This window comes from Prunus avium, chromosome 3 (assembly GCF_965620075.1).
Source record: "Prunus avium chromosome 3, drPruAviu1.hap1.1, whole genome shotgun sequence".
NCBI lineage: Eukaryota > Viridiplantae > Streptophyta > Magnoliopsida > Rosales > Rosaceae > Prunus > Prunus avium.
This window is the reverse complement of record NC_142286.1, coordinates 9901999-10024726: the sequence shown is the minus strand read 5'-3', so window position 1 is coordinate 10024726 and position 122728 is coordinate 9901999. Positions and strand designations below refer to the sequence as shown.

The following is a 122728-nucleotide window of genomic DNA, read 5'->3' as shown; positions in this document are numbered from 1 at the left end:
TACAACTGAGCGAACTGGACGAGCTTCGCAATGATGCTTATGAGAACGCAAAAATTTACAAGGAAAAAACAAAGGCGTTTCATGATAGGCATATCATTAGGAAGTCGTTTGAAATAGGGCAAAGAGTATTACTCTTTACCTCTAAGTTCAAGCTTTTTCTAGGTAAGCTTCGATCCCGTTGGACGGGCCCGTATATTATTACTAATGTCTACCCTTATGGTGCAGTTGATATCCGACATATTAGCACGGGAAATGAATCGAAGGTTAATGGGCATAGGTTGAAAGTCTACCACGAAAATGTTTTGCATCAAGAAGATGAAGTGCTCCACTTCATTGATGTACCATCTATGGTGCAAAACTGAGTTGGGAAGGTAAGTCCCAAATTAATTTTATTTATAAAAATAAAAAAATAAAAAATAAAAAATAAAAAAAAACCAGAAAACGACCGGTCGCTTTGCACTTGCGACCGGTCGTGAGTCGCGCAAAATAAAAATTTCAATCTGTATAAAAACGACCGGTCGCTTTTGCCTTGCGACCGGTCGCTCTTCACGTATTTCAGTTGTTTTGAATCTGTTCCCCCCCCCCCTTCGACTTCTCTCTTCTCCCTCCCTCTAAATCCCTCACATCCCACCCTAATCCTAACCCAAATCACACTTTTCTCATTTTTTTTTCGAGTAGAATCCGTTTTTGGCATCTATTCCTTGAAATTTCAAGTGTTTTCATCAATTTTGGAGGATTTTCAGTTAGGGTTACTGTTCACCCAAGGTAAATTTCGAAATTTTCTTTGTTGTTTTCTCTTTGATTTTCCTACTCTAATTGCTTTTCTTATTGTTTCTAACTTGTTTTTCTTTGTTTTTGTTTTTGGTTGTGACTTTTGGTTGTGTTGGTATGATGTTGCTCAATTGGGTATGTTTTCTCACTCTCAATCTCTCAATTTTGATCATTGTTGTTAATATTGGTGTTTGTGGTTGAATGTTGGGAATTGTGGTTTACATTTTGGAATTTTGGCATAATTGTGCACTGTGATTAATTTTTGGCATTGTGGTATATTGCATGTTTGGGAATTGTGGCATGAATTTTGTTGTTGTCTTGCGTTGTGCATATTGGTTCATTTCCTTAGATGTCTAGAGCTAGAAAAGGTACCCGAGGAGGTGCATCTTCTTCCGGAAGTGCACCTCAACCGGAAGAGGCAATGCTCACTGCCACTGTGGTTACTGAGCGTAACCTAGATCTTAGTCCCTCCATCCAAACCGCTGGACTTATTCAAGTCCGGCACCTTCTTAGGGACCGAAACCTCTTACCTTTAGCTCGTCTCTATAAAAAATACAACGAATCAATTGTACGAGAGTTTTATGCTGCTTTCCCTAGGAGGAACTTTAGAGATAATGAAGAGGTGCCCCTTACGGTTCGGGGCAAAAATTTTGAACTATCCACCTCCATTATCTCTGACGTTCTTCCCTTGCCTGAGGGGGATACTGAGGAGTGGACCCAATATGTACATAGAGATTTTGATATGCAAAGCGCAGCTGAAAGACTTTTTTATGCTGACCCTGCTGCCTTTGCATCTCAAACCAAAAAGAATGTCCTCATTCAGGGTAAGTTGACACCCTACTTTGCCATCCTGTGGAGCTTTGTGCGCCACAACATCTACCCATCCGGCCAACGGTCGGAAATTCCCATAGTAGGGGTCAAGATCCTGAAAGTTTTGCATGAGGGAACTTTTTCCCTACCTATTGATGACATTATTTTTGAACGCTTAAGGGCTTGTGCACGTAAGAAACACATCATATATTATCCTTGCCTTGTTAGCATGTTATGTGAACGCTCAGGGGTTAGGGCTCGCCCTAATGATATATTTGTTGAGCCCATGGGTCCCATTTCGGACACTTCTGTGTCCAAGAGCATTTCTCAGAGGCGCCATGCACCTGCACCTGCACCTGCTCCGGTGCCACCCCATATGCCACCACCACCGCCATTCCCACCTGCTCCCAGTATCGACACTTCTGCTTGGGACCCCAGTCATCAAGCCATCTGGGACATGCAAATGATGCAATACCAGCAGATGCAGCTCCAGATTCAGCAGATGCAGAATATGAGCACTTCCATTGACGTCATTTGGACGCACCTCCAGATGCCAGGTCATCCCGGGACCTCTGCACATGTTGATGGTGATGATGTTGATGGTGATGATGTTGATGGTGATGATGATGATGAGACTGATGATGATCAGTAGTACTTTGAGCTTTGTACCCTTTTGAACTTTTAATTTATTTTGTTTTTGGGTTATATTTTGAGACGGGTATTAGTTTGTTTGTTTCAACTTTTACTGTTAGTTCAACTTTTATTTGTTTACTATTTCTTTTTATTTTGTGATTATCCATCCCAATTTTTCTATATGGCATTGTTTAGTATTAATTCTCCATCATTTATAAACATTGTTTCATATAAGTTTGGGAAGTAGGTTGCTTTATGATTATGCACTCAGAATTTTGGCTCAAATGCTTATTTCATTCCAAAACATGTGATTCTACACACAAACTTAAAATTAAAAAAAAATTAAAAAAATTTAAAAAAAAAAAAAAACAATAAATTTCTGAATCACTTGTTTCTTTTGCATTTTGAGCTAGCTGAGGCTTCTGCTAATTGCCTCTGTCTGTTCTTACTTGTAGAATCTGCAGCAGCTCTACATGATCTTCGTTCCTTTTCTGCAGCATCTCTACATGCTGGTTGGCGCTGTAGAGCCGCTTCTGCAGGTCCGCCACCAGAGCTTTCAGGGCCGCCACCTCCTCACTCAGTGCCCCGCACTCTCGTGTTCTCGCCAGTAGGCGCATGCCCAAATTTGTGGCCGAGACCGCGTTGAGCACGGTTAGATTGTGGGACTCGTCCACTGCCATCTGGTCAGACCTCTGCGCCACATGCAGGTGATCTGCAACTGTCAGTCTGCTGACAGTCATGCCATCCGGCATTACTGCCCTTCGCGGCACCACCTCAGAGAAGTTTGAGGCCGAGCCATGGTGGTATGAGGAGTTTGGGAAGATAGGGGTTGGAGGAGCCCTTATCTGGGAATTTGGTGGTGCTAGTGACAGCTCAAGGTTGAGATCATCAAGGTGAGTGCATGAGGATGCCATTGTTTTGTTTTTGGATGTTTTTGATGGTTTTCCTTGAGTTTGCAGAAAGAAATGCAGGGTACTCTTCCGCTTGCAGAGGCATGGTTTAAATAGACGTCTGCTGATGAGAGATTTGTGGTCCAGCTGTTTGCCATTTTCTCTCGATACCTACGCTTCACGAGGATTTTGCGGTCGCATGCATTTAGAAGGGAGCATTTCTACTTTCACTTTAATTTTCTTTTTACCTCCGTGTTTTCTGGTGTTTTACGTTTTTTTTTTTTTTTTGTTTTTTGTTTTGTGCTTTGTGTTTTGTTTTGTTTTATTTTAATTTTGGGAAGTGTGTTTTCCCTTTCGGCTGTCGTCTTTGTTTTGTTTGGGAAGTGTGCTTCTTTTTCTTTTGCAACTTCATTTCTTTTATTTCTGAAAAAAAAAAAAAAAAAAAAAACATTTACACGGAAAGGGCAACACAAACAGGCACACCAAGAATACACTAGAATCACTTTTTCACAGTGCTTGGTGTCTCGGCCATTGGACCTTTGAGTTTAGCCCTATGACTATCCTCTTCCGGGGCTTCACGCACAGCCTCTTGGGGCTCATCACTCGAGCTCCCAAAGATCGCACTCTTAGCTTGAGCATACCTACTTTCGCGATCTGTTTTCTTGCGTTTACCCGGTTGGTCCAGGTCCTCCAGCTGCTTTCTCATGTCATGGGCGTAAACACTTACCATCTTTGAGAGATTTTGGTTCTCTTCCCGCAACGCCTCTAGCTGGTGTCGATTCACCTCCACTATCCTTGCCCTTTCCCTTTTTAAACTTTTAATAATACTCTGGCACTTTTCCACCATACTTCGCTCCGCCGCCAACTGACCTCTTAGCACCTCCACCTCATGGGACTTCGCAATTAGGCGATGACCCACACTTGCGACTGTTGCCGAGCTTTGCACGCTTAGTGCCAGAGCATCGCTCACGACCCGGTTGTCATCCCTTGATCCCAGCACCCGTATATCCTTGGGAGTTACTAGATTTCTAGCAACTCCAAGGGCAACATCGTTGTCCAGCAGTATCGAGTCATTCACTGTCACGTGCCCCCGTGCAGAGGCAAAGTAGGGCATCCACACTGGTGCCACTGCTTGGCCCCGAGTCTGAGTCGGTGGAGCTAGGTTGAGATCCAGCGAGAATGGGTAGGAAGAAGCCATTTGAACTTTCTTTTCTTTTGTTCTTTCTTTTCTCTGTTGTGTGTTTCTGCGTTTGTGTGTTTTTCCCCAACTCTTTCTCTTCTTCTTTTATAGAGTTAGTTTCTACGTAACCCTAGACACGGCGCTTCTGCGTTTTGCGCTGCCCTTACGGCCTATCCCCTTAGGTCACCTCACCTGGTCCCCAACCCCTTAATTACAGTTCCGCCTTTCAGCACTTTTGAGAAACGAAAGTCGTCACACCTTCCTATGAAGCCAATAATTCTTGCTTGGGACCGAGAGAGAGACCGCTGCTGGTCGACACGTCTCTCACTTTGTATCCCGTGATTCACAGGTGCCGAGACTTCAGGGCCCACTTTTTTCTATTTTACTGAGTCCTCGCTCTTTGTGCTTCTGACTTGGTTTCTCTGTTTTATTTACTTTCTTCGCTTTTGGGCTTTCGTTTGGTTTGGGCTTTCATTTTGGTTTGTGCGTTTCTTTGGGTTGGATTTCTGCGTGCGTAGGACTGTTGTTAGGGCTTACTGTTTTATTTGTTTCTGTTTGGTTTCGTTTTTGTTTTTGTTTTTGCAACCGTGTTGTAGTTGTTTTTCGTGTTTGTTCTTGTATTTACTTGCTTTATTCCCTTTAATTCTTGTTATAACGTTGTTGATGCCTGAATTCTTTAACATTGAGGACAATGTTTGTTTCTAAGTTTGGGAAGGGATAGCAAGTCTTTTTCGTTTCACTTAAATTCTTACTTTCTTTTATTTTGTTTTCTTTTCTGTTTTGAGTCTTTTTTGTTCTTAAGTCACTTTCCAGACATATATGATGAGATTGTGATGAATGTTTAAATGACTTGATTGAAAATGCTTTTTAAAAAATAATAATAATAATAATTTGTTATTCACTAAATGACATCGTTCTAGCATGATATGTTTGAAACCCTCTACGCACTTGCCATTTGTTTCATAATTCTCTAGTTGAGGGACTTGCATGATCCAAAGAATTGTATCAAGCATGAATTAGACTTGTATAACCATATAATGTGAGCTTTGAGCCTTGTGCTTCAATTCATGAGTGTTATACACATATTCTTACTTTTCTTGTCATCTGAGTTGTTGTTTGATCTCATTATTCATTGATTTGGTTGAGCACTTAAAAGTCACTCATTCTTGTGCAATTTGATTACATGACATTTGAGAAATGATATTAAGGCCCTCTTTGGACCGTTTGTGCCTTTCAAGCAAACCCTATGCATGCTTAAGCATGATTTTCCATTGTTAACCACCTTGAGCCTATATGTATGCCTTTTCTTTCAAGTAACCAATTATTACTTCTAGCCTTAGCCTGAAAAACAAGAATTTACCTTTCTAAGGAACTCGTGAGCTTTAATTTAGATGTGTTTTTCATGGTAAGTTTGGGAAGTTTGTTATTACATTTCGAAAAAAAAAAAGAAAAAAGAAAAGAAAAAAAGAGATTACTTCACTAAAAGGGTGAAAGAAAAGAGAAAAGTCGTGGTTAAGTGGCAATGGTTTCAAATTCAATTCCATGTTTCTTGGTTGTTCAAATGGAAGGAAGGAGTGTGAATCGTAATTAGTGGAGGTATAAGGCTTTGTGGTCTATTTGATCACCAAAAAAAAAAAAAGAGTGAAAATCTCAAGCGTGATGTTTCAAAGTCTTTTAGTCAACGATTATATGCTCTTACATTGTGAGTTCCTTGGACTTTGTTGTATCCATATCCTTCATTTCTTACTCACCTAGCACCCTTAGCCCCATTACAACCTATAATAAAGACCTAAATTGATCCTAAATGTCATGTGTTTGAATTGCACACTTTCTTCTTCTTTTAAGTGTTTAGCATCCTTCTTGAGATCATATTCATGCATGTTTTTCATCTTGCTAATTGTGAGTTAAGTCCCTTATGGTTTAACTCTATTCTCATATTTATTATTGAGTGATGCATTGTAACCCTCTTCCGAGTGATTCATTTGTGAGAGGACAACTTTGGTGAGATTTGAAGTTACATTTGTGCTTGGTATGATTTTTGAAGTTGTGTGAAAACTGAAATTGGAGAATGAGTTTCATTTGGCCATCACACTACTACACTTGAGCATGTTGTGTTCTGAACTTTGCCGCCTTGTGACTAATGTCTAAACTGAGTTTTTCTTGTGAAAACTTTTGAGTCGTTTGCATGAGTCGCTCTCTCTTTGGAAAGTGTTCGGAAAGTTTGTTTCGAGTCTTGTTTTAGTTTCTGTTTTGCTCGAGGACTAGCAAAAGATAAGTTTGGGAAGTTTGTTCGGTTCATTTTTACACATGATTTTTCATGTTATTCACCCACTATTTTGAGTTAGTTCTTGACATTTTATAGCTTTTTACTTCCTTTTTGTGTTTTCTTAGATTTTACCTTGGTTAGAATGAAAATGAGCTAAAAGTGCATTATTGGTTATAAATTCTGATTTTGTTCATTTTCGTAGGTCAACTTCTTGGCCTGGGATCAACATGCTCTGGTGCTCGGATGAGGTCATGATCTTCTGAGACTTGTTCCAATGGATGTTAACTACAACATATCCAAATTTGAGCTCCATTGGACAAGTATTGCCTATCCAACCAATCCAGCATGTTACCACAGCTCTGAAATCCGAATTTGGCCAGCTTTTACCTCCTTTGTGTTATCTTGATTTTCTTGTTACCATAACTCTTGGTAACAAGAAGTTACCTTAGCTTTGAGATATTTTCTGAAGCAATTGGCATCTTATTGAGGACAAAGCTTCATCATGGCAAGGGGACAATGGGCTAAGGCTTTATCAAAGGTGGTAGTTTAATATTAAAAGGCAAAAGCTGGAAAGGAGGAGAGAGGGAAGCAAAAGGAATTGCAATCTGAAGTTGGGGAGCCTTTTGAACGTGGGAAAGGAAGTCATTCAAGAGATTACACAGAGGAGAGCAGATTTTGGAGAGTTTGGAGCTTGGAGAAAGCCAAGGTGCAGCCAAGCTAAGTGGAGAAGAAAGCTTCCACCATTGATGACCTTGAAGCTTTCATCATCTTCTCAAAATCTGTAAACTCTTTCTAATTTTATTTTGAGCTTGTATTTGGAATAAGTATGAGCAACTAAACTCCATAGCTAGGGCTTAGGTTGAAGCCCTAAACATGATTACCTTATTGTTTTGATGCTTGAGTGTATGAATTTCTAGATATTGTTGATGAATTCCAATTCACCAAATTAATCTATCCTTGATGTATGTTCTTCTTTGATTGATCACCTTTGAAAGCATGCTTCTTGAGATTGTTGGGATTATGTGTATCTTCATGTTATCCTAAGCAATAAATGGATGAAGTAAGAATCATCCATGTGAATTGGTTTCTTGAATACCTAATGTAAACACCATGCTATTAGGGTTCTTGTGATGTTCATATTCTCTTTGAACTTAATGGGTTTTTCTTGTAATTGAATCAAAGTACTAAGCACACCTAGATTCGATTATAGGGAAGGCACAAGTATTGTAGCACTCGTACTGCACTTTACGTACATTAGAGAGAATCAATGCGTCTTGAGCCACTCGTACTGGTCTTGATTGCGAACATCTTCAACAACACGTTTAGAGTTCATCACTTGAGTATCCATGAACATTGGTAGAATTGTTTAGGGTGGATTCCGAAACCCTAGTGTTTGTTACATCTTGATTCCACTCTTTGATATTTCATCTCTGCCTTTCTTATTCAATTTTAAAGTCCATTTACTTTCATGCAATAGAAATAGGTCACTTCAAACAAATCAAAAATCCCCCCCCCCCAAATGTGTGTGTGAGTTGCGTGTTTGACACGTTATGTGTCTTTGTTACTGAATTTTATTTCTTTCTGTAATTGTTTTGGACTTTTGGTCCGCGTTGTGTTCTTGTATTTTCTGTGCTGAATCCAACCGTATAAAGAACGTGAATTTTGGACAAACGGTTGGAAAGTTATAGGCAAAACACTGGACAGAGGTCGAAACTGAAAAGCAGAGAATTTCGACTCTGTGCAAAACGACCGGTCGCTTTCACCTAACGACCGGTCGCTTTCACCTAACGACCGGTCGCTCATCACGTCCAAATTTGAGTTTCGACTCTGCCAAAAACGACCGGTCGTCACTGTTCATTTTTCACTGTTCACGATTCTATTCACAGCACTGTTCACAGGTGATAAATAGGTGATAAAATGGTGATAGAAAATGCTGTTTGTGTTTTTCTTTAGTTTTCTTTTGTTGTTTCATTTCTTTTACATTTCTTTACTTATTTTTAGTTTCCATTTTGCATTTGTGCATTTGTGGTGTGTCAATTAAGTGTTCTTTACGTACTCAAACTAGAACTTATAGGAAACCGACAAGTTCTTCGTGGGATCGACCCCGTATTTACATAATCTATACTTCGTTAGATTCGTGCACTTGCGGGTATTTTTAATTGGTTGTTTGCACATTAATTTGTGTCCTCTTAGGAATGCAACAGCAACCCTTTAATCAATCAAATGGATGGCAATCCATGTGGGGTGGCAACCCTTGAATCAAATTTCTTGGATGCAAATCCATGGGTGAGTAACCCCAAAACCATTTGGATGCAAATCCATGGGTGAGCAACCCAAAAAATCATTGGATATAAAATCCATTATTGGGTGAGAAACCCTGAAATTTATTTGGATGAGAAATCCTTATGGGCGAGAAACCCCAAAATTGTATTTGGATAATAAATCCATTTCGGAAGGAAAACCATAAACTCTATGGAGGATCAATCCATTTTGGAGTCGAACCCATCACCAACAACAGTCAATTGATGATATTCTTGCTGCTAGCAAATAAGAAGGGATCACACTTTCTTTTCTTGGGCAGGGAAAGTATCAGCCAAAGAGAAGAAAAAGATGTAACAAAAAAAAAAGAGGATGGAGGTCTTAGCCAAAAAAAAAGGGCCATGTTGCTCTGTCAAGACCAATGTCTTAAAAATCGAAATTATCGCCGAAATATTGGCGATAATTTCGTTTTTTTCAGGTGGCGATCAACTGGGAACAAACCAAACTGTTTTCGTCAGAATGTCAATAGTATCGCCGAGATTATCGCCGAAATATCGAGCTCGATATTATCAAGCACCTTCAACACAAAAAACGCTGTAATATCTCGATATTATCGAGAATATCGATAATATCGAGATTCTCGCGATATGTTGACAAAAAAACTTGAAAAATGCTGAAAATTATGTTGTTGCGCTGCGCAAGATTCGAACCTTGCCTCTATGATCTCGCGATATGTTGATGGATCTTGAAGGCCTTGTGAGACTGGGAGTGATTAGATTGGGGGCATGGTTGGAAAATCTGAAGCAAGTTGCTGTTGCTGTTGGCTCTGTTTTGAAAGCTCTGCAAAATTTGAGCTCAAGAAGAAAACAGAGAGAAGAGAATGATGAGAGTGTCGGCACAAAGAAGAGAGGCAAGAAGAAAAAAAAAAGAAAAAAAGAGAGGTAAAGGAAAGATGGGAGTGGCGGCTGAGTTAAGAAAGTAGGGTTAGGTTTTGCTTTTGGGGTTCTTTAACCCCCTTCTCTCATAAAAAAAAGAAAAAGAAAGTAGGGTTATTATTATTAATTGGATTTGGGTTATTAATTAGGTTATTTGGCATTTGGGCTGCTCGCATATTAAGCCTTTTGTTTTTCTGTTTTTGTTAGAAATGTTATATAAATAGTAGTTTATGATTTTTTTTATGTAACTTTTATTTATTAAATCTTATTTCATCTTTAAAAAAAAATTATGAACATTTTAAAGGAAATAGTAGTATAGTAGATAAAAGAATCTTGAGAATAAAATAAAATGTGTCCAGTCACAATTGATATGTAGTTTATAATCACAAATAACCATTCCTTTTGTTGTGAATTTCTTTTGTTTGGGGCCTAGATGTGGGGTGTACAGAAACAAATCACCATTCCTTTTGTTGTGAATTTCTTTTGATTATGGTGTGTTTAATCTTTTTTCATTAATTACTATATATTTTCTACACTCATAGTGTTTGCCCGCTCGCTATATAATCAACTTAAATCAGTTAAATCTATCATGTAATGCATTTCCTTCCAATTTTTTTATGATAAACTAATAGATAATTGCCTAAATAAACATCCTACAAAGTTTCAATAAAAATTTCCAAGTTTTTCTTACAATTTCCGTGGTTTTTATTCAATTTTTATCGATATCGATAATATCCCGATATTTCCATCGAAATTTCCGTGTTTTTGGCCTACCGATATTTCCGATACAACCGATATTTAAGACCTTGGTCAAGACAAATAATAACAAGATGAGCAAAGGAGCTATGTTAAGGCTCTTGTCTGAATACACTACACCCAAATTGTTAAGGTCGGATTGTCTGGAAGATTCTCTTCTCTCCATGAAACTCAACTCGTGTTGCACATAAGGAAAGGAAAAAAGAAATGGCAACAGGACACTTTATAAAAAATAAAAAAAAATAAATAAAAAGGGGTGAGGTTATGTTGTTGTGTCAAAACAAGAAAAAAAAAAGGTGTAGTGGGGCCATATCGCATGGTCCTTTTGTTTGATCTTTCTCAATTCTCTCTGAAGCCAAGAAAATGAGGAAATAACAGGATGAGCCCACTATTGTATCGTCTCTCTCGACTTGCTTAGTCTTTCAAAGTTGTTGTTCAATTCTATTTAAAGGGGCAAACAGATATCAGTTCAGCTTCAATTGGCATGTGGGTCTCAAAGTCTCTCTAATGTGGACTCCTTGCTCATGATCCAACTGATGAAAAATGTCAAGGCCCATAAACAAATTATTGGTTATCAAAAATTGCCCGTTAATTCCCAAAAGCCCAAAGTATTTAATGAGTGATCAAATAAACACTCATTAAATCTACGGAGCCCTAAATTGCCTATTATATGGTTAATTGATCAATTTTAAAAATCCTCAAAGCCATATTTGGGTCCAAATGCAAATGTCAATTGTAGAAAATTTTGCTCATTATTTTTCTTGGACATTGACAATAAGAAAAATGGTATAAAACCATCCAAATTCTCAATGAGATTAAATTCAAATTTCTCAAACACAAATTCTCAATTAGTGGGCCAACACTTACCCATTAATTTCCAACTTTTCCCATGGGTCATCTACCCATGCAAATTTCAATGAGATTAAATTCAAATCTCTCAAACACAAATTCTCAATTAGTGGGCCACACTTACCCATTAATTTCCAACTTTTTCCATGGGTCATCTACCCATGCAAATTTCAATGAGATTAAATTCAAATATCTCAAACACAAATTCTCAATTAGTAGGCCACACTTACCTATTAATTTCCAATTTTTCTCATAGGTCATTTACCTATGAAAATCTTAAAATCTCAAAATTGTCTTAAAGACACAAATTCTAAATTAGTGGGCCACACTTATCCATTAATTTCCAAATTTTCTCATGGGTCATTTACATATGAAAATCTTAAAATTTCCAAATTGTCTCAAAGACACAAATTCTACATTAGTGGGCCACACTTACCCATTAATTTCTAAATTTGGAACTACGTCGGTTTGATCCCATCAAGGGTATGTAGGTAGTCTAGCATCCCACTAGACTCAACCGCAACCAAATTTGAATCCTTGGTTTATTCTAACCAAATTCGTCAGAACACTTTTCCAAGTGCAAATGTCAATTTTAGAAAATTAATGGGTTAATCGAAATTTCTCATTATTTTTCTTGGAGACAATAGGAAAAATGGTACAAAACCATCCAACTTTTCCCATGGGTCATCTGCCCGTGCAAATTTCAATGAGCTTAAATTCAAATCTCTCAAACACAAATTCTCAATTAGTGGGCCACGCTTACCCGTTAATTTCCAATTTTTCCCATAGGTCATCTACCTATGAAAATTTCAACATCTCCAAATTGTCTCGAAGACACAAATTCTTAATTAGTGGGCCACATTTATCCATTAGTTTCCAAATCGATTCTCCGAACTACGTTGGTTTGATCCCTTTGAAAGGGTACGTAGGCAATTTAGAGACTCAATCTAGATGTAACCGCCCAAATCTTAAATCCAAATAGAATCCATGGTTTATTCTTAACCAAATTTGCCCAAACACAATTCCATATTTGAATTCCTAGTTTATTCAGCTAAATTCACTCAAACACTCCTCAAAACAATTCAAATCAAATTTTCCTTGCAATGAGTCATGTATTCATTGCAATTCCTTGAACTACGAGTGGTTTGATTCCCGCAAGGGATACGTAGGCACCCTGGGGTTCGACTTAAGGGCAGTCGCAAAACCAAACACACACGTTTTGTTTCTTTATGATGGAATCAAAGGGTGTTTCCTTGAAGTAAGGGATTGTAATTAAGAGACACTGCGTCTCAAATGGGTCGAACCTAAAATAATAAAACCCCATTATTTAATTAGTGGTAGTGAAATTATGTTGGGAGGTTCACATTTTTCTTCATCAATCTGTAACATGCACAATACCTACAAAACGCTCAATTACATGACATTTATCCACATAACATAGCACAATGGTCATTTGCTCCTTTGAAGACATGTCACATGATTCATCAACAAGAATGGCAAATAATGAATCACCAATATCCCTGATGATTGCATTGATAATTTCAGTTGAAATAGCACTTGAAATGTCCTTTTGGATATCAGGTGATGTCAACTTCATATTTTCAAGAGCATTTTTAGCGTGACAGCTTTTATATCATCATCGAAACGATATAGCCATTGTAAAAATACAAGAAAACTCCCTTGATTGGTTGAATTTTTAGATTCATCATGCCCATGAAATGGAAGCCCTTGTTTTAAAGTATCCTACTAACACCAACTGATGCACCAAAACGAGTTCAATAATCAATTCGATTTTGGTTTGAGTGTTTTGAGAGAATTGTTTCAATAAGCTACTTTTGGTTTAATAAGACCTCACAACTTCGCCAAGCTTTATTATGGGCACTATTCGGTTCTCCAACATGAATTTGTAGTCTATCTTTTTTCTTCCAATTTGAAAATCCAACACCAACAAAAGATTCACCATCAGATTGCTCTCCAATATCAGGTTTAAAGAGATAACAACATAGACAAAAGGCAGCATCTTTTTCTATGTCATACTCTAACCAAGTAGGAAACTCACTAAACTAAGCAGGATTAAATCGTCTTTGTTTTGCTCCAAAATTTTTGTAAGGAAAATTATGCCCTCGAGGTTGACAAGGACCTTTTTGGAGACAGGCTCTTCGAACATGGTCTCGAACATTTGGATGGTAACTCAATATTTGATTATGTAATCCTGGATCAGCTGACAGATTTTCCAAGTTAACTTTTGTAGTTCGGTTTAAACTACTTTCGTTTTTCTTTTGACTCTTTGCAGGTGATGACTCCACTAACTCAGACTTTGGTTTTCTTTTGAGAAATCTTTCCATAGCAGAAACACATATATGGACTAAATTTAAATTGAAACAATTATGAACATCTTCTCAAACTTATAAACCAAAACAAATTGAGCATTCAATTCAAAGCAATATATTAATCAAACTAATAGAGAATCATGTATATAGAAATTTATAAAATAAAATTAAAAATTCATCAACACAAGTTCACAATTGCATTAAAGGGATAAAAAATTACATACTACACAAGAAAAATTACAAGGGATAGACAAGTACATACTTGGAGTTGAATATCGATTTACCAAATATCTCCAAAATCTTTTTTTCCCTTTGGTAATCTACACATAAATTGAAAGACCCATTAAAATCAATAGAAATAAAAAACTTGATAATATAATTAGAATTTGAGAAGAAAAAAAACTCACAAGCAACTGGCTGGTCTGGTCTGGTCATGTTTCTGACCCAAGAAAAGAGAAAAGGGCTCAAATTTATTGATTTATACAAGAAGGCAATATATCATTCTAATAATAATTCTAATCATTTTGGGAATGGGTAGAGTATGATTGTAGGAAATTTGGCTGGTCAGTAAGGCCCACGTGGTAATTTACGTTTGGCTGAATACTACTTTTAGTCCATATATGTCCTATCACTGTGCTAAGACCCATTCATTAGGCCACGTCCTGTCCTTTGGTAATATAGTTTTGGCAATTGAGTTGCATAATAGTATTTTATTTTTTTATAATAAAATTTTAGTGAGGGCCGGTGACAGCACTGGTCCCCATGTACCTCCGCCTCTAAACATTATCCTACCCTCCACCCCCTGTCTCTTCACACCCACCCGCCCTTCTCTCCCTCTTTCTCCTTGCACCCAGAGGCGGACCTACAGAGGCGCAAGGAGGTGCAATTGCTCCTCCCCTTGCCGGAAGTCCTGTGAAGAGGCTGGATTATGCACCTCTGCTGGTCCCAAGGTTCTGCATCTGAGGTGTGTTGCAAGGGGTTTCAAAACGAGGAAGATGACTTGGGTTTTCTGGTTTTCAATTTGTTGCAGCACAAACGACGTCGTCTTTGTTATCCTCCAGCTCAAAAGGCATTTAATGAAACGGGGAGTATTGATTGATGCAATTCTGACTTTCAGCAAATTACCACTTTAACCATCTTATTATCTTCCAGCTCAAAAAAACCTTTTAATTATCCCATAATCAATTAACCATGTGAGAATATTAGGATTCCCTTCCATCTAGAAAACCCACAACCCAAAATTACTTCCCATCTCGAAGATTTCTTCAGTGCAAATTTAAGTGCTGATGGGTTAGTCTTGAAGATATATTTTATGAGGTAATATTTCTTGTGGCTTTTACAAGTTATTATTTCTCACTTTTATTTCTCATTATTATTTCTCACTTTTATATTTTAGGATTCCTTTTTCTGCTTAGATGAATAAGTATGTAAATTTAATTACATTACACAATTGATGTCTCAAAAATCATACTCCTCACTGTTTAAAATTTTGGCTAGTATTTGACTAAATGTCTCAAAGAGGTTTCCATGTTTTTTTTGAACTATTATTTTTTTCATCAATTATGAATGACATTAGTATTGTTTAAATTATAAGGATATTTAGTTTTTTTTTAGTTTTATTTTATTTTATAGCTTTTAGCTTTTAAGAATTGCACCTCCACTGAAACATTCCTAGGTCCGCCACTGCTTGCCCCCTCTCTCATCTACACTACAACCACGAACCCCACCTGATGCAGGAGCATATGGGTGGATCAAGATAGATATTTACCATTTAATTAGTTATTTCATGATATATTGGTATTTTCTTATTTAGGTAGTTTTAGGATAACTTTTATTATTTAGGTGTGATTTTATAATTAATTAGTTTACTTTTGGACCAAGTAGCCTTGGTGCCCAAGTCTTGTAAAGCCTATAAATAAGGCTAATGTAATAGTTGTAGGGGAGTTTATGTTGATGATTAATGAAATAGTTTATTTGTGGCATGGATTTGCTACGGTATATGTGAGTTTGCACTAGCCCTAGATTTCGGTGCTCGTGTGTGTGGTTGGTGACCTATGTCCGGACTCCGATCCCCATCAATTGGTATCAGAGCTACGGCTCAAGATCTGCTTTCTCGGGGAGGTTTTTGGATGGAGGGTCGTGTTGACAATTACAACGACATGGAGGAAATTAGGAGGATGCTACGGCAACTTACGGAACGCATTGCTCGCATCGAAGCTCGAACCCAAATAGGTAAGAGTTCTGACGGGGAGGGATGCGTGAACCCTTATCTGAACCGAGTAGCTCGCATCGATACTCTAAGCCGTGGGAGTCTCGACGGGGAGTACGAGGGAGATAGCCCTTTTCATTGTTGCGCTCCGCTGTGTGAGTCAAGTGAAGAGGGGCACGATTATTCTCATTGTGTCTTTGAATGTATAAATGGATTTGTTAATTTTGGTGCATCTTGTTATTCATCAAAGTTATTAAATTTGGATTTACCTCCAATATTTGATCCTTGCAACTGTGGAACTTGCAATGAAAATTGTTTGGGCGTTCAAAGCAATTTTGATACGCAATTTATTGATCCGAACAATGAAGAGATGAGAATTGAGAAAACTCTTGAAGATATTATTGATTTTATGAGCATTAATATTTTCACTTGGAAGGTTGCCAAAAATTTGGTTGATTTTGTCAATCGATTGAAGATTCTAGAGAGAAACATTTGCATTCCTAGAAGGAGTAAGAAGAAGCTGAGAATAACGAAATATTCCAAATATCTTTTTATTTGGAAAGGAAGGTTTCAATTGGATGCTAAAAGATCCAGAATTAATATGAAGCAATTGAAGATTCTATTCGGATTTTCCTCAATCAAAGGCTTGAATTCGAGGACGAATTCTTTCCAACCAGGGAAGTCTGATGCAGGAGCATATGGGTGGATCAAGATAGATATTTACCATTTAATTAGTTATTTCATGATATATTGGTATTTTCTTATTTAGGTAGTTTTAGGATAACTTTTATTATTTAGGTGTGATTTTATAATTAATTAGTTTACTTTTGGACCAAGTAGCCTTGGTGCCCAAGTCTTGTAAAGCCTATAAATAAGGCTAATGTAATAGTTGTAGGGGAGTTTATGTTGATGATTAATGAAATAGTTTATTTGTGGCATGGATTTGCTACGGTATATGTGAGTTTGCACTAGCCCTAGATTTCGGTGCTCGTGTGTGTGGTTGGTGACCTATGTCCGGACTCCGATCCCCATCAATTCCTTTGTCTTCTCCACCACCCGCCCATTTTCCTTCTCTCTCCCTCTTTCTATGTCTTCCCTTCTCTCTCTCTCTCTCTCTCTTCAACAACCATCAATCCCAACTCACCCCGCGTAAAGTCCCATTCTTTTCGAAACTAAACCTTCCCATACCTTGAAGACTATAATTCATATTTTTCTGAAACTAATTGGAAATTTGACAAAACCCCTTCTCTTTGAATATGAATCCTAGTAATTGAATCGTTAATTGTTTGTTGGGGTTAGAACTTGGAATTTTGAATATACTAGGATTTTGTCATAATGGAGGGTGGAGGGTGGAGGGTGGAGGGTGGAGGGCTTTCGAATATATCGCATGTGCGTCTGTTTGGACAAACAATTCATTTTAGAAAAGATGGTTGTCAAAAAAGATATATGAAAGTCCCTGAAGTGGCATGAGTACTCCCAAAGCAATGAAATGCTATAAATAATGCATGCACATGCACATGCACATGAGAATTGTAGGATCTTGAATTGATGATAATCAATGATAATTTTGGTTTTATCCTAGTTACTAAAATCATTAAGTGCTTGATGAAAAGTATGACACCATATTTCATGAATTTTGACAAGTTACGTGATTAGGCAAATGGAAAGAGCGAATTCTAATTAACATTATAAGAAGCAAGAGATATTGAACTATAGCTTTACACCAAATTGTAAACTTGAATGTTATGAATTAGTGTTTATAATTAAGTGACATAAAATCACTAATATGGAGTAAGGGTTTTCGGTAGAGATATGATTATGGTATCCCATCATGCAGCCATATTCATATGAGATATAATTATTCTTTTGATGTGCAATTCATAGCATGTATGTTCAATTTATATTAATCAAGACTGCATGCTATAAGGAAATCCTTCAATAAGCTTATGAAATATCTTAAGTATATCGCCTAAATCGATTTCTTAAACAATATAAAGTGCCATGAAATCCTTAATCAAGGATTAAAATTAAGGGCGTGTAGCTCAAGTTATGCACTCAATATTATTATCTATATATATAAAGCAAAAGGCAGAGAATGGTGAAACATTCAAAATACCAGAAAATGCCCTTGGTTAATGCAAACATTAAGAATTGAATTATTAATTAAATGAGGATACTATGGTAAATTCCCACTTTTTCATATTTAAAAAATTTAAAATTAAAAGAAAAATCAGATAATAGATCCTCTTTTTATGGAACACAACTACCCATTATCTTTTTTAATTCTAAAATATATATATATATATTTTTAAAAAGCCTCTTGCAGGCGCGAAACCGCATGCGGAGAGGCTAGTGATTACAAATGGATATAATTTGGTACAAATTGCCTTAATAACTACTTTGAATTCAAAAATATGATGTTATTGCAACATACTAAACTATTAAAAAAGTTAAAGACTTATGAAAAGTTCAATTATTTGAGAAATAAAAATATTACCTGGCCAACAAATCGAGTATTTTGCCTACGTGATTCTTATCCACCACAATGATATGTTTACTAATATGAAATGAGAGTTACTTTTTTATCCACCACAATGACATGTTTACTAATATGAAATGAGAGTTACTTTTTATTCAAGGTCATTCCAGTGTTTTATTAACACTTTGGGAATCATATTAAGCATGGTACATGCATAAAAAAAACAATCACACCTCATTTTTCAGGAGTTGAACTCTATAATTTGGGCAATATTGCGATTGCTGGTAATCATGGGCCATTAGTACCCAAATTTTATACCAAAAGTATCCTCATACTTTTATGATAACCCCAAAATAACTTACCAAATTAAACCAACAATGCTTAGAATAATATTATTTATATTATAAGTAAATAGTTAGAATTATGTGAAAGTAATTTTTTTATTATATATGCTGTATCATATATAGTATTGAAGAGAGGAATATATCAATTGAATATTTTTTTTTTACTAATAAGTTGTGCACTTTAAGTGATTTTATGGAGAAGCGGATGTGAGGTACTTCTTTCAAAAAGGAATTCTGACCTATTTAGAATCACTCCCAAACGAGCCCATTTATCACATAAAATTACTTAGAGCATCTCCAACAACCTCTTCAACAACTTTGGAATTCTAAAATAGGTGAGTTACATAATAAAAACTCTCTCCAACAGCCTCTTTAACCTCAGTTATCAAAGCTGCAATCTCTTTCTCTCTCTTCAGGACTAGTAAATTGACTTTGGCTCTTCAAATATTTAATTTTACTTTGGAAAAACAAAATTTACCTTGAAAATGTTTTAAAAAAATGCATTTTTTTCTTTTCATATAATAAATACACATACATTTTTCATATGTTTTCATTATTTTCCATGATATTGCATTAATTGAATTGAAGATTCTGTTGGAGCAAAAATTATTCAAGTAGCAAATAAGGCTTTTCAAATTACCACGTAAGTCGACAAACTTTAATTTGAAGAATTTTATTTGCTACTACTGTTGGAGATGCTCTTAGAATTAAGGTGATCATTACAAAGAAGTACCTTCTCGTCATAACGAGCTCTTATATTCACTTCGATTCCAAGCTACAAAAAACCACATGCACAATTTCCATTTAAGTCACGTGCGCCACTCGTGCAGTCCACTATTTATTACCAAGGAAATGAAAGACTGATATAGTGCCTACTCGTTCCCTGCACTCGGTTCCCTTCTCGTTGAGGCTTCGGCCTTTTGCTTTTCTAGGGTTTTTTTTCTCTCTCTCTCGCCAATCCAGACGCTGTCGTTTCTGGACTTTCCAATTCGCCGAGATGAAGCTCACTGTAAAGACCCTCAAAGGCAGCCATTTCGAAATTAGGGTTCAGCCCACTGACACCGTGAGCATCTTTCTTCATCTCCTTTTTATTTTATTTGAATTTTGAATGTTTTTTGCTCTTGTTCAGTCTGTATAGCTAGGCAGAAAACAAGGAAATAAAAAACATAATGAAAATTCAGATTTTTGAAACTTTTTCTTTCGTTTCTGGGCACCACAAGAATTGAAATGTCATTAATTTTGCTTAAATATATCTATATTTTATTTTATTTTATTTATATGCACATTTACTTACATATTGCATGAACATAATTGCATAAAAGAATAACTTTAATACAAAGTGGTTGTTGTATAGAAGTTTGATGTAATTAGCTGCATTGAAATTTAATATATTTATAATGTACATTTATTACTTTGAATATAAGGTTATGGCTGTGAAGAAGAACATTGAAGATGTACAAGGAAAAGATAATTATCCATGTGGGCAGCAGTTATTGATTCACAATGGAAAGGTCTTGAAAGATGAAACTACATTGGCTGACAACAAGGTCACAGAAGATGGTTTTCTTGTTGTCATGCTTAGCAAGGTATTTTTCTCTTAAATCCAAGGGCAATGTGCTAATTATATTCAAAGTTGCTCTTACTCAAATATGGCTGCCACTATTTATTTATTGATTTTTTAATCAATTATATGATTTCCGTACTTCACTTTTGGATACTTTGCTCTTGGTTCTAAGATTAGTAAAGAAGTTTCTTACTATGTGCTGTTTGGCAATTTTTGGTACTAGAAATCAGTAATAATAGAGATATTGCTAGTTTGGACATATGTGTTTTATCTCATCATGATTGGTCTTACTTTCAATCTGATGAAACATATAAAAACAGTAGGTAATGGTAATGCAAAACTTTTCTGCCAAAAACGTGTATACTATAAGTTAGGCCATGACTTTTGTACAGTATTATTGGCTTCTGTACATTAATAGTTATCCACTACCTATATGGGAGTAATGGTTAAACATTCGTATGGAAGGGGATAATTAATAAATGCGGCAAGATACACATGCTTCCACACCTCTATTTTGGGAAGAGGACAAGTTTCATTAGTTTTTATAGTTTATGATTTAATCAAATCAGATATTAGTCTAACAATGCTGAGGATTTGAGCCTAATAATTTTGGCTTTGGAAGTAATATGTTGGCATTTCGAGTAATATGTCAAGGTAATTGTCATTATATGGAGTGCAAGAGTCTACAACTTTAAGAATTAATGGAGCTTCCGTGAATGCGTGGCTAACAAAGAATTTATTTGGTGTTTGTTCTAAAGTGAGGTACATAAATGAAACCAATTTTAGAAGGTAAGGCCCTATTTTTTACTCAATAAAATGTGATATAATCTACAAAAATACAAAAAAAGTTAACACTCATCTGATTGATATTAGAAGGATAAGTCTGTGTGTATGTGTGAGCATGAGAGGGAGAGAGAGAGGCTAGAGAGAGAAAAAGCAGAAAAAACAAAAAAAAAACTACAATTCAGTAACGATGAGAGAATCCTTTAAAACTGAATCAGATTTTATGCTAGTAATATTACTAAAAGGGAAATAGAGATTGAATTAGGGGATAATTAATAAAATATTGGATGGGAAACATATGAATGAAATATGTAAGTTACTCGTATAATAATACGTGAAAAATATGTAAGTTCTAATTTAGTATTTTTTTATAATAATACGTGAAAAATACATGTATAATATGCAAGTTGTACCTATATTATTGAAACATATGTGATAATACATGTATTAAATGTGAAAATACATATGCATGTGTATATTACCGTATATTACCCATATAATACATTTGTTTTTTGAGAAACATGTCTTCTATAATTAGGAAGTGTTCTGGAGATGGAAGTACTTTAAAAAATACATATGTGCATAATGTGCATATTATATGCAAATTTACTAACTATGATTAACAGTTCTAGGTTGTGTATACAGTTTATCGTCTTTTAGAAACTTGGGATATATTAATTGTTTCTGCTGTTATGCTGGGAAAAAAAAAAACACTCTTATTTCTAATGAAGCAAGAATGCCTATTTTCTGATGGTATACTAATATTCTTATTGTGATACTATATATTAGCTGTGTTCCTGATTAAGTTGTTTTGAATCACTATATATTGTTTAGTTGACATGCAATCAGATTTTCATTTGTTCTTTTATTCGTTGGCTTGCACAAATGATATTTTGTAAAGATATATCATCTAAGAAATGTAATATCCATTCTGGAGCATGAATTATTTTGTAAAGACATACCATCTAAAGACATATGTCTGTTCAATGGTATATGTTCTCATCTCCTTGTACTTTGCTAATTGATTTGGGTAGTTCTGGAAGTTTAATTTGCTAATGGTATATGTTCAATGATACATGTTTGCTTTACCACAAGTTATCTGTATTCTAAAGTTTAACCAAGATTGGCAGACGACTTTAGAAACTTGTTTTATTGTCTGCTTTGTCTGCAATCTGCATAAGCCCTTGTCCCTACCATTTTTGTCTCATTTTCTTTCTGCCAATTTTCAGAGTAAAACTTCAGGCTTAGCAGGGGCTTCATCCGCTCAGGTATTATTATCAATCGTTCTTATTGTTTTCTGGGCGGTTTTTTTCCTGGTTGTATTTTAATGTTTAAGCTAATTCTTGTATCTCTGTGTTGCAGCCTACTTCCACAAATCCTCCTGCAACTCCACCAACCACAAATTCTACAACCAGACCTGAAGCTCCTGCACAACCACCGTGAGTTTACATGACAAGGAGCCTTTTGAACTTGTGTTTAGATTAAATTAGTTCTCTTTAACAAACCTTTACTTTTTGTGCTGCCGCAGACCCGTACAGAGTACCATATCTGCTTCCGACACTGCAAAGTATGATTCTTTATCCTGATATTATATTTAACAATCTATGGCAAGGGCTGAAGATACTTGTACAACGGTTAAGAGTTGAATTACCTTAGGTTGTTGCATTAAGTTGCAGTTGTTACCGCGGAATCAAGTACAGTGATTGAAATGAATTTTACTAAGCATCTTTTGAAGGCTGGAATCCTCTGTTCGAGTTGAAGGCTAATTTTTTTGACACTTTCACGTGGATGACTAGAGTTCTTTTCCTTTTCCCTCTCATGGCCTTCATTGTTTCTTTATGATTTTAGCCTTGTATACTTCTTGTATACCTGGTTTGTGCCCACTGGCTCCTTTTAATTAAGTTAATTTATTTATCAAACAGAAAGCATGCACAATCACTGTGTTATAAAATTAATTTTGAAGATTGCAGTTTGCAATGGTGGTCTGTAATCAGATATTAAGGTTGAAATTGGATGCTAACTGTCAATGCAAAGTTTTCCAAAACCATCTTGGTACATGTGACTTGAGCCTTGAAGTCAAGCTCCTGAACTTAGTTAAGTTTATTGACCAGGTTGTTTGTTAACTTTTAACTTGCTTAAACAAATTCTATATATACAATCAGATAATTATTAATTAATGTAGATGTAGCTAGGATGGGCTGCTCAATGTGAATATCCAGTGATGTAGTGAATGTATTATCCATGTTGGCATGCTATTGGTTTAGTTTAGGCATATTTATAATATATTCTTGTGTGGTATGAATTTGAATTTTTTTAGGGTAATCCGGAGACTGTTCTTATAGTCCTCATTTTAATTTGTTTTCTTTAATGTATTTTAAAAGAACAGTGTTTATTTAAAATTAAAAAAAAAAAAAACAATGTTGGGTTCCCCTTGCATTGTTTATTGCTTCCATTGGCATAGACCATGATGATTTAAGTCCTGTTTCAACTGCAGTGTGCATACTGATACCTATGGTCAAGCTGCTTCAACTTTACTTGCTGGTACTAATCTTGAGCAGACTATTCAACAAATAATGGATATGGGCGGTGGAAACTGGGACAGAGAAACAGTTACACGTGCACTTCGAGCGGCATATAACAATCCAGAGAGAGCAGTTGACTACTTGTACTCTGTATGTCTAGATTTCTTAAACTTGTTGCTGTTATATTGATCTTTATTTAGCCGCTGACATAGTGTTCTTCAGAGTATTCCAGAAACAGCAGAAGTTGCAGTGCCGGTAGGACATTTCCCGGCAAGCCAGGCAACTGAAACAGGGGCAGCCAATGCTGCACCTGTCTCTGGAGCACCTAACTCTGCTCCTTTGAATATGTTTCCTCAGGTAAAATGTAGGATTGTTGGATATGTTTCCTTTACATTTACTTAGCTGTGTATCTAAGCTGGAGTCCTCCAGGAAACACTCTCTGGTGCTGGTGCTGGTGCACCTGGATCCCTCGCCTTCCTCAGGAATAATCGCCAGGTAAGCTTCCTGTTATAATATTTCCAACTAAGATGTATATTCTGTATATTGGATTCTATAAATCAGCAAATCAACTCAATTGAACTTGTTGACGTTTTTATAATATTGGTATTGGAAACAGGGTAGATGGCGCATGTGTTGAGTGGAGATAGTATACGAGTTTATAATACATTTTTATCATATCACTTATTTTTACATTTTTATTTCATTCTTGTATTTTCTGGGAAGAAATAATGTTGTAGAAGCAACCAAAAGAAGATATCATTCTCTTTGTAGCAAGCCACGTTTGGCTAAATTATGTCATATAGTAGTACAAAAGCTCTATTACATGCTTCTAATGAAATACTAAATGTTGGAGATCATGTTTGATTCAGTTTGCATGTTTTATTCACTTGTTGACTATGTAAGGTTTGCTCTACTTAATGTCTGTTTTCGTTATAGTTCCAAGCGTTGCGCTCAATGGTGCAAGCAAATCCACAAATTTTACAGGTTTGCATTTGCTTTATGTCTTAGATTAAAAATTGTGATGTTTTCTTTTAAATGTCTCACAGTTGCTTTGTGCTGCTTTTGTTACAGCCCATGCTGCAGGAGCTTGGAAAGCAAAATCCCCATCTTTTAAGATTAATTCAGGAACACCACACTGAGTTCCTTCAGTTAATAAATGAACCTCTTGAGGGTTCTGAAGGGTGAGTATCATAAAAAAGACCCAATTAATTCATACGTAGAAATTGTCTAAATCATGACTTGCCTTTCTTATAAAAGTACTCCATCTTCCAGTGACATATTTGATCAGCCTGATGGCCCTGACCAAGATATGCCTCATGCCATCAACGTAACCCCGGCTGAGCAGGAGGCCATTGAACGAGTATGTATTTTTTTTATTATCAAGATTGAACGAGTATGTATTCTTTCTGTTCCTGAGAACTGTTGCATGTAATCTTTTTACACACACTGATTAGTTTGGTATTTTCTATAGCTCGAAGCAATGGGATTTGATAGGGCCTTGGTCATCGAGGCATTTTTAGCATGCGATCGCAATGAAGAATTGGCAGCAAACTACTTATTGGAGAATGCTGGAGATTTTGAGGATTGAATGATTGTCCTAGACACCCAGTTATGCTTACCCCATTGGATTCATAGTTTTATTCTTTTGAATCCGCATCCTTGACACTTGCAGCATCTTTACTCAGGTAGTGCGTGTAGTGTTTGGAGCAACTTATGTCCCCAGATAATGAATTTAATTAATAGTAATTGTTTTTGCCAGATTGAATTTTTAAATAGAACATCTTTTGCTGAGGTTTATTTCTTGTGAGAACAGTATGTTGACAAAGGAAAGGTTGAGTTTCTTTTTCCTTCGAAAAAATATCTTTCGTCTGCATCTCAAGAACAATAGGGGTTCAATAAACACAGAATTTATTTAACTTATTTTTCTTTTAATATTATAGTTCTCTATTTTAACTTGTGTTTTTTAAATGTTACATCTTGTCATCTTTATTTATTTATTATTATCAGAGAATTAGCATCCTTATTCTGTCATCGATTTTTGGTATTGTTCCTATACTGTATGAAATTTATTTCAATTTAAGTATACTTTAGGGACGTAAATTTTTTTAATTATTTCACTAAGGGTTTGTTTGATAACCACTTCGGTGAAAACTATAAACATGTTATATAACAGTTTTCATTTTTTATTTTCAAAAAAAAGTTAATTTTCAAAATCATTCTTATTTTTTTAAAATAATAAACGGCCTTCAGTATTTTTTAACCCTCCTTTCTCACTGCCCAATTTTACATTATCGCACATACATTTCAATCTGGTCTTAAAATTCGGTATTTGGGACCTCTTGACTTGGAACCGATAGTCTGACTCTTGTTTTCACCTGCATGCCCAATCTGAGCCTTGGGACTTCCATAACCAGAATTCATCGTAACTCTGAAAAATGTTACAACATGCACTTTCATTCTATGACCTCAAATTTAGAATTTGACCCGATAAAAATTTAATTTCCAAGTTTCGGGTAAGATTGAAAATTGTTACCAAATAACTTTTAAACAACTTTTAAATTTTCTTTTATTTGAAAAGTGAAAAAGAGTTACTAAACAAGTTTATTATTTTCAAGGTCCCAAGGCTCGGTTTCCCCTCTTCCCCAAATTGGCCTTTATAAAAATAAAATAAAAACTTTCCTGTTTTCAGTTTTATACAAATCAAAACTAAGTTTTATACAAATCAAAACTAAAAACCAAAAAAATGAAAACTAAAATGGTTTTCAAACAGGTCCAAAATTAAACATTATATCAATTTAACCTCCATGAATCAACCAAATCGGTAACGCCAAATCTAAATGACGGTTGCGACATTTTGAATTGCTTGATCCTTTTTAAGGAAAAAGAATTAGAAACCTGTCTAAAATGGTGTTGGTCACTCTTCACCAAAGATAAATATGTTCTAATTCCCTAGGAATTGCAAACGTAGAAACCATGAGAATTGGAGTGGAGAAATCCTTTTATTTGCATCGAAATCTCCAAGGCTTTGCTTGTTTTCACAATCTTCAAATCATATAGTTAGAATTGCTGATGAGAGAGAACAAGGCCGCGTAAAAAGAAATGGAACAGAGGCTAGAACCAAAACCAGGCTTGACATTTCCTTATCCATACCTAGATGGTGCATGTAAGAATCTCAAGGGCTAGCTCAAGTGGTAAGCCAAGTATTGAAAACAGATCAAATCTAATAAAGAAACTTTTGGGGATATCACTGATAATACTGTTTTGCTCATTAACATGTAGTTTACCAAGCACAATTGGTTATTCCAAAAGTCAACACATACCATTCTATTTACAAAGCGGATAGTATTTTAAGTACAATAGAAGATGCATACACACAATAAATATACTTGAGACACTGATGAGCAAACCCTTTATCTCTATTTTGGTGGTGGCAGGGTTCAGAATTCCCTTTCGGGGAACAGAATAGGAGCCAAAAGAGACCAGATGAACAGACCTGCAGTTGCCCAACTAGTCACAATCCTCACCCACACAGATGGCCACCCAACGTCAACCAACTTCCCGCTCTCCCCAACTGAGGTTGTCCACCCTGTCAGAAGCATTGCCGAGTACATACTAGCAAGAGAGAAGATGATGTGGAAAAACGAATATGAATATGATACTGGCTTTGCCTTCTCTTTTTCTTCATGTTCGTCTGCCTTGTCCAATGGAAGCAGAGGCTTTCCAGCACCTTCACCAGGCAATAAATTTACAGAAAAAGGAATATTAGTAGTATAGCAAAACTAGATAGCCTATCAATGTTAATATTTTTGCCTTCAAAATTTTCTCATGTAACCAAACATCAAATACAATTGTTCAAGAAACAAAAACAAAATAATTGTAAGACAGTTCTAAGCACAATTTTCTCGGTTAGTATAGACAAATTGCATATCTTGAAACAAGAGTTTTAAAGGTTCTGCCAAGAATTACCTGCACGAGGAGAACTTGGTGGGGAGAGGAGAGTCGTAGAAGATCCAGCACGAACAGCAGAATAAACCACAGAAAGAACAGTGGTTAGCAAACCAAGGGTAAGGGTCCCAGTGGAAACAGCTTTGGAATGTTTGTGAAGACCATTGCACTCATATTCCCTTGGTTCACTGGCAAGTGCACTGTAGCAAAGGTATGTGCAATACATAGATATAACTGACGCTGGCAAAATGCTGCCATTTACCTGTATAACATAAAAATGATAACTAAGAAATGATAATACTGAATTATTACGAATGAACCTGCATACATCAACATACCATGGCTACACATGTAAAACATCAGAGTATAAGTGTAATAAGAACTATACCAATACAAAATATGTGCAACCAAGAAGCTAAGCAACATATACTCTTTTAAGCTAAGTGGAAGTACGGTTCTAGAATCTAGATTTATGGTGTGTTTACTAATTGGAATTCTCATCAGGAATTGAATTCCCCCTATGAAGATTCCTGCATTTACTTCACATCAAGGAATTGAAAATAGGTGGGGCCCAAACAAAATTAGGAATTGAATTCCTGATTTTGGAGGAATTCAATTCTTGGGTGGGAAGTGGTATTCTAATTCCTGGAGAACTAAACTATTAGGAATTCATCTTTTTTACCCATTATATACTCACACAATTTTAAATTTTTAAAATTTGTCATCTACTTTAACCTAACAACGAGTACATTTTAGTAATTAGTACCACTCCTACCCCAATTCCAATGATTTAGTAAACAACTTCAACTCCTCAATTAAATTCTCCTCAATCCAACTCCTCCTCAATTAAATTCATCCTCAATTAAATTCCTCCTAATCTAATTACGGATTAGTAAACATGCCATTAGTATTGAATACATATGCTGCTCTCAACAGAATAAAGAGATAAATAGTAAACTGAACCAAGTTTATGAAAACCTCACTCATCACCTGCATTGCCTTATAACAGATGACCATAATCTGGAGAGCGATATACTTCTGGGTTAGCCCAAGAAGATAGTTAACTCATCTATACAAAGCATGAATCGATGTAATCCCAATTTAATATATCATTTTCAGTTTTAACTAGTCAGACTTTGCAATGTCCCATGGAAATAGAACATGGTTTCCTCCTGATTCCTCCCTCTCTTCCTTGTTTGCCTCTTTCTTTGTCGTTGCCCAAAAAGAAAAGAAATAAAACAAGGGCTATATTTTTTTCCTCTGTGTGTTCTGCAACACAGGTCTATCACTGAATCTATAGCTAGTCTCTCTGCCCTCATAGAAGCAGTAAAAGATAAGCCAACAATCTCTTGGATTATAATCACCAATATCAGCCTTATACAACTTGTATTATCCCTCTTCATTTTTTATTTCTTCTCGTTGTATCTTTGCAAACATGAGATACAATTATGGTGTTATTGTTTTCTTTTCCTTTTTTGGTAACTGATTATAATTGCTATAAAGAAAGAAACATGAAATTTACAAACTTACAGCAGGATGCAGAGCGACTATGAGAAAAAGGAACACACAGATCAGAGTCATGACAATAAAGAAGGTGTTGAGCCCACAGTCATGTCCAGATGGTGTAAACCAATGGAAAAGAAGTCCAGAGAAGACAAATGTTGCCAGATAACAAACAAGAGAAACAACAAAAAGAGCAATGTACCTATATAAACGATGAAGATTCAAGTTAAAATCAATATAAGAATGTAGAAATGTGAAAATAAATAGTAGATACTTGAGGAAATAATAAACTAACCAGAACTGCTCATCATATCCAACCCATTTGTCATTCCACCCATGAACAAAATCCAACAAAAGTACAACTTGTACAAGGAGAAAAAATCCTGAGCCAAACTTTGAAATTGTCTCTGCAAACACGATATTTAACTGTCAAATTTAGTCACACAAATGAAAAGAGTTTCCAAAAATGTAATTAACAGATGAAACTAAATTCAGAAATTAACATAAGAGACTTAAATAGTAATCCAAACTTCTCAGTTTCCTTGCATGACAAATCATGGCCACAAACCTTTTATAGCATCAGGATACTCTAATATAGCCCAGACACTGATGCCTTAGCTGCTTGACTATGCTCAAACCTAGGTACATTTTAATTCACTAAAAAAAAATTAAGAGCTATATATATATATATACCCAAAAATGAATCATAATTCACAGATGGATGTAGAACAATGTTGGAGTGCTAACCTAGCTACTATTCTCTAGGTTCAACATATGCAAGCCCATAAGTAAGTTCTCCAATTTGTAAAGCCTATTTTGATTTAGCAATAGAAAATTTTTCAGGAGTCCAAAAATAGTATAGAAAACATAAAAAGATGAGTGAATAATCTAAGATTACACTAAAACAGAAAATCACCACTATTATCATTCCGCTGAAGTACACGAAGCGATCACAGAAAGAAATAGAAATAAGCAGATGACAAGGACATACTAGTTGTCACAGACAAGGTATTCTATTATGATAACTAAATAAACTGAACTCACAACAGTATGATATACTGTTTTGATTGCAATAAGAATTTTCAAATGCAATAAGTGCTAAATCATTAAGAGTTTATCATTGATGTAAAGAAAAAATCATGTTGCATGTATGCAATACTGTTCAGATGTGACAACATGAGATATACTAAATATATTTACTTTGAAAAGAAAGCGCAATCATGACATTTCTTGTCTGTTCAAAATTTAAGAAATAATAAGATGATTGGTCTCTGCGGGCAGAGATTAGCAGTAACTAGGTCAAGAAAGGTCAACAAATGTACTGAAGTTTAGCATCTGATTTTTTTCTTAAACATAGTGCTTACCATAGAAGCTAACAATCTCATTTGGTATGAAAAACATGAAGATCACTAGAAGGCACCAGGATATAATTTTCATCATCCATCCACCATGGTGCAAACTATCACGGGGATCCTTCTGGCTTTTCACGCCAACCATCATAACAGCTAAAGTGGTGAAGAAGAGAAAATTTCCCAAACTAACACGAAGCACTGCATCTGTTTCAAACCACTCCCTGTTATGTGTCTGATTAAACTGAGTAATCCCTGCATCAATAACCAATCTGAGATCAGTGTCATATGCAAGACCACATACCACTAAACCCAAGAACCAAACAATCCTCTAGTTGTAGTCAAACTTCCATGGGAAATCAAAAAAATTTCATCCATTTAAAGACATAATGTTATTATGAGTTTCTTATAAAGCATTACCAAACATTCAAAACATCTGTACAGAGTACAGCAAGTATATCATAACACCACAGCCTAATATTTGGAATGATGGAAGAGGTGGCTTACAAGGAATCTTTTCCAAGAGGGGAGCTGCGACCTCACGGAGAATCCATGAGACGATCAGAGAAAGCGCAAAGAGCCCACAGTATGCAATCCTTGCAGACCGGCGGCTGATACTCGACACCACCGTCCGGCACGCATCGCATGCGCAAGCAGCGCAGCACGACGCCAGGCACGAAGCTGCCCACATCTTCTTCTTTCACGCCTCACCCACCGATCACTCTTTAATAAGCAAATTAATCCTAAAAAATAAAAAAATCAAGACTTTATCATATGAAATACAAAACCTTGATGGAATTTTCAACTAAATACGAAAATTTTATGTAAGTTCCAGGCCTTGAGCTTTATTCAAAGCCCTATTTGAGATTGCAGCTCAATTCAATAATTCAACAAAGAAATTATAAACCTGTATTGCAAAAAAACTAGAACCCTAGAAACAACATAAACAAAATGAGAAATTCGATCAGATTGAAAGAAACTTATACAAAACCCATGATGTAATTGATGAAATACATATTAATTGTTCCTGAAATTTGATCATACAATTCTAATAGTAAAGAATTAAGATCGACTACCTTCTGGAAATTGGAGAGCAACGAGCAAGAGAGCGAAGATTGATTAATGAAAGCTACAAAGACTTTTGCTTTTAGGTTCGGATTCGAATTTTCCACTGTTTTATTTGACCTTGTCTCAAGTCCAACTGAGTCGCCACGTTGGTCGGGTCGGGTTTTATTCTTAGATATTTCCACAAAAGGGAAATTTGCGGCTTTACCCTGGCTCACCTAATTTATTCACTAAAAGCTCGTTTGGTACGGTGGATTAGCATGGACTGGACTAAATCCTGGGACTGTCTAGTATTGGCTCGGATTGGCCTAAGCTGGATTAAGTCCTGACCTACGTTTGGTGCTGCGTCAGACTAAAAAGTTGGATTGTAAAAATAGTGAAGACCTATGTTTGGTGATGTGTTGAACTAAAAAATAATTATTGTAATAATTAGATTTAAAACAATAATAAAAAGAAAACATCTAAAATTCTGATATTTTTTTAAAGGCTAAAATTATGTTAAATAAAAAAATCATCAGATTCAGACCCAACCCAACCTCCTCATTCTTTTTATCTTTTTTTTTTCTCTTTATTTTCTTTTTCTTTAATCAGAAACCCAACCTCCCCATTCTTTTTATCTTTTTTTTTCTTTAACAAGAAACCTCCCTCATTCTCTCTCTCTCTCTCTCCCCCATCGCAACCCAACCTCCCCATTCTTTTTTTCTTTTCTTTTTTCTCTCTATTTGTTATCTTTATTCAAAAACCTCCCTCATTCTCTCTCTCCCATCGCAACTCACTTCCACAACCCTTTTTTCTCTCTATTTTTTTTTTTCCTTTAATCATAAACCTCCCTGATTCTCTCTCTCATTCCCATCGGAACCCACCTCCACATCCCCTTTTTCCCCAATTCTTCTTCTCCCCCCTTGACTCCTTTTTATTCAATTGAGAAAGCCCTAGGCAAAGGCTTCAGCAAATGCGTTTTCCACACATGTCCTCTTCGATCTTGTCCAGTCGGTGATTTGGGTTTGTTTAGTTGCAGAAATTAGGTAAACTCATGGTGGTGGTCTGAAGGGTTGATTGGAGCGGGGGGGGGGGGGGGGGGGGGGGGTGGGGGTGGTTGATTCAGGCCAAGGATCTGACTTCAATGAATATGGTTTACTAAAAACACAAATAAAGAAAATTCAATTTCAGGTTAAGAAGAAGAAGAATTAGTTCGGACTCGTGTGTTCAATCTAGCGAGGGCACTATATTGCGAACCACTTTTCAACCTCTCTAAATTAGCGGAGCGAGTGAGGGGTTTTGTTTACTGTTGGACTATATAATCTCATTTAAGTTAGTCCCTTACCCTACCAAACATGGGTTTCAAGTACTATTTAAGCTAGTCCAGTACAGCAAGGCCTGCCAAACACAGCCTAATATCCTTATTTTGAAACCCAATTACAAATGCTCCTTATAAAAATTCCATATTGATAGCCTATTGCTCATCTTTCACTTTTGTTTAGTCGTTCTAAGCTCTCTCAAATCCTCTTTCACAATTTCTCTATCTCACTCACTCAGCCCTCCTCTCCTCTCTTCTCTCTCTCTCTCGCTCGCACCCACTTCGGCGATGGTCACTGTCACCTCCTCAGAAACCCTAACCCACATCAGCGATGACGACCTCACCCTTTCCACCTCCATTCTCATTCTTTGTCACCTCTTTCGACCTCCATGCTTAGAGATGGCGTCTCAGGTAGCCAGCTCAGCTTTTCTCCTACATATATGGGTTTTCTTCTCCTTCTTTCAATTTCATATATGGGTTTAGATTTTTGGTGCTTGATGTGAGTTCAAGTCCCTGCAAGTCAAATTTGGGTGAGATTGTATAGAAATTTGTTGAAACATAATTGTGGGTTTAATTTAAAATTTTACTCTATGTTTACAATTAATATTTTCAGCTTGTGTAGAGAATGTTATTTCAGTGGGATTATACAATAACTTTTTGAACCAAAATTTTGGGATTGTGCAACAAATATTTCTCAATTTGTCTTAAGGAATATTATGCTTGAAGCTTGTCCAGTCTACAATGATTTTGAAGATTTTCTTTTGCTTATTGAATTTGATTACTGAGTTAGGTTTTTATTATGACAAAAACAATTGAAGAAGCACAGTTATTTGGTTCAATGATCTGAATTTTTTTTGTTCTATTCTGGGATGTGATTTTTGAATGAACTACATAAATGGATTATGTCTTGAGGTGGAGGATATCTCTAAAAGTGATTGTGGAGTTTGTAAATTTTCTACAGTCCTCAAGGTTGGTATATGCCAAGGTTGTGTTGGTGTCGTGAAAAGAGTTCTTGGAAAACTTGAAGGTTTGTTGACACCTCTTGCATTTATCCAGTTCCATTGTCTTGCTCTTCTTCTTCTCTGAGACTGTGCTTCTTTAACTGTTTGAACAATGCCAAATGCACTATTGATGATATCCTTATTTGTATTTTTATTTGCCTACCAAGACACACATTCACTTCATCCATGTTTATAATAACTTTTATATTGCAATTGAGTAGTACGAAATTGTGTGCATGAAAGTGAACTTTAATTTTGCAATGGTACTATCTTGTGAAAGTTTGCTATATGAAGAATTGGGTCATTTAGAAAAGCCAACAATCTGTATGAAGATAGGATTCTTGAAGGTAGTCCTTCACTGGAGAAACCACAGATAGATTTCTTAGAGGTATATATAACTCAGCAAACTTCAAGCTCATCTCTTAAATGATGTATATCATAATTTTTTTTTTCTTCTATTAAAAAATGTATATCATACTGCAGTTTTACATTTATGCACTCTATTTGTTGTAGTGCCTATAAATGTATGTGTATGATACTTGTAGTGCCTGTAAATATGTCTGAACTTGTTTTGGTATTGGTTTCTGAAACTATTTTGGTATTGATTTTTGTTATGAATTTTGGAATTGATTTATGTTTTGAAATTGGTTTCAGTTGTGATTGAATGTTATGTTTTTGTTTCCATTGTGATTGAATGATTTGCTTTTAATATGCATTTTTGATCCATTTTATACAGATGGAAGATTGTCTTGTTTCAAGTGGCAGCGTTCTCTTGGGGAGGAAATTGCTAACTTTTACCTTAAATTCAGTTTTAAGAGGAGATGTCATCGAATTTTGCTAATGTGTTAAAATTCCCGGCCAAGAGGAGATGTAAATTTTTTATTTTTTGCCACTTTCTTATTCATATCTTATGAAAGTCTTCAACTTGTGTAGCATCTGTACATCCTTTATGTGTAGCATCTGTATCAACCAGTCAAGAAAGTTTTCAACTTGTAGGTGGCCATTAAAGTATGGGATATCAGCCTTAATCTGAAAATCGTCCATGTATTGGTTACGATTATTCTGATTAGGTGCGATCGGGGGCTATTCCTGTAGTTCTTCTTAAGACTCGTTGTCACTCCCAACAATAGGACGTTGTACGTGGGCACCTCCATTAGGTCGCAGTGGAGGGTTTTGGTTGGTCTCAAACTCAGCACGAGTAACAACTTCCCCTGTGCCACGTGTCCTATCACCTCCATCCTGGTTGTTCACCGGGCCGGTCATACTTATTCTGATGCGAACTGATGTAGCATGACAATTGCTTGGCTAAAACCTTAGTTTAAAACATATAACTCTGGAATCCACCAGGAAATATGAGAGAACCTTAGGTTTATTTGATAAATCGGAATAACAAAACATAACTCTAACCACAGGTAAGGTATGTTTAAATACACCTAGAAACCCTAGGAATAACAAAGGAATTAAAATAGGAAAATAACAAAGTTTCCAAAAACTGTAAAAACTTTAAAACTAAATTTCGTGCTAGTAAATGATCTCGGATGCCCAAAAAGCCCATATGTCATAGTGAAGAGATGAGTTTTACTCATAACGCCATTCTCTTTGAATTGACATGTCATGGGCCAGATTATGAGCTCAGAGCCCAAATTTGCAGCTTACTCGATTTGCCTTTGCTCGCATTGCTGCAACTCCTCTTCAATTGCTTCCGCCATCTGTTCTACATAAATAAGTCCACTATGGCGTTTTGAATAAAAAGATAAAAAGTCCATTGTGATGATTTCTTTTGAGCCATGTTTAGATTGAAGTTCCCCATCACCCGTTTTAGTCTATATTCTCAATCAAATCTTTTTCCCAAAACCTGCTCTCTAATACCGCTCATGTTCTCTAAATTTAATTATACGTTATTTTTTACGGAGGTTGCTGCAAATAACCAAATTGTTCTTTGGTAGGGTTGTTGTTTTCGTTTATTTGTTCACTCTTATGTGCAAATAGATCGTTGAAAATCATATTTTCTCAATATCTGTTATGGATGCAGTGGTGGGTGTGGCCGCGACAGCTCTTCTTCAAGTAGCGGTGGTAAGGTTTGTTTAGGATTTCGATTATGTTGAATTTATGAGCTTTTCTTTGATTGTACCGTTGAAGTTTATCTAATAAAATTTCTCAATGATGAAAAAACAAAACGTACCTCTAACTCAAATTGTATGTATATTCATGCGATTTCAATTTTAAAATTTTGCCAATTTTATTGGACTACACCTCATAGGTAACAAACCAAAACGCACCGTTTAAGGTACTGACTAACGCCTAACGCCCTCTATGATAATTAACGGCCCTTGAGCGCGTAGAAAAGACACAAAACGAGTGACACCTGCGCACGCAATCAGCAAATTTATTCTATTTGTGGTCAAAACACCGTGGACCGGACGGCCACTTCCTCCTCATCTCTTCTCCAAACTTCAAACCGAAACATCATATAAAGAAGGAGAAGAAGAAGGAGACACAGACCCCAAAAGAAACGAGAAGAAACGAAAAGAAAAGAAAAAAAAAAAAAAGAAGACCAAACGTAGAATACCCATCAAGCTCCTTTTGATCCAATCGAATTTTGCCTCATCTGTAAGTTTCCCACATCTTTTCCTTTTTCATTTCCCTTCAGATCTGAGCTACTGCTTTTATATGGGTTGTGTTTTGTTTTTCAATTTTTTTCCTTCTTGTTTCTTTGTATTTGTTGTTTTATGGATATGGGTTTTACGAGAATGACATGATTTGGATTGTTTTGGGTTATAAATGTGAAATGGGGTTTTTCATGTGAGATATTAGAATTGTATCATCAGGAAACGTGAAAGGGAAAGGAGATCTGGATTAGGTTCTATGAGAAAAGCTTAGGTAGAAGGTCAACTCTTGATTTGGATTGAACCCATTTGAGAAGGATAGCTGAATTATTGATAATCTACTGAAAAACTGAAAAAAGAAAAAGAAATGATAAATGCCCCCATGATTATAGCTTTTAAATTCTTTTTCTAACGCCTTCAGAGCACTGATAATGCTGTACCTTCTATATTTTGCGGTACGATCTGCTGGGATCTCACAGAACACAGTAAATTGGCTAATTTTTTCTGAATTGATGTCAAGAAATGTGTGATGTGTGTAGTTTGATGGCAACAATGAGCTTTAGTGCATGGTGCTGCTATGAATATATTTTGTTTATTTTTAACTTTTTGTCTAGGCACAGTATATTTTTCACGGATTTGAGTTCTAATTTTATAATGGGATGAATTTTCCTTTTTTCATGATATTGTTTTCCTTATAATGTATATTATTGATATAGTTATAATGTTAATCATGATGGAACTAAAAACTAGTAAATTAAGAATGATAAGCAGGTTGTGTAGTGATGAAGGGCTGGTGATTTGTGGATTTGATTTCGTCTGAAATCCTTCAAAATATATACACATATATATAATTTTTTTTTTAAATGGCCTTTAAAATATATATGATTGACAACTTTTTTCTTGTGTCATATACATCATCAGTGGTTGATACCTTCCTGGTCCTGTTTGAGTTGACAGTGCATGTTCATTTGTGTGTAGTAATTATTGTTTATCAGATATATTCTTACTGGGTATACTTGGGGATTTGAAGTGGGGTTACTGGGCTTTTTTATTGAGTTTAACTTATCAACATTGGATTGGTATTATAATAATAATATTTATTTTCTGATTTGAAACATAAGTTCTTTAATTAAAAAAAGAAAAAGAAAAACTACAGTACAGCCAGCCACTGTGCAACAAAGAGACGTTAGCTTATCTTGTTTACTCAATAAGCTAAACAGTAGGTAATCATTTTTAAAGTCTTGCTTGAAAGCAGGCTTACTTGGTAGTTGGGTTAGCATTCACTTAGAAGGAGACAAATAGGCTTGATTTTGTGGTAACTAAATAGACTAAGGAGCTGCTTTGACAATTATAATGAATTGAACTCAGTTTTATGTTGCAAACAAACCTTAAGAAATTTCAACTATACTTGGAGAAAATTTCAAAAGAGTATTTGATTCTCATGGTAAGACTACATATGCTTTTAAAAATCGCTTCAATTTTGGTTATGCAATGGGGCAGACAATTTTTTTTTTTGCTTCTTCCTGCAATTCCATCTGATTTTACTGCACACAGTGTTGCATCTTCATTTTTCAGAAGTTTATTATAGTTAAGGTGCCTTTGAAAAGTAGAATCTCATACTCATGTAACTAGCCATTATTTCAAGTTAATATTCTTTCCAGAACTTGGTTCTTATTTTTGGTAGGGTTTGGTTTGGGTTTTAGTTCTAATTCTATTTTCATGCTGAGCCAAACGTTTTGCTCTTGCAAATATTAAGATGCCAAGCTTCCATCCATCCGTAAAGTTTTGAACTTTTATGGACATGTTAGGAGAGTAGTCATTCTTGTGCATGGGTGCTTTTATCTTCTTGCATTGGACCTTGTCAGGTCTTAATTTCTTATTTTGGTAGATGTATGTGTGCTGTATTGTTCACATTTCTGGTGTACATAATCAAATTGGCATTGCCCTTCCTGATCTCTTGCATTATTCTTAGTCAAGAAGAACATATTAAAAGCTATTATGAATGTATTCCGTGGGTTCTTGGAGGATTTCAGTAAAGTTGGAGAAAAGCAAGTTTCATTGTAAAATTGATGTCATTTGCTACTTGTAATTTTCCTTGAAAGTTCGCCTTTAGTGCATGTGCTAGTCAGTATGCTTTTGCAAAAATTTTGTTGCTTTACACATTGCAAGATGTTGTGCATGAGAACTGTAGCTTGCTTTCTAGTACATTTTCCAGAAGTATGGTTCTCATTTTGCAGTTGCTGTTTTCAAGGAGAACCACTTTTTGTCAAGGCATAAAATCATCATTTTGTTGAGCCAATACGATCTTTCATTGTGTTTCAGTTCGCTACTAGCCAATAGGCTATTTTATGGAAAATTTGGACTAATTCGAGGGAAAATTTCCAAGAACAAACTCACACAAATTCTATTGGAAAGTATTTGTTAATGCTACAGGTCCTTCATTATATTATTGTCTTCAGAAAAATGTATCGCATTATAAACTTGCTTCAAGGCAGAATTATTTATATTTCAGTTTTTAAATTGAGGTCAGATGTTCTTCATGATGTATATCTGGGGACTTAAAGCATTCTTTGTATTGTAAGTCTTTTTCAATGCTTTCTGGCAGGTGCTTCTCCAGAAAGCACTACAAAGTGCTATGAGAACCCAGAAGCACTTTTCAAGAGTGTTTTAGCCCTCCCATAAGCATTTCCAATCAGTACGTATTGCTTGTTATTTTTGTTTATACTCTTTTTATAGAATTTATGTTCATATATATATATATATATATATATATATATATATATATATATATATTATATTACCATTCTAACTAAGATTTGGCTTTGGATGATGGTTGAACTTTTTTATCTTGTGCTAGAGGTTGTGAATTCAAGCTACATGATGTGCAATTTTTTTAAAATTCATACTTCTCGACCTTTCAAACCTGAATAGTGCTTGAACTCAGCCTGAAGCCTGATGGGCTGAGTTCGAACCCTTTGGGCTAGGCTCATTTTTGCTGGGCTGAGCCTCAGCTAGTCCACCCAATTGACATCCTTGATTGTACATAAATAATGTTGGTCTGTCAATGGTACTATACCTTTTGATTTATGATTTAGTAGGTTAATCCCTTTGTTTAGTTGGTCTTCGTGGCATAAAATTCAGTAATTTGTTTTCAGCATTTGTTAAAACTTGTTTCTTGTTGGCGTTTCTCTCATCCAAAGAATGGTTTGATAATTTCACTTTATTGACTTTTTTTGCTACATCCTTCTTCAAGTATGAATGTGACTGTTGATTATAACTGAAGATAGTCGTGCTAGTATGGTCATGTTTTCCTTAACTGTACCCCCTTTATCTCTGCGTTTAACTGTGTCCTCAATCTGTGTAACCTTGCTTGTAATATCAATGAATCTGTGAACACTTTCTCCTAATGATGAAAATTTGGCTTTCTTACCTGTCATCATGACCACAAGTTTGTGCAAACTTCAGGTAGTCTGAGCAAGGCCAGTACATATTATACCATGGTTCTTGACAGCATTTTGTCTTCTCCTGTTCGGAAGTCAGCCTCATTCAGAAAGCAGTTCTCACAAAATGAGTTGGGTAGCTGGTCGACTCTATTTCAGCGGCACCGCTTCCTCTTAACGGCCCTAGCACTCCTGACTTTCCTCTGCACTGTTTATCTTTACTTCGCTGTCACTTTAGGAGCCAGTCCAACATGTTCTGGGTTGAGTGGAACTCAAAAAGCGTTGTGTCGTTTGGAGCATGCAAAGACTTCAGTGGCCCATGGAAAATTGAAAATTCTTTAGCATGTAGATGATAATGATTTCCCTAAGTTTCTTTTTTCTTGGGTTCCTTTGATTAGAGTCGATTGCCAATTTAAATCATACTACTAAATTGTAGTGGGTTTTATATTTGTTCGTGAACTGATTGATTGGGTCATATATGCATAATATTTGTAGTATGGAAACACTGGTTTTACCATAATGATTATTTTTATTCAAAGAAACTAAAGCATGGTGTTATCAGATTATCTGCTTCGCTTGAAAGTCTATTTCTGTAAAGGAATGTGAGCTGGACTGGAACCATGTTTTTGCATAGGAGCTGAGTGCGGCTAGCAGAGATAAGAGTAAGAGGCTTGTAAGTACAGCTATTTTAGGTTTAGCTATTTTAATATTATTATATATAGTAAGGGGCTTGTAACTCGAGTCGTTTTTAGTTTTAGTTTTCATTATATTACACATGTATGTTGAATTATGTATACATTTCTATCTTTGATATCAAAATTTTATTTACATTAGTTGTGATGTGTTCCAACTCTAGTTCAAAATTGTACAAAGAATGTCAAGTTTCTTGCCCTTTTTAACCTCTTATATATTTGAAGAGACTTGTCAATTGACAACAAGAAAGTACTAATAATATTACAGTTAACATTATAATTAGCGACCATAACATTGTAGCAACTCTCTGTGCCTTCCGTATTTTTATTGAGTAAAGCTAACAAGATTTGTATTAGATCCTCGATTCTTCAACTGTTGGTGATATTGGAATTCTTTCTATGATTATAACCAATTTGTCATACATTTTATGGTACGAAATAAATATAGAGAGGCGCTTTATGCATATCAAGTACTAGAAAAACAATCACTTGATGTATATTAAAGTACTGATGGAGTTTCATAATTGTCCTAGAGTTGTGAATGACTTAAAATGTAGGGACCAAATTGATAAATCTAAATCTCATGAACCAATTATATGTTTCATGTTAAAACATAAGGTAACGGAACGGGTCTAACCCAGTGGAAAAGAGTCTTGACTTGCAAACAAGAGGTCTCAGGTTCGAACCCCCATGACACCTTAGCTGTGTGTGTAAGAGAAATCCCCCTCCCCTTTAGTTTAAACTATACCTTGTACTAAAAAAAAGGTTAAAACATGAAGACCAAAATTGTAGTTCAATCATTCTAGAACCAAAATAATTGCTTCCTTACTATTTATTTTTCATATGTTTGTTGCTATCTTGCCATTATTGATTCCCTTAAATTTACAAATTTCACATCGTTTGATGACTAGTATCGATCTTCACCGTCACTTTTATACACATACGAGACTGTTTTACATGGTTTTAGTGTTGTTCTATCACTAGAAGAACTAGATACTATAAAGAAGTACCAAGGATTTGTATCAGCAGATTGTGGTCAAATTACAACATCGTTAAGCACCTATACACCTGAATTTCTCTCCTTAAGTTCACCTACCGGGCTATGGAACATCTCTCATTACAAATATGAGTAAATAGAAGGGTTCATGTGAGGAAGGGGAAGAATTTAAGTCCTCAATGTGTAACTTAAAGCTTATAGGAGCCAGGTACTAAACCACAATACCAGCTTTGAAATAAAAATGAATTCTTCTAGAGACACAAAGGGCCATGGGACATTTGTTTCCACCATTGTTGCGGGGAAATTTGTAGATGGGAGTGTCGTATTTTGGTTATGCTAAAGGAACAACGAAAGGTGTTGCACCACATGCAAAGATTGCTATTTACAAGGTAATTTGGGTTGACACCATTACTAATATAGATTTAATGGCTGCAATGGAACAAGCCATAATAGATGGTGTTGATGTGATTTGCCTCTCTGTTGTTGACTTTCAGAAACCGATGTATTCTTATGCTGTTGCAAGATCATCATTTTCTGCTATGGAAAAAGACATAGTTGTTGTATGTGCAGCAGGAAATAATTGGATTTCCGTGGGTTATAACTGTTGGTGATCGTTGGTTTTACTCTAGGAAATGGTTTCAGAATCATTGGATGGTCTACATTTTCAAGATCCGTTCGGATAAAAAACTTACTTCTAATATATGAAGAAACCCTATCAGCATGTAATTCGTCTCAATTATTATATGGAAAATCTAATTGAATCATCTTAAGTGAATTAGGATAAACTCATGATCAAATATCTACTATCACCTCTTCAACAATTAAAGGAGCTATACTTGTTGCAGACAAATTTAATTTAACAGACACTCCATGTTCTTGTATTATCATCAAAGCAAAAGAGTCATTAAAGGTGCTAAATTATATGAAATCAACCAATGAACCTTTGGCGACAATGGAGTTCCAGCAGACAATTATGAATATAGATCATGCACCTAGTATGTATGAATTTTCTTCAAGAGGTTCTTCAAAAATCTATTCAGGCATTTTGAAGCTGGATATAATCCCACCAAGGCTACTAATTGTAGGTGGTTGGAGTCCTGATAATCGAAGAGATCATTGCAGAAATTTTAATCTGCAGACGAAACACTACAATTTGTCATTTGGAACATCTATAGCTTGCCATCTGATCAGTGCATAATTGTGTATCATTTCGTACCCTTCTAGCTTATGATTTGGTTATGTTTTTGAGTTGAACTTATGTTTTTAATTTCTTTTGTATTCGTCATTCAGTTAATTTAGCTTTAGGTAGTATTGGTGGCTTTGGATAGAAAAAGATGTAAAATAGTGCAAAAACTTGCAAAACTGGAGACTGAGTTAGCAACTTGTTTTGGACCTAACATCTTCATCTGACCTTGGATTGGCCCAAATGATATGTGGTTGGAAAGATGACATTCTGAACTTCAAGTTGGAGGGCTCAAAGTCATCATTTGTTCAAGGGAAACCCAAGTTATGAGCCCACAAAATTGTTGGTCATTCTGACCTAAGCATGAGCTAATTGTTGCTTGGTCATGCTAAGCTATGCACGAGCTATTGTTTTTGCTAGTGGGATTTGTTGGTGAGCAGAGAAGATGAAGTGTAACATCCAAATAAGAAAAGAAACTGATTTTCAATAACATTGGTGTGTTAGGTAAAGTTGGTGAAATTGATTTTGTTGGTAGAGGCAATATCCAATTTAGATTTCCCATTTCCTTCTCCCTATAAATACCACTTCCATTCCACACCAAAATGAAAAATCACATCCAGGGATTCACACTCCCATCATTCATTAACTACATCTAGGGATTTACACTCCCACAATTCATCCATCCTTCACACTCCTATCATTCATCAAATACATTCAGAAATCACCCTCAAACACTCCCACAACCCCAAACACTCTAGGAATCAACCCAAAACTCTAAACAACCCCAACTCACCAAAATTGTCCTAGCAATCCTCTGTGTCATTTCCCCACGAATTTCTTTTCTCAGCCATCACCACTCACCCAAACTCATCCCAAATCACCTCATTAACCTTCATACATCCTTCTAGACATGGAGAAGCTCTTGGAGAAGCATTGGACACCATAAGAACTTCATAAAAATGATTTTTTTACTCTTATTGTATTCATTATGTTTTGTCAATTCTGCTTATGTTATTTTGGCATTATGAGTAGCTACATTCGAATTCATATCTAGGGTTTCGATGTAACCTAACATGAATATTCTGGGTTTATAAGTTTCAAGTTTTAAGTTTGATTCAAGATTATTCTGGTTCTTATTCATTATGCTTATAAGTTAATATGCTTGTTTGAATGATTAATCACCATTAAAACTTGTATGTTAGCTATCTTGGTTGGAATTAAGAGTAGACACCATATATCTTAATTCGAATTGAACTATGAATAGGAAGAGTATGTATGGACATTCGTCAACAAGGATTAGATACATGCTTGGTTGTTTAAAACCAAGGACATTCTTCTATGCTTAATGGATTTATAATGCTTGATTTAGGTTTGACAACAAGGACTTAATTAGGGAATTAGGAATACAAGGTTAGGACGAAACACCATGGCTTAATCATACTTTAGCTAGAATCAATCTTTGAATATGAATTCGACTTGTCACTTGAATCCTTATAACCTAGAATTTGATTGTTATTGTGAATCAAATACCCTAGTCTCCAAATCTGTTTTCCAACCCTTAAGACTATTTTTTGTTACACTTGTTTACTTCGCTTTTGTTTGCATTTTCGTTTCGCTTAATTTGTTTTCATAATCACAATCACTCTCACATTAAATTATGTTTTAGATTCAACTTCCTGTTTTTCTTGAATTGGGTAATCTAAGTACGTAACTAAGTTTAACTTCTTAGTCCTAGTGGGTACGACCTTGTACTTGTCTTGTGATACTACTAATTGGCAAGTACAATTGTGAGTTAACACCCTTATGTTGCAGGGGTGGTTGCACTTATGCTAAGAGCACACCCAAAATGGAGTCATGCTGCTATAGGCTAGCCATTATAACCACTGCAAATTATTTAGATAATAATTTTAGCCTGATTTTAGATAGTGATCTTCAACTTGCTTCACCTCTAGCAATGGAAAGAGGTCATATTGATCCAAACCGAGCAATTGACCCTGGTTTGATTTATTATGCCACACAATAAGATTATATCAATCTACTCATTACATTATAACAAGGGCTACATGAAAAAGATTATTAAATCTAAATATCAATGCCTAAAGGTCATCTTCTGATTTGAACTACCCATCCTTTATTGTTTTATATAAGGATTATAAAACAATAAATATAAAAATATTTGAAAGGGTTGTAACTTGTAACAAATGTAGGAAATGGCAATACAACTTATAAGGTTATTGTGACAGAACCAAACAATTCTAAAGTTATAGTGTCCCAAAATACGCTAGAGTTCATTAGAAAATGGGACGTTGCCAATAAAGAAGAGGAGTCTGCAACACTATAGAGGGAATTGTATAGACAAAGGCACTTGGAAGATAATAAACAAATGTATGGCCATCTGATTGTGGGCTGGCAGCAAGTGGTGAGAATTTGTTTATTCATAGCAAAATACAATTGATGCAACAAAGAGCAGCTCCCATTCCTATAAATTGAGCGTTGCTGCAGATGGAAAATCATACCAAGCTCCACAACTTCTTGAGCTTTCTCTCCTTCCTCCATCTTTGTAGTTCTAAATTTCTGTTTTAGTTTTATTTTATGGGGAACTAACTCCCTAGTTAAGGCTAGGGAGAAAGCTTTTAATAAGAGTGTGTAATTTTTATTAGTTTGATCCAAACTTAAGTTTTAATGTGAATTTGTAGTTTTCTTTTTAATTAATTGATGAATGTTTGATAATCTATTTCATGGGTTCAATCATGTTTTTACCATTGTGTAGTAAAAACTTTCATGCTTTTAAAAGAGGAGAGAATTACTAAGATTAATAGAATTTGGATGAAGATTATTTTTTGATAGCTTGTTGCCAATGGTACAAGTTATGCTTAGAATACTTCTAAAGGAAATTAAAAAGAGCTTTAATTATTTTGAATAATTACAATGAAAAATATTTTGTAGATCAAATTAATAAGAGTTGCATGCTTATGTTAAAAATGGAACCCCAATGCCTTAGTGTTTTAATCAGTTAAATTTTCTTTAAACCAAATATTGCTTAAATCTACTTCTCTATCTTAATTGTTCTGTTTCAGATCTGTTTAAGCTTCTGAGCTATACTGCTATACGATACCTTCCCTTGGGTTTTGCAAACGAACATAAAAGAAATGAGAAATGTGAAGTTTCATTTGGTTCACTTGTTTGGTTCGGGAAAAATAGAGTGCACACTGTGAGAAATCCTATAGTTGTTTCACATTATTTGAACAAAACCTTTGAATGCCAAATTTGAAGGACCAACACAGTTGAATGTTGAATTGAAGGACCAACACTTGATCTTTGATATAAGGAGATCTAGTCGGGATAAGTTGTATCGTACTTTACTGTAATTTTTAGAAAGATTATTAATATAAAAGGAAAATTACACACTACTACAAAAATTGAAATAGACAACGGGAAAACACCGTCGTCTTTTTCTTTTTCAAACCGTCGTTAAATCGACCGTCATCTTTTTGAATGTCAAACTACGACGGTAATTAACCGTCGTCTTTACATGTAATAGACTCTGGTTTTTAAAATAACCGTCGTCTATTACATATAATAGACGACTGTTTTCTGAAAGAACCGTCGTCTATTATATATAATAGACGACGGTTCTGTTAAAAATTGTCGTCTATTACATGTAATAGATTACGGTTCTTTCAGAAAATCGTCGTCTATTATATGTAAAGACGTCGTTTATTATATCCAAAACGTCGGGTTTGTTTTAAAAACCGTCATCTATTAAATGTAAAGACGACGGTTTCTTGAAATATTGTCGTTTATTAACTCTAAGACGACGGTTATTAACTATAAAACTGACGTAATTTTATATTTTAGTCTTTTTTTTCTTGTTTCAAATGGTATCAGAAATATATACTCAAATATGCTATTACCCACACCATACATATATATACTCAAAAATTGTTTCTTTCATAAACAGAATATCAAGAGTACAATAGAACAAAATAAAATCTAAAAAATGAAAGTACTCCAAGACTGCTAGCTGCAAGCTGCAAGCCTAATTACAATAATACACCAAAATTCCTATACCTAATTATCCTTCAAGTCAAGTTCTCCATATGTATATAGAGCTATACATTCATCATTACCAATTTTCCTCTGCATTTCTTCAACTTTTACCACTAGGAGTAGCTTCTTTAGAACCACTTCCATGGCCTAGGAAACTGCTTAACAAGCCAAAATAATGAAATAGTGAGATATACAATTCAGATAACATTACCAATAATGAAAGGATTATTAATATAGGGCTACATAATATAATTACTTAACTTGAAACAATGAGAATCATAGATCAATAGAATAATGCCAACCTGGAGTAAGAGTGCTATATTCTCTAACTCCAAAAGTTGAGATATAAGTATACAGATTTGGAATATTTCAAGTATCTCGTGACAGAAACAGGAGTTGATTTAACAAATGCAGCAAGTATGTAGTTATATCATCGCCTAATTACTTCACAGACGGCGATTTTAACAAATTTGCAGATGCCAAATTAACAAATTAGACAGTCAGAATGAGAGCCAAATGGTAAGTCAAATGTAAAACCTGAGAGTTCTTGGAATGAGTAGAGGAGTGATCACTCAAGCTTGGGTGGACTTCATTGACTGATTTAGAGTAATCAATTGACATTACAACTGAGAGTTCATGGATAGTGTTGACATGAGCGTCGACTTTCTGCAAATGTAAAACCTGCACAAGGCACATCCATAAATAAAAACAAGAAATTCAATTGCAAACGCAAGAGAAATTCAAAACCCAAGTTAAATTTAAGATTATCTGTGAGTTCTAAACAGAGCCCCATTTAGTACCAATTATTTTACACAAATGGATAGTCTTATCATAATCTCGTTTTTTTTTCTTCACATGTTTATCCTCCCAAAATCATGGTTAGGATTTCAAGCCAAACAAGAAACTCATCTAATTACATAATCTTAAAACCAGGGCCACTTTCCAGGCCTTGCAACTCAACAACAAAACACTAAAAGGTACAAAAAAACATATGAACTAGAATTTCTGAACAAAATAAAAGCAAAAAGGTTAAAAAATGCAACCATTGAACTATATACAACTTAAATCAAGTCATATCCAACCACAAAAAATACATCAATACGCACTGAAATTAAATAACAAACAAATCATAGCCCTATATCTCAGACAAACAACCATCATAAACAAGGAAAAATAAAAATTGAAATCAAATAAAAGGAATCCTAAGCTAACCCTAGAAAAGTAGCTTCGTACCTTTCTGGTCAACGAGGAAGAAAATCTAATCCAAAGCTCGTAAAATGGAAGATGGGAATCCATTTGGGGGCGAGCTCGATGGACTGAATGGTGCGATGGAGATGGCGATCTTGGCGAACTTGGTGTCCTAAACATCGTGACGGAGATGGCGATCTCGGCTAGTTCGGTGGACAGCGAGAGGGAGATGTGCTTCATCGATGTGTGAGAGAGGGTTTTCTGAAAGGTTCATGAGAGAATTTGAGATAATACAGTGTTTGAGCGAGCGAGGGTGTTTTAGAGAGCTCGGGAGGGTTTCAAGGAGGAAGAGATAAGGTTTTCAGAGACGGGGGAAAATTTGAAAATTTGTCAAGCACGAATTCACTTAAGCAGTCTTTTTTTAGCGTGTTTTAAAAGGCGACCCTTTTTTAAAAAAAAACTGTCATCTTTACTTCACAATAGACGACCCTTTTTAAAAAAAACCGACATCTTTACTTATAATAGACGACCCTTTTTTAAAAAAAAACCGTCATCTTTACATATAATAGACGACCATTTTTTTAAAAAAATCGTCATCTTTACTTCATAATAAACGACCCTTTTTTTTAAAAAAACCGTCATCTATTACATATAATAGACGACCCTTTTTTTTAAAAAACCGTCATCTTTACTTCACAATAGACGACCCTTTAAAAAAAAAAAACCTTCATCTTTACATATAATAGACGACCCTTTTTAAAAAAAAATCGTCATCTTTACTTCACAATAGACGACCCTTTTTTTAAAACAACCGTCATCTTTACATATAATAGACGACCCTTTTTTAAAAAAAAAAACCGTCATCTTTACTTCACAATAGACGACCCTTTTTTTTAAAAAACCGTCATCTTTACATATAATAGACGACCTTTTTTTTAAAACAACCGTCATCTTTACATATAATAGACGACCCTTTTTTTAAAAAAACCGTCATCTTTACTTCACAATAGACGACCCTTTTTTTTAAAACAACCGTCATCTTTACATATAATAGACGACCCTTTTTAAAAAAAAACCGTCATCTTTACTTCATAATAGACGACCCTTTTTATAAAAAAAAACCGTCATCTTTACTTCACAATAGACGACCCTTTTTTTTTAAAAAACCGTCATCTTTACTTCACAATAGACGACCATTTTTTTTTAAAAAACCGTCATCTTTACATATAATAGACGACCTTTTTTAAAAAAAACCGTCATCTTTACATATAATAGACGACCCTTTTTAAAAAAAAACCGTCATCTTTACTTCATAATAGACGACCATTTTAAAAAAAAAAACCGTCATCTTTACTTCACAATAGACGACCCTTTTAAAAAAAAAAAACAGTCATCTTTACATATAATAGACGACCTTTTTTTAAAAAAACCGTCATCTTTACTTCACAATAGACGACCCTTTTTTTAAACAACCGTCATCTTTACATATAATAGACGACCCTTTTTTTAAAAAAAAACGTCATCTTTACTTCATAATAGACGATCCTTTTAAAAAAAAAAACCGTCATCTTTACTTCACAATAGACGACCCTTTTTTTTAAAAAAACCGTCATCTTTACATATAATAGACGACCTTTTTTTTAAAAACAACCGTCATCTTTACTTCACAATAGACGACCCTTTTTTTAAAACAACCGTCATCTTTACTTCACAATAGACGACCCTTTTTTTTTAAAAAACCGTCATCTTTACATATAATAGACGACCTTTTTTAAAAAAAAACCGTCATCTTTACTTCACAATAGACGACCCTTTTTTTAAAACAACCGTCATCTTTATATATAATAGACGACCCTTTTAAAAAAAAAAACTGTAATCTTTACTTATAATAGACGACAGTTCTTTAAAAAAAATCGTCATCTTTACATATAATAGACGACAGTTCCTTCAAAACAACCATGTCTTTACCAAAAAAAGGACACTTGATTTTTAAAAGACGACGCTTGTCATACCTGCTGTCGTTGTTTTTTGGTCAGATTTTAACTATGAAGAAAACCTTTTTAATAAGACGACGCTTTTTTATTTGTGTGCGTCATTATAAAAAAATATTCAACAGTACCTCCGTTTTTTAGTTGTTTAAGTCACTTATCCACGACAGTTTTTTGTTACCGTCGTCTTTTTAAATACAACGATGGTTTTTTCTTCTACCATCGTCTTTTTCTGGTCGTCTTTTCCACTTTTTGTAGTAGTGACAATAGAGTAAGTTATACACAAAAGCACCCTCAAATTTTGCATGTGTCTTTTCTCCATAAACTTTTACTTAAGCATATAATCAACCATAATTATTTGATAAAAAAAAAAAACAATAAATATGAAGTAGTTTCAAATAGAACTTATGGTTTTTATAATTAAAAAAAATTAAACAAGGAAACTTTAGTTATTGAAATGCTGGCATGGCTCAATTTGATCTTAGTTCGTAGGCATTGAACTTGACTAATTGGGTGGGTTCTTTCGAAAATTCTAAGGTGGACCTAGTGCATGTATGCGCCCAATATTATGGACCATTGGATGAGCATTTGGAGGATGTGGGGTAATCCAAATTGTAACACCTCGTCCCAAAATCACTATTTATTTATTTATTTTTGGTGAAAATTACATTTTTGTCATTAAGGGTGGGGGTATTTTGGTCATTTTTTTGGGGGGAATGTTTTTGGGAATGAAGTCACACCATTGCGTAGAGCTCGTCGATACGAGTTCGTAGAAATGTAGAGAGTTCAAATCCAACTTAAAATGAGAGAGAGAGAGAGAGAGAGAGAGAGAGAGAGAGAGAGAGAGAGAGAGAGAGAGAGAGAGAGAGAGAGAAGGTCTAAAAATGGAAAAGACATAAGAGTAATTTTCCACAAAAATTTAAAACACTTACAGGTCTCTCTCTCTCTATCTCTTCCTCCTCAGTTCTCTCTCTCCCAAGCCTCTCTTCATTCTCGTTAGCGATTCGTCGCCATCTGGGCATGACGACAAGCGCCACCACATTCGAAATCTCCCTCTCTCATCCCTCAAACCCCAACCCTATCGACGACAAAACCCCCAAGATCGGCTTGATTTTCGATTGAAAATCAAGCCCAAAAATAGCTCTTTGGCGCCGTACTTTTAGGCTCTCAATCCGGCCACCATCAGCTATTACCGGCAACGACTTCACTCCCAAAACATTCCCCACCCTCTCCTCTACCTATCCCACCAAAGACCTTATGCACCCACTCATGGGAGACATCGACGTGAGCCATAAGCCTTGTGAGTAGAAGATGTTGAAAAACTTGTGAATGACTGACTCCGAGATCTCAAGGTTGGAAGAGACTTAGAGGATGCCATGTGCAAGGAGGTAACCCAAGTAAACTCTTCTCCATTCACCAATGAGATCGAGTAGGCGGCATTGCCAAGACGATTCACAATGCCATCTTTCACATCATTCAAAAGGTATTTTGATCCCGAGAGCCATCTGAAGCATTTTAGAAGTGTCATGATTCTCTACAAGTCTAAAGATGCGCTGATGTGTAAGGTGTTTGCAATGACCTTGCGGGAGCAGCTCAAGATTGGTTCCATACCCTACTGTCTGGGTCGATCAGCAGCTTCAAGGAGCTAGCCCTTGTTTTCACTAAGGAGTATACCTCCTATCGGATGGTCAAAAATCAAGCTGACCGCCTGTTCAATCTGCGCAAGAAGCCCGATGAGTCCCTCCGAGCACCGAATCATGCCCTCAACTTTCAAAAAAGGTTTGCCAACCGAGCATGACCTATACCTTGAGCTGACTATCGCTTTCAGCCAAACACTAGCATAGGTCTTCGAGATCGCGGAACGTTATGTGCTTTAGGATGACTATCGAATTGTCGCGAAAAAGGCTGCCAAGCGAGTCAATCAACCTCCAAGCAGGCAGGTCAGAGAAGTGACAAGTTCAACAACAAGAACAATAACAAGTGCAAAGCGAAACCACAAGGAGGCACTCCGACAGATGAGAGCTACACAAAGTTCACCATCCCGATACATCAAATCCTAGCCTAAGTGAAAGACAAACCTTGGCTGAGGAGGCCTTTGCCTTTGAAAGGAACCTGACAAGAGGAATACCAACAAATACTGTGCTTTTCATGGAATACATGGACATGAAACGGTCAATTGTTGAGCTTCGAAAATGCACCTCAAAGAGTTGGTAAGTGCTTTACGGATCTAGAGCTCGACTTACCCAACTAGTAAGAAATTCAAACAAACAACAAGGCACGACAACTTGTGGTAAGGTTGGGGGTGGTCCGCCAAATCTGGTGAGGTTTTGCTTTGATGTATTGGTTGGTGAGGATGCTTTGGGTTTGATGGACAAGGCGATGGGGAGTATGAGCAGGTGGTGTGTAGTGGGATATATATATATATATATATATTTTCAATTTAAAGATTTTATTTGTCTTAATATTTATTTTTAAAATGAATGGAATTTTAATAATTTATTGACTGAATTGCCCCTCCACAACTAAGAGAAGTTAAAAAAAAGAGACAAAAATTAAGGATTGTACTTGAATTAACTACATGACCAAAAGTAACTTTTTGCCAAAACGACAAAACAAAACTCACTCAACTTGCTGGGTTTTTTTGCAGTGTCAGGGGTTGAGAAGCACCCCTCTTTCTTCCGTTCCCGCTCTCATTCCAGCTTCGAGGATGCAGAAGAAAGCTTCAAGGCGGCGAAGCACTACTTGTCGTCCTAATAAACGCAAGCTCTTACACCTGCCACGTAATCATTGTCTTTTCTGTTTGGTGTCCCAGAAAATTTCACTCGAGAAAATTAAATAAATTAAATTATAATCCTTTTGGTGTTTTGCGTTATATGAATTAATCATTTGGGGTTCGAAACTTCCAGCTACTTGAAACTACAATACTAAAAGATTTTATAAGCAAATTCCTTTTTTCTAAAGCAAACTTTGAACTCTTTCGTTGGACAATTTTCTTCCACAATATAAATTAATTTTCTTTTTTAATTTTTTCTTTACTTCATTTAATTTTCTTGACAACCAAAAGCAGCTAAATTTGCAATTTCTTTATCTTGTTTCTCATCTGAATCTGAAGTTCATATAAAACGGAAATTTGTAGGTTCCCTTTTCTTTTACTCTCTTACTAAAAGTTTCTTGGCACCCAAACACAGCTGAAATAATCCCTTTTATGGTTCTTTGTTTTCTCAGGTCAAATTCAGAAGAGAAGGAAATTTCTTGAAGAAGGGTTGACTCCCCTTGTTGAGAAGTATTGGTTTCAGAGATATGATCTGTTTTCGAGATACGATGAGGGGATCAAAATGGATGAACAGGGGTGGTACTCTGTGACACCTGAAAAGATTGCAATCACCCACGCCAAGAGGTGTGAAAATGCAACCGTCATCGATTGCTTTGCAGGCGTTGGCGGCAATGCCATTCAGTTTGCTTCAATGTAAGCTCCCCAAGTTTGGTTGTTGATTTTGATGCAATAACTTTGTGTATTCTTGATGTTTTGTTCTTCCAATTAGGAGCTTTTTGGATGTTTACTGCCAAAGTCCCAAAACTTTCTTCTGAAAAGCTCTTGTTTATGGAATTGTTGAAATGAGGTGCTGATCCATGCAAATTATTAGTTACTTGGCAACCAATTTTAACAAGTCTTAGCTTTATGGCTTGGCTTGGATATTCAAGGTGGACATATGTGTTAGTAAAACTTCTACCTAATTGCACCTCTGGTTGAATGGAATCTAATAAAATATGCATTTAAGCTGCGAGCCATTTGATGTTTGGTGTCTTATATGGACACCTGAGGGAGAAGTTTACTTCTAGACCAGTTAAATAGTAGTAAATTGCTATGGTTATATTGAAAAATACAGCAGGGTACTAGTATATCGGAGGTGGTGATGGGAGACCTAATGTCCTATTCCTTATCATATTGTATGCTATTTGCATCAGTTCATAGGAAACTTTTATAGTTGACCAATTATAAATTTATCTCTGGTTTTGAGTCTTGAACTCTCTTGGATGGACTTTTATGGTCACGTGGAGGTGGACCTTTGGTATATCCAAGGGCCTTTTTTTATGCATGTTGGAGAGGCTTTTGAAGTGTACAAGCTTAATAAATTTTTATCTTTGGTCTCTTAGGTGTTGTCATGTTGTTGCTATTGAAATTGATCCCCTTAAAGTTGATATGGCCATTAACAATGCTAAAATATATGGAGTGGAAGATTACATTGATTTCATTGTTGGAGACTTTTTTCAACTTGCACCATCATTGAAGGTACTGCTTTCCTATCTGTACTAATTGCTGAGAACCTTTCAGATAGTTCTTCATTTGAGAATGTAACTCCCTGATGTGCAAGTATGGAGATTCATTTCAAGGAAATTCCATGTTGATTAGTTTGTCAGTTTGAGTTTGCAAGTTCAGTCTTTCAGATAACCTTTTTTCTCATTTTCAGTGTTTCAATATATGCTGAGGACTTTTATCGATGGTTTTTCGCATGTGTTGATGGTTTTAGGTGAACTGATTGACTTCTGTGTTCAATTGTTATCATATAAATAATCAGGAAGAAAGGTTCTTAGTTTGTTGATTTATCTGTTGTTACTACTTTCAATAAAAAGTGAAGTTAAACAAACTGAGTTAATGTTGTCAGAATATGTGCAAGCTTTCAGATTTTGTGTTTATGAGTATATGACAATATAAGAAGAGTTTTAATGTAGGAATACTCTTAAATATGTTTTAGTGTATTTAAACCTTTTTTCTTTATGGTAAGTAGAAAGGCTTTGTCTGGTTCCATGAGTTTGTTAACTGTACTTTGCGATGAACTTTCTTAGATTTTGTTGGGATCTTTTTATAATGTGACCTGATGTGGTATGATATTTGATAAATTTCATTAGTATCTGGAGCTAACAAATGAATGAATACGTAAATATGTGCAAAATTTGGGCACTTTTGTTTTAAAATGAAAAACTTTTGAATTAATTCTTCTGTCATAGCTTGAGATGGAATTAATGATGTACATTTTGCATCTTAATTTTGTTAGGGGGACGTAGTGTTTCTTTCACCACCTTGGGGAGGCCCATCATACAAATGGGTGAAGAAATTTACACTTGACTTACTCAAGCCAAAAGATGGGTATGTAACTATGCCTTCATTTTATGTTGTGTGATTAGAGTTAACGGTCACTGCTTTAGTTTACTGAAAAAATGAACTATGATAGTGATGATAAATTTTAACATATCGTGGAGCTTACATTAAAGATGTGAGGCAGGCAACCGAACTTAAAATTAAAATTATAGTCATAGCTGGAATATTTAAGCTCTAACATACCATGGAGCTTACTTCACAGAAGCTTCTACCCAAAAAAAAACTGTCAAAATAGTCAAAATTCAACTAGGACCTGATTGAAATCCTCCCTAAGAAATTTCAATTATATAAGTACCTTTTTTTTTTTAATGATCACGTTTTTAAAATGATAGTCATATATTATTCGAATTCCTAGATTTGCTGGATATGGCTGTAGTTCTCACCTAGTGTCTTACAATTATTCCTTTGATGTCAGGGGCTTACTGTGTTTAATTTTTGGTCGTTTACTTTCTGAGTTGAGGCCCATGTCCTTGTAGGATTGAGTGTGGTGGAAGCCTTTGTGTTATTGTTGCTCTTTTAGTCTAAATAAAATAAAATCTTTAGTGATACTTGCGGATGATGCTGCTCTATCAAATTTGTGATATAACTCTTGTAACAACCATGATGAGTGTACATTCTACCTTTTCATCCCCAACTTGTTCCTGGCCATCAATCCCTAACCTCTTACACCGTTAAGTCCTTAGTTTTGTTGCTGCAGAAATTCCTGAACCCTGAAGTGAAATTTCTTAGTGTCCTGCAACCTCACCCGCAAATTGGTTCTTTTCTGTGCCTGGTTTCAATTGTAATGCCTGATTTGTTTCCCCCTCATCCCTTAATACTCAAATCCGTACTCTTGTGCTGGATTGTAATTTGTACCCACCACACAAACTGCTAGGTAGCATTATATATATCAATTTTGAGTCATCTGTGGGACAGTGTGAACTACCATAAATTTAATAGCAGTCACTATGACGACCTCTAGTCCAAATTGCATTTCTACAAGTATCTCTTTAGTTCAGAAATATAAGTTGTGACATCATGAAGACAGTGCACATCTAACAGTCTATCAAACAAAAAAGTTAAAAGTTATGAGTATAGATATATTCCTCGCATTCTTCAGACATTGAGCTTAGTCTCCAACTCCAATCAATTGGGCCTGAATTTTTGCGTAAACGCTAATAGTAATCCAACTGTCTTTGGTGTCATGTGATAACTATTTAACTCTCATTACCAATGTTACAAACTGAGTTCTGCTAAGTTCATATGTATGAACTCAAATCCTAACTTCAACCAGGCATTATGGTTGTGTCAGGCTTGGTTATTGAATTAAAACCAGAATTTCTTTCTGATACTAAACAAGCACTTTCAACCAGAAATAGATTAGGCTTTTGGGAGCTTTTTGATCTATTTTGTGGTTAATTTTCCCTCTATTTTATACATTGAGTGGTAATTTTGTCCCTGGGGACTTCTCCAACAAAACTAAATGAAGTAATTATTTTGTAGCCTGACTATCTACTTTTAATTATGTTTTCTACATTATCTATTTTGTTTTCAATATAATTATTCAACTCTTAATGCGCAGGTATGCAATATTTCAAGCTGCTCAAGCGATAACGCCCAACATCATTATGTTCTTACCTCGGAATGTAGACTTGCTCCAAGTGGAAGAACTCTGTTGGTTGTCTTCTCCTCCTCTACAAGTTGAGGTATGGTCCTGCCCATACAATTTTTTTTTTTGTTATGCATGGAAACTGTCTATAGTATCGTGTTTTTTTTTTCTTTCTTGTGTGTGTATTTTGAAATTTGCAGTTTGAACACCTTGTTTAGATCTCTTGTCTAATTTTAGTGTCGACCTTGAACAATATGCGATGGATATTAATTTTGCAGATTGAAGAAAATTATGTGAGGAGCAATTTAAAGGGTGTAACTGTCTACTTTGGTGGCACTGCAGCATCAAGTCAATATGGGTCATCATAATCTTTCTAAGCTATGAGTTGACCTAAGTGTAGTGTATATCAAGGACGTTAATCACTTGCTGAATTATTTGTAGCATAATTTTAAATGTCAAGGAAAAGCTTTGAGGGTTGTTTGGTTGAATACGGCCAACATATGGAGAAGGTTCAGTTGTTGGCAATCATACTTCTTGAAGATGCTTAGTTGCGTGTGTGTGTGTGTGTGTGGCTGGCTACATTAGAGGGGATCAAATCTTTGACCGATCCTAATCCTAACTCATTTTCTCGCCCTCCAATACTGCTTTGGTTAAACCTAGGGCTTGTGTGGTTGTTATTTTCTTGAAAAAATGACATGCTCATTTGATGATAGCCAAATTAATAAGAAACGTTTCCAAAAATAAATTCTCTCTTTAGAACCAAAAATTGAACATATCTCAATGTTGGAAGAGGGCCAAGTTCGAGTTCTTCCTTTATTAAGAAAAAAAAAATCAAACATATGAGCACGAAATCTGCACTCTACATTCGGCTCTAATCAAATAAATTGGCTTTTCTCAGCCTTCTCCATTTTTTAGGGGGGTGATATTCTAAACCTGGAGTTTGAACTCAAGTGCAAGATAGCAGACACATTGTCTTGACCAACCAGCCTACACTGCATTTGCTTGCTCGGCCTTGGTTATCATTAACTGAAATATATATAAATAAAAAAAGAAACTCATTTACACATGCCCCAGAGATTGAATTTAGCATTTCTCGTGCCAAAACAATAAGTCCAAATGTAAATAATAATAAAAAACACTCAGAATCTAAATCAAGACGAGTGTAATTGTTGTACTTTAAGCTGGAATTAATAATGTTTTTCATAATACATTTTGTTAAGGAAAACATCATTTGCTTTATTACTTTGCTGAATAAATGAACTAATGACATTGCTAGTGATGATGATGAATTGTTAACATACCATGGAGCTTGCATTACAAATCATAGCTGCAACTTGCAAGGCAAGTTATCAGAAGCTTCTATGACAAAAAAGAGAGAACTTGCACAAGTATGATATACTCTTATAAAGCCTACGTTTTCATCCCCATTCCCCAAGCATGATGATTTAATTCTTGGAACAACCTGTTTCATCCCTAACCTGCCAAAGATAGTGTAATTGAGAGAGTTGAGAATGTATAATAAGAAGAACAAGATAGGTTTTGCAGAGAATTCAAATCTGCCAATTGAGTTTCTTACTTAGTGAAGGGTTAGATATACAAGTATACAAGGTGATTATTAGTTACAAACAATGCACAAGACATGGAGGGAAACATGGAGAGTTTCCATCCCTAAAACAAGGAATATGAAAACAAGGAAAAGTAACAAGGTGGTAGACAAGCCATTTAGGGATGTCTATGTTTTGTCTTTGACTTTACTAACACTCCCCCTCAAGTTGGTGCAAAGATATCACGCATGCCCAACTTGTCCAGTGAGTCATGGAAAACTTTACTTGATACGGCCTTCGTCAAGATGTCAGCAAGTTGGTTTTCCGAGTTTACAAATGGAAACTTGATTATACCCCTTTCTAGTTTCTCTTTGATGAAGTGTCGGTCGACTTCCACATGTTTGGTACGGTCGTGTTGTACTGGGTTATGTGCTATCTCGATAGCTGATTTATTGTCGCAGTACAAGTTTGTAGCTTTCAATGGTTTAATTCCCAGATCCTTCAGTAATTTCCGTAACCAGAGCAATTCACAAACTCCTTGAGCCATTCCCCTAAATTCTGCTTCAGCACTTGATCTAGCCACAACTTTTTGCTTCTTACTTCTCCAAGTGACTAAGTTGCCCCCCACAAATGTAAAGTATCCAGAAGTAGAACGTCTATCTGTGATGGATCCTGCCCAATCCGCATCTGTGTATCCTTCTGGGTTCATATGTGTATGTTTGGAGAATATCAACCCTTTGGCAGGGGCAGCCTTCAAGTACCTCATGATCCGAGTTACTGCATTCATGTGTGCCTCACTTGGTTGATGCATAAACTGACTCACCATACTCACAGCATAAGCTATGTCGGGGCGTGTGTGTGATAGATAAATCAGTCGCCCAACCAATCTTTGATACCTTTCTTTGTCAGTGGGTGCTTGGTCTGGATACATCCCTAACTTGTGGTTCTGCTCAATAGGTGTGTCAGCTGGCTTACAATCAAGCATTCCAGTTTCTGTTAACAAGTCTAACACATATTTTCGTTGGGATAGAAATATGCCATGTGTTGATCTAGCAACTTCTATGCCAAGAAAATATTGTAACTCACCTAATTCCTTCATCTCAAATTTACTAGCAAGGAGCTTCTGCAGATTCTTCATTTCTTCATTGTCATTACCGGTAACCACCATATCATCAACATAGATGATAAGGGCCGTAAGTTTGTCACCACGACGCTTTAAGAATAAAGTGTGATCCGAGTGGCTCTGAGTGTACCCAAAGCGCTTCATAGAATCTGTGAATTTTCCAAACCAGGCTCGTGGTGACTGCTTTAGCCCGTATAATGATTTTCTCAGCTTGCACACGGTGTTGGGACCAAGTGCCATGGAGATCCCTGGTGGTGGTTCCATATACACTTCTTCTTGCAATTCCCCGTGAAGAAATGCATTCTTTACATCATACTGCAAAAGTGGCCAATCAAGGTTTGCAGCCAATGACATGAGAACACGTACGGTATTGATCTTGGCAACAGGTGCAAATGTCTCTTGGTAGTCAATTCCATATGTTTGTGTATACCCTTTGGCCACTAATCGAGCTTTGTATCGATCTATGGATCCATCAGCTTTGTATTTAATGGTGTATATCCACCGACATCCAACTGGTTTCTTCCCTTGTGGCAACTGGACCATTTCCCATGTAGAATTCTTTTCCAGAGCTTCCATTTCAATCGCCATTGCTTCAGCCCATCTGGAATCTGTTATAGCATCCTGCCACTTATTTGGAACACATACAGTAGATAATTGATTGACAAATGATGCATATGACTTTGACAATCTATGAGTTGAAACATGGTTATTAATGGGATATTTAGATTTGGCAGTAAGGTCAGGACAATATTGAGGCTTGGGTTTTCCTCTAGTGGTCCTAGGTGGGAGAGTGTATGGTATAGCATTAGGTGCTTCGGGAATTACCTCAAGTGTTTCCTCATCACGAGACGACTGGTCCGATGGTTGAGAAGAAGGGGTTGTATTTTGTTGTTGATCGCAGCAACCATTTGAATTGTCTCCTCCGGGATCTTCACCAAATAAGAACGACAATTTTCCAATACCTTCATCGCTGTCCAAATTTTGAAGTTCACTGGTGCTTGGCGACCGGTCGCTGGATTCTGTGCGACCGGTCGTTTTGTCACGACGACCGGTCGCTTCTGGATTACGACCGGTCGTTTTGTCACAGAGTCGATCTTCATCATCGCTGGAGCAAGGCGACCGGTCGTGGTCAGTGCGACCGGTCGTTTCAGGAAAGCGACCGGTCGCTTCTGGGTTGCGACCGGTCGTTTTGTCACAGAGTCGATCTTCATCATTGCTGGAGCAATGCGACCGGTCGCTGTGGTCAGTGCGACCGGTCGTTTCAGGAAAGCGACCGGTCGCTTCTGGGTTGCGACCGGTCGTTTTGTCACAGAGTTGGATATTTTCTTCCTTTTCTTCCTTCTCTTCATTCCTTCTCTCCCCCTGAAGAGAAGGGGGCATAGCAGCTTTAAAGTAGGATAAATCTTCATGAAATGTGGCATCCATAGTGACAAAGAGCTTACGAGTAGGAGGATGGTAACACTTGTATCCCTTTTGAGTTGATCCATACCCAACGAACACACATCGAATGGCACAAGGGTCCAGCTTACTTCTTTGATGAGATGGAACATGAGCATATACAACACAACCAAATATGCGAGGAGGCAGCTTGAGGACTGTAGGAAGAGAGACATGACGAGCCAAGGTGTTCAGTGGAGTTTCAAACTTCAAAACACTACTCGGCACTCGATTAATTACATATACTGCAGAAAGAAGGGCATGTCCCCATAAGTAGTGAGGGACCGATTTATCCAGCATGTAAGCACGAGTAACCTCAAGTAATTGTCGATTCTTTCGCTCTGCGACACCATTTTGTTGCGGAGTGAAAGATGTGGAGGTTTGATGAATGATGCCTTGGTCTCGAAAGAAATGTGCCAAGACATTGTTCACATATTCCCCACCATTATCAGACCGGAATACTTTGATGGAAGCTTGGAACTGTGTGGTAATCATAGCATGAAATTCACGGATTGCAGCGGAAACGTCACTTTTATGAGCTAGTAAATATACCCAAGTCATGCGAGTACAATCATCAATAAATGTAATAAACCATCTTTTGCCATTGGAAGAAACTTTAGCAGGACCCCAAACATCAGAGTGAACCAAATCAAAAGGGAATTCCGTTTTATTATCACTTAAGGGAAAAACAGTTCGATGGCTTTTGGCCAATACACAGGTTTCACACTGAAACTGAGAATGATCTAGGCCACGAAACAAAGACGGAAACAAACGTTGAAGATAGCCAAAGGATGGATGTCCTAGACGACGATGCCAAAGCCAAATCTGATGTTGATTGCGAGCTTGTGAGCTGGAACCTTGAGTATGAGCTGCCCTTGGTGGTGAAGAGACCGTCAAGGAATACAACCCCCCTCTTCGTTTACCATGCCCAATCGTCGCGTGAGTCGTGAGGTCCTGAAAAAGACAATGGGAAGGATAGAATGTGGCATAACAGTTATGTGAGTCAAGTAATTTTCCAACAGACAGCAAATTGCAATTGATGGAGGGAACAAGTAGTGTATGAGATAAAGATAAGGAAGGGGAAAGTGATATAGTTCCTTCACCAGCAACATTAGAGGGGACTCCATTGGCACTAGTGATGTAAGGATGACGAGACTTAGAAGATATTGTGGAAAACATAGTAGAGTCAAAAGTCATATGATCAGTGGCACCTGTGTCAATTATCCATGTAGTGGGTTGTGTACCTGATTCGGAGTCGGAGAGTAGGGTGGAAGATGGAGAGGCATCGGTAGTTATAACACATGCTGCCTTGGGTGTTTTGTTGCGGGATTTGAAAGCATCCCACCACTCAGGATAACCATGAAGCTTGAAGCACTTCTCAACAAGATGATCACCACCACAATGAGTGCACTTCTCAGTTCCCTTTGCATTGTCAGTTTTGGGACCCCGGGGGGGAAGTCCGGAGGACGTACGGTGTGGTGGCCGATATGGCTTGACCGCCATTGCACTCCCACCGCCAAGCATGGAAGATTGGCGATTATCTTCTTCTACCACTAGTGCATAAGCTTCAATGACTGCTGGAAGCGGATTCATGGCAAGAATCCGACTACGAACGGAATCAAAGTTGGGATCGAGTCCTCCCAAAAAATCGTACACACGTTCCACCTCAAGTGCTTGTTGGTGAAGAGCCACATCATCGGGATTGGTATGTTTGCAGGGACGGAGGCTGTCAATTTCCTGCCATATTATGTGTAATTTTTCGTAGAATACATTCACAGGTTCACCACTTTGAGAGGTGGTGACTGACTGACGACGGAGTTGGTACAACTTGGAGCTATTCTGTGTGACAGTATATGTCTTCCGAGCTGCGTCCCACACCGCATAAGCCGTTGAGCAGTGATCAAATAAGGCACGTACATTTTTGGTCATGGAGTTGAGGAGCCATGACTGCACCAAACAGTTGTCTTCATCCCAAGCTTCATAGCTAGGATCATCAATGGCAGGGGCAATCTTTTTACCATTAATGAAACCAGCCATACGACGAGCAGTGATGGCCAAGCGAACACTACGAGACCATGCAGGATAGTTGGACCCATCCAACTTATCAGGAGTAATTGGAGAGTAGTCATGAGAGGACCGGGGTGGTGGTGGTGTTGTGGAGTCGATCTTGGTGGAGTCGATTTTAGAGGAGTCGTCCGTGGAGTCGTTGATGGAGTCGTTGGTGTCACCCATGAGGTAAGTATATAAAAGGATGTAGAGGAAGAAATAGCTTAAAACTTCAGCAAACAAGAGCACAAAAAAGGGCTTGTGATCAAGACCAATTTTGAGGCAAGGCAAAGTATGAGGTAGGAATAATATAACAGCAAATTATGGGCAAGGATAGGTAGAGATTTAGGCAAGAACAAGGTTATGCAGAGGCAACCAAAATCGATTGCTCTGATACCATGCCAAAGATAGTGTAATTGAGAGAGTTGAGAATGTATAATAAGAAGAACAAGATAGGTTTTGCAGAGAATTCAAATCTGCCAATTGAGTTTCTTACTTAGTGAAGGGTTAGATATACAAGTATACAAGGTGATTATTAGTTACAAACAATGCACAAGACATGGAGGGAAACATGGAGAGTTTCCATCCCTAAAACAAGGAATATGAAAACAAGGAAAAGTAACAAGGTGGTAGACAAGCCATTTAGGGATGTCTATGTTTTGTCTTTGACTTTACTAACACTTCCACACCTTCAACTAGTTGCGGCCGGACACTCCTGAAACCTAAATGCACATCGACCAAGAAACTTTTAGGTGTAACCGGTTGTATGCAACCAATGAAACGGCAGATTTTCTGGTTCTTCTCAGAGCCTGACTTCAACATTAATGCCTGAAATACCTTTTTCCAATCTAAACACACCCAATGCAGACTTCCAATCATTCTTAAACCGATGGAACAATTGACCAACAAGGTTATCTGTGAGCCGAATGCTATTGCATGCTTGATCATGTGCAAGAAGAGACTGTAGAATCTCATCATCACTGCTACCAACAGATACTTTAGCAATGATAATGTCAAGGTCCGATAGTCTTGTTGGGTCTTCAAACCATCCTCGAAACGTTTGGTTTCATCGGTCCCATTGCCTACGTCTCAACTGGCCGAGGGGAGATTGATGGCAGAGTCCAACGAAGGCAATCGGACCGACGAAACCAAACTTTTTGAGGAGGTCAGCTTCCGTGACATTCAACTCTTGGTCCCATGGTAACCAAAACGACATTCAAAACCCCACTCTCTTATAGTAGCGCTGCTTCTTCTGTAGATTTCTCTGTTTATCTTGTATGTGTCTATTTCTCTATCTTGATTGCATTGGCCTTTTTTGGCTTATGGATGGAGTGGGTCGATTGTAGAAATGGATTCTCCTGCCGGCGAGAAAGGAAAAATGGGCAAAAAAAGGTTTTCGATTCTGTGAAATGGGTTTTCTCTGTTTGGTTCTGCTGGCTTTGTTTCCTTTTTAGGATTTTCTTGACTAATGACCGACCAAATTTCAAGTTTCTTAAATGGGTTTTCGGTGGTTTCTTTCTTGGCTTAATGTCTTTTTGTAATGGCAACCTTGGTTACTCAATTTCTCTGTTTGGGGTTTCTTTTGGTTTGTTTATTTATTTTATACATTTTCTTGCTTAATGGCGAACCAACTTTCATTTTTCTGAAATGGGTTCTTGGTGGTTTTGTTTCTTGTCCTCAATTTCTATGTTTTTATTCTCTAGTTAGATCTCCTCTTGTGTTTCATATTTGCATGTATGATTTTTTGTTTCTTGATCAGAATTCTTGCTTGCTCTGTGAGCTTATGATGTCAGTTTTGTTGTTTGAACAGTTCAAATGGAAAATTGTTAGCTTTAAGTCCTCTGTCTCCTTCTCTTTAAATGCTTTCATGCTTCATTTCTGCACAACCTTCATTGACATGTTATATTTGATCTTCGATGCGTCTGTTTACTTGGGGTTATCTGTTTTGATCAGCATTGGAGGCTACGGCTTGGCTAAATCACACTGAACTGGAGGGGAAAACCATGAGAATAATGCAGCACAGATGACATGAACGTCAGAAATACTGTTGGAGATGAACAACTGTGTCAAAGAAGCTCAAGTTTCGAAGGTGGCAAATTATAGTAGGATCAGTGTAGTAGATCATTGCACTGTTTTCACTAAGTGTGGCTCCAACTTAACCTGAACACTGGTGGCATTTTACGTTTGCTAAATGGCTTGTTACTAGTTCAGTTTCTATCAAAGCATTTCGTTCCTTCTTGCTTGTAATTTGCAAAAGATGTTGTACATTTGATTGGCTCTGTAAATCTCTTTAGTAAGGTGAGACCAGGATTAAGAATTTTTTTTGGTAAATACCACGAGGTGTCCCTACACCTGAAGGATGAGATTAATCGTCGTTCGGGGTTCGGCTTGCCCCTGACCACAAAGTGCTTCCAACGGGTTTCAAACTCCTGTCATTGAGGCAACAGGTAGCTTGCCAATTGAAGGTGGCAGTTTGCCAACCGCACCACAACTTGTGGTTCCAGGATTAAGAATTTTCAATACTAATCAATTTGACTATTTTCACAGTATGTGAAATTCGCTAAAATAGCATTTTTCGCAACTTTTATTCTAAAATAGCCCCATTTGTATTAAAAAAAGTACTGTATGAGACAGGGGCTATTATAGAATAAAAGTTGTCAGAAAGGGTTATTTTAGCACAAACCCCTTTCTGTAATGTTAGCTGTTGTGGGGATATGATTAGATCTCTCTCTCTCTCTCTCTCTCTCTCTCAACTTATTAAGCTTTTGCATCACTATCTTTGTAAACATAGTAACCTAAAAATTTGAGATGAAATATTTGGCTATTGAGCACATTAGGGAGCCATTTGTTACACAGGCTTGGCTTGCCCTGGCTTGGACTAAATTTAGTACCATATTTGTTTCATCTAATCCTAATCTTAGATGGGATTACTAATACCGGGCCCACCAAAAATACCTCCTTAGGAAAGGACTACTAAACTCATGTGAAAATAAAGGATTAACTAGTTCCATGCTCACCAATGTATAAGATGCATATGTTATATTGTAATAATAATAGCATATATTATTATTATTATATTCCCATATTTATATATTATATTATATTATATTATACTTACATACATATATACATATATAAAGATACTTTTGAAAAAATAAAAAAATCTAGTCCTAGTCCAAGCATACACCAAATGCAGACCGACAGTCCAAGCCAAGACAATTCCTAAGCATAGTCCATGCAAAGACAATCCTGTGTAACAAACGAGCCCTAGAAGAATAAAAGAAACTGTTTGGACCAGATTGTATTTATAATCCTGTAAAAAGTAAAAAGTACAATATGGGGCTACAGAATCCCATTACCTATTTATCTATCAAAGGAATTAAAAGAATCATGAAAAGAAAAAGGTTCAATGATGGTCAATGGGCCTCAAGTTCTAAACTATGCAAAACCCCTCGAAACTGATTTAAACTTAGGCTACGATGGTCTTTATTGTTTAAAAAACTTCCGAAATGCACATCCTTGAGCCTCATAAACGTCTGCAAAGTCAACAGACTATCAGAACCAGCATGGTGACTCTTCCCAGCCACACGACCAACCTGAAGCAATTGAGCCACGTTCTCTAAACCTCCATAAAGCCCTGGACAAGGCTTGATCAAGTGCTTGATGTCGTAAACTCTTTCCCCAAACTTTTTCTCCACCTCCCCCATGAAACCACCAATGTCCATCGGCAAGTCCTTCCGAGTTAGAATCTTCATCAAGTACCCGAAATCGTACGAACCATGGAAAGTCACCCATGTTAAACGGGACCTATTGTGGAGCACCATCCTTTCCATCAGCCAACCGAAGTCGGAAGAGTAAATACCATTTTCCTTGTTCTGCAAGAAATCGATTCCTTGCTGTTTAAGAAACTCAATTGCGTTTGTGCTGTGATGGTCACCACGCTCAATGTCGAAGTCCCTGAAGTTGAATTCCCATATGTAGCAGCAATTTGTGCCCAAATCGGGCAAGTTCCCGTAGCGGTCTGAGAGTGTTAGGCCCAGCTGGATGATGTTCATGGCGTCCACATTGCCCTTCATGATTTGGTATTGGTGTGCAGGGGGATCCCTAGCGTTGCATTCATGAATGGTGCCTGGGAATTCAGTGTCGAAGGAGACAAAAGGGTAGCGAGCAATTGTGGCCTCAACGAGAGCAAACTCGTATTCTAAATTTTGTTGCCATACGCTTCGAATCTCCACTCTTTTATTCATCTTTAATTCTGAGTTTGGCTTCTTGAATTTTGCTCTCTTGTGCTCCGCGTTGTTCTTGAATTTGTTTTGAATGTTATCTTCGACCAAAGTCATCCATTATATAGATAGTGCTACTTTTCCAAGTGCAAGTAGGAAACCCAAGCCCATAAGCAAAATAAAAGAAACGAAATAGGAAATGTTTCTGTTTTTCTTCTCCCTTGATTCCGAGTGTTCTGAGGAAACCAAATCCCAAATGAAAAGTGATAAAAACTAAAAACACATGCCGCCACTATTTCCCTTTTTCTTTTTTTCCCTTTTATAAAAGTCATTATTGTTTATAAGTAAAAAATAACGAAATAGGGGAAAGGTAATTTGTTTTTTGGGAAATGAAAGTTGGAGAAGCAACTAAATCCAGCCTTATTATTCTTTTTTCTATTATTCCTTTAGTAAATTATGTATTTAGTTTATTCTCTTTTCTTTAAATTTTATTTGATGTAGACAATATTCAGTCATGGTGCAATGATTAAAAGTTTTAGTCGGAAGTTGGAAAGATAGAATGGTTAAAGTTTTGGTTGGCACCACGATGCAGTGATGAGGAATGGGGATCATCATAATCTTTCTAAGCTATGAGTTGACTAGTGTAGTGTATATCAACAACGTTTATCACTAGCTGAATTATTTGTAGCATAATTTTAAATGTCAAAGAAACAAAACGAGCTTTGAGGGTTGTTTAGTTGATTATAAAGCCTAAGTTTTCATCCCCAACCTGTTCCTTGCCATCAACCCAAACCTTCCACACCTTAAACTAGTTGCTGCCAGACACTCCCGAAACCTAAATGTGCATCCACCAAGAAACTTTTAAGTGTAACCCATTGTACGCAACCAATGAAACGGGAGATTTTCTCCTTGCATCCTCCCCCATAAATGGTTCTTTTCAGAGCCTGAATTCAACATTAATGCCTGAAATACCTTTTTCTCATGCCTTGATACTCAAAGCCATACTTTCTCTCTCTCTTGGCAAAGGACCCACTAGTGTAGTAATTTTGAACAATTGATCCTCCCAAGAAAGGTCCTGGATTCAATCTTAGCATCCGTGTAGTGTGTGTAAGTTTAGCATACTATCGCTCCTCTCAATAAAAAAGGTCCTCAAAAGCCATACTCATGTATTGGATCGTACCAACCACACAAGGACTTCTAGGTAGTAATATACAATCTGTCAGTCAATGGTCTCCAGCACGAAGTTTGTTCCATCTGTTGGACATTTGGAGCTAGCAATGGTCCAAGATGCATTTCTTCAAGTGTCACCTCAAATTACCTTAACTACACTGCCATTGTTCTTCTCACGAAATTATAGTTTCTTCATGAAGTCTTCAATGGTATCAGCAGGGCCAAACATATTCTTCAGTTTGACTTCGTCCCAAAGTAAACGGCATGTTTTATACCTAGGCTTTATCTCTTGACCAATCATCTCCTCAAAGAGAAGATACGCCCACTCGCACTTATTTGATCTGCACAGTCCATGAATTAGAATCGTATAGGTTGAGAGATCGAGACTGAGATGATGTCTATTAACCATGTCATCTAATAGCTTGCTCAAAAAATTGTCTGTTTTGCCAGTTTTAAAGCACATTTTAAGCAATGGATAGTATGTCTGAACATCCGGCTTACATAACCTTGCATTTTCCATCTGCAAGAGGACATCTAAGGCCTTTTGCTCTTCAGCATGATGGCAAAACATGGCAATCATTGTATTGTAAGTTGATGTATTAGGAGGGACCCCCTTCTTAGGCATTTCAACCTCGAATACATGAATAGCGTCTCGTACCCGCCCAGCTCTTCCTAGTGTGTGGATCAGTGAGTTGTAAAATAGTGTATCCGGATCACATCCAGCAGATTTCATTCTCTCATATAATTGCAACGCTTCCTCAAACTCCTCAGACTTAGCTAGATAACACATGACAGAGGTGAAGGTGATAACATTTGGCGGGCACCCCTGAGCTTCCATTTCATCAAACAATTCATAGACCTTAACAAAGTTGTATTGGTGGCAATAAAATAGGATGATGGTTGAGTAACTGATGACACAAGGTCGACAGCCATGTCCCTTCATTTCTTGGATTGTCCAGTGTGCCTCTTCAACTCGTTTGATCTTGCACCAACCATGAATGAAAATGTTAAATGTATGAGCATTTGGCGAGATGTGTGATTTTAGCTCTAAAAAGATTTCACGAGCCTGCTCAACTTTGTTCTCTTTGCAAAGTGTGTCAAGCAACAAGTTCATGGATTCCGTGTTCTTCTCCAATCCAAAACTTCCTAACTCATCAAACATCCTCACAGCATCTTCCCATTTCCCTGCACCAGCAAACCTTCTCATAACCTTACCAACAGTGTTAAGAGTGACCAGATGATCCTGACGCATCTTTTCTAACAAACCCATAATCTTATCCATTTGCCTCATTTTACCCAAAATGTCAACTATCATATCATATGCATCTGGGGTGAGTTTATAGTCAGAGCGTGACTCTGCCCATCTAAACACACCCAATGCAGACTTCCAATCATTCTTAAACCGATGGAACAATTGACCAACAAGTTTATCTGTGAGCTGTATGCTATTGTGTGCTGGATCATGTGATAGAGACTGTAGAATCTCATCGTCAGTGCTACCAACAGATACTTTAGCAATGATAATGTCAAGGTCCGATAGTCTTGTTGGGTCTTCAAATTGTGATGACCCCTGCTGAGAAGACAAAATTGAAGAAAGAGCAGGTGAGCAATTTTCAGAAGACGTATGGAAAAAGGAGCAAGAGTTTGAAGTATTGCTTCGGAAGCGGACACTTTTAAAGCATTTCTGAACATGGAAGATCATGAAGATGTCCCCAGGAAATTCAAAGATTATGTCTTTTAGCTCCTGCACACCAAAAAATAAAATAAAAATGAAGCTTTAGATTGTATATAATCCAATAGAATATCGAGGGAGAAAAAGAAATATAAGGTAGCATTTTATACAGAAATGACAACCTCAGAAACTAAATTAGTATATAAACCTCCCCCTCCCCTAAAGAGCGAAGGACCACAACAACCCTAAACCCATGCATTTCCACCTAAACGCTAAACCCATCAAGAGGTAGACCCAAATAACACAAGGGTGCACTCCCCTGGCCGCAACAGCCCATCATCAGCCTTGATGATACCCACACTAAGAGACTGTCATATTTAAGCATCAACAATACCATGTAAACTAAAACATGAACCTCCAACAGTTAACACATGATCTTACACTGCCCAAAGGCAATGCAGAAAAGGACTTGCAATACAAAGAATGCTTTAAGTCCCCAGATATACATCATGAAAAACAAAATCTGACTTCAATTTAAAAACTGAAATATAAATTATTCAACCTTGAATCAAGTTTATAATACTCTACAATTTTTTGAAGAGAATTATATAATGAAAGACCTGTAGCATTAACAAATACTTTCCAATAAAATTTGTGTGAGTTAGTTCTTGGAAAATTTTCCCTAAAATTAGTCCAGATTTTCCATAAAAGAGCGTATTGGCTAGTAGCAAATTGAAACACAATCAGTGATCCTATTGGCTCAACAAAATAGGGATTTTATACCATAACAAAAAAAGATTTTCCTTGAAAAACTTCAACTGCAATATCAGAACCATACTTGTGGAAAATGTACCAGAAAGCAAGCTATACTTCTCATGATAGTCAACATCTTGCAATGCGTAAGGCAACAAAATAATTGCAAAAGCATGCTGACTGGCACGCGCATTAAAGGGGTACATTCAAAACATATTGTAACTAGCAAAGGACATATATTGTACAATGAAACTTGCTTTTTCGAACTTTACTGAAATCCTCCAAGAAACACATGGAATACATTCATAATAGCTTCTAATATGTTCTTCTTGACTAAGAATAATGCAAGAGCACTGTCATCAAAGAATAATGCAAGAGATCAGGAAGTATAAATTATGTACACCTGAAACGTGAAAAATACAGCATACATACATCTACCAAATGAAGAAATTAAGACCTCACAAGCAAGAAGATAACAACACTGATTTAGCGGCACAATAAAATTATTATTTTAATACCAAGAAATCCACCAATCCGCAAAGTGGACACAGCTTTAAAACTGGGGCCCCCCAACAAACCCTACAAACTTTGGGAGGCGGGAAACACTTGCAAATAGCCAGGTAGGTACCTTTGGGGTTTTCCAACCCCAGACCAGATAGGAGCTCAATACAAAAGGAGGAATAAAATCTAGAACCTTACGAATGGATTGGAAGCTTGGCATCTTAATATTTCCAAGGGCAGAAATAAGAACTAAAACCCAAACTAAATCCTACCAAAAAAGAAGAACCAAGTTCTGTAATCACAATTTCCGGATTGGAAGAATATGAAATTGAAATAATGGTAGTTACATGAGAACAAGATTATACTGTTCAAAGGCACCTTAATTGTAATAAACCAGTGTTTTTAAAGGCATGCCTTCGCGCGCGTCGGAGCGAGGCTGCAGGAAATCGCCCGAGGCGGTCAGCTGTTTCGCGAGTTGCACGTTTAGCGCAGGGAAGGCGTAAGGAGCGTTGCAAGGCGTGGCCAGGCGAGCCAGATCTGGACACTTCTGAACCGGAAGAAATTTTGCGAGTCTGCAAAGTGGCTGCGATTCTGCAGAGGCGCGTTTGTTTTTTAGGTTTATTTTTATGAAACGACGTCGTTTCGATTGCAGTGTTTTAACTTTAAATAGAACGACGTCGTTTCGATTGCGTTTTAAAAAAATCCTAACTGAAACGACGTCGTTTCACTTGGAGTGTTTTGAAGACAAAAAGGGATGTTTCTGTTTTTTTTTTCTTACCTTAATTGTAATAAGGCAAGAAGAGTTAATATCTTTCTTGCCTTTTCTAAGTCCAGCCGGCTGTAGCTTTATTCTACTTACCTATTTTTTATTTTCTAAATTAATATATTAACACATGGACTTATATTATATATATATCTATATATATAAAGCAAAAGGCAGAGAATGGTGAAACATTCAAAATACCAAAAAATGCCATTGGTTAATACAAACATTAAGAATTGAAATTATTAATTAAGTGAGGATAATATGGTAAATTTACACTTTTTCATATTTAAAAATTTTAAAATTAAAAGAAAAATTAGATAATGGATCCTCTTTTTATGGAACACAACTACCCATTATCTTTTTTAATTCTAAAATAAATTTAATTTTTTCTTTTAAAAAGCCTCTTGCAGGCGCGTAAGCGCATGCAAAGAGGCTAGTATACATAAAGCAAAAGGCAGAGAATGGTGAAACATTCAAAATACCAGAAAATGTCCTTAGTTAATTCAAAAATTAAGAATTAAAATTATTAATTCAATGAGGATAATATGGTAAATTCACATTTTTTATATTAAAAAAATTAAAATTAAAAGTTAAATCAAATAATAATTACCCATGTTATCTTTTCTTAATACTAAAAATAATAATAAAAAAAAAAACCAATTGGCAAGGAGCTAGTATGTATATATATTGTATAGTACAACCCTAATTTCTACCCTTACCAGATAATCTCCATCAATTTCAAGAATTCTCTTCATCTTTCGACTGCAAGTAAGCCATGTTATTTTTCTCTCTAATTCTTCGCAACTATAATTTGAAGTTCCATATAATTTTTTTTCAATTTTTTTTCTTCAATATATTAGTTATCTTATTCGTTTATGTGATATAGTATAAATTTGATGTACATGCATCATACTTGTATCTTAGAAATATTAACGGTGTTGTTTTATAGCTATAAATCGAAAAGATCATGTGTGGAAGTATGCAAAAGAAATATATGGGGAAAAATACTTGAGATGCACATTTTGTAATCAAAGATGCAATGGAGAAATTTCTAGACTTAAGCATCATTTGGGTCAAACTCATCATAGTATGCAATCATGTAAGAAAGTTCATGAGCATGTGAAAAAAGAGTATGCCGCAACTTTGAAAAATTTTCAGCTTGAAAAAAGAAAGAAAAATGAAATGCTTAGAGAGATTATGGATGGTTTGTTGCATTCCTAAGAGGACACAAATTAATGTGCAAACAACCAATTAAAAATACCCGCAAGTGCACGAATCTATCGAAGTATAGATTATGTAAGTACGGGGTCGATCCCACGAAGAACTTGTCGGCTTCCTATAAGTTCTAATTTGAGTACATAAAGAACACTTATTTAACACACCACAAATGCACAAATGAAAGAGGGAAACTAGAAATGAGTAAAGAAGTGTAAAAGAAATGGAACAACACAAGAAAACTAGAGAAAAACACAAACAGCACTTTCTATCGCCATTTTATCACCTGTGAACAGTGCCGTGAACAGTGAACAGTGACATGAACAGTACCGTGAACAGTGACGACCGGTCTCGTGAACAGTGACGACCGGTCGTTTTTCGGCAGAGTCGAAATTTCAATAAACGTGTGATGAGCGACCGGTCGTGAACAGTAACGACCGGTCGTTTTTGGGCAGATTCGTTTCTCTGTTTTTCAGTTTCGACCTCTGTCCAGTGTTTTGCCTATAACTTTCCAACCGTACGTCGAAAATTCACGTTCTTTATACGGTTGGATTCAGAACAGAAAATGCAAGAACACAACGCGGACCAAAAGTCCAAAACAATTACGGAAACAAATAAAATTCAGTATCAAAGACACACCACGTATCAAACACACAACTCACACACACATTGGGGGGGGGGTTTTGATTTGTTTCAAGTGACCTATTTCTATTGCATGAAAGTAAATGGACTTTGAATTTAAATGAGAAAGGCAGAGATGAAATATCAAAGAGTGGAATTAAAAAGTAACAAACACTAGGGTTTCGGAATCCACCCTAAACAATTCTACCCAAGTTCATGAATACTCAAGTGATGAACTCTAAACGTGTTGATGAAAATGTTCGCAATCAAGGCCATGGGTCGTGGCTCAAGACGCATTGATTCTCTCTAATATACGTAAAGTGCATGGTTCGTGCTACAATACTTGTGCCCTCCCCATAATCGAACCTAGGTATGGTTCGTACTTTGATTCAATTACAAGGAGAACCCATTAAGTTCAAAGAGAATATGAACATCACAAGAATCCTAATAGCATGGTGTTTACATTAGGTATTCAAGAAACCAATTCACATGGATGATTCTTACTTCATCCATTTATTGCTTAGGATAACATGAAGATACACATAATCCCAACAATCTCAAGAAGCATGCTTTCAAAGATGGCCAACCAAGGAAAAACACACATCAAGGATAGATTAATTTGGTGAATTGGAATTCATCAACAATATCTAGAAATTCATACACTCAAGTATCAAAACAATAAGGTAATCATGTTTAGGGCTTCAACCTAAGCCCTAGCTATAGAGTTTAGTTGCTCATACTTATTTCAAATACAAACTCAAAATGAAATTAGAAAGAGTTTACAGATTTTCAGAAAATGATGAAAGCTTCAAGATCATCAATGGTGGAAGTCTTCTTCTCCACTTTTCTTGGCTGCACCTTGGCTTTCTCCAAGCTCCAAACTCTCCAAAATCTGCTCTCCATCTGTAGAATTCAGAATTGAATTGCTTTCCACGTTCAAAGGCTCCCTCCATCTCTGATTGCCAATTGCTTTTGCTCCTTTTCCCATCTTTTCCTACTCACACTTTTAATATAAAACTCATTCTTTCTCTAAAGCTTTTGCCCATTGTCCCCTTGCCATTATGAAGCATTGACTCACAAAGATGCCAAATACTTCAGAAAATATCTCTTTTACAAAGGTAATTCCTTGTTACCAAGAGTTATGGTAACAAGAAATTAAGATGACACAAAGGAGGTAAAAGCTGGCCAAATCCGGATTTCCAGAGCTGTGGTAACATGCTGGATTGGTTGGATAGGCAATACTTGTCCAATGGAGCTCAAATTTGGATATGTTGTAGTTAACATCCATTGGAACAAATCTCATGAAGATCATGACCTCATCCGAGCACCAGAGCATGTTGATCCCAGGCCAAGAAGTTCACCTACGAAAATGAACAAAAACAGAATTTATAACTAATAATGCACTTTTAGCTCATTTTCATTCCAACCAAGGTAAAATCTAAGAAAACACAAAAAGGAAGTAAAAAGCTATAAAATGTCAAGAACTAACTCAAAATAGTGGGTGAATAACATGAAAAATTATGTATAAAAATGAACCGAACAAACTTCCCAAACTTATCTTTTGTTAGTCCTCGAGCAAAACAGAAACTAAAACAAGACTCGAAACAAACTTTCCGAACACTTTCCAAAGAGAGAGCGACTCATGCAAACGACTCAAAAGTTTTCACAAGAAAAACTCAGTTTAGACATTATTCACAAGGCGGCAAAGTTCAAAACACAACATGCTTAAGTGTAGTAGTGTGATGGCCAAATGGAACTCATTCTCCAATTTCAGTTTTCAGACAACTTCAAAAATCATACCCAGCACAAATGTAACTTCAAATCTCACCTAAGTTGTCCTCTCACAAATGAATCACTCGGAAGAGGGTTACAATGCATCACTCAATAATAGACATGAGAATAGAGTTAAACCATAAGGGACTTAACTCAAAATTAGCAAGCTGAAAAACATGCATGAATATGATCTCAAGAAGGATGCTAAACACTTAAAAGAAGAATGTGTGCAATTCAACCACATGACATCTAGGATCAATTTAGGTCTTTATTATAGGTTGTAATGGGGCTAAGGGTGTAAGGTGAGTAAGAAATGAAGGATAAGGATACAACAAAGTCCAAGGAACTCACAATGTAAGAGCATATAATCGTTGACTAAAAGACTTTGAAACATCACGCTTGAAATTTTCATTCTTTTATTTTATTTTTTTTTGGGTGATCAAATAGACCACAAAGCCTTATACCTCCACTAATTATGATTCACACTCCTTCCTTCCATTTGAACAACCAAGAAACATGGAATTGAATTTGAAACCATCGCCACTTAACCACGACTTTTCTCTTTTCTTTCACCCTTTTTTTTTTTTTTTTGAAAGTAATAACCCTTCCCAAACTTAGCATGAAAAACACATCTAAATTAAAGCTCACGAGTTCCTTAGAAAGGTAAATTCTTGTTTTTCAGGCTAAGGCTAGAAGTAATAACTGGTTACTTGAAAGAAAAGGCATACATATAGGCTCAAGGTGGTTAACAATGGAAAATCATGCTTAAGCATGCATAGGGTTAGCTTGAAAGGCACAAACGGTCCAAAGAGGGCCTTAATATCATTTCTCAAATGTCATGTAATCAAATTGCACAAGAATGAGTAACTTTTAAGTGCTCAACCAAATCAATGAATAATGAGATCAAACAACAACTCAGATGACAAGAAAAGTGGAATATGTGTATAACACTCATGAATTGAAGCACAAGGCTCAAAGCTCACATTATATGGTTATACAAGTCTAATTCATGCTTGATACAATTCTTTGGATCATGCAAGTCCCTCAACTGGAGAATTATGAAACAAATGGCAAGTGCGTAGAGGGTTTCAAACATATCATGCTAGAACGATGCCATTTAGTGAATAACAAATTTTTTAATTTTTTTTTTAATTTATTTTTTTTAGAGCATTTTCAATCAAGTCATTTAAACATTCATCACAATCTCATCATATATGTCCGGAAAGTGACTTGAAAACACAAAGACTCAAAACTGAAAAGAAAACAGAACAAATTAAAGCAAGAATTAAAGCGAAACGAAAAAGACTTGCTATCCCTTCCCAAACTTAGAAATAAACATTGTCCTCAATGTTAAAGAATTCAGGCATCAACAACGTTATAACAAGAATTAAAGGGAATAAAGCAGTTAAATACAAGAACAAACACGAAAAAACAACTACAACATGGTTGCAAAAACAAAAACAAAAACGAAACCAAACAGAAACAAATAAAACAGTAAGCCCTAACAACAGTCTTACACATGCAGAAATCCAACCCAATGAAACGCAAAAACCAAATGAAGGCCCAACCCAAACGAAAGCCCAAAAGCGAAGAAAGTAAATAAAACAAAGAAACCAAGTCAGAAGCACAAAGAGCGAGGACTCAGTAAAATAGAAAAAGTGGGCCCTGAAGTCTCGACACCTGTGAGTCACGGGAAACAAAGGGAGAGACGTGTCGACAAGCAGAGGTCTCTCTCACGGTCCCAAGCCAGAATTATTGGCTTCATAGGAAGGCGTGACGACTTTCGTTTCTCAAAAACGCTGAAAGGCGGAACTGTAATTAAAGGGGTTGGGGACCAGGTGAAAACGCAGAAGCGCAGTGGCTAGGGTTATGTAAAAACTAACTATATAAAAGAAGAGGAGAAAGAGTTGGGGAAAAACACACAAACGTAGAAACACACAACAGAGGAAAGAAAGAACAAAAGAAAAGAAAGTTCAAATGGCTTCTTCCTACCCATTCTCGCTGGATCTCAACCTAGCTCCACCGACTCAGACTCGGGGCCAAGCAGTGGCACCAGTGTGGATGCCCTACTTTGCCTCTGCACGGGGGCACGTGACAGTGAATGACTCGATACTGCTGGACAACGATGTTGCCCTTGGAGTTGCTAGAAATCTAGTAACTCCCAAGGATATACGGGTGCTGGGATCAAGGGATGACAACCGGGTCGTGAGCGATGCTCTGGCACTAAGCGTGCAAAGCACCGCAACAGTCGCAAGTGTGGGTCATCGCCTACTTGCGAAGTCCCATGAGGTGGAGGTGCTGAGAGGTCAGTTGGCGGCGGAGCGAAGTATGGTGGAAGAATGCCAGAGTATTATTAAAAGCTTAAAAAGGGAAAGGGCAAGGATAGTGGAGGTGAATCGACACCAGCTGGAGGCGTTGCGGGAAGAGAACAAAAATCTCTCAAAGATGGTAAGTGTTTACGCCCATGACATGAGAAAGCAGCTGGAGGACCTGGACCAACCGGGTAAACGCAAGAAAACAGATCGCGAGAGTAGGTATGCTCAAGCTAAGAGTGCGATCTTTGGGAGCTCGAGTGATGAGCCCCAAGAGGCTGTGCGTGAAGCCCCGGAAGAGGATAGCCATAGGGCTAAGCTCAAAGGTCCAATGGCCGAGACACCGAGCACTGTGAAAGAATAATTTCTAATGTATTAGTGGTGTGCCTGGTTGTCTTTGCCCTTTCCGTGTATTTTATTTTATTTTATTTTATTTTAAATTTTAAATTTCTCGTTTCCGGAAATAAAAAGAAAAGAAAGTTGCAAAAGACAAAGAAGAAAAACAAAACGCACTTCCCCAAACCGGAATAAAAGGAATGCGACAAACGAAAAAGACACAAATCACATTTCCCCAACTGAAATAAAACAAAAACGACAAACTGAAAAGAAATCAAAACATAATGCACCAGAAAACAGGGAGGAAAAGAAAGCAAAGCGAAAGTAGAAATGCTTCCCCTTTTAACCGGACGCAACCGCAAATTGCGCAGGAAATGCAAAGTGGTGTCGGCTCCCTTATGAGCATATGGCTATTTAAACCACTTCTCGGTTGAAAGAAGGAGCATCCTGGATTTCAACCTGCAAACTCAAGAAAAACCATCAAAAAGCCCAGACAGAAAAATCAATGGCATCCCCAGATATGCTTGTTGATGACCTTAACCTTGAGTTGTCCCTTGCACCACCAAATGCCCAGACACGGGCTCCTCCAAACCTTATCTTCCCAAACTGACACGGGCTCCTCCAAACCTTATCTTCCCAAACTCCTCATACCATCATGGTTCGGCCTCGAACTTCTCTGAGGTGGTGCCGCGTAGGGCAGTAATGCCGGAGGGCATGACTGTCAGCAGACTGACAGTTGCAGATCATCTGCATGTGGCGCAGAGGTCTGACCAGATGGCAGTGGACGAGTCCCACAATCTAACCGTGCTCAACGCGGTCTCGGCCACAAATTTGGGCATGCGCCTACTGGCAAGAACACGAGAGTGCGGGGCACTGAGTGAGGAGGTGGCGGCCCTGAAAGCTCTGGTGGCGGACCTGCAGAAGCGGCTCTACAGTGCCAACCAGCATGTAGAGATGCTGCAAAAAAGGAATGATGATCATGTAGAGCTGCTGCAGATTCTACAAGCAAGAACAGAAAGAGGCAATTAGTAGAAGCCTCAGGTGGCGCAGAATGCAACAATGAACGTGTGATTAGGAATTTTATGTATGCATTTTCAAGTTTATAAATGTAATCACATGTTATGAAATGGAATAAGCATTTGAGCCAAAGTTCAGAGTGTGCAATCATGAAGCAATCTACTTCCCAAACTTACTAACAAAATAGAAACACAAACAAATAAAAGAAAGAAAGAGTAAGAAAAACAAAGAGAAACAACAAGAAATTCGAAATTACCTTGGTTGGAAAATTGTAACCCTAACACAAAAATTAAATAAATAAAATTAAATAAAAGAAAGTTTGAGTCTAGAGAAACTCCACTTTGAAGCGATTAGGACGACAACAAACTTCTTCTATTCACCTTGGGTTGCCTCCCAAGAAGCGCTAAGTTTAAAGTCTTTTGCCGGACTTCCAACATACCATGGTCACTTAGGGGGTTTTGGCTCAATCGCCTCCTTGTGCCGAACATGAAGTTTCTTCAAATCTCTTTGCCATCTAATCAACCCATTTCGTATTCTTTTCTTTTTATGCACATGAGTAGATTTCAAAAGCAATTTTAAGCGCTTTTCAATACGTGGATTAGATGGAGGAGGCACATATTTAGGATCGGGTGGCCTTCTCATTTGAGTAGAAGGAATGACATTGAACATATGATTGGTACTTGGAACATGGATGCTCAGCTTGTCTTCCTCTAGTACTTCAAAAATAGAATAAGACATTAGATTAATTGAAGCACCTAAATCAATTAAAGGTTTCTCAAACAATTTATCATCAATTATACAAGGAATTGTGAAACTTCCTGGATCTTGTAAATTGGGAGGAAGCTTCCTTTGCAAAACAGCAGAAACCTCTTCCGTTAATGCAACAGTTTCGTATTCCTTGAGCTTGTTTGCATCCAAGAGAGGAATGTTGATTTGCACCTGCTTGAAAGTTTCCAATATGTCCTTGGCATGTTGATTTTTCCTAGAACTCATCAACCTGTGAGGAAAAGGAGCATGTAAGATATCTTCATCAGTAGGTTCATGACATACCTTCTCCTTTCTTGCCCTTCTTGCAATTTCATGCTTTGGGATCCACTCAGGTGAAGATGCTGCTTGTTTATTTTCCTCTATGTTGATTTCATCCTTTTCCTTAAGCTCAGTCACTTGTTCAACCTGCATTTCATCAACATTGTGAATCAAATTTTTAGAACCATCAATTTCACCAATTACCTTACCAGTTCTCAAGGTAACTGCTTGAACATGCTCACGCCCATTTGGTATCACTGTTTGCCTAGGCATCATCCTAGCTTCCCTTTGACTCAAAGCTGTGACAATTTGCCCCACTTGATTTTCTAGATTGGCAATGGCCTTATCCATTTTCTGCATGTGAGTATCATTCCTCTGCATGTGAGTGTCATTCCTCTGCATGATGAAACTCTCTGTGTTTCTAACCATTGAAGCAACAATTTCTTCCAAAGTTGGTCCTTGAGGTGGTTGGTGAGATTGACTAAGTGGTGGTGGATTATAATATTGGGGTTGACCATAAGGTGGACAAGTATTATGTTGGCCTTGATATGGTTGATATGACACTTGTTGAAAATTTGGATTGTCGGTCCACCAGAAGTTTGAATGATTTCTCCACTCCGGATTGTATGTTTGTCGAAAATATTCATTCATAGGCAACTCATTATGAAATGAGCCAAAAACATTTGCTTCCTCCATCACAAATTTATTGGAGTATTCTTACATAGTAAGTTCCACAATTTCAGTTGCGGCTGCCATTGGAGATGGTGGAGATGACTCCTCGGATGTTCCTGTAAGAAAAAGAAACAAAAACAAATCAAGATAAAATGAAACAACAATCAATAAACAAAAATAAAACTAAGTACTCTAAACATACTCAAACAAAACAGATAAGCAACCGTGCCAGTTCCTCGGCAACGGCGCCAAAAATTGTTGCATTCCTAAGAGGACACAAATTAATGTGCAAACAACCAATTAAAAATACCCGCAAGTGCACGAATCTATCGAAGTATAGATTATGTAAGTACGGGGTCGATCCCACGAAGAACTTGTCGGCTTCCTATAAGTTCTAATTTGAGTACATAAAGAACACTTATTTAACACACCACAAATGCACAAATGAAAGAGGGAAACTAGAAATGAGTAAAGAAGTGTAAAAGAAATGGAACAACACAAGAAAACTAGAGAAAAACACAAACAGCACTTTCTATCGCCATTTTATCACCTGTTTATCACCTGTGAACAGTGCCGTGAACAGTGAACAGTGACATGAACAGTGACATGAACAGTACTGTGAACAGTGAACAGTGACGACCGGTCTCGTGAACAGTGACGACCGGTCGTTTTTCGGCAGAGTCGAAATTTCAATAAACGTGTGATGAGCGACCGGTCGTGAACAGTAACGACCGGTCGTTTTTGGGCAGATTCGTTTCTCTGTTTTTCAGTTTCGACCTCTGTCCAGTGTTTTGCCTATAACTTTCCAACCGTACGTCGAAAATTCACGTTCTTTATACGGTTGGATTCAGAACAGAAAATGCAAGAACACAACGCGGACCAAAAGTCCAAAACAATTACGGAAACAAATAAAATTCAGTATCAAAGACACACCACGTATCAAACACACAACTCACACACACATTGGGGGGGGGGTTTTGATTTGTTTCAAGTGACCTATTTCTATTGCATGAAAGTAAATGGACTTTGAATTTAAATGAGAAAGGCAGAGATGAAATATCAAAGAGTGGAATTAAAAAGTAACAAACACTAGGGTTTCGGAATCCACCCTAAACAATTCTACCCAAGTTCATGAATACTCAAGTGATGAACTCTAAACGTGTTGATGAAAATGTTCGCAATCAAGGCCATGGGTCGTGGCTCAAGACGCATTGATTCTCTCTAATATACGTAAAGTGCATGGTTCGTGCTACAATACTTGTGCCCTCCCCATAATCGAACCTAGGTATGGTTCGTACTTTGATTCAATTACAAGGAGAACCCATTAAGTTCAAAGAGAATATGAACATCACAAGAATCCTAATAGCATGGTGTTTACATTAGGTATTCAAGAAACCAATTCACATGGATGATTCTTACTTCATCCATTTATTGCTTAGGATAACATGAAGATACACATAATCCCAACAATCTCAAGAAGCATGCTTTCAAAGATGGCCAACCAAGGAAAAACACACATCAAGGATAGATTAATTTGGTGAATTGGAATTCATCAACAATATCTAGAAATTCATACACTCAAGTATCAAAACAATAAGGTAATCATGTTTAGGGCTTCAACCTAAGCCCTAGCTATAGAGTTTAGTTGCTCATACTTATTTCAAATACAAACTCAAAATGAAATTAGAAAGAGTTTACAGATTTTCAGAAAATGATGAAAGCTTCAAGATCATCAATGGTGGAAGTCTTCTTCTCCACTTTTCTTGGCTGCACCTTGGCTTTCTCCAAGCTCCAAACTCTCCAAAATCTGCTCTCCATCTGTAGAATTCAGAATTGAATTGCTTTCCACGTTCAAAGGCTCCCTCCATCTCTGATTGCCAATTGCTTTTGCTCCTTTTCCCATCTTTTCCTACTCACACTTTTAATATAAAACTCATTCTTTCTCTAAAGCTTTTGCCCATTGTCCCCTTGCCATTATGAAGCATTGACTCACAAAGATGCCAAATACTTCAGAAAATATCTCTTTTACAAAGGTAATTCCTTGTTACCAAGAGTTATGGTAACAAGAAATTAAGATGACACAAAGGAGGTAAAAGCTGGCCAAATCCGGATTTCCAGAGCTGTGGTAACATGCTGGATTGGTTGGATAGGCAATACTTGTCCAATGGAGCTCAAATTTGGATATGTTGTAGTTAACATCCATTGGAACAAATCTCATGAAGATCATGACCTCATCCGAGCACCAGAGCATGTTGATCCCAGGCCAAGAAGTTCACCTACGAAAATGAACAAAAACAGAATTTATAACTAATAATGCACTTTTAGCTCATTTTCATTCCAACCAAGGTAAAATCTAAGAAAACACAAAAAGGAAGTAAAAAGCTATAAAATGTCAAGAACTAACTCAAAATAGTGGGTGAATAACATGAAAAATTATGTATAAAAATGAACCGAACATGGTTCACGAGGAGGGGCTCAGAGTATGGAAACTTCATTGGATAAAGAATATGGAATCCTCGGTACTAAGAGTGTTGCAGTTGATGAGGCTCTTAGAGCACAACCTAAATCAAAAGGACCAATGGATAGATTTATCACTTTAGAAGCTCGGCAAAGTACATTAAATTCAGCATACAAATAAAAAAAAAGAAAGGAAGTTTGTCGAAAAAATGGTCGTTTTTTCTTCTCTAGAGCACTCCCATTTAATATTGTAAATGATCCAAATTGGCTACTTATGGTGGAAGGGATTGCCGCATATTGTAAATTAGTTTCATATAATCGAAGCTTCAGGTTCGAACATTTGGATTCAATAATGAAGTAATACTTGTGCTTTGAACTCTATATTTACATTTACATAAATGTAAATATGTGTAATCTCTATTATTGATCTAGCTCGTTTCTTTGGCCAAAGATTTTTGAGTCGCATATTCTAAGCATTCTCCTTCTTTACTGAAGGTAGAAATCCCTTGTAATACACTCACATGTCTCCATGAATTGATCATGAACCCTAGTCATATTTTTGGGTTATGCCCAGAGGAACACAATGCTTCAACATGGCTAAGGGCCCACGATACTTCCATGAGACAACTCGTGGTGCCTCAGGTCAATGACTAATTTGCACTATTCCAACTTGAGAGATCATGATTGACATGTAAGTAGAACTTCCATTCAAGTTCTCTCTGTTGATCATGTTTAGTGAATTCATTCACTATTGAACACCCATACACTTATCTTAGTGTCTCCATACGAACAACTCGAGACCGGTTATCCTCCTGATTGAGCAGATACATCGCATGATAGCCCTTGTGGATTATCAATGCCCAGTTGATTATCTTATGACCACAAACCATTTAGGATATGGATATGGTACAGAAAGGTTTCCTGAACTTAACTTCTTTAAGTCACTTTCTATGTCTCACGATCCACGGCCTTGTTGGTTAAGTAAATTACTAAGATTATTACTCAAAACAACATAATGCCCTTAATTAATTAGGTGAAATATCATTAGAGTTTACATTTCATGATTGGCTCTATGGCGTACTTCTAACAGACCCAAACTTCCTTCCATCCACCCTTCTCTATTCGAGTCCTTATACCACACCTGCAACGTCGACGATTGCTTCCATCGCACTCCAAATTTGAAACCCATCCTCCCTTCCCCATCCCCTTTCTCTCTCACACATATATTAGAGATGGGAAACCTCAAAAGCTAGTACAGAGAATTCTCCTTAGCAGCTTCAAGACAATTAAGCCAACCTGATCCAAATATGACCCATACCCAACAAAACAACCCTAGATTCAGTTATGGGTTGTGCATATAAAGACGAGAAGAGAGAGAGAGGAAGAAACGGGGAGAGAGGGTTCGCAGAGGGGGGGCTGGGGGACTGATTTGGTTCTGGGTTCACCCCCGGGGGAGAGGGGGGGAGGGATGTTCGAACTTTCATGACTCTTGTAAAAAATGCTCTCATAGTATGTTAGGCAACCACCGGCTTCAAAAGCTTAAACTGTTCTGGCATACATCAATATGCATAACATCCAAAGTGAATTTAAGGGATTATGGCGTTAAAGATTAAAATAAAATAAAATTAGAGAGTGAGAGAGAACAATTTGTACTATGAAACCATAGATATTGACATGACTTTGTCGATATCTATGGTTTTATTAGGGTAACCCTGAACTTTCAAAAGTTCAATCCCCTTTATTAGGGTAACCCCAAAGCACGCATATGTAGTAACATGATTTTTATTAGGGTAACCCCAAAGCACTGTCATGACATCCTGCTTAAGTTCGAAGTATATAGTTTTGTCCCTTTGGAGGCAAAGTTTGAGAGCATTGTTCTAAAAAAATTTGGGTGCTTTCCTTCTCAGCATGCTTTTTGAAGAAGTTAGAAAGCTAAAACATCCGGGGTGAGGCAATTAACACATTAATTTGAGTGGAGAATAAAACCTGGCTGCATTTCTCAACACTGACTTTACCAATAAGTAACTTGTATTTTTTCGTGTTGGCATGACCTCTTTCGTAGGTTTACAAATCATATTGAACAAACAAGGAAAAAAAAAAAAGAAACTACATCCATGCGTCAACAAGAAACTCATAGAATACATTACTTCTGACAAAGAGAGCACAACTATGAAAACAGATTATGCCTTTGCTTTTCCAGCCTGGAGAGATTGAGCCCTCTGTTGTAATTTTAACATCTGCAAGACAACATATCCAATGGAAGCAATTAATATTGAAATATATGTCTACATTGGTTAAGAATGGTGTTAACTTGTAGTTATGACCCTTTGCAGAGTACAACCTAGTCAACTTCAAAACGAGGAGGTGAAAGGAGAGGCACAAAACCAATGCAACAATTTAATTGTACACTTTCTGAAATTAATTCTTCTAATACCATAGATATATTACCACAACCCAATCAAAGTCAAAAGTTCGTACGAATGGCTATGGCATTATACGAGAGCATTTAAGATACACAGAAACAAGGAAGAATACAAACCATTTCTTTCTTGCTATTTTGCTTCTCTTCCAAATCTTGAAGAGTAGCATCAAGCCGCTTCCTATTGCACAGAATGAATACCAGTTTCAGTGTCTAACATATGCCAGACAAGTTTCGTATGAATATGATTATGATGATCAAGAAAAAGATAGGAAAAAAAATTGAGAAATTTATGGTCTACAAAAGCATATAACTGGTATGAGATCCATCTAGCAATTCCCGCGAAAAAGGTTTCTCAAGATAAGCTTATGCACAGAATACACAGCTTCAGAGAAAGACACCAAAACCTGGTTATAATTGAACTCAATACCCAATTTATTCATCCCTCTCCACTTTTTTGGAATTTAACCAAACAGTCCCATTTCTTTAGATATTTATTTCTTAGGCCCACAATCACATATATGAAGGTAATAGGCATATGAATACATTGAACATCCTCTTATGAAATAATGGACATCCTTCACTGCAAATGTGAACATAACTCATTCCAGTGAACAGAGACCCCTACACATCATTTTGTGAAAACTCAGTACTAGTACGTCTTGCTTTATAATAAGCAATTCAACATCCATAAAATTGATAGCTATCAGCTACAATTACAAAAACTTTGTTCTAAAGATTTGGTTCTTGAGAAGGCAGAGCTGCATTTTGCTTTATGCTATTGCACTCTTGGTCCTTCCCCATTCGGTGGGGAGAAATTTACCCTCAAAGAAGCTCGTTGATGGTTTGGCCCTTATACAACATATCATAAATCGTATATATTTGATATGGAAACTGTGTACCATATGCAGTTTCAGAAAAGAAAAGGCTTTAGTTAGATTCGTTACGTTCCATTTAAAAATTTCACTTTCCAGCATTAAGATCAATGATCAAGGGCTATCATTTAACATAGATTAGTTATAACTTTAAATTTACCAAAAATTTATTAAATTGGTTTGACCAAACCAATTTCAACACTCGATCTAAACTCTCACTTTTCTCACAAAATTCTGAAATTGTTCACACGAAAAAATACAAGAGTTACTTATTGATAAAGTCAGTGTTGAGAAATGCAGCCGGGTTTATTCTCCATTCGGGTCGTTTTCATCAAATAGATGCTAAACTAACAACAATAATCCATAAAGTTAAAATTTGAAATGATAAACTAAACTAGTGCAAATATTGCAAGTGCAGAGTACAAACCATAATATTATGTATATACATATATAATAAACAAATGAAACAGAAACATACAGTTCAGCAGAGATGTATTCGATTCTCTTGCGCACATTGGCCCTAGCCTCTGCTAAATCCTGCTTCACAAGAACCGGACCGATCAATTTGAAAACATTGGCGTCTTCGCTCAGGAGATCCAATTCCTACAAACAGAAGCAATCATATTAGTATTCAATCCAATAGTAAATCACTAACCAATAACCATGAGATTATAAACACTACAACAAAGCCCACTAGCTTCCAACTAAATGAAAATTTTGCAAATACATCAGATATCAGGTAATCACTTTAGCAGAAAATCACTTCAAGTATTCTGAAAAAAGAAAAAGCTATTTAAATGAAATTTAGCGTCTCAGCTTATGTAAAAATCATAACAAGAGCTGACTTCGTTTTCCCGGTAACCAAACAGAAAATAGAGAAAGCACAATCAAGACAGAAGGTGACCTTGAGAACGAGCTCGTTCTCGCCCAGCTGAATAGTGAACTTCTTTCTCACTTGGTGATTCTTCGAAATATCTGAAAGAGCGAATGCCATGTTAGGGTTTTACATATTAAGTATAAGTGTGAATGCATACAGCTACGACTTGCCTTTCTGGATTTTGCTGAGATCGTTAGCTTTGGCCTCCAATTCGCGCTGAAGCTCTCGAAGACCTGACGACGACGCCATTGTTTTTGCTGCTGTTGTTACATATATTCCTTTGTCTTCTGATCAGTAGCAGCTTAGGTCTTTCTCTCTCCCTTTTCTTCGGTTTCTTTGTTGCAGATCCAATTCAGTATGCTTTTGGGTGTGGAGTTCTGTTGGGCCTTCATTCAATCCTGTAAGATTTAGGTCCAGATCTTGGGCTTGCGTTCTTTAAAATTCTCTCTGACCCATGTAGCCGTGAAAGCAATCAGAACCCTTTTCTTATCTTATATTTAGGGTGGTGTTAAACGAACATTTTTAGATTCGTTTAACAGCACCCTATATTTAAGATCTAAAAACAACATATAATAGGTTGTGTTGGCTAAATCATCTAGCCAAAAAATGCAAACAAAGATTGAAAGTTGCAGAGAATAAATCGTTCAATAAAAATAAATGAAAATGAAAACACAGATAGGAAGTAACACTTTTGAAGATTTGGGCTCATTTGGGACTGTTTCTCTAGGAAGTACTTCTTCTCATAAGCGCTTCTAACAAAAGCGCTTTTATTATAAAAATATTGAATTTTCATACAAAATTAAAATGCTTCGTGGAAAAGCACGTGGGAGTGCTTCCTGAAGAAGCACATAACATGTGCTTCTCCAGGAAGCGCTTCTATGACCCAGAAGTATTTCTAAACTTTTCTGTCAAATGCTGTCAGAATCGCTTTTAATTATCAGAAATCGCTTTTGATTCTTCCAGAAGCACTCTCAAACATGCCATAAGAAAAGAGTAAGCATTCACCTTTGGTAGAGAGAGTTCTAAACACCCCATAAACATCCTGGAAGAGGCGGAGACATTATGTGTTATTTATTTATTTTTTAAAATATAACATGAACAAATATAGGATGTAAGCTCCATGTCACCTCTTGTAAGTTTTTATCCGGGGTGAAAGAAAAGAGCATTACCACCACACCACCACTTCATTAATTACCGTTAGGTGAGTTTAATTAGATGGTAAAACTAGGCAATTATTAGGGGTGGTAAAACTAAGCAAAATGCCATTGCGTAAACTAAGCAAAAGCAAGTATCGCATGGGATGCTTGTAAGTTGTAACCAACAAAAAAAAGTATCGCATCATATGCTCTATTGGAAAATGAGAACAAAGCAAACAGAGTGGACGCCGTCGCGTTTACTGATAAATTAAAACCGAAGTATAATCTATCTCTGCAATCGGACCGACTGACAGTAGCGACCAATGGCGGAGGTCGATGCTCATACACAAGAAGAGTTCTTTGACGTCCTCACCAAAACCGGACAGAAGACCGGCATTTCCAAGCCCAGGCAAGCTTAAACCCAAACCTCCCCTTTCTCTTTTCCTTTTGATTACCCAGATTTCACGAACACACCATTATATCGAAGAATCAAGCAAGCAAGAAAGCGAGGAAATTTGTTTGATTGCGTTCACTCTTTTCTTGTAATTTCTCGAGAGACAAACAGAACACGTTGTGGAAAAGATATTGATTGAGGAAAGCCCTTCAATAAGTTAACTTTTTTTTGGAGTCAATTGAGTTGATGAATTGAAAAAAATTCAACCAATTGTTTGCCCTTCTTTAAATCTTCAGTTTATATGTATGCAGAAGTAGGGTAGCTGATTTTACTGATGGCAACATGCTCTGTTTCTGGTTTTTGAAGAATTTTGTTCTGATGACCAGTAACTCTGATTGAAAGTTTCATGGTTTTTATCACCCTCTATGTTGTGACATATATTCTTATCTATGAATACTATTGATGCCCATGTAGAGGAGATGTTCATCGAGACGGAGATTACCATCGAGCTGTACATGTGTGGATTTTTGCTGAGAGTACACAGGAACTTCTTATCCAACGACGAGCTGACTGCAAGGATTCATGGCCGGGGCTGTGGGATATCTCAAGTGCTGGACACATATCCGCTGGTGATTCGTCACTCATAACAGCTCGGTAGCTAGCTTCATTACCCTTTCTTGTAACAGACACTTACCGCTTGTACTATATTTTCCTTTTACAATACGTGTACAAATCATAACCAGTTTACTTATAAAGTCATTTGAGCAGCCACCCTGGTTTTTACTTGTTTAATCAAGCTCCTGTTAGCGTGATTCATCTGGATAGTCTACTGTTTTGTGCTAAGTGTGGCTGATTGTATTGTACTTTTTAGTTGCTATTTGTGTGACTTTTTTGACTTTCTTCTTGATAGAGTGATATTATGGGATTTCAAGTTCACAGAGTTTTCTAAACTTTCTAGGCTTTCTAAAATTTGATTGATAAAATGATAACAAAGTTCAAAGCTCATATGAACCTAAGAAGTTGAAGGCCTTAGCAGATAGGCACTTTTGTCTTCCTTTAGGAAAATACTAGTCCCTAATTCTCATGTTAGGGATTGCATGCCAAATTCCAAGAGTTAGGCCTATATGGAGATGGACCTTTTAGCATAATAAATTCTTTTTTTTTTTTTTTTTCTCTTTGATCATTTTATATATTTTCTTGTTGCATCTATTAACTGCTACGAGGAAGCTGACATTGGTCACTATTGCTTTGTATAGAATAAAATTACTTTTTATAAATGTATCCCTTTTACATGCCTTGTACAACGTGATGCTAATTGAATTTCCATTTTTCAATAGGAGATATTGTTTTAGAAGATTGGTAATGAATTTATACAGAAGTGCCTATTACAGAATTTACTTATGTCTGAATTTAAGTATTTTATCTCCTTATTTCCTCAAGTTACTGCTCCACCTCCCCTTTTGTGCATGAGACAGTCATGCCAATTATCCTGCGTATTTTGTTGTTAAAATTTAGAGCTGTCTGAAGTGTGCTTGTTACTGAAACATAGTAATTTATATATCAGGAGGGAGCTTCAAGAAGAGCTAGGTGTAACACTTCCAAAGGACGCATTTGAAATGATATTTGTTTTTCTTCAAGAGTGGTTAGTAGGCTAATTCCTTTGTTCTATTGTTGGATATATATTTCTTTGTCTAGCAGCTTTTAGTATGGACTAATGTTTCGTGAATAAATTGTTATTAGTTGTTACTACATCTGGAATTTGATTTTCCCTTTTTATGTTAGTTTGGAGTGAGATATGCTTCTACATTGTTATTGTTAATAAGCACTAGTTCAGAATTTCATAGTTCTTTGAGATATAGGTGAGATGTTATTATACTTGTGAGGCTTTGTGAAGTTGTGGAGGTGTTAAGTGGTTAAAGGTATCTGAAAAAGGATTCCCGTATTGTTCCAGACATCATCAGTTAATGGCTTGAAGTTCATGAGGACAGGTGTATAGTAGTAGAGGGGTTAGGATTGGGAGTACTACTAATAAGGGGTCAAGACAGGATGAGTTTTAAGGTCCTTGCATATCAAGGTTAAAAGGGTGTTGTATTGTATGTGGTTACTGCATAAACATGCAAGCAGTAAATAATTGCTGAGACATCCTTAGGAAGAGTAGATGAGCAAGGAGGAGAAGACAAGCACAAGAGATTTTCATGCACTCAAAAGTTTCCAAAGAAGCTTCATAGCTTCAACCACAATTATGCTTAGTTTGGACCTGTACAGCACCCTAATTATGCTTGCCCAGTATGCTCTTCGCTTGACATTCAATCTTAAGAGAACAATCCTGGTTTTTTCTTTGATGTTAAACTGCTACAATCTGCATGAACAGTAAGGTAGATTTAACACTATCTAGCATGAGGTTGATACAGGGGTGGCCTTGCCCATCTGGACATCATGGCTGGCATTGACAGTCTGGTCAAACAAGCTTGAACAGGTATTTACCCTCCAAATTTGTATCAACTAGGGAAGAACATAATTGTGCCAGCTCTACAATATTCTGCCTGTGTTTAGGAGAAAAGGTTGAGCAAGATTAAGGAGAGAAAGAATAGATACCAGGTAGATCCATTATGGATGCCATCTAATTATTGAGACCATCAATCGGCGGAAGTTTTTTGGAGTGAATTGAAAGACTTACATTAGCTTTAGTACAGGAGCAGAGGGCTACAAATTATTTCTGATATTTGGGATCTATAATGCGAAATCATAGGAAAATGGATGATGATTCAATAAATAGAGTTAGAAAAGTGCGGACAAAGTGGAGGCAAACTAGTGGTCTGTTATGTGATTAAAGCATACCAAATAGGTTAAAAAGGAAGTTCTACAGAACTGTCCAGAGGCCAACTGTTTTGTACGGGGCATAATGTTGAATGGTAAAGCAAAAGCAAGTGCAATGCATCCATGTAGAAAAATGAAAATTTGAAGATGGAAGATGGGTGTGACTAGAAAAGGCAGAATTGAAACCAATCTATTTACAACAAACTTAGGAGTGAAAGTGATAAGATACGTGAAATTAGGCTTAGGTAGGCATAATCAACGTAGACCACTAGATGGATCTATAACTAAAGAAAGACATGCTAAAGTACAAGATAAAAGATTAAAGAAGCCAACCAAAATTAACAAGGGAAGAAGTGAGACAAAAGGATATAAGATTTCAGATTTAGTAGAAGACATTGTATATTAATATGAAAGAATGAAAGATGAGAATTCAATGTTCTATTCCAAACAATTAGGACAAAGGCGGGTTATTCTTCAGTCACCTTCGAACATTCTTTGTGAAAAATAGATGTCTTTTGGTGGTGGAAGGCAGGCAAGAGTTTTGTGGAATTGCGCTGTGCTTGCTGACTTTTGGGTAATTTAGTTAGAGAGAAATAGAAGAATCTTGTTGAACTATAGTGGGGATGTAGAAGAGAATGCTTGGGAAAGAATCAGGTTTTGGGCATCTTTATGGGCTTCTCTTTCTCCAGCTTTTAAGGATAACTCATTTTGTGTAATTTTATTACATTGGGGAGCTGCTGCTGGATAGTCTTTTTGAGTTGAAATACAATGTAGAAGGTGTATTTTGGATTTGATTGTTAGGGTTGTATCATTTTGATGGTAAACTCCTGGTTCACTAAGTTTTGTATTGTAATGTTTCTCTATATTAATTTTTTTTTTCATAGAAAAGCAGGTATCGGTGTTCCGAAACGACCAATTCGTTGAGGGCTTAGTTGTGGTTGTCTAGGGAGCGGGGCTTGTCTGGGTTTAAAGCTTAGGGTTGTTCTAGGTTTTCTCTTTGGTTTGTGGGAGCTGGGTTGTTTTTATTCTTTAGTCTTGTTCTCTATCTGCTGTGGATTCCTTATCCACTTTTGTATTAATACAATTGTTTCTATTAAAAAATAAATAAATAAAATACAATTACGACAAAGGGCAAGGATGACAATGATGACGGTGGTGATGTTTGTATTTTGTTTATATTCAAGATCTTCTGTGTATTAACTGATGTTGGGTTAAATTTTGAATGCAGTGTAACAAATGATGGAAAATTCATCAATAATGAATTCAATGATGTATATTTGGTTACAACTGTAGATCCAATCCCTCTTGAGGCATTTACTCTTCAGGTGAGGAGGGTGATGTAAGTCAAATAGAAGTTCCAATGATTCATGTTTTATCTTTTTGCTATTTTATGATACTTTGACTTTTCTGGGAAGATCTATTAATTACATTCTCTTTAAGTCAGGAAATATGGCCATCAGAATTATTAATCACTCATAGAAACAGTTCAAAGACTAGGGGTGAAAACTAATAGAACAGGAAGATATGCTGGCTTATATAAAAAAATGCAACTGCGATATTGCAAATGCAACCATGTGGCTGAATTATACTCATTTAAATATTGTTTGCTATGCAGCCTATGTTGCCATGTAAATTTTCTTGAGTATCTGAACATCTCTTCTCTCTAATGGCAGGAAACAGAAGTCTCTGCTGTTAAATATATTTCTTACGAGGAGTATAGAAGCTTACTTGCTAAAGAAGATCTTGAGTACGTCCCCTATGATGTAAATGGGGAATACGGTCAGCTTTTTGACATAATTGCAAGGAGGTATGCTATTGAAAAGCATTTTAAGTTTTTTTATTTTTTATTTTATTTTATCAGTGAGATGGAATGATCCATTCCAGACTAGCCTATATGAAGATTCTTTCTCGTAAGACTTAAGCTGGTCAAGAAACAATTTATTCCCGAGTCCTGATACCCATGTAAGGCTGGATTTAGTTGCATCTCCAAGAAATTTTTATTTTTATTTTAAAACTTATTCTTTTTTTTTTTTAAGAAACAATATCTGTTTTTTTTTTTTTTGTGTGTCGACAAAAAGATTTTGAAATTTCAATTTAAATTTCTTTCTTTTTATTGTTCATCGCTAGCTTCATGGAAATAATGAATGTTCTTGTGCCTCCACGGCAATAAAATTTTATTCTTTGATTTACTCGGCCTGAAAAACATTAATTCCGTATCAAGAAGACTGAAAGACATACAATACTATATCACCATCTGTTTCAAATTTCCCCGAATATTCACTACTTTCTTATGTCAGCTATTTCATCTTAATTTCCTAAAGGTACAAGGAGAACACTATAGCTCGAAGTTTATCTCTACAAAAGCAACTCCAACATTATGCTCCTGTTTCCCTCAGTGCCGAGGTTATTGTCCTTAGCCATTTCTTAGATCTATTATTCCTTTAGTAAATTATGTATTTAGTTTATTCTTTTTTCTTTAAATTTTATTGGATGTAGACAATATTCAATCATGGTGCAATGATTAAAAGTTTTGGCTGGAAGTTGGAAAGGTAGAATGGTTATAAGTTTTTGCTGCACCCTGAGTTGCCAAGAAGCTTTATCTTTAGTTTTGACAAAGTGGAATCAATTTGTTTATGTCAAAATCTGCATTGAGATGTTTTGGTTGGCACCATGATTCAGTGATAAGGAATGTGAATTCTGTAGGTATTATTTGGTATGCATCTGGAAGAAGAGGAATGCAAGGGCTTTCAAAGGCATTGAGCTCTTTGCGAGCCTTGTGGTTGTTGTGTTTATTCATCCAACATTCCGGGAATACAATTTAGTTAGTGCCTTTTTGGCTAGTATTTCATAGCCTGAGTACTACTCTTTCCACCAGTTCTGTAACTTGTAAACATATTACATGAAACCGTTGAAACAATTTAAAAGTTGGTTGAAAGTACAACAAGCTTTCTTACCTAAAAGGTGAACCATAATGTTACAGATTTTCAAGAAGATGGTGTAACTTTTGTTGCCTAATTTAAATTTTAACTTCGTATTTGGAATATAGCTTATTAAATACTTTGATGTTGAAATTCTTCCTCCCCTCTCCCATGTCTTGTGCATCAGCAATCTTCTTCTTCTTTTTCTTCTTCTTGTAGATGGTTGTGTCCTTCCTTTTTCTTTTCCCCAAAATGTAGTTGGTTGGGTCCTCCAAGTGAAGTTGAGCATATTTTGTTTCCTTGATGCAGTTAACAGGGCTTACAGATGCAGACAGAGAGGCTCTGCTGTTACTAATTAAGGCTGCAGCAATTATGGACGAAATCTTTTACCTGCAGGTTGAATAGATTTGTAATGAAACATGTGCATTGTTAGATAATTAAACAGACACTTCAACCTGTGTATTTGTGCTGTTATGTTATTCTGATACATAAAGACTGTTAGTATGCATGAAAATAATGATATGTGCTGCATGGTAGATTCGAGTATCACCAATAGTGTGCATCTGCATACACATATTGTGGAATATATTTTGCACTATAGTTCTTTCTTTGTATGCAAGTAAAAATGCACTAAATGAGCCAAGGGGGAGCTATGCAAATATCTTGTAATTTTCCTTGTGTTGCACCTAGTTTGTCAGGCACATATTATTATTATAATTCTTAATCTATGTTGTAGTGCCCATTTCTAATTTTTTTTTCTTTCCCATTCTATGTTTCTGATTTTACATTTAGGTTTGGTACAGTAATCCAGTTCTACAAGATTGGTTAAAGGAGCATGCTGATACATCACAGTTAGACAAATTGAAATGGATGTATTACGTAATTAATAAGAGTCCATGGTATGTCTTCTTCAACTTAGTTTTCTTTCAGGTGTATACTATGCACATGCGATTTTTACCTATAAATGTACCGTGTGCCATGTGTATGTGCGCGTGCGCGTGCGTGTGTGCGTGTGTGTGTGTGTGTGTGTGTGTGTGTGTGTGTGAGTGGGTGGATGGGTGTTCTCATGTAATTTTGGATGATACTACTTGAATAAATGTTTGCAATATTACGTAATTAATAAGAGTCCATGGTATGTCTTCTTCAACTTAGTTTTCTTTCCGGTGAATACTATTCACATGCAATTATTACATACAAATGTACCGTGTGCCATGTGTGTGTGTGTGTGTGTGTGTTGGTGGATGGGTGTGCTCATGTAATTTTGGATGATACTACTTGAATAAATGTCTGCAATATTTTCTATCAACAGGTCATCCCTTGATGAAAATGAGGCATTTCTGACAACTGCGGATTCGGCTATAAAGTTGCTTCCTGAAGCAACTAGACCTGTTGCTGGGTGGAAGGGACTTGAATACAAAGCTGCGTTTCCTCTGCTGAAACCACCTGGTGCAAACTTCTACCCGCCAGACATGGACAAAGTGGTATATGATTGAGCTGATTGTATTGTAGAAAAAAAAGATCTTATAGATATATGAACACCAGTAAATTTCTTTTTGTGTAGGAATTTGAATTGTGGAAGACCAGTCTAACAGAGGACCAACAACAAGCTGCAACAGGCTTTTTCACTGTTATTAAAAGACACAGTGAATTCAGTCTGGATTCTTCCTTGTATAGTAGTACAGTTAGCAGCACAAATCATTCAGTGGGTTCCACTCATGATCTATATAGTGTTCCTTTCTCCCAAGAGTATAATTCTTCCCTCACACGAGCTGCTGAGTTCTTGCATAAAGCTGGTGACTTGGCCAGTTCTCCTAGGTATGAGTTTGACGAATTTCTTTTCTTCTAAGTTGTTTCATTGCTGATTCCAAGTTAAGAATTTTATATGCATTTCACGGTGCAGCATGGGTTTAAATACAGAGATTTCATGCTTTACAAAGCAAGAGTCCAAGAAAATTCCCTTCGTATTTTGCTGTGATATATGGTTGATTTTATGTGCGTTGATCTTAGCCATCCCTTAATATTTGGCTGTAAATATGGCTGATTTATGACTGCTATCCAGCAGTATATCACAACGAAATATCAAGGGATATAAAAAAATTTGCCTATATACATCTTACGTCGTACCTCGTAAAGCCCGAAATTTACTTTTTTTTTTTCTTTTATCAGTGAAACCTCTGTATTTAAACTCATTACTGCATCAACAAAAATGCATTCAACAAGTTTTTAACCTTAATAAGCTATTAGAGCTGGAGATAGTAGTTTGATTCTCTGCAATTGAAATTTCCCAATCTATAGTGATTTCAGCATGTTAGAGTATGATAATTATTGATCCACATCCCAGCTTAAGCTTTTAGTAAAAATAGTGAACCTACAAAACTTGACAGTGGTCATGCTAAATATCATCTTCGTACAACCATTAAATTAATCTTGTGTTCTCTATGAAGTTTGAAGAGGTTTCTTCACAGCAAGGCCGATGCTTTTCTTTCAAATGACTACTATGACTCAGATATAGCCTGGATGGAGTTGGTTAGTACAGTATTTAAATATACCGTTTACAATCATAAATTAAATGGTGTTGATACACAGTTATAACTATAGTTACTATTTGTTTCTAGAGAGAATTTTACCACGAGCTGGTTTATTAATATGTTGAAGTTTTATTGTGGTTATCAATATTTTGAAGTTGCTATTAATCAAACGGCTTGATCCTTTAATTGATTTTTATGTAATTTACAAACTAGAATATCTTGTTTTCTAAAGTTGGCCTGATCCAACCCATGTCCATCCCTCTGCTGTACATGGGGTTATATTATATATGAATATGGAATCCCCTATTGTATAGCCCATTGACACTCTCTCTCTCTCTCTCTCTCTCTTTATTTTTTTGATTTTTGATTTTTTAAATAATGACCACAGTAATTTTTGTTAACTAAACTAAACAGCAATACAACTGTGAACCAGCAGTCCACTGAAGATACAATCAAACTGACAGCAAAATTTCTGCACTATATCTTTAATTTATGGACATCAAAACCACAGTGATGCCCAAATTTTGACTCTACCCCACTAGAGATACATTTCTTCCTCACACTTGGTTTCACATATTCTACCATTCTTTTCCACCAAAATGGCCCACAAAATTGTCAACAGACTACAATTTCACAAGCTTGTTTCCCATCACCAAAAGCACAATGTTTCTCCACTAGTGAATGTGAAATCACCCAACTCGACCTCATTTTTCGGAACTACCTGTACTACAGCGTCAAGCAAATGAGACGGTGAAATGAATACTTTTAGTAGCCTTGTTGCACATGTTACACCAATAAGGTCATAAGTTGACATTAGACCTCCGAATCATCGAGATGGGGTTAAAAATATGAAGAGATGATTCACCAACCAGCTTGCTGAAATAGGATTACACATGCAAAAAACAAAAAACAAAAAAGTTGCAAGCTGATTCCATTATCCACCTGCTGTATAATCTCTATCATATGACATTTGTACTCAAAGAAAGTGGGGTAGAACACTCACCAACTTCAAGATCATTCAATTTTTACAAAATTGAAATTCCAACACATTGCAATTGGAGAGGAGACCTAAACTCGATGCTAATGGACATGTTATGTGACAACGAAAGCCTATGATGTAATATAAATTTTTTTGTATATTCAGTGGACATCATTCACTGTCTGTACTCTGTGCACATAGTTTCTCATAAAAAGTTACAAACAAAAAAAGGAGCCTAGTCATGGCTCTCTTTTACCTGTTAATTTAGCAGTATGTTTACTATAAAAAATGAATAGTTATATACATTTATCTTAAAAGGAAATGACCTTATAAAAAATTGCACTTAATTACAGAAACTTTTGTTCTTGAACTTCAATTCTCTAAAATGGCATCAAGTTCATTTGTATAACGTGAATTTGTACCCCATGAAGTATGGGAGCTTTCTTGTTTTCCTCTTGAAATTTTATTATTTTCTGTAAAGTCTTAAGAGCATTAAACTGTTGATCTAGCCTTTATTTTTGTCTGCTGTTCTGCTGTAGGACTCAAAGCTGGATGTTACTATTGGTCCATATGAAACATATGAAGATGCTCTTTTTGGATATAAGGTATTTTTATATGGAGCACCCTTATTTTATGCTTCTGCATTCACGACCTTGTAGTTTAAAATTGTGAACTTAGGTGTAACATACTGCATATACAATGATATTGATAGCAAATTTCTTCCTTTTTAAAAGTTAATAATTTTTATATTTCTTGCATTTTGGTGTTTATTGTCTAAAAGGACCTACTTGAGAATTCATGTGATAGCATGGTAGTAAGTTTTCTGCCTTTAGATGTAATTGAACTGTGTTTCATCTTAGGCTACATTTGAAGCATTTATTGGAGTTCGGGATGACAAAGCAACAGCTCAATTAAAACTTTTTGGTGATAATTTGCAGGTACTATTGTACAATCATTTTCTACCAGAGATTTAATAGCTTACCAAAAAAGAATTATCCTGACAAACTTTGTTATCCCTTCTAACTATCAGTTACTATTATTGTTTGTTTATAAGGTTCTGGAGCAAAATCTCCCACTGGACAATGTGTACAAGTCCAAAGATGTGATTTCTGCTCCTATTCGAGTCATCGATCTTCTTTATAATGCAGGAGTAAGTTTAGACTCTGGAAAATCTTTCAAGATGATTTTATTTTATGGCCACTCGCAACTTATTGATTAGAAGCATTATGGTTTGCCCTGCTTCTAGTGCTAATGTAAAAAACAACAATAAAAAATCCTTTTGCTGAAGTGCTCTCTCTCTCTCTCTCTCTCTTTCTCTCTCTCTCTCTCTTTGTGTGACATCGAGCGACAAGCAGTATACTCGGCAAGATAATAGTCATTGAAAAATAAGAATAGTATTAGAATGGAGAAATGTAAAATAAATGCATCTTCAGGTTTAGGTTTGAGGTTGACATAAATTTACCTATCACAAATAAATCTATTAAGTGTCATGGGTTTGGTAAAATATTTTTGTCCTTAATTGTATGGTGTCCATTGAGGTCAGAGTCCTCCACTTCTGTGTTTATTGTAAATGCAACTTTAACTGGTTGGTGAAGTGACGTTGACAACTTCAAGTTTTACCTCAGGATGTAAAGGGTCCTCAAACTGTTGCTTTTAATCTACCAAATGACGAGCGTATAGTAAAAGATCGAGGAACATCAATGGTCATGCTGAAGAATATCTCAGAGGCTAAGTAAAAATTTCCTTCATTTTTATGTTTGTCATGTACTTAGATAAATATCAATTATTGCTTTTCGAAATTTTTATCTGTTGTGTTGGGAAGGTAATGTCAGAACTGCCTATGCTAAACCAGGTTCAAGCACATTCTTCAACCTATAGCCGATGTTTGTATTACAAAGGAACAACAAGAACTTGTAGATTTTGAATCTTTCTTTACCCACACAATTTGCCATGAGTGCTGCCATGGGATTGGTCCTCATAGCATAACACTTCCAAATGGTAGAAAGTCTACAGTGAGATTGGTCAGTGACCTAACTCTCTAAGTTATGTTGTTTACTTGTTCACTATAATTTGTTTTGACAACCTTTGTTGGATTGCATTGCTGCTTATGGTAATCTAAACTTTTGTTCCAAACTAAGGTTCAACATATCTAACAGAACAGGAGAGTTAATAAAATTTTATTGTCAGGGAAATTTTCTTTTAGGTAAATCAAACAATGTCGGTTGATAGCTCATTTGGAGGCTTCCAAACAAAGATTAAACACTCCATCCGTCAATAATAGATTCTTTCCATCAATGTGAGCATCTAAGTTTTGTTAGGTTTACTTACATGTTCAATATTATGAGAGTAAAAAAGTGTGAATAAGTGAGGGTTTGTGGAAGGTGATGAGGTTTCTAGGCATATGTGTTGCAGCTGTTGGGTCTAGTGAGAACATCTGTTTTTCTTTTAAATGCTTTTTGTCCTTAATGGTAATTTCATATTGGGGTAAAATGGGCAATTCACATTTCACATAAGAGTTGGGTCTCAAAAGAAAATTGTTGGGTCCCATTAAAATTTCCCTTAATGTTATAGTAATTGTTTCTGGTGAATGACCAGCAGAACGAACAAAATCAAACAGCAGGCGTGTTCAAGATAGCCATATGAACAACAGAATTATCCCTTCTATGTTACATGATTACAGCAGACAACATAAACATATTTTCAAGACAGCCACATGAACAACAGAATTATCCCTTCTATGTTACATGATTACAGCAGACAACATAAACATATTTTCAAAAAAAAAAAAAAAAGTTTCTTGTGAACGCACTTATCAAAATTTGAGGTTGAATTTCATAGCTCTACCTACCTATCCTTATTGCAGGCAGACAACATAAACATATTTAAAAATTAAAGTGTTACAGGAAGCAACACTTTGTTAAAGTCCCAGTTAGTATCTTTACTGGCCAAAAGGAATTGTCAGGAAAACTTGGGTGCCAAACTAAGTGTCAGCCTATTTACCAAGAAACTGGTGCAAGTGTCTGTTAAAGTGAAATATATATTATATATATGTCATAATGAAGATTCTTTGGATAGTTGTTTCCTACTTGTATGTTGAGGTAAAATTTTGTTTCCTATTGTGATAGGGTTGTGAACTTATTATGAATATATTTGTTATTTTCTCCCTATTTTTCTGAACATAGATATCAAAGCATTGGTTCTGAGACCTAGTGATTTAGATAAAAATCATTCCTCCTACCAGATGGCTTGCCGTCAAGTCATTTGGTTGACTTCACTATATTATATATGTAATATATATGATTTGTTTCCACATTACTGTCCAGAGTTCTCTCTAATCACTTTTAGAAACTATTAGACATCTGGTTGTTATTCTTTCATCTTTGACATCTGTCACTGGGTATTGGTGTATAAATTCTGTTGTGTTTCCGGTCTTGGTCCTGGAAAATCTCGTTTGCCCATATGATCAAAACATATTGTTGTTGACGTTTAGTAGTAACCATCCTTGTGTCCTTCATATGGTTGCTTAAGGATGTTTTGGGTGCTCCTTACTAGACAGTTATTGAAGTTTAGTTTTGTTCTTGAGTTTGGTGTTGAAGTGCAGTTTGTTTAAACATGTATGCCCCCTTTTAAGCTTTTGGTGTTGAAGTGCAGTTTGTTTAAACATGTATGCCCCCTTTTAAGCTGAAAAGTGTTACAGTTGGTTGTTGCAGTGGGGCAGGTAATGCCCACCATAGTTTTTATGAAGACAAGTGGTGTCTTTGTATTGTGGAGGCATATCATAGTATCTAGCTCTGAGGACTGCATTGTTGAAGTGTTGAGGCACATCATGTCATCCTGTATGTAGGCACATGATGCCTAGGCTGTTAATGTGGGCAATGACATTTCTAGTCATTCTTCAAATGGAGCATCTATTGTAAAAAAATTTAGAAGTTTTAGCTCAAATTTTGTGAAAAATGAATCCGCATCGGTGAATCATGTAGTATTCTTTTTAGGAAGACTCCCGATGATTACATGTGATACTCAAGGTAGTTGATATGTCCCCAGGAACCTTAGTTGCATGTTCTGTTATTTGCAGTTTTAGATGTCTAAATTTCTCCAACTGATGGAGGGTTTGTTAGCTATGAAGCATTTATTAGATGGTCTGTATTTTATTAAGAAAAGGTATTCCAACAATTTATGTCCAATTTATTGACGATTATAGTCAAATTCTTGTTCTTAGTATGCTTCTAATGTCATTTACGACATGTTAAGAAAAAGCAATTATAGAAGTCATTTTTTGAAGGTTAACTACCTCAAGTGTGCACTATTTTCTTAATGCCGACTCTGGTTTGCCTTGTGTCTCTTTCATCTTCTGATAAAGGAACTGCAAGAACTCCACTCCGCTCTGGAAGAAGCAAAAGCTGATATAGTTGGCCTTTGGGCGTTGAAATTCCTAATCCACAAGGTGCGTGGCCATATATTTTCTTGACCGTGCTTTACATCACTTTATCACTTTAGTGGGATGGTTTGTTTTACACATTTTCTAACGCATTTGCATCTTTCTTTTTTTGGTCAATTATGTTATTATCAAGAGATGACAGTGGACCTCTTGTTCCCCGAGTCTTTGAATACCTTGTATTTTCATTTTTATTAATAAATATCCTAAGCGGTTATGTTATTACCAATGGAATTCATATACTAGTGGCGTTGTTCTTCTGCTTATGCTTGTTAACTGGTTTTATTTTTCTGAGGGAGTCCAGGATTTGCTTCCAAAGAGTTTATTGAAGTCCATGTATGTTTCATTTCTTGCTGGATGCTTCCGCTCAGTGCGGTTTGGTCTTGAGGAAGCTCACGGGTAAGCTAGCAATCCATTATACTATACTAGCATGTTTGGCCACCAAGTATCTTATACTTGCTATATGTTTTCAGAAAAGGACAAGCATTGCAGTTTAACTGGTTGTATGAGGAAGGAGCCTTTATCTTGAACCCTGAGGAAACATTTTCTGTTGACTTTACCAAGGTATTACTGCCTCAATTTTCTTGTTTTGCCTCGTGAGATGACACATCAAGGCAATGTATAAGTATTCCTTCATTTTTGTAAAAGGTTGAAGGTGCAGTTGAGAGCCTGAGTAGGGAGATACTCACCATACAAGCAAAAGGTGACAAAGAGGCTGCAAATTTGCTGCTTCAGAAACACGGCAAACTGACGGACCCATTAAAAGTTGCTTTGCAAAGATTAAAGAAAATTCAGGTATAACAAATATTTCAATAATTAAGCTCTAAACATAAATAATTAATGCACTAGTATGCAATTTTCATAACAAGCATTAAGGATGCAGTCATATTAAGTATCTAATAGATGATGACATCTTGCACTACAAATAAGATTTGCAAAAAGATGGCTGATTTCAGTTGATTATGTCATCACTCAATTGAGGAAAGAAGATGACTCCATGCATGAATGAATAAATCATGACTATGGTTTTAAGATGTTGGGGCTCTCCACTAGTAGCCAAGGTTTTGGTTTTGGGTTGTTTCTACTGTGCCCTTGTGGGCGATGTTTGAATATGCTTTCAAGGCTTTGGATTTTGAGCATTGTCTTGAGTATATTTTAGCAGCTGTCTTTCTCACTTTTTTCAGGCGCGTGAAATGAAATGCCTCACTTCATGCCTAATGTCTTTTTAGTTTATCAGATTGACATGCATATATGATAAGCATTTGTTTAATAGGCAAAAGAATGATGCATTTTTTGACCCTTATAGCGAATAATTGGTGGAAAATATTTTTTGTGTTGCGTCTAAGTTATATAAATCTCTTAATAAACCAATGGAAATTTCATATTAATTTACATAGACATAATTTGTCCTCATCCATCCTTCTGACGTTTCCTCAAGTCCTGAACCCTAATGAAGGCTCAGTCAGTGCAACTAAAGTTTATAATCTCCCTTTTCTTCTTTTATGTTATGGAAACCCAATGCAATATAAACTTCCAAATTCAGTTCTATGAGCCAGAATTCTTTGGACTGTAAACTGCCTTTTAATTTCTGAACTATTTATCACAACAATTTATATCACATAGTTACTAGTATCTTCTAACTTTGTGTAGGTACCTGTGGATATAGTTCCCACGTTCTCGGTGGTTGATAAAATATTGGAGCAAAGACGCTAAATTGGTGAGTCTCATCCTTATTTTCTACCTTCTTTGAAGGATGCTAGTAAATGACAAAATTATTGCTGGATTAATGGGAAAATAGAATGGTTGATATCTTGATTCCATCTTATAAATGGGAAATGCTCTCAAACAGCATTAGTATTGTAGCAAATAGTCTCATTATCTCGATATCATTTCAACATGTTGTCAATATTGCCACATATTGTCCCATAACGATAGCAAATAGTCCAAGATAGGCTTGATATGACATAAATAAAGTATTAATATTGTGTCGATCTTGTCGATATACTATAGTAATAGTGTTATTAGAGCACATTGCTACAGTGGTGCTATTAGTGAGCTTTTCCCTGTAATTTTCAACCTGTATCATGTGAAGCAACTAATCTCCTAATTCTCGAACAAAAAACTTATGCAGATACGAGACAGACAAGCTTCGATGGCTTTTTATTCTTCACACATTAATCAGGTTGAGTGGTGCAACAATTAAAGGTTGTTCTATTTATGAGCTCCTCACTCTAGAGACAAGATATATGACGTGACCTACAAGAAAACGTGAGGGTTGTTTCGACATGTTAGGGCTCATTTGGTGTTTCTGTGAATTTTTTTCTTGCTTTTGTTTTTGCTGTTTTATAAATAAATAAATAAAGCATAATAACTAAAATGGGCATGATTGATCATGCTGAATGCTATGTACTCACTTGTTTCGTAACGAAGAAAAATGTGCGTGACCATGCTTATATATAATTGTGCCGTATTCTTTTGAATGCCAATAGCAGCTCCCAAAAGTAAACCTACCATTTATGGATTAGTTATAAAATAAAGTTTCACTTTCATAAATTGAACATGGAAACCTCGAGTGTAGGGTAGCTGTTTTGACCACTTGAGTTACAAGCCCATGGCACACATTAATAAATAGAAATTTATTGAACCTATATCGCTAAAATTTATACATGTATGTTTCACTCTGGTAGGTAAGTTGATATTGCTTTAATATGTTTAGCACATGTGATGTACCTATGTCAGTTTACCTATGGGTAAGTAAATTAACACTATGGTTTAATATCACAAAACATCCCTAAGGTTTATGAAACTATCATATTGCATTCTGAATGTTTTTTTGTGTCATTCGTGGTCCTCAAGGTTTGTATATGTGATCACAAGTCCCTACCGTTAGATTCCGTAAATAACTCTGTTAGTTTGCTGACGTGGCATATATATATATATCACAAAACGCCCTTGAGGTTTACGCTTCTATCACAAATGGTCACTACGAATTTTTGTTTATTTTTTCATTTAAAATTCATAAAATTTTTGTTTTGTTTTTAAAATTATTTTTAAATATATATTGTATTTTAAATACACGTGACACTATATTTTTTAAGATGTGGGCTTCACATATATGACACATCAACAAACAAATGATTTTTTTTTTAAAATAATTTAAAATTCATAAAATTTAAAAATGAAAAAACCATTTATAGAAGGATTTTAACCTTGAGGACCATTTATGCTAAACCCTTGGTTTTTCCATTTTCAAATTTTATTAATTTTAAATTATTTTTAAAAAACTCCATTAGTTTGTTGATATGGCATATATGTGGAGCCCCCATCTCCTATAATATAGTGTCACATGTATTTAAAATACAATATATATTTTAAAATTAAAAAATTAAAAAATTTCATGGGGACCATTTGTGATAGGTGCGTGAACCTCAGGATGTTTATATATATATATATGCCACGTTAGCAAATTAAAGGAGTTTTTGACGGAACCTAATGGCAGGGACCATTTGTGATTACACATACTAACCTTGAGGACCACAAATGACACAAAAATACATTAAGGATGCAATCTGATAGTTTTGTAAACCTTACGGACGTTTTGTGATATTAAGCCTTAACACTATTAAAGCATAATCGTTTATAGCTCAAGTGGTTAGGAGTATTTACTAGTGCACCCGATATCCTAGACTTGATTCCTCCCTCCTCCAATATGGCTTGTATAAATAAAAATAAATTACTTGTCCACAAACAACATGTACAAATTTATTCTTAAGTAGGACTTTGAAATAGTTTAGAGTCCACAAAGCTGTAGCTAAATATGTTTATTTCATACGTGTAACTTCACTAATTTTTATCCAAGTGTGACTTTTCATCAACTTTATGGGAGAAGAAAACCTTGACAAATTTTTCCATTCCTATTTTCTCAAGTTTGGGGTTGAGAAACATTACAACTGAAATATGTCCAAATGCCTTAATTTAGAGCATTAATTTGGAGTTAAACTGAAGAATGTGCATTCAAACCCAAGAGTCCTTTTCATTCCTTATGATTCCAAACCCAATGTATGGTTGCCTTCTTTGGCTATAAAAACTAGATTGTATTAATGATCTAAAATTAGTAAAACTACAAAATGGGGAATAATTTCCATTACCTATCTATCAAAGATATTAAAGAATCGTGAAAAGAAAAGGCTCTATGCAAATCCCATAACAAAGGGACACTAATAAACATTAACTAACCGAGGCTGAGCAGCCCCAATTCGATCAAAAAGAAGCTCAGTGTCAACACAAGGGAGCAATTTCAAAAGTTTGACACGAACCTACATCCAAATCATAACTCAAATTTGCAAGGTAATCCGCCACATATTTTTTTTCCTGATAAACGTGGGTCAGCACACATCCAATCTCCTGCATCAGTTCTAAGCAATTCGACATTAAATCCCTGTAAGGACATGAAGCCAACTTATGAGGATTCTGCAAGAACTTGACAGTAATTTCAGAATCGTACTCCACTAACACACATGAGATTCCCTTTTCCACAACCAACTTCAAGCCATGGTAAAGACCTTGAAGCTCAGCTTCCAAAACTCCACCCTTCCCAAGATTCACAGCAAAGCCAACCAACTATTTTCCTTCGGAATCTCTTATCACACCACCAGCTCTAATCAAACCCCTCCTGTGACAACCGTCAACATTAAGCTTAAAATAGCCATCTCGTGGAGGCTCCCATGCTAGAAGGTTCAGTGACTTTTGAGAATCTTTAGAATGGGCATAAACCGATTACTTAACAGTAGCAAGGATAGTCTTTCTTCCTCGAAACCAATCTAAACTTAGACGTTCTAGTGATAATTTAAACTTGTATACTCTTTTACCCAAGCACCTATCCACTAGCTTCATGAAACTATCAACGTCATTTGGTAACTCCTTCCAATGTAGAATCTTGATCAAGTACCCTAAATCATAAAAACCAAGGGAAGTCACCCATATTAAATGGAACCTTCTGTCTTGCGCCATCCTAGATTTCAGCATCATTGTCACAAAGTCGAAAGACAAAATACCCTTTTCCTTGTTCCCCAATAAATCAATTCCTTGCCCCTTAAGCAACTCAATTGCGTTTGCATCTACGTTGTGAAAGTCCCGGTAGATGTTGAAGTCCCTGAAGTTGAATTCCTAGATGTAGCAGCAATCGGTGCATAAATCGGGCAAGTTTTCATCTTCGTCTGAGAGTGTTAGACGCAATTGGATGATGTTCCTAACGTTCACACTGTCCTTCATGATTTGTATTGGTCTTCCAGAGAATCAGCTTCAAAAAGGGTGAATGAGAATTTAGTTTCAAAGGAGACAAAAAGGTAGTCAACAAATGCATCCTTAACTAGAGCAAACTCGGAATCTAAATTGTGCTGCCAAACGCTTCGAATCTCGACTCTCTTATTCATCATTATAAACTAATTCTGGGTTTGGCCTTCTTCAAAATTTTCTCTGTTGTTTCTCTAATGGTCTATGTTCTTCTTGAATATTTTTTGTTGAATGTTAGTCTTCACTGAGGACATCATTTATATAGAGAGTGGGTCGATGCTACTTTAGTGAAACAAATGAAAACACAAAAGAAAATGGGAAAAGTTTCTATTTCTCGGCGTGTTGTGAGGGAACCAAATCCCATAAGAAAATGGATTCAAAACTGAAAACACATGCTGTGGTGGATACATCATTTATATGTATTGTTATTTTCTCTCTTTTTCACTTTTCTTTTGTTGTTGGTCTGAATTATTTTTAGGGTTCGTTATTTCGTTTCCTAGTGCAATTAGGAACGTCAAGCTCATATGTAAAAAAGTAACGAAATGGGGGGAGAAAATCTTGTTTTTTTTTTTTTTTGGGAATGCAAGTTGGAGAAGCACTAAATCTAGCCTTGCAAGTTACATATGTCCGGGAGTAAATTATTTTCATGAAGTTGGTTTTAGTAACAATAAAAGAAATGAAAAATAATTCAAAATTTTAAAATATTTTTGTCAAAGAAGAAAAATATTGATAGCTACTTTTGAGTTTATTGACATTGTATATGGTTGTATGACTGGAGTGGCCTATGATCCAATTCTATTTTTTGACATTCTTTTATGAAAAAGAGTTCAGCCGAGCTTCTGGATTTAGCATCGGTGCATTTATACACATTTCAAGGAATATTAACCATGAAATTAATCCAATAAATTTTAATAAGTCCACATCACCATATTTGTACTAAAACTCAACAATTTCCACCCTATTATATGTATTTATTACCATTGAAATAAATAAATAAATAATCCAATCAAGCATGCACCACCTCTCTCCCCAACCCAGCCACTGCACTGCTTGCCAATTGCCACCCCCAATGGCGGAGCCAGCTAAGGCCCACAAGAGTCAGCTGACCCTCCTCCAATTTATGCAACAAATGCATTTGTTATGTGATATATTTGATTTTCTTGGGTTTCTTTTATAGATGACCCTTCTAACTTTCTAACTCTAGTTAATTGTTATTCTTTACTTCTATAGTTTTTCCTATATTTATCTTTACTTCATTTTTCCTTTTTAACTTCAATCTTTCTATTCTTTCATTTATTGAGTTCTCTTATAGTTTTTATTATTGAATCGGCCATCAGTCAAGTAAATCTCTCAATACTAGCTATTTAGTTCTCTTTTGAGCAATGTATTATGATTTGATTCAGCGATGCGGGTTATGATTTTGGAAGATAACAATTAAATTATACAACAAAAAAATATTATGTATATTCACGGTTTTCTTAAGCTAATAATGTTGACCCTCCTTGAGAGAATTCCTGACTACGCCACTAGCCACCCCCTCACTCTCTTTTCCTCTCTCACACACACAGGTGGTTGGTTTCATTTGCAGGCTTAATTGCAGTACTTGTGCGAATTATTTTTCATTTATTTGCAGTAGTATGTTACATATCGTGATTCGTTAATATAACCATGGAGAGAGAGAGAGAGAGAGAGAGAGAGAGAGAGAGAGAGAGAGAGAGAGAGAGAGAGAGAGAGAGGTGGCAACCATGGATGGGCGGGGGTTGGGGGCTGGGTGGAAGAGGAATGGTTGATGCTTCTAATACATTTATTATTATTATTATTTTAATCTTTTATTTCAAAGGTATTTTGAAAAAGTATTAGATACACATGATAAGATGCAAAGAGATGATGATGTGGACTAATTAAAATGCATTAGATTAATCTAATTGTTAATGTTCATTTAAATACTATAAATGTGCCGATGCTAAATGCAGAGGCTAGAATGCATCTTTTGTCTGCAAAGGCTAGAATCCATCTTTTATCTACCTTTTTCTTTGTGCCCTCTCTATCACCTCCTTATTCTTATGACACATGTCCTCTCATTTAATTGACTGCTACCTCTGTTAAAACTATTAATTTTATTAAAATAATTATAAAATAATTATACAAACCCTGGTTCCTTGGTCTTCTTTGCAACCGATATCGAGAGCACAACCACCCCACCTCAACGGCAACCCCACTGCAACTTCACCTAACTGCCCCAAGCCTCCCTTCTCTCTCTTTGAATTTCTGCACCATATCCAAATCGTTTGAACTTTTCCCAAACGAGTGCATCATCAACCTCGCTTCCTCACCAAATCGTAATCCTTCTCTCTAAACGACACCACCCCATCCTCCGCTGGAAAACTCTTGGAGGTCTCTTCAGTTCTTCCGAATTTCACCCATTTTGTCGTCCTTGTTTGGAAAAATTAACAGAGCCAATAAAGGGGTTTGATCCCTTCTCTTAATCTGTGTCAGGAGGACATGAAAAATGAGAATTTATCAAAAATAGCCGAAACTTGATCCTAATTTAAAACATGTCAATATTTATAAAATATTTCAAATATAGCAAAAAACTCACCTAAATAGACACAAATACTCTCAAATTTAAAATCCACATAAACCTGAAAAAGTAACTTTATTAAATAAAACTTCGGAATATTTTTAACCCACGTTTGTATAGAAGAACATAAGTTGAAATATATCATCCTATTTATTGATAAATGAATAAATTTGTTCTCAAAGGGTGATAATAGATAAATGAATAAATTTGTTCTCAAAGGGTGATAATAGATAAATGAATAAATTTGTTCTCAAAGGGTGATGCCATGGATTACGTACAGTGTGTACAAGAGAACACACTCACATCAAAAGTAACCCAAGTAAACTAAAAGTATCAATCCAGCACAACATCAGTAAAATAGCTAATACTTAATAATCTGCAATCTGTAATCTGCATCATACAAAATCTAGCCTTCCACACCATATAAATTTTTTTGGATATATTTGGAATTACAAAGAGATTAGAATGCTAAATTAAAAACGAACGGTGGAGCAAGTAAGAAACAACTCTGCCACTGCCAACAATATTATCAAGTATTTTGCATCTTTTTTAACCACCAAACAAAACTAAAGCAAATTAATAAAATAGGAATCCCATGATAACTTCCAGAACGCTGCTCCTAGAAAATTACATACTAAAATGCAAATTAAATATAAAAGGGAAGTAAAAACCATAGAAGTTAGGCAAGGAAGTTTAAAGTACAGTATCTGCAGACAGAGGAAACTTTTATCTTGATGTGAATGGAAATAGTCTGGCTTATGTTTCTTATGCTTCACAATTCAGATTCACAGTATACAATTTTCTGTTTAATTCATCAACAAAAAAATGTTGTCTTTGGATGTCTGCCCTATATGTAATATAATATAGTATGAAGAAGAAACTGAACAAAGAATCAAGGAAGAATTGCACTCACCATTTGACTAGGGCAGCAATACGTCTTCAAACGTACGTATAAAGATTCCCAATCTAATAGTGTTTTCGGTTTTAGGTTTATGTGGGTTTTAAATTTGAGGGCATTTGTGTATATTGGGGTGAATTTTTTTGCTATATTTGAAATATTTTACAAAAACTAACATTTTTGAAATTAAAGGTCAAGTTTTGGCAATTTTTGATAAATTCTCAAAATTGAGGCTAGATGTATTTTCTCTCCTTTTCTTTTCAACCTTAGAGGCTTTGGATTGGTTTTCACTTATAACCATCACTAGATGCTCAATGGCTTATCTTTTCACCATAAGAGAGAGACGAAGGTGGGTTGTTGGGAGTTGGTGACTAATGCGTTCTTGTTTTTATTTTACTTTTATATTTATATTTATTTTATTAGTCAATAGTGTTAAATTAATGGTTAAGTGAGAGGATATGTGTCAGAAGAACAAGGAGGGGACATAGAGGGCACGTTGAAATAGGGGGCATAAGATATGAAATCTATGAAGAGCTACAACTTTTCATCTAGTTAGCATTTGTGCAGATTTTTTTGAGAGAGTCATTGCTCTCTCTTTTATAAATTTCTCTTCTATAAATTTCATACTAAATGAACAATTATAAGGACTCACAGTTCCGACTTTACTTGAAAGGAGATATTTAGTGTTATGGTCACACAGCCATGTCGTGATATTAATTTTATTAAGCAGAAACGGAAAATTACAAGCAAAAATCACAAGGGCACGCAAGCCCAAACATATCAAAATAAAAATGAAGAGAACAGCTTAAAGGCAGCCCCTCTCCCACAACTTGGAGGGATCAAGCCCATGGCCCAAACCATCAACAGCATCAGTCGTGAAGCTAGTCTCCCTGTAGACATGACTGAAGGACAAAGACTCACAAAAGGAATTGAGCAGCAGAATGTTCTTAATTAGAAGTTTAATACTCCAAGAGGGCTCCGATTTTTATTAATGCAGTCAATAATAAGCTTGGAGTCCCCTTCAACTAGAACTTTATGCCAACCTTTATGAACTGCATAAGCAAGACCATCCCGCAAAGCAGTACATTTAGCCACAGTAATGGTATTATCTCTAATGTTCTCAGCACTACCCAATAAAAGTGACCGTTAGAATCTCGAATAACAAAACCCGTAGCAGCTATATTATTACAAACAGATCCGTCAAAGTTTAACTTGAACACCCACATGGGAGCGACTTCCATTTAATCAAGTTGCTCATCCACAGTAAGAACCCTAATAGGGTGAGGTGGAATATCTTTGAAAATGAGGTTATTTCTAGCATCCCAAATTTGCCAACATAACAACAAAACTTTAGAGAGAAGGTCAAGACCTTTAGGAATAGCAGTAGATGGGAGAGTACATAACCAGGGAACAAGGTCAAAATTTGAAGGGATAAGAGCAGGTACCAGGTTGGTACAACTCCAAACACTGAGCATAGGGACATGTAGAAAAAAGATGGTTAATGGTTTCAATATGATTATTGCATAGGGGGCAATCATGGTTAATATGGGGGAGGAAGCGATGTAAATGGCTTCGAACTTGAAGTCTTCTCCTAACAAGTAATCAAGAGAAGATTTTGACTTTAGGGGGAATAATGAGACCCCAAACTTTCTTCAACAGATATGCTTGAGGATGGGAAATAGCTTCCTGTACTTGCACATATAAGCACTTTTAATAGAAAAGGTTCTATTGGGGTTAGGACCCCAGATTAATTTATCTTCTAGAGTGGATATAGGGAGGAGATATAAATAATTTTGTCTATAATGTCTTCATCAACCACTTCTTTGAGTTCGTATTTATCCTAGAGTTGATTATTTTAAATAAAAAAAATCAGAAAAACTAAAATAAGATTAAGAGAGCTTATTTGGGTAATAGGAATCACATCAATGAGAGGGAAAGGAAAAACCCAATGGGAGTCCAAAAAGGGATGGACTTACCATTTCCCACTACCTGATTCCTATATTAAGAACAGATCTTGCATCTAGTATTGCTTGCCAAGCTGAGGAATGGGAAGACTTATTTTTAAGTGCTAAGAAGTTGTTTTCTTCAAGTACTTTGTTCTAATAATTTGAGCCCACCAATTAGAATCATTGGTGAGACAAATCCAACTAAGTTTAGCTAAAGCAGCCTCATTAAAGTGGGAAGCCAACCTCACCCCAAGACCTCCCATTTCTTTAGGAGTGCAAATATCATTCTAAGAAATAGAAGAAATTTTCGTTTGGTTGCCCTAGAAGAATTTCCTACAGGTAGAATTCATTTCTTTACTAACTTCTTTAGGACACTTAAAATAGAACAGAGTATGATTAAGGATTCCAGAAACACTTGCCTTTACTAAAGTGAGCCTTCGAGCTCTAGATAAAGTTTGAGCCTTCCAACCAACAAACTTACCCTTAATTCTTTCAATCATGTTCTTGGCATTGAGAGGGTCTTTTCAAAAGACAATATTACTGATACCAAGATAATGACCAATGGTAGTTTTATGTTGAATTTGCAAAATATTACTAAGATTAGTTCTTAAGTTAGCTGCAACATTGTTAGAAAAGTACATAGTAGATTTATGTAAAATGACCTTTTGACCAAACACTTCAAAGAAGGAAAGTAACACCTTATTAATATTTCTAACAACCACAGGAGAAGCTCTTGCAAACATTAAGCAATCATCAGCAAAGACTAAATTAAAGATGCGAAAACCCCCCAGAGAGGAAAGTAAACCCACATTAGACTTGGTAGAAGAAGCTAAAAAATTGCAGTGTCTGATGAAAGGCTCCATATAGAAGATAAAAATATAAGGGGAAATAGGGTCCCTTGTCTTATGCCCTTAGAAGGGTTGAAGTGGCCATGAGAGGAACCATTGACTAAAGCAGAAAAAGAAGTGCTTATACTACAATTCATAATTCTATCACACCACTCAATACTAAGGCCAATTTGGATGAGACAAGTTTTAATATAAGACCAATCAAGAACATCATAAGCTTTTTCTAAGTCTAACTTAACAGCCATGGCTCCTCTAGAGCCCTTCTTACGTTTGAGGTGCAAATATTATTGAAATCCCCCACAAACATCCAAGCTTCTGAAATCCTAGGTTTTAGGTTAATAATTTTAGTCCATAGTTGTTTTGTTTGTCTTTTTTGCGGATATCTAAATCTTATGTTCAATAAGATCCTTCACATGGCAGTAAATGAAGCGCTCATAATACTATAAAAGAGTTATATTAATTAAAGAAGGATTCCACAATAAGATAATCCCTCCACATTGACCTGTGGCAAGGATGCAAAAGAAACCATTAAAACCAAGCCTTTGAGCTATAACCTCAGCTTGAACCCTAGAGGCTCTGGAATCCAAAAGACATTTAAACTTAAAGTACCAATAGAAAAAAGGGTTTGAAAGATAAAACCAGGCTAAGCACTGCCTCGCCTATTCCAAGATAACATATTCATGGATTGGGATTAGGGAGATCACTGACAGAATTTCTCCAACAATTTCAACACTAGGATCAAATTCTTCTGCCACTTCCTCCACCTCTCCGGCTCTCTTCTTAGGGTTTTGTAAGCAAAAGCATTAAAAGCATTGCTAACTTTTTGAGACTAAGCAGGAATAGTCACAACATCTTTACCTTTACCCCTGCTATTTTCACCAACATCCTTGAACTTAAACCCAGTATCAGGAGCTCTTCCCCCTTCAACAATCTTAATTCCCTTAGCCACTTCTTCGAAGGTTCTCTCATCTCTCTCTTGCATTTTGGCTGTGCCCTTTCGGTTAGCTACCACAGTCCAACCAGGGGCCTGCATCTCTGTGTGCATCTTCTCCCCCCTTATCAGAATTCTCATCAGCATAAATAAAGTCCACAATAATAGGTTGTGGGAAAACCAATATGACATCTTCAAACAGATGTCTCTGCTCCTCCACATCCAAGACTAAATTGCTAGGAAAAGCATTAGGCTCATTCTCTAACCTCTCCACTTGTAAGAAATTCTTATTTAAAATCCTCACAAAACACACATGTCCATGCTCGATCTTCTAGATGCAACATAAACAAATAGCAAAGAGAGCTTCATAGCTCACAAAAATTCTAGTTTCTCGTGGGCTCTCCCCCAAGACTAAGCACCTTTTCAGAGGCCTAGTTAGGTCTAGCTACAGTCGAGCTCTCACGAACATACTCTACTTACCTTTTGTTGACTACAGATCAATAGTTATAGGGTCTCCAAGAATAGAAACTAAATCATGCAACACATTTGGATCTTTATAGTGTAGGGGAAAAAAAGGAATTCTGGCCCAACTAACTATGGAAGTCATCATAGCATAGAAAGGGGAAAAGTCTTGGGTGTAGAGCTGAAGAGGAAAAATCTAACCTTGAACAAAATATGGTCTATTCTCTAGCACAGACAGAACATCTTCTTCAAAGAAAAACACCACCTTGTACCAATCTCGACCAGTATGATCGATGGACACATCTCCTTGCAAATTCTTCCACTCACCTTTGAGCCTATGCTTAATGACTCTGCTATTCACAAGAACCCCAAAGACCTTCCCTACCAAACAAAAGGTCTCGTAGTGACTTTGGACACTTGAAGCCAGAGTAGTAGTGGACACTCTGGTTTCATTTCCTTCCACCTGAAAGATAAACCTGCCCTTATGGATCACAGCGGGTTCCATAGAAGACGTTCTTCCTAGATGGGGTTTAGACATGGGAATCAGACTGTATGATTTAGCATGTGAAGAGCTAGCATTGAGTTGAGCACTCATATTGAAGCAAAGAGAATGTAAGCAGTAAAAGAGAAAGAGGATAGAAGAATAGTGGGAGTAGTGGAAGCAATGAGGAGAATTGCACCAAGTCTTCAAATAAATAGCATGGTGAAATATGTTAAAATGATTGCAATTAGCACACAACCACCAATGCGTGCAAAGAACTTGTTTTGGGTATGAAGTTATCTCACCTGGGTTCTTGAAATCTGCATAAGGTTTCTCCCAAGCCTGCAGCTTCATAGGGGTGTTCCATCTTCTTGGGTAATTATTCAATTGTAACTAATCCTGGCCATTAGATCTAAAAGAATACTCGAGATTAAGACAATCATAATTAATGAAATACAGAGAGAGAAACAAGGGCCAATAAAAATTAGCACTTCCTAAAAAGAAATCTTCTGAACTTGTTTCTTGAAGGCCAAACGACATCACAGCACTCCAATCTCCAATGATATCGCGAGGCTTAGCAAAAGAAACTCCAAGCTTGGTGCAAAAAAATCCCCAAATTACCTTGGGGAAATCCAATCGAATCCAATAATTGCAAATACGAGCTAACACAGTTCCAGGCCAGCCTTTAGGCTTAGTAATTGCTTGAGTTAGGTTCTCCTAATCTACACCTTGTTCCTTTTGTCTTCCTTTCTCTCTCCTTTTCTTCCAATGTGAATGACATGGTTCATATGTTATGGACCCAATATATAGTATTAACAAATAAATATACATAGTGGTAACACTACTTGTTGATATGACTACCACAATGAAAAATTCAAGCTCTAGCTTTGGATATATTTTTAAAATTTTTTAAATTTAAAATTTTTTAAATTTAAAACTTTTTAAAACTATCATTTCTATTTAATGATTTTTCAATTTAAACTATTTTTAATCCATGTGGCGATGTTATATTGGATATATGGGCTCCACATACACACCACATCAACAAATTAACGGAATTATTGACGGAAGCTCACAACAAAAACTACTTGTTATGGCTTGTATAAAAAAATTACTTGTCCAGAAACAACATGTACAAATTTATTCTTATGGTAGGACTTTGAAATAGTTTAGACTCCACAAAGCTGTAGCTAAATATATGTTTATTCCATACGTGTAACTTCACTAATTTTTATTCAAGTGTGGCTTTTCATCAATTTTATGGGAGAAGAAAACCTTGACAAATTTTTCCATTCCTATTTTCTCAAGTTTGGGGTTGAGAAACTTTACAACTGAAATATGTCCAGATGCCTTAATTTAGAGCATTAATTTGGAGTTAAACTGAAGAATGTGTGTTCAAATCCAAGAGTCTTTTTCATTCCTTATGATTCCAAACCCAATGTATGTTTGCCTTCTTTGGCTATAAAAACAACTTAATGATCTAAAATTAGTAAAACTACAAAATGGGGAATAATTTCCATTACCTATCTATCAAAGATATTAAAGAATTGTGAAAAGAAAAGGCTCTATGCAAAAACCCCAAAACAAAGGGACACTAATAAACATTAACTAACCGAGTGTCACGGGATCAGCGAGCGGCACTGTGGTTTGGAAGCAAAACACACATTTCGCTCGCTCAAAGCACAACCTGTGCTGCCCAAGATCTCTTCATATCCTAGTCAACCTTCTCCCCTCTTCATGATATTCATGACTCTCACAACTCCGCGAGAGGTTCACAATCAAGTGTCGTCTCCCATGGGCGCTATGCCCCATAGCTAGACAACGAGTCACACTACCTTGTGACAATACAATCACCCCGTATCCGGCAACAAACCCTTGACGCCCATACATCAAGCTTTGCATAAGACACGTCAACTGCATCGACCATGTTGATACCCAACTGGTGGCTCGCTCATGTCCAAGTCAAGACATAGCAATCCAACACACCATCGGTTTACCCACATTTCTGTCGGCCATTCCGTTAGCAACCAAGATAGCCCACATCCTCAAGCTATACACGCAAACTGTCACACTCGCATGTCGCCCAAGCCTTGGTGACATATGTATTCTGAATGTCCCACATAATCATCTATGCATTGCACGGCGTAGCAACCCATGCATACAGGCATCCGAATATCTTCCTTCCCACATTGGACAAGGCCGAACCCAAGCCAAGTCCATTGAGGATTGCCAAATGCCTTGCTTGTCGACGGCAAAGTGAACGCCGTACGTTGACCTCACTCTTCACAACAATGCGCAATACGAACTGCTCCGCGTGTTCGTACTGTCCTCAAGAATTCCCTTGGAGACATAAATTGTTCTTCAACAATCTCATGCCCGCCCCTATGACTACCTCCAATGTCATAAGGATGCTCGCTTAGTGCCACAAGGGTGTAAGCACAAGGGTGGTGGAGAGCATGACATCATGTCACCCCTTATATAGCATTTTATGCATTTAGCCTTTTGTTAGGAGGAAACATCACCTATGCACGAGGAGTCATAATTAGGCATAACTAATTCATATGAACTCTGAATGGCGAATTGTCAATTGCATTGGATGCATCTCAATATCATGAACGTCCCAGTATTCTTAGATTCCTCAGATTCCTCCCGTAACCTTTGGAAATACAAAAAATAACCTTCACATGTGCAACCTAGCTAACACAAACCATTCTAGCTCTTAAGCCGTCGCCCTTCCATACTTAGACTACCTCATAAGCGCATAGATGTCCTAATGGAGTCAAGATAGAACTTGATCATGTGCGATTTGTGACATTCTTCCCCACTAATAGTGTCAACATCCTTGTCGACGTGCCCACTGCACTGCCGCATAATAACACTATATAGGAATATCCTCTTCTCCTCGCTCCATGGACCATAATGCACCACTATGTTCACCCTTTTCAACTTCCTTCAAAGCTTAAAATCTTGTCCCTCTTTGGGCCGAGACCTCTGTCTCTTGTCGCACTTAACCATTGAACAATCATATAGCTCCCTGGTCAGGTGTTTCCACATTTTCCACATCTAAAGAGATGCACCCCGCCTGGGTGTGACTCTTAAGCCAACCGTGTGTCCTCCACGACACCTCCATTTGTTTGTGCATCTGCATTGCCATACCTCCATGGCATTCATGTCTCCCCCACTTATCTCGTCGACGCACCTTCACATCCACATGTGTCCAAAGCAAAGCTCCACAACACTTTGGCTATCACAGTTCACCAAGGTTAGACATCGTCTCTACTACGAGTAGAACCACCTAACTACCAACACCCAAACTTGGACTTGGCAAAACCACTTTCATAGTATCCACACGGGAACAAGTAAGATGTCAACACCCAAGTTACTCCAACTTGGTTTGCCATCAAGTGCCGACATACTCCATGTCCTTAGCAACCATGCTCATAAGACTCCGAGATCCACATTTGGAACAATCCACCGTTTCGAATATTAGTTAGCAACCTTATGTCAAACATTGTGCATCACCCACACGTTCTCCACAATTGTAAAAGCAACCACTTAAGTGTCTCTTTCATTAAAGCCTATCCCATCAGCGACTAACTCCCTCAATAAAGCCTAGCCCATTAGTGACTTACTCCCTCCGAAGATTGCATCATTTCGGTCCTGAGCTCCCATAACTCTTCCCCAAACAAAGGTCTTGCACCATTTGTTCAACACTCGTCACCAACTGAATTTAAAACAACCGTCAATGGCATGCTATGGTTCGAGTATAGCCAATCTTCGACACTCTTACCAAACTCATGCTCTTATCTTCTTCACGTCTTGGCCTTGAACAATCAACATCACTTTGTCAACCGTGTGTCCTCCAAGGCACCTAGATTCGTTATGCGTTGCCATATCTCCATGGCATTTTTGGGTCTTCCCCACTTATCTCGTCAACGCACTCTCACGTCAATATACCTCCGAAATGAAGCTCCATAACACTTAGGCCTTCACAATTCACCAAGGTTTGACATCATCCCTATTACGAGTAAAACCACCTAACCAATGCACAAACTTGGACTCAATAGAACTTACTTCCTTAGCATCAACACGGGTCTTAAGCCTTGGTCAACATGGGTCTTAAGCACCAGAGGTGGTGGAGAGCATAACACCAAGTCACCTCTTATATAGCATTTTATGCATTTTGCCTTTTGTTCGGAGGAAACATCACCTATGCACGAGGAGTCATGCTTAGGCATAACTAATTCATACGAACTCCGAATGGCGAACCGTAAGTTGAGTTGGATGCGTCTCAACATCACGAACGTCCCACTATTCTTAGCTTCCTCAGATTCCTCCCATAACCTTCGGGAATAACCAAAATACCCTTCACATGTGCAACCCGGCCAACCCAAACCATTCTAGCTCTTAAGCCTTCGCCCTTCCACACTTAGACTACCTCATAAGCGCATAGATGTTCTAATGGAGTCACGATAGCACTCTTTCACATGAGGCTGAGCAGCCCCAATTCGATCAAAAAGAAGCTTAGTGTCAACACAAGCGGGAGCAATTTCAAAAGTCTTACACGAACCTGCATCCAAATCATAACTCAAATTTGCAAGGTAATACGCCCCAACATTTTTTTCCAGATAAACGTGGGTCGGCACACATTCAATCTCCTACATCAGTTCTAGGCAATCCGACACGAAGCCAACTTATGAGGATTCTGCAAGAACTTAATACCGATTTCATAATCGGACTCCATTAACACACTAGAGATTCCTGTTTTGCACAATCAACTTCAAGTCATGGTAAAGACCCTGAAGCTCAGCTTCCAAAACTCCATCCTTCCCACAGCAAAGTCAGCAAACCATTTTTCTTTGGAATCTCTTATCACACCACCAGCTCCAATCAAACCCCTCATGTGACAACCGTCAACATTAAGCTTAAAATAGCCATCATGTGGAGGCTCCCATGCTAGAAGTTTCAGCGACTTTTAAGAATCTTTAGAATGGACATGAACCCATTCCTTAAAAGTAGCAAGGATAGTCTTTCTACCTTGAAACCAATCTAAACTTATAAGTTCTGGTGACGATTTAAACTCGTACACTCTTTTCCCCAAGTACCTATTCACTAACTTCATGAAACTATCAACGTCGTTTGGCAACTCCTCCCAATGTAGAATCTTGATCAGGTACCCTAAATCATAAAAATAAGGGCAAGTCACCCATGTTAAACGGGACCTTCTGTCCTGCACCATCCTAGATTTCAGGATCATCGTCATAAAGTCGAAAGACAAAATACCCTTTTTCTTGTTCCGCAAGAAATCGATTCCTTGCCCCTCAAGCAACTCAATTGTGTTTGCATCTGCTCTGTGAAGGTCCCGGTAGATGTCGAAGTCCTTGAAGTTGAATTCTTAGATGTAGCAGCAATCGATGCATAAATCGAGCAAGTTTCCATTACCGTCTGAGAGTGTTAGACACAGTTGGATGATGTTCTTAACGTTCACACTGTCCTTCATGATTCGGTATTGGTCTTCCGGAGAATCGGCTTCAAAAAGGGTGAATGGGAATTTAGTTTCAAATGAGACAAAAGGGTAGTCCGCAAATGCATTCTTAACTAGGGCAAACTCAGATTCTAAATTGTGCTGCCAAATGCTTCGAATCTCGACTCTCTTATTCATCATTATAAGCTAGTTATTGGCTTGGCCTTCTTCAAAATTTTCTCTGTTGTTTATCTAATGGTCTGCGCTCTTCTTGAATATTTTTTTGTTGAATGTTAGTCTTCATAAAGGACATCATTTATATAGAGAGTGGGTCGGTGCTACTTCAGTGAAACAAATGAAAACACAAAAGAAAATGGGAAAAGTTTTTATTTTTCGGCGTGTTGTGAGGAAACCAAATCTCAAAAGAAAATGGATTAAAAATTGAAAACACATGTCGTGGTGGATACATCATTTATCTGTTTTTTTATTCTCTCTTTTTCACTTATTTATGTTATCGGTCTGAATTATTTCTAGGGTTTATTATTTTGTTTCTTAGTGCAATTAGGTACAGCAAGCTCGTAAGTAAAAAAGTAACGAAATGGGGGGAGAAATTTTTTTTTTTTTTTTTTTGGAATGCAAGTTGGAAAAGGAACTAAATCTAGCCTTACATATGTTCTCCGACAGTAAATTTTTTTCATGAAGCTGGTTTTAGTAACAATTAAAGAAAATAATATTTTAAAATATTTTTGTCCAAAGAAGACAAATATTGAGAGCTACCTTTGAATTTATTGACATTGTATGTGGCAATATGACTGGACTGGCGCTATCCAATCTTATTTTTTGACATTCTTTTACAAAAAAATACAACTTTTCATCTGGTTAGCATGTGTAGATTTTTTGGGGGAGTCATGGGTCTCTCTTCTATAAATTGCTTTCATACTAAATGAACAATTATAATGACTCAAGGTTGTCTTGAAGCTCTAGCTGTGGATATATTTTTTAAAATTTTTCTTATTTAAAACTTTAAAAAAATATCATTTCTATTGAATTAATTTTCAATTTAAACTATTTTTAAAACCGCTGGCGATGTTATATTGGATATATAAGCTCCACATACACACCACATCAGCTGATTAACGGAAGCTCACAGCAA

General features: G+C 36.5%; 9 protein-coding genes, 1 long non-coding RNA gene and 2 pseudogenes across 14 annotated transcripts; 5 read left to right on the top strand and 7 right to left on the bottom strand.

The window, feature by feature from the left end:
• Positions 1-1120: 1120 nt before the first annotated feature.
• LOC148295583 (uncharacterized) lies at positions 1121-2048 on the top strand. Its single transcript, XM_088250530.1, has 2 exons — positions 1121-1871; positions 1903-2048. The coding sequence occupies exons 1-2, from the start codon at positions 1121-1123 to the stop codon at positions 2046-2048; spliced, it is 897 nt and encodes a 298-aa protein (XP_088106656.1).
• Positions 2049-12724: 10676 nt separating this feature from the next.
• Positions 12725-13694, bottom strand: LOC148295582 (uncharacterized; annotated as a pseudogene).
• A 5881-nt stretch (positions 13695-19575) lies between these two features.
• On the top strand, positions 19576-25377 carry LOC110769665 (ubiquitin receptor RAD23b). The gene is made up of 12 exons (XM_021973689.2): positions 19576-19774; positions 20136-20297; positions 22288-22326; positions 22421-22497; positions 22587-22625; positions 23553-23730; positions 23803-23937; positions 24010-24075; positions 24517-24564; positions 24652-24761; positions 24853-24940; positions 25052-25377. Exons 1-12 carry the CDS (start codon positions 19709-19711, stop codon positions 25166-25168), a joined length of 1125 nt encoding a protein of 374 aa, XP_021829381.1. The 5' UTR covers positions 19576-19708; the 3' UTR covers positions 25169-25377.
• A 1424-nt stretch (positions 25378-26801) lies between these two features.
• LOC110769661 (Serinc-domain containing serine and sphingolipid biosynthesis protein) lies at positions 26802-31608 on the bottom strand. Its single transcript, XM_021973685.2, has 7 exons — positions 31454-31608; positions 30885-31120; positions 30393-30632; positions 29324-29435; positions 29056-29230; positions 27547-27787; positions 26802-27307 (listed from the first exon to the last, which is right to left on the bottom strand). Exons 2-7 carry the CDS (start codon positions 31066-31068, stop codon positions 27018-27020), a joined length of 1242 nt encoding a protein of 413 aa, XP_021829377.1. The 5' UTR covers positions 31069-31120; positions 31454-31608; the 3' UTR covers positions 26802-27017.
• Positions 31609-36116: 4508 nt separating this feature from the next.
• LOC110769664 (uncharacterized) lies at positions 36117-40619 on the top strand. 2 transcript variants are annotated; one of them, XM_021973687.2, is made up of 3 exons: positions 36117-36350; positions 38952-39041; positions 39812-40619. In XM_021973687.2, exon 3 carries the CDS (start codon positions 39844-39846, stop codon positions 40126-40128), a length of 285 nt encoding a protein of 94 aa, XP_021829379.1. In that variant the 5' UTR covers positions 36117-36350; positions 38952-39041; positions 39812-39843; the 3' UTR covers positions 40129-40619. The 2 variants fall into 2 exon arrangements, with proteins under 2 accessions (XP_021829379.1, XP_021829380.1); XM_021973688.2 differs by lacking the exon at positions 38952-39041 and having other exon boundaries at positions 36121-36350.
• Positions 40620-52494: 11875 nt separating this feature from the next.
• Positions 52495-57118, top strand: LOC110769660 (uncharacterized). 2 transcript variants are annotated; one of them, XM_021973684.2, is made up of 6 exons: positions 52495-52643; positions 53110-53350; positions 54040-54175; positions 54939-55030; positions 56604-56727; positions 56909-57118. In XM_021973684.2, the coding sequence occupies exons 1-6, from the start codon at positions 52592-52594 to the stop codon at positions 56996-56998; spliced, it is 735 nt and encodes a 244-aa protein (XP_021829376.1). In that variant the 5' UTR covers positions 52495-52591; the 3' UTR covers positions 56999-57118. The 2 variants fall into 2 exon arrangements, with proteins under 2 accessions (XP_021829376.1, XP_021829375.1); XM_021973683.2 differs by having other exon boundaries at positions 52507-52664.
• A 4434-nt stretch (positions 57119-61552) lies between these two features.
• LOC148295581 (uncharacterized) lies at positions 61553-63457 on the bottom strand. The gene is made up of 2 exons (XM_088251012.1): positions 61979-63457; positions 61553-61688 (listed from the first exon to the last, which is right to left on the bottom strand). Exons 1-2 carry the CDS (start codon positions 62964-62966, stop codon positions 61654-61656), a joined length of 1023 nt encoding a protein of 340 aa, XP_088107138.1. The 5' UTR covers positions 62967-63457; the 3' UTR covers positions 61553-61653.
• A 2668-nt stretch (positions 63458-66125) lies between these two features.
• LOC110769658 (putative CCR4-associated factor 1 homolog 11 pseudogene) lies at positions 66126-67226 on the bottom strand (annotated as a pseudogene).
• Positions 67227-67652: 426 nt separating this feature from the next.
• LOC110769666 (Tetratricopeptide repeat (TPR)-like superfamily protein) lies at positions 67653-71695 on the bottom strand. Of its 2 annotated transcripts, none has more exons than XM_021973690.2 (2): positions 71478-71695; positions 67653-69917 (listed from the first exon to the last, which is right to left on the bottom strand). In XM_021973690.2, exon 2 carries the CDS (start codon positions 69873-69875, stop codon positions 68355-68357), a length of 1521 nt encoding a protein of 506 aa, XP_021829382.1. In that variant the 5' UTR covers positions 69876-69917; positions 71478-71695; the 3' UTR covers positions 67653-68354. The 2 variants fall into 2 exon arrangements, with proteins under 2 accessions (XP_021829382.1, XP_021829383.1); XM_021973691.2 differs by having other exon boundaries at positions 71514-71695.
• A 13566-nt stretch (positions 71696-85261) lies between these two features.
• Positions 85262-87862, bottom strand: LOC110769659 (prefoldin subunit 6). The gene is made up of 5 exons (XM_021973682.2): positions 87636-87862; positions 87493-87563; positions 87067-87191; positions 85834-85894; positions 85262-85531 (listed from the first exon to the last, which is right to left on the bottom strand). Exons 1-5 carry the CDS (start codon positions 87712-87714, stop codon positions 85475-85477), a joined length of 393 nt encoding a protein of 130 aa, XP_021829374.1. The 5' UTR covers positions 87715-87862; the 3' UTR covers positions 85262-85474.
• Positions 87863-88774: 912 nt separating this feature from the next.
• NUDT3 (nudix hydrolase homolog 3) lies at positions 88775-105132 on the top strand. The gene is made up of 22 exons (XM_088250303.1): positions 88775-89010; positions 89470-89649; positions 90560-90637; positions 93041-93137; positions 93486-93619; positions 94134-94215; positions 95040-95126; positions 95523-95629; positions 96040-96211; positions 96292-96545; positions 97175-97256; positions 98777-98842; positions 99098-99175; positions 99292-99387; positions 99863-99969; positions 100090-100258; positions 102598-102681; positions 102977-103071; positions 103146-103236; positions 103321-103467; positions 104323-104389; positions 104804-105132. Exons 1-21 carry the CDS (start codon positions 88925-88927, stop codon positions 104383-104385), a joined length of 2355 nt encoding a protein of 784 aa, XP_088106429.1. The 5' UTR covers positions 88775-88924; the 3' UTR covers positions 104386-104389; positions 104804-105132.
• Positions 105133-109726: 4594 nt separating this feature from the next.
• On the bottom strand, positions 109727-116894 carry LOC148295580 (uncharacterized). Of its 2 annotated transcripts, XR_015834650.1 has the most exons (3): positions 116417-116894; positions 110564-110606; positions 109727-110451 (listed from the first exon to the last, which is right to left on the bottom strand). It is a non-coding gene; the product is annotated as an uncharacterized LOC148295580 (long non-coding RNA). The 2 variants fall into 2 exon arrangements; XR_015834649.1 differs by lacking the exons at positions 109727-110451; positions 110564-110606 and adding an exon at positions 112080-112495.
• Between the last annotated feature and the right edge of the window lie 5834 nt (positions 116895-122728).

Bases quoted from the DNA above. Each gene is read 5' to 3' on its own strand.
- LOC148295583 (XM_088250530.1), top strand. From the start codon at position 1,121: ATGTCTAGAGCTAGAAAAGGTACCCGAGGAGGTGCATCTTCTTCCGGA. The intron at 1,872-1,902 runs GTCCCATTTCGG...TGTGTCCAAGAG, and splicing joins TATATTTGTTGAGCCCATGG to CATTTCTCAGAGGCGCCATG.
- LOC110769665 (XM_021973689.2), top strand. From the start codon at position 19,709: ATGAAGCTCACTGTAAAGACCCTCAAAGGCAGCCATTTCGAAATTAGG. The intron at 19,775-20,135 runs GTGAGCATCTTT...TTTGAATATAAG, and splicing joins GGGTTCAGCCCACTGACACC to GTTATGGCTGTGAAGAAGAA. The intron at 24,762-24,852 runs GTGAGTATCATA...TCCATCTTCCAG, and splicing joins CCTCTTGAGGGTTCTGAAGG to TGACATATTTGATCAGCCTG.
- LOC110769661 (XM_021973685.2), bottom strand. From the start codon at position 31,068: ATGTGGGCAGCTTCGTGCCTGGCGTCGTGCTGCGCTGCTTGCGCATGC. The intron at 30,633-30,884 runs GTAAGCCACCTC...TTATTGATGCAG, and splicing joins CCTCTTGGAAAAGATTCCTT to GGATTACTCAGTTTAATCAG. The intron at 27,788-29,055 runs GTAAGTTTGTAA...TATGTTATACAG, and splicing joins TAGTCGCTCTGCATCCTGCT to GTAAATGGCAGCATTTTGCC.
- LOC110769664 (XM_021973687.2), top strand. From the start codon at position 39,844: ATGGTTCTTGACAGCATTTTGTCTTCTCCTGTTCGGAAGTCAGCCTCA.
- LOC110769660 (XM_021973683.2), top strand. From the start codon at position 52,592: ATGCAGAAGAAAGCTTCAAGGCGGCGAAGCACTACTTGTCGTCCTAAT. The intron at 52,665-53,109 runs GTAATCATTGTC...TTGTTTTCTCAG, and splicing joins CAAGCTCTTACACCTGCCAC to GTCAAATTCAGAAGAGAAGG. The intron at 56,728-56,908 runs GTATGGTCCTGC...TTAATTTTGCAG, and splicing joins CTCCTCCTCTACAAGTTGAG to ATTGAAGAAAATTATGTGAG.
- LOC148295581 (XM_088251012.1), bottom strand. From the start codon at position 62,966: ATGGGTGACACCAACGACTCCATCAACGACTCCACGGACGACTCCTCT. The intron at 61,689-61,978 runs GTACACAACCCA...TGTCTTTTTCAG, and splicing joins ACTCTCCGACTCCGAATCAG to GACCTCACGACTCACGCGAC.
- LOC110769666 (XM_021973690.2), bottom strand. From the start codon at position 69,875: ATGATCTTCCATGTTCAGAAATGCTTTAAAAGTGTCCGCTTCCGAAGC.
- LOC110769659 (XM_021973682.2), bottom strand. From the start codon at position 87,714: ATGGCGTCGTCGTCAGGTCTTCGAGAGCTTCAGCGCGAATTGGAGGCC. The intron at 87,564-87,635 runs GCAAGTCGTAGC...TCGCTCTTTCAG, and splicing joins TCTCAGCAAAATCCAGAAAG to ATATTTCGAAGAATCACCAA. The intron at 87,192-87,492 runs GTCACCTTCTGT...TTCTGTTTGTAG, and splicing joins AGAACGAGCTCGTTCTCAAG to GAATTGGATCTCCTGAGCGA.
- NUDT3 (XM_088250303.1), top strand. From the start codon at position 88,925: ATGGCGGAGGTCGATGCTCATACACAAGAAGAGTTCTTTGACGTCCTC. The intron at 89,650-90,559 runs GTAGCTAGCTTC...TTTATATATCAG, and splicing joins TCGTCACTCATAACAGCTCG to GAGGGAGCTTCAAGAAGAGC. The intron at 102,682-102,976 runs GTGCGTGGCCAT...GAGGGAGTCCAG, and splicing joins TGAAATTCCTAATCCACAAG to GATTTGCTTCCAAAGAGTTT.